This window comes from Brachionichthys hirsutus, chromosome 21, assembly GCF_040956055.1.
Source record: "Brachionichthys hirsutus isolate HB-005 chromosome 21, CSIRO-AGI_Bhir_v1, whole genome shotgun sequence".
Taxonomy (NCBI): Eukaryota; Metazoa; Chordata; class Actinopteri; order Lophiiformes; family Brachionichthyidae; genus Brachionichthys; species Brachionichthys hirsutus.
The window spans coordinates 2,038,480-2,176,534 of record NC_090917.1 but is presented as its reverse complement, the minus strand read 5'-3'; the positions used below and the strand labels follow the sequence as shown (position 1 = coordinate 2,176,534).

Here is a 138,055-nt window from a genome sequence, read left to right as displayed (position 1 = left end):
GTGTGGATGTAGTATTTTCCACTTTCTATTTTTGGCATCCACCTATTCCACAGAAGAGTTTATGACTACCGTGCCTGGATCTGAAGATGAGCGGTGAAGATGCCGTCATCTCTGTGAGTCATGAGGCTTCCACTGACTCAGACCGAGTACCTCAGACCACCAACACAAACATCACTCGTGTGTGTGTGTGTGTGTGTGCGCGTGTGTGTGCGTGTGTGTGATGACAGGATACTCTATGTTAATGCAGCAGAAGCTCACATTTTGAACACAGGAAGCCGAATTACAATCAAGTATTCATGTTTTTTTTTTATCCAAATTGACATCTTTCATCGAGTAAAAATTGTCACGGTGTCCTGCGTGAGCTGCTTCTCTTACCCGGTTTTCTTTACATGTCTTGCATTGTGGGCGTGGCCTCGGGAGAGTTGGCTGAACACCTGGAGATGCACCTGCCGGTCATTGGCCAATTAGAATTGTTTGTCGCTTCAACCCTGCCCTGCTGAAACTCCGGTACCAGATTATGATAGTGTGTCCCATTTCCAACTTGCATTTGTCTATACAAGTGGTTTCCACCAGTGTGTTTTGGCCTTCTCTTCCGTGACCACATGATTATATATCATATGCATTTTGTTGACAGTGAGCCCGGCGCTTTGCAATGCACAGGTCGTATTAATGGAGGGACTTGCTGTCTCCATCGTACCTTTTCATGTCCTGAATGAGCACACAACCGCGTAGGCAAACTGTGTTGTTCTAAGAGGCGACGCCACAGGTTGAAGCCGCAGAGCGCCGATGTGACACCTCGGCTTCCAGCCGGGAGTATCCGCTCCCCGCTGACCCTTTCTGCCACACCAGCGTTGCCAACAGGGCATCCTCTGGCAACACCAGCGACAGGACAGGTTCGGACCTAAAATTAAATAACATATCCATATGCCAGAGGTGATGCCTGGGAAGGATATATAATCCCTGCGCTATGGGGAGGGGGGGCGCAGGGGATCGTCTGTTGATCTGTCACAGCTCTACGCCTGGCTGGTCATGCTCACATTAACACTGACAAGACAAAGAGGTGACACATCCTGGCCCGCAGGTGCCCGGGCGTGATCACGCAGTGGCACATGCGGTCATTTACTTTTCCGCATGCACACATTTGCAGTATCTTTCAAAACTGTTCATATTTAATTGCAGGTAATTACACGCATTCATTTGACACCTTTCTCTTCGTGCCACTCGTCTTCAGTTCTTCTCCGTGTTGGCGTCTCTGCGGTTCAGGTCAAACGGGGCTCATCTTTAGCTGTTGTGGAGACATTACAGCCAATAAAACAGAAGCACAAAAGCCAAAACCAAACAAACGCTGTCATAGATGGATGTATGAAGCGCAGCTCACAGAAGAGCAGAGAAACACATGGTTGGCAAATGGTTTGTCTGACAGATGAAGGGTGGCAGAAAGCAATGTCAAAGCAGATTGGACCTTGGGACTTTCCTGCTTCGGACAGGTTTAACGAGCAGAGGCCACGCGGCGGTCACCGGGGGGGGCGAGACGCCGGTCAATGGGTGCTGGCACAACATCCTGAGGAGGGTGTCAGGCAAGGAGGAACGGGAGCAAAGGGGGGGGGGGGGGGGGGGGGGGTTGCACGAGGCAATGCGGTGTCAGCCTGTGTCAAGTGAAATCATTGTTCGCTGCAATTTTCTGAGCAATTAGAGTCTTTATATTGAGAATGTTCTGCAGCTGTCAAAAAGGAGGCCCGGCTGAAGGAGTCCCTCGCAGCTACACTGGACAAACACGCAGGATGCAGGCAGACAGTCGGACAACAGTCGGACAACAGCCAGCAATCAGCGCTATCATGCAAAACTGAAGCTGTTGGGACCTGGATGTGTCCCAAATAGGAAACGTCACGTGGATCTGCAGCTGGACATCAATGGAGAAAACTGATGTCAGCAGCAAAGCTAGAGGAGACTTCTATGAAGAGCATGATAACATTAGCCACATATGTATTTTTATTTTTTTTAGCCTTTTCCATCCTTGGAAATCTGGGGAAAACCCATATATGGACACTTTCTTTTTAGTGTGCATGAGATTAAATGCTAATAAAACACCATATTAAAAAAAAACAAATTCTAAATCATAGAAAACTCTTTATCCGTCCACTTCTAAATTGGTAAAAAAAAACATTTCACCATTTCAAAAGCTCCATTTCAGGCTGAGATATTGTTTTTCTCACGCAGAAACGGAACAATGGCCGACTGATTCTATCTATGTCTGCATGTTTGTGTTTGCTTTGCCGTATTTGAGTCTCTTACCTTGTCTCACCCTCACACCGTGTACTTTCAGAAAGCTTTAACTTCTCTTACCACATGGGCCTCCTCCCATGTCACCCATTGTTTTACTGACACGTGTCTCTCTGGGACGAGTCGCTGTCTCCTCACGTTGGCTGGTCCCTCATCACCAGCCGCCGTCCGGGCACCAGCATCTGTCTCAATCGACCTCAGGTAGGGAGGGGGTCAGAGCAACCAGAGAATAAAGTGCAACTAGCGGTACAGTGAATGTATAAATACCCCCCACCCCCGAAGGGCCGACTCAGCCCAGCAGGACCTTTACTTCTAATCCCTGCCCCATCAAGACTAACCTACCACCCCCCCTCTCTCTCCTTTCTCCTGCTTGTTCACTTACCTCCCTCTTGCATCGTCTAATTAGGGTCTCGGGCTTCGTTAGGGCCCCCCCCCAGCCTCCGGGGCCAGCTGATACAAAAGCTGATTCTATCTGACGTAACAAGTCAATGCCAAGGGGACAGATGCTAATTTTAATTAATTAAACGGAGGGGTCAGCTCGTGACAAACAAGGGCCAGAGGGGGGTGGGGGGTTGGTTGACGGCGCTTGGACCAACCAAACTGTGTCCCTCTGGAGGGGAAGTTGTTGTCATTGCTGCTGGTTCTCATCCCGGAGCTGGATCCTGTATCCCTGGATGAGAACGTTATGGGCAGGTTGTGGCTGCTGCATGCTTTCAGTCATTCAAATGCTAATCATGTATATCTATACTGTTGAGTGTTGAGGATACCAAATACTGAAAATGTATCTCAAATTATTTGTATAAATAAGCTAGCATTTGTAAATTCTGTTAATCTTACAATATTTTTTGCGAATGATAATTTGCTAAAAACTCGTCCCCTATCCAGATAATGGTGTCATTTTTACACAATTCATTCATTTAGGTTTAATCTTACTCCTATATTTCCACATATTCCTCTCTATTTGTTATTTATTTTTAGTAACATCCTGAAATACATTTAAATGACAGCTGAAAACACACGTTTGTGATTAACCACTAGTGTTAAACTGCCAGCTGTGACTTTGGTAGTTGAGTGGTTGATAATGATGTTTTTGATTGACTGAGCTTGTCGATTCAGCTCAAGGTGGACTCTAAAATAAAGTGCCACAATTTTTCCTCAATATTAAGGACCCCCCCCCCCCCCCTCTTCCCTTCTCTTCCCTTCTCCCTTCCCGCTGACCTAGTTCTGGCATTTGATCCTGACTGGAAGATCAACCCCCAGAGGGTGCACAGTGTCAGCCTCCTACCATGTCAATTCCTCCACAAAGGGCAACCTTTGTCACTTCATATTTTCAAGGCTCCAAAACACTGGCTTTTTCATTGTTGTTTCTGGCAGGGGTCATTTCCTGGTGGTGGCCCTGCCTCCCTGTTGTTCTTCCCTGTAGTGCACCTGCTGCCACTGGTGGTCACCCCACAACAAGGAGCCAAATATCTCCATTCAAAGATCCCCACCCCAGAGTCTGCAGTTTTACCTAGATTTTTTTATAATACAGAATTAGGATGATTTTTAAAGGTGGTATGGTGGTGTAGTGAGTAGTGCCGTTACCTCACAATAAGAAGGTACTGGCTTGGATTCCTTTCTGTGCAGAGTTTGTAGGTTCTCCCCGTGCCCGTGTGGGTTTTCTCCGGACTCTCTGGTTTCCTCCCACCTCCAAAAACGTACAATTTAGGCCAATTGATTATTCTAAATTGTCCGTCGTGTTTGAGTGTGTGTGCGTGGATGGTTGCACTGGCGTCTCATGCGGGGTGTAACCCGCCTCTCGCCCTTAGCAAGCTGGAATAGGCTCCTGCAACTGCCGTGACCCGCTAAGCGGAAAGGTAGAAGGATATCAATGGATGAAAGAAATCTATGAACAAAATCTTAAAGATCTAAGAATGTTTTTATTTCTTTTTTTACTTTTTTGACAGCGTTGCCACTTTTCGAGGTCATGGCATCGCATACCCTTTGGTTCTGTCTCGAAAGTTTTGTTCAAACTACTTTTCCGACGCGCCCTTCTCTTGTCCGTCTCCTCTGTGGCCCATGACTCAGAAAGATGGGGCATTTTAGCAGCGTGCCCTTGATGAGATACAGCATAAATTACCTAAAGTGCCATCTTTGCCATCGCCACTTAGCATTTGACAGCAGGAGAGTGAGGGCTGCTCCTGGCGGGAAGTGAGCCCAGAACCTGGCGTTGTTGGTGCCCAACACCGGCCACACATCACAGCCAGCGTTCCGCCGCCGCCGGTCAGCAGCCATCACCCACGACGGCCTAATGCTGCTGATGAGAGAGAGCCCGCCTCCCGGGCCTGCACACCCCTGAGGTGTGGCCACTCGGCGTCCGCTTAACCTGAGATGACAGACGGTCCACACAAGCGTGCACACACTCACACAATGTATCAGGGATAAAGTGCATTCATTGAAACGGACTACTTATGATATAATATTACATAGCGCATATCTAATATATATGTACAACATGCTAAAAATGATAGGCACGTATGATTTTAACCAATTAGTGTAAAATACAACGTACAACTGGACTAAATATTTTTGTTGTTCCTTATATCAACACTAAAAGGCATTCATATTGTATTCCAATATTCCCTTACATACCCGACTAAGTTTGGAAGGTAGAGGACCAAGGCACATAACATTCCCCAAAGTTTAAAATGTCATTTCAAAATGTCACTTCAGTTCTTGTCTTGTGAGTCATTAGTGTGCACTGATGTTCCACAGGAAAAAGAAAAATAATATTCAGGTCTGAAACTGAACAATTTGACAGCAACATTGTTGTAATTTGTGACATTTGCGCCGTGTTACGTCCTCCTGCCTGAGCAGCAGGCCATTTAGAGTCGAGGGCAGAAAGATGGAACACTGAAGACCACGGTGATGTGTATTTGTTGCTTTGATAATAACACATTATAGTGTGTTTGCCTTGTTCAATAAAGACTTTCTAAAGAACGCAGTGTTTTAGATTGGGGGGTGGGCTTTAGGTTGGTGGATCTGTGTTAGAGCTGAAAGGAAATACGCTGGTGTTGATCTCGTGGAATGCAGCATGCCAGAAAGCCAGCTCGACTGGCACCAAACCAAAGGTCCTCATTCTCCCAGTGCCAGCACCACGCTCACTCTTCCTTCCATCTTAACTCCCCCTTTTCTCTCCTCACTTGTCTCCCTCTGTCTCTTCCACATTTTGTAAAACAGGAGAGCCGTCATCTCCGCTTCCTCCGACGGGATCAGCCAACATTCTGCCCCAGACTCCGGACAGACGGCATTGATTCCCCCTGCTGCTGCTGCTGTTGCTGCCCGGCTGTTGCATCGGGAATCCAGAATAGATCTGTGACGTCTGTCTGGTTACTAGAATACACCAACACCCCAAGAATCAAAAGCAACACAGAGGATGGACACATACACATTCATGCAAGTATATTTATAACCACTGAAACAAAGGTCCAATATAACGCAGGTATGCAGACACCTTTCATTGGATTCAAACCATTACGCATCAAATGGAATATCTCAATAGAGATATCGGAGTACTGGGGGGGGGGCAATGAAAATAACTTAACAGAAGCTGACAGAAATATTTGCCCATCTAGACATATTCGTTGTTGTACAGCAAACAAAAATGAATGCCGTTGGGTGGTTTAAATGACGGGTACAGTTGTGTGTCGTATGCATAGCGGTGAAAGTAGACTTTATGATGGTGGCTTATCTGTCCAAATCTTTAAAAAATCCAGCACATCTGCGTGAGAAATGAGAAGAGTGATATTTGCCCCAGTCAATCTTCTCTATGAAGAAGGAAAGGACTGCTGCATTTAGTGGGAGACCAAATAGCCACCTGCAGCATGGGTTTACATGCAGATTGGTGTATTAAATCGGATTATGACCTTGTGTTTTTGATGAAGATTAGGTTTGAATCACTGCTAATCACTGTCGCAAGCACTTTGGAGACCCCAGGGTGGGGACTGCAGGGGGGTTGGAGGTCCCTACCTCTGCAGCCGACTGCAGTAAAAGAAATGGACAACATCTGGGATCAAGGAAGAGGGGGGAAGTTTTGTTCCAGCTGGGTATACAGCATGGGGGTAAATGCTGCATAGCCTGGGCATGAGGAGGAGTTACACTGTTGAGAACAGCAGTTAACAGGAGGGATGTGGAGGTGCTGACAAGGGGCTCTCAGACTCTGGATATGATAAGGGTAGATTTCAACTAGTGAGTGGAGGGAGGTTGTTCTCAGCCAGAGTACTACACGGATGGAAGGTCTGAGATAGCTGGGGTGGCTTTAGCGGATTTTAAAGGATGTTTCATGATTCCTTTTTGTGAGGACTTGGGAAAACCAGGACCTGGATTCTCACTCCCAGCTAGCTGCAGTGGTCTGCAGCCTGGACGGGGGAAGACATCCATTTGTAGGACAATCAAGTCCAGTTACAGTTGTAGTGTTTACGGTGGGGTCATATCGTAGCATTTATAGGACACATTATATGATGGGATTAGAAAAGGGGATCTATTTTTAGCTGCTCATTTGCGAATTTAAAATAATTTAAATTCAATTCACCATATAATAAATAAGGAATAATTCAAGACGTGCATGTTTTTCCAGTCTTTCTGAAAACTTTGAAACGGCTGGGGAGGAGAGGAGGCAGGGGTTTTTTGGTGGCGGATGGCACAGCTGTCACTTTTGCTGCCGTCTATTTGCATGATTCATGTTGACTGAAGCCCTGCGTTTGTCAGGGGAGGTGTCTGCAGTAAAAGTGCCACAGCCCTCCAGATTGACACTCATTAGTGAGGGCCTCCAAGGCAGAGGGGGGGCCCCCGCAGCGAGCAAGAGGGCAGCGAGGAGGGCGAGAGGCCACATCCCACTAAAAATAAATCATTTCCAGTGATTGATACAGATAGCAGCGGACTGATAGGACTGTGATGAATCAGAGGACTTAAGTGGGCAAGACCTCTGGTTGGCAAGTTGTTGTCAGCTGGAACTCTGCTTAAAGCTACCTGGTCCAGCTAAATGTGTCTGATCGGAATCCTGACACCCTCATGCGCAGGCTGCACCGCCGCGATACCATCACACCCCCCAGCTTCACTTGTTGTGTTCGACCACTACAAGCAAAGCGCCTCTGCATCCTGCCACACACACACACACACACACACACACACCTCAGCCTCTTTTGCGTAAACCCCGCTGTACTTTCCACGGCTTCACATAACGCAGAACACTTTGTCCACCAAAGTGTTTTTGCGCATTAAATCCAGGGCTCAGGTCACTCATTGTGTCTCAGGCTGTCAATCATTCAATCAATCTCCGTTTCATTAGAGTGATTGTAATATTGAGTCCCCCCCCCCCCGGCATCAAGCTTGCAGGATGTAAAGAGTAAAGGGGGCAGGATTATTTTAATACAGCATTCAGATTGGATTCCCTTCAAAAAGCCATCTTCTCCCGCACCTTCTCGGGCGGTGTCCGTCAAAGAATGTGAAGAAGGAGGAGCCAAAGTTTTAAGTTCATCTTAACAAATAACTGGATGCATGCTTCGATGCTAACCCTGACACCATGGAGGATTCAAAACATTTGGTGCATCCATCCTTACACAATCCTTTCTCTACCCCTCTCTTCTCCAGCAGGGCTTCATGGCCGTGGCTAAATATATCCGACACCTGGCAGAGGTAGACGGTGGGAAGATAGTTTAAGGCAAAGGAAAATCGGCCAAGTGGGTCAATGTGACAGCAAGGACAATAGAATCTGAATCTGTGCGGCCCTCTACGACTTCATCAGGCTCAGGCTGGCAGAATCATGCTGCAGAACCGGTGACCAAGCAGTTCTGTCACTCCATGAAATGTGATGTAGTTCAACATCTCATATCTCGGCTGGCTTCTCATCAACATTCTCTAAATTCCATCAGTTACAGTATCATTGATCTTTCAGTTATCGGTTATTTGATTTGAATGCTTTATTTCGAACATGCAAATTAAAAGACATATAGAAAACAAACAAACCGGTTATCTGAGTTTATGCTTTTTGAAACTTTTGCCAGCAGGATTTACGTTCTGGTAATTAGATATTATATGCAACCTAGCCTGTGCCAGCTGACCCTGACGGCAGCACTTAGCATAGCAGGGTCAGCTCAAACCTGACAAGGGCGATGATTTCTCAATGTACTTACAGGGAATGGCGAGCGGACAGCGGCCGAGATGAGCATTCTGTCTGCAACTGAGTAGGGTGTAGGGCTTGTGTTGGGAGGCACGCTGAATGGAAGCTGGGCAAATTTTTGAAGGTGAGGGTGGTTGATAGGGGATGGGGGTGTGGGGTGGGGGGTGGGAAGGCCAGAGGAATGCATGGGCGTGCACAGCTGCCCTGTTCTGTCAGAGCTATGCACTGCGCTGTCTGTCTGAAACATAAAGCTGCCAGTGTGGAGCGTTCAGCTGCGGGACCTCCCATGGATGAACGAGCCCCAGATGCAGAACCCAGCATGAATGAACCTATGAGTGTCAATCCATACAGCTAAGATTGGGCCTGAACACAGCACCCGCCATCGGTGGGCTTCACTTGAGCAGGGACTCACAAAATCTATCATGGTGACAAGCAATGCAAAGTATTTGATGTACTTTTCCTCCTTTGTTCCGGATAAATAATCTGACAACTGATCACAATAATTGTAGGAACCCTTCACTCCAGTCCTCAGAAGGAATTTGACTTGGGCTTTCAGGGAAGTGTAGGATCCTGTTTTTAGGAGCTTGACTTGTATTAAAGACGAATATTTAGGCCACGTCCAACTCCTTTATTTGATCCCTCATAGAAGTGTAATGCTAAATGTTAATATTAATCTATTACGGTCATTTTGGGAGAAAACCTAAATCTGGAACCGTAAATGGTTCATCTTAGTCATTTCAGAGCCGACTGCAGAAGGACTGAAAGGCTGGGTTACCTGGTTTATGACTAGTTAAAAAGATTTTGACTATTTTCTCTGAAAGACCTGAAATAGACGCCGGTCTGCAATCATTGTGTTAGACTCGTGAGTCGGTCCAGTGTGGAAAATACAGCGGATGTAACTTTAAGACAACAGGTCACAGCACATGAATCACATTTTAGGATATTAATATCTGCTTGGCCCGAAATAGGACCTCAGGATGATATCACAACACATAATGCAATGGCTGCCTGCCTGATGGCCCCCCAAAAAACGACGTCCCTATCAGATAATTAATCCCGATTGGTTGAGTCAAATACAGCATTAAGGTCACAAAGATACTGAAATGCAAAGTTCTACCAGAAGAGAGCTGAAAGTGGCGAAGGGCAAAGGGATAACCTTGAGGTCTAAGCTAATCAAAAGCAGATCGAGTGTCATTTGTTTGATATTTTCTGGCTGAAAGGTCACATCTAGAGTAGGGTGTCTGTCAGGGCCGAATAGCTGCTGCTTATTCCTTTAGCATACTTTCCCCGTGTTTGTAGGGGTTAGCAAGAGTTCATAGGCCAAGAGGAGAGTGCACACTGTCCCGTGATGACTTGTATTAAAAAGTTTTGCCCGCGTGCATCCTGCTTATTTAGGCAACCCCGAGAGGCGAGGAGCGATTTCCGAAAACACGGCTTAAACGTTCTTTATGTTGGATTGTCACCTGAGACCTGAGAGTACAGCTGCAGGTCTAGTGTTGCCCCACGATGGCTGTGGATGTCTGACAGGACAGAAACCCACCCAGCATTGATTACCAGCTAATTATAGGCTAAGGAAGTGGCAGCTTGTTTGTTTCTGGGTTGCTGAGCAATACATTTACAGTTTCACCAAGACTTCGTGAGCTATCAAGTGTGATTTCCGCTGAGCAGTATGCGTTGCGTTTTCTCGTCTCTCGACCTGCAGCTCACAGAATCGCTCCGATCTCTCTTTCCTTAATTCTACCGCCCTCTGTTCTCACAGCTTCCGTGGGCGGCGACTCTCGGAAGCCCTCTTTCGCACCCCGTGCGGAGATTTGAATAAACATATGTCGTGTTGATTGTGAACCGGGGCCGTGGTGGGACGCGGGCAGGGCGTCGATTTTCAGGAGCCACCTCGGAGAGTCTTGAGCTCCAGTTAAGTCGGTCTAATGAGAAACGTTTACACGGCGATTAAGAGAAATGTCGTCACTCTTCATTCTGGCGGCGTCCAAAACACCTGCTCCCAGCGCCGCCCGGCAACCACCATCTACACTTAAGCATCGGCAGGAGCTCCTCAATGTATTGACATCTGACGCGTGGAAAAAATGTCACTGAGCGTCAGTATTATAAAGTATCATCTCATGTGTGACGGGAACCAATGATGAGAGAGCGAGCAAAAAGGTTGTACGAGACGAACACGAATAAGGGCATGACGTGATTTATTTTTTATTTTAAGTGCAGTGCCATCTTTTTACGATCGTATCAGGACTCCTAGTTGTTGTGGTTGTTGTCGTTATCGCCTTTAAAGCAAGCGATATCATCTGACGTTATCACCTTTCTGATAACGTCAGATTTTTCCAGCCGTCTGCTTCAGGCACCAAACCGGTGTCCAAGTGAAATGAGTGCCGCAACCCAGCCTGTGCATCGGGTTTGATTTGTGAACCGTGCTTCAGGCCACGCCGTGCCCACCCACACCGGCGCAATGTCAAGACATGGTTATTTATGGCGGAGGGGGTATGTGTACCCAATATGCACAATTGACTTTAAACACGTGCAAATATTTGCACCGAAAACACTGCAGAGATGACGATCCTGCAGCTGCAAGGTGAATTCGCTGTGGTCAAAACGCTACGTGGAGGAAGTACGTTTCAACAACGAGCATAGACTGCATGAGTTTCACATAGTGAACAGTGTGTGAGTTAGAGCAACATGTAGCCTCCTCGTGTTTCAGATGGGGGGGGGGGGGGGGTTGGTGGGCATTTCTAGTGCAGATTCAGCGGGAACAAGCTTTTAGCTAACCTCAATACTTGAATGGACAATGCAAAAAAGAAAGTTTGAGACTGAAGTTCAAACGCTGTGCTTTTCCTCACCTCCACGGTCCGGGGCGGAGATCCAGCCTGCATGAAGGAACATCCCTGTCTGATGGTGGGCTTCTTAAAGCGACAAAAAAAAATTACAAGATCAGTTCAAAAAGAGGAATGGCGTCGGGAAATCAGAGTCCAGCCTCTGCTTGGCCATCTAACGGGCGCTTTATGTGAAGCCCGATGATGAATACTTTTCAGGATGCAGCTATTTTTACTCCAGCTAAGGATATGAAGATGTGATCCGCTCAACCTCGTAATCATCGCCGCCTCGTCCTTTTCTCAAAGTATCGGATGATTTCATTAAGCGGTCAGGCGATACCGTTAATGAATACATTTTAAGACACGTCTAAATATGTCGGCCCGAAGAATGTGCCGAGCCGACCGCACTCGCTTTTATTACAGTCTTAAGCAGCCGTTAAGGTTTTGCATCAGCATCCAGTTGCAGTGTATCTGCCTCTCATGTCCACAGCGCCCCGCTATTCATTACTCATCCTCCATTAAGGGCATTAATGTACAATTAAGATTAAAATTCCTTCATTCCTACATGTTTGCACACGAGAGCCGGCCGACCAGCTCTAAAACGCTTCCAGCAGAACATGAAAGCTGATTGTGCTTCACGAGGTGATGGCCCCCCGAAGACTCTCGCCGGATCCCCGGGACGGCAGAGGAAGTGGCGTCTCCTGCCAGAGGGGCCGGCTCGGTGATGGGAGGGCGGAGACGCCTGGCTGGCCGTGGCATCCATGTTGTCGCTCACGCCGAGGCCCTCTCGCCACCTGTGTCAACTCTGATGACATCATCGCGTGCCCTTCTGAGCTCACCTTGCTAGAAGAGATGCAGGAAGTGGGATTGGAAGAGCAGCGACAGTGTCGGGGGGGGGTTACTTTGTTATCTCCACACTGGGGGGGATTTCATGTGTATGTGTATGTGGTCATACAAATGTAGCTGCTAATACCTCCAGGTTACCTCTTTCACCTGTGTGTATGTGTCCGAGCTCGGTTTGTGCAGGGAACGCTGCGACAAACCAGTTTCTGCTCCATCCGGACCCGAAAGGATGGGGGGGGGGTTATAATGAATAATGGGTCTGAAAGGCCATAAAGGTGCTTTGAGAAGGGCGTTGGGGTTATAAACGTTGTCTCCATCGCCATTAAGACCCATGTAAACATTCATGACTTGGAAGGTAATGTTTGTTTTTTTTTTGTGTGTGTCTCTGTTGTCATGATATGAATTCTGAATTCTCTAAAAGAAACGGTGATTCACCAAAATTAAAACGACTCTCATTTCTTTTCTCATTCTTGTATTCGTTTTTTTTTTCTTAAAAAAACCCCACTTGTGAATAAAAAAAGATTGACTGGTATGAAAAGTAAAACTTTCCTTAGGTTAGTTACCCTTAATTAAATAACAGAAACATAAAGATACTTTAAAAACTAATTGAAATCTTTTATAGAAATTAATATTGAATGTTCTGCCCAAAAGACGCGTATTCATCGCACTGGTTTTGCACCGATTCCAATAAGGCCCATCAAATTAATCAAACAAGCAAACAAAGAACACAACTTAATAAAAGCTGCTGAATCTCATGGAAATAATCTTCCTGAGATGACAGAGAGAATAAGCGATGACGTTTTGTCCGAACAACAAATCGTTATTGCTTTATTGACTATGCTTCGGGGGAAACGGTCGAACGACGTTTATTTAGATCAAGCTGGAGGCAACAGGATCGACAATAAAACTGAAGTTAAAAACATTAAAAACTACATGAAGAAAACGCATTACTCATTTGCATATTATTATTATTTTTATCAATTAGTGTGGACTGCAGTTCCATCATTATTCTGATTAATGGTGGTTTGAATAAAATTATTTGTCTCATTTTCAATTCAACGTGCTTAACTCAAAACACTTGATCTGTTATTGGAAGAGCAATTATTTGTTAAATAATCATTGTTCAATAACAATTAGTTACTAAACAGTATATTTCCTGAATGCAGGGTCATTTCCTGTACTTTTAAAGTATAGTCCATCCTTTGTAAATATTTTAATGTAATTCCAGTGGTGTTTTATTATTATTATTATTATTATAGGACATGAGGGTTGTTGCGTGGTTGCTCTCTGAGGAGGGGATGGCTCTCTTATATCTGGAGCCTATCATGTCCTCCCTCTTCATCAGACACACCTCCAAAATCATATGTTAGAAAACTGAGCACGAGTTTCACTCACTGGTGTCGACTCCAGGCGTCAAAAAAGAAAAGACAACCCGATGTAGAGATAAAATAATTTATAGTTCTGTTATAAATAGTACCATGACGCTCCATGAGGGACGGTTTAAGGGTTAAATTATAGGCTACGCGACTTACTGGAGCACTTTTGAACTTTATGTCATGCCCGTCCGCTGTGAGTAATAACAGTCCTGATAGTGCTGCTTTCTGATTCTTTTTTTTACTTTGCATATCTTTACGCAACTGGACGCCAGAGCGGATCCTTATGACATTACGCACAGACCGGGCGCGCTGCTGCTGCAAATGGGCGGCAGAGGTGGCAACCTCTACCTCAGCATGTTGAATGGCACTGAAGCGCAAACTTTCGGAAAGAACGCCGCCGACATCAGCAGTCACTTCCACCGCGCCGGCAAGGATCTAGCCGACTTCAAAATGGGGATTCAGGACGCGAGGTTTTATTACCCAGAGTCGATCCAGAGCGGGCAGGACGCGCTGGGTCTGCCGCACCACGCGGACCAGACGGCGGGAGGTTACGCAGCGCAGCCCGGCAGGTTTTACGCACAGACTCTCGGCAGCTGTCCGTACGGTGGAAGCGGAGCGGGGCATGGCTACATCCCGACGGCAGGAGACGGCTTTCCTACCGGCGGTAAAGACTTGTACTCTCCGTCTCCGGAGAATTACCCGACGAGCTTTCAGCACGGCTTCCAGCGGCCGCCTCTCTACGCGCTACCTGGGCTCCAGGTGTGCGGGAAGACTCAGGCTCTGCTCAACAATTACCCGCTTTGGGCAAAGTTCCACAAGTTCCAAACCGAGATGATCATCACCAAACAGGGGAGGTAAGTGTGACAAACCGGGGAGGGGGGGGTCAGAGTTTAACAAAGTTGCCCCGGACTTTCCAATTGACTCAGCCTCCCATTGGTCAGACGCCACTAAATATCACAACCATCCAGATAGTTCTGTGAAACTTTGCGGTGATGCGTTTGCGGTGATCAGAAATTGGTATAGTCATAGGTTTCACCTCTCTGAGCTGCTGTTTACTATACAGGAATCAGCGTTCATTCATTGTTGGTTCGAGAGGAGGACGAGAAAGGACATTACATGCAGTGAATTATTTTAAATGAAGGAAGTTAAAATCACTTCATTTTCCTGGTACTCATTTTTCACATTTTCTGACTTTTCTTTTTTCTTCTCGCATCTTGTTTTGCATAGAAGGGAACAAATAAAAATGCTTTTGGCAAAATTAATGAATTGGAAGAAAATAAGTAGCAGGCTGAGTTACTGGCCTCTTGAGCGCATAATGAGAGCAATCGATTAGATCCATCCTGTAGTGAAAAATCGAGAAAGTATTTATTTTCTCGTATAGAAAATGTGGGAAACAGACATGGGAAAGTAAGATTTTAAATACCTAAAAGGAGCTCCTGGCCTGAAACACGTCCCCCCCCCCCCCCCCCCGGAACGGGTCACCGAGCATTGAGACGCAGTGGATTCATTCACTAATGTGCGACGCTTGTGTTTGACAGAAGGTTTCAGGCCATGCGTTTCTCATGGCTCGGATCTGTGCGCGCAAAGCCAACACGCTGTCATTTAATAAGATACTGATATTCCTGATGATTCCGCTTGTTGAAGGCACACATATTTTGAATTAAATTAACAATAAACACGTTTTTGTTATTTTTTTGTTTTTCTTCTGGTGTTATAAAGGTTTTCTAAAAAACATTTTTTTATTACTCAGCTTTCTACTTTTTCTCTTTTCTAATATAGGCGCACCTGCTGTCGAGCATTTAGAACGAGTTAAATTGGAAATAGACACGTTTTTGAAGCTGTTTCTGGGGGTGATTTCAAGAATTTTGACTTTTCTGTCACTTTAAACCTGACAAAAAGTGCAAGATGTGCTGCCTCTTCATCTCATTGCATCAACAATATGAGAGACGCACAATTTAAGACTCATTTAGTTGATTAGAAAAGTTAATTGTACAAGCAGTGAAAGAACAAGAGAGTAAACTGGTGCTATCCTTCCACATGACAGCTTTTTTTTTAATGAAATTTATTGTCATTCATTGTCGTTTTGCATCTGTGGAGTGATTTATTTTAAATTTATTGTTAGTTTGCATCTGTTGTGTAAAATTATTTTTATTTTTCTAATGTTATTTTACATCAATGGAGTAATTTAATATTGGTTTTATTTTGATTTGTATTGCGAATATTGTATTGTTAAATGTCGATGATTTATGTACTAAGGACTTTCAACGGAAACAAGACCGAAAGGGCTTTTTTGAAATGCTCCTCTTAGACAGGATGTTTGACATTATTTGTACTGTAATACATGCTATTGTGTGACTGTACTTGTACACTAACATTCTACCTAGTAAATATATTCATCATCATCATATATATATTAAATGCAAAAGGCACTCATGTTGCAGCAAAATGTTAAATCCCGTTGACGAAAGTTCTATGTTAAAGCCTCCCTCAGGTACAGAACCTGACTTCTACAGAACAATAAGGCACAAAGAAAAAGTTTGGTGGTGTTTTTTTTTTTACATCACAGAAATTCCTGCAAGAAAAATGAAAAGACAGATTTTTCAATATCAGAGGCAAAAATCCTTCTTAAAAATTTCATCTCAAGTTCAGACTCAAATTTTTTTTTTTCTGTGATTCTAGAGAGAAGCTGGAGAGTCTGCAATGTTAATCAAACACCCAGAACCTTACGAGCAAAAGGGTGAAAGAAACTGAAGGGTCAAACATACACTGAGCCTTTAGATGGGCATCCTGGGAAGGTGAGGCACCTTTGAAGTTCAGGAAGTAAAAGACTAGATTCTCTTTTTTTACTTTCTTCAGCCTGCTCCAGACGCCGGATGCACAGACTCACAGATCTCTCACAACTTTTTGCTCATGTACCACATCTGGGCTTTGAAACCCAAAGACGTTTTCATGGCCTTGTGGCAAAGGGGAGCGAATTCATCTGCACTTCTCATGAGCTAAATTCAGACCAACACACTATCTGCTAGCATTTCAGGCCCAGGCCATGTATGACTGATGGATTAAGGCAAAGTTCATCGACACTGCACTCAGCATAAACACAACCTCGTCTTCTGGCATCGCAAGAGACCGATTCAAGAAAAAAAAAGTCCAAAAAGGCTTTTTTTAAATTGCAAAGTACTGGGATTTACTGATATGGTGAAAAAAAAAATAGTAGAGTGAAAACTGAAAGGAGAAAGTGAAGCTTTTTGTTGAGGATGACTCACACCTGAGTTTAGACTTCAAAGTCTTTCTTACCCTGGTTTCTAAGAAACGCGTTCATTTCTGGAAGTCCTGTAAATTAATTTGACAGCATGTTATGTTTAAATCAGTTACAAACCTGGAATTTGCTGACATGCAAATTAAACGTTGTTGCAATGCAATTTAGAAAATTTGAATTCCAATTTAATGTTTAAAAAAATGCACTTCTCATTAGAGACACTGCAATTAATTTGGGGAGAAAAATTTGGAAGCCTTTATTAGATTAATGTTCTCTCCGTCTGAAAGCAGAAGTGGGACTATTTCAAGGTTTTTGACGGTATGACTCGTCACTTCCTGTTCAGCTGTTGACGTGCACGCATTTTGTATGCAGGTTTTCACAGAAATACCCCTTCGATATATTTAAATAGTTAAGTGCATCTTATCGCTGATGAAGTCAGGTGCCTTCTCAGCCTCAAGTGCATCCCTGCTGACCTCAAATATATTTCTATATTTGGTTTCAAAAAAGGGTTCACATATAGCGAAAGCTTTGCTTTTTCCAGTTGGAGTGCTATTATTAGCATTAGCTCTGCAAAGCCAAAGCGCAGTATCTGCGCAGAGACAATGTTGGTTTTCATCTTTTGACAATTAGAGAGCAGGCAAATCAGTATCGGATGACAACTGCACTACAAAACATCGCGATAAGTCAGCGAAGAGGCGGAATGATCTTTGTTGGAGCGCTCGGGTCCGGCAGCAGCAGCTGTGGACTGGCGTGTTTTCATCACAGATGATCAAGCATACGCACAGTGACAAAAACTGGAGCTGAACTCCTGTCTGGATGAATCAGCGAGTTCACCCAAGTGGAAAAGTCTTCTCCCTGGTGAATCGAGTTTCTCGTCTCCCTCCCTTTTACTCCACCCTCTGCTCGTTGCTTTCCCCCTTACCCTAACCTCCCTTTCTCCCCCTGCAGCGGATTACCCTCGTCCTCCTTTCTCCTCCATTCTTTCTCTCTCTCCCTGTTTTTTTTTTTTGTTTGTTTTTTATTCTTTTTAAATGTCACCACCAGCGGTATTGTCTCTGTATGACTGGCTGATTCACCAACACGCATCTGGGTCCGTGTTCGGTCTGAAAGACGACCACGGTTCTGAGTCTTCCTGAGCACGAACACCGAGATCAGATGGAGGGAACAGCAGCCATTTGTCATCACCATCAAGGTTGCATTGAGTCAGAGTGGCAGGCTGGCAGGTTGGTTAGGGAGTCTGTCCGGTAGCTTTAGAGCTGCAGGTTTGAGTCCCACTGGTGTCAAAGCAAAGTCTATGTATCCGGCCTCCGCATGCAAATGTCTCTCTGTTTGTGGTTTCCCCTCATCGAGTCCTGATTTCCTCCAAAATGCTGTAGTATAAGTAAATCTGTGATATTCTTGAAGCAAAAACAACAACTACTCATTTTACTCTCTAGATTACTCAAAAGCCGGGTGGGTGGGTTTATCCTTTCAGAAGCTGAACAGCGATGGAAGAAGAGCCCTTTGCCTGTTCTCTGAGAGACTTAAAAAGCTGCTGTTTCCCCAAGATGTGTTCTCAAACAGAGCAAACTCAACACAACCCCCCCCCCCCCATGAGCAACGACGGGCCCCTACAGGAGCCCCGCTACGAACGCATTATCTCTTTACACCACTCACTTGTTTTTGCACCGTTAAATGGACAAACGGCTTCAGGGAGGAAACACTGAATTTAAATGAGATACATTTCCGCCAGGATTAGTTTACACTTTGGGTAGATTATCTAAACTACACTGACAACATGTGGCCGTTGTTGGGGCTCGACACTTTACCTGCTTTAAATTGAATCATAATATATGTTTTAGATCATTTATGGTTTCTCCGTTTGTTCCAACCACCCATATAAATCAATCAGACTCCACTTGCGTTCAGCGTCCATGCCTTATATTTGTGGGTGTTTGGGGACGCCTTGACCTCCTCGTTACCCCGTCTCAGTGACCCCCCCCCCCCGTGTGATCAAAAGAAGTACATGGAATGCTTCAGCAATCAGGAGCAGCTACTGGGGGCATCTTTTATTAACACTAGCTTTAATTATTCACCAACTCTTGCCCCTCTCCACATTTCATCCATTACCCACAATGCTTCAGCTAGAGAAGCAAAGAAAACAGGAAGCCTTGAAGTGATGATATCAGGATCAAATCTCTCCTCCTTCTGTTATAACATCTAACCCGACTGTGTTATAACACAAATCAATGCAAGGCTTTTACTTTGAAGTTTTCCTTTCTTTTGTTAGTCATGTTTTTCCCCCTGTGTTTTCCTCCAGGAGGATGTTTCCCTTTCTGAGCTTCAACATCAGCGTCTTGGATCCGTCCGCCCACTATAACGTCTACGTGGACGTGGTTCTGGCGGATCAGCACCACTGGAGGTACCAGGGTGGCAAATGGGTTCAGTGCGGGAAAGCGGAGGGTAACATGCCAGGTACATTTAAAAATCGTTAAAATCATTTTTGCTGTTCTCTTTACAACTGAAAACAAATGTTGAATCAATGTGACTCAACAAAAGTAAAAATATATTAGAAAGTAAGTACATTTACTTTAGTTGTGTACAATTTTGAAGTATTTGCGCAATAATTTGTATTTCTTTGCACTTCTATGCTGCAGTAGTCTAATTTAGTAACTAGTTTGACTTTGTTACCGTAAATATGATCGGCAAATAAACTATGACTTGTAATAAAGAATATAATGGACAAAATGACCAATAGTTAAAAGTGAACTGCTCAAGTGATTCCAATCTAATAATTAAAATACACTTACAAAAATATATACAGTATATATATATGATATTAATACTTCAAGTGTCTTTTGAATATTTGATTGGAATACAGTATATATGTTATTTTGTTATAGATATATATTTTGTAATTTAGGATTTTATGCTATGCTAAATACATGCAGTTAAAATACATTTCTAAATGCGACATTATTTGGTCCCCTGTTCCCGCTGTTTGAATATAACGTCACGCCAAGCTGCAAAATTCGTACCTCAGAAGTTACAGAAAAATTTCATCCAGACCTCATAATGTCATTAAAGCGCAAAACATTTACTCTGAGCGGTCAAACGTGATAGACGAAAAGCATTGCGTGTCAAACACTCGCTGATGAACATAAACTCTGGACAGTCTGAACCAGAAATGGGTCTTTTGCTCAAGGAACACAGAAGCTCTTGAGGGTTTACGTAGCAATATTTTAGCAAACCTACACGCTGCACAAGCAGACTGCGAGGTTTCTGTGGACATTTTGATGTTTCTTCTGTCGGGAGCGTCATGATGCATTTTTCAGAGCGTGACTAAACAATACAGAGTGCGTATTACATTCAGAAATGTATTTAAAACGTACGCATTAACATTCAAATTAAGAATTGTTCAGTAATCACACAGATACGGCCGTTGCAGATGCATTAATATAAATAGATATATTCCGAGTTTACTTTTTTTGGACTTTGAGGATAAGAAATGCTTTCAAAAGTGTCCTAAACGTTGCCCCCCCCCCCCCCCCCCCCCCCCCCCCCCCCCCCCCCCGCTGTCCTTTTGTACTTACAGGCAACAGGATGTACATGCACCCGGACTCACCCAACACAGGAGCTCACTGGATGAGACAAGAAGTGTCTTTCAGCAAGCTGAAGCTCACCAACAACAAAGGCAGCACCAATAACTTGGCACAGGTGCGTTCCGCTTCCTGCTTGTCTGCAGTCCATCAACGTTTAATTCCATGTGACATCGGTGTGGGTATAAAACGGCCTCGCGTCTCCGCCCCCAGATGATCGTGCTCCAGTCGCTCCATCAGTACCAGCCTCGTCTTCACGTGGTGGAGGTGAAGGAGGACGGCTCCGAGGATCCTTTCCTCTCGTCCAAAGCTCAGACCTTCATCTTCCCAGAGACTCAGTTCATTGCAGTCACTGCTTATCAGAACGCAGATGTGAGTCGCATCAAACACCGAAGCACAAGAGTTAAATTTTTCTTAACCAAATTAAATCTTGAGAAAATATGTGCGAACTCAATTTCATATACTTAACCAAGAGATAAGGATCTGTTACTTTATTTAATTTCCACATCTTTATTGTAAGCCTGCATAAGGAGGTCATAACCCCGTAAAAACATCTCTGGATCGCCAGCATAAAGACATCTGGAGTTAACGATTCATGTCAGAGCCGTGTTTAAGTTAATGCATGCATGCATCAAACATTCACACACACACTGAATTACATTCCTACGATCTCCTGGAAGAGTCGCCTTACCTCCGCTGGCCTGAGCGCTGTGCGTTTTTAACCGCTGTTCAAATACATTTAGAAAGAGTTACTGTATTCCAAATAAAGATGGGCTGTCCCCGTGTGATGCTGATTAATCACTAAATACAAACAGAGACGCCAACCCACCAGCATACAAGAAACAGCCAGAGGAAATTGCATGTTGGCGTCATTATTGATCAGTTGGCAGCCCCCCGTCTCGTTTCCACTGCGTGGTTACTCACTCCTCACGATCTTTCACTGCCCTCCTCTTATTCCTTACACAGATCACGCAGCTGAAAATAGACCATAACCCCTTCGCTAAAGGTTTCCGCGACAATTACGACACGTAAGTAATTTATCGGAACGAAAGCTGTGCCATGCAAAGAGGAAACAACAGCGATGCATCTTGGTTTTTCCTGATAAGGAGTGAGATGGTGATGGTAAACGTGCCTCTCTTGCTCTTCGTGTTGGAATAGATGCGTTTATTTTTTGCTTTTGCATGCTGGAGTGATGCGGGGGTCTGAGGGTCTGTCAACTGCTTGGGCTGTAGTTTGAGGCTTGGGCAGGAAATAACACCCATTTCTTCTCTTCTCACTCTCTTCCCCTCTTTCCTCCTTGCCGACAGGCTGTACGCTCCCCCCGACTGTGATCGCCTCACCCCTTCCCCCACCGAGAGCCAGCAGCTGCTGCCGGGGACCTGCTACCCCCAAGCCTACCTCTCAGAGCAGTACATGAGCCCCCTGTCCCAGAGCCGCTTCTACAGCCGTGACACCATCGGCATGGGCCAGCAGCACAAAGACCCGCCCTCCAGCCCTGGTCCTCACAGCCACTGGTACCTGCCCCCTCAGCAGACTGTGACCCCCAACCGGCTCGACTTCACTTCCTCTTACGAGGGTGACTTCTCTGGAAATGGTTTCTACAAGTCTTTTCCTTTGCAGACATCCGCTCACCATGCTCTCAGCTACTACCCTGACCATCCATTTACAGCCACTAGCATACCTGTATCAGGAGCCACCTCAGTGGGCTGGTCCACCAGCCGGCCCACCCCTCAGTACCGTAGCCACCCGAGCAAGCCTAGCCCCAACCTGGGCTGGCTTAGACCCATATCATCCTCTCCCTCGTCATCGTCGTCTTCTACATCCCCTGGCTGCAACCCCAGACCGCACCCTCCCTCACTCCCAGAGCCTCTGCAGCCGGCGCTGCTGCAGGACAAGGCTAAAGACACTTCTGAGGCAGTGGGAGAGGACCCCTGGCTCGAACCCCTGTCTGTGAAATCAGCGCCCTCGGTTGATTCCGGCCCATTTGAAAGGGACAACAAGAAGAGGAGGAGGGTGTCGCCCTACACATCCAGCACTGAAAACTCCCCTCCTACGTGCAGTGGAGAGGTCTGCGAGAAGGAAGGTGCCAGAGATGCAGACTACTATGGCTATTACACCCACTGAAGTCTTCACATGCAACCACAGCGTCTTCCCACACTGCCCTCGTGGACACGTAATACCAAAGGGCTTGGAGAAGCCTCTGTTCTGCTGCAGACAAATGCAAGAACTAGCAGAACCTGCAGCTTCATCTGCTTTCACATCAGTCCAGACAGCCTACAAAGTCCACTCAGAAAAGTGTCAAATGATTGCAGGCAGAACCGCCAAGGTAACTGTCAAAGATAGTGCTGAGCCAACGTGGGTGTGGCTCGGGCCTTTGCCCGAGAGTCATTTAAACACCGTACAGACCTATGAATTTAGGCTTTGAAACACCTGGATTTGGTGAAAAACATTTTTTTTAATCTGCATATCTGCTTGAAGTGATCGTCTGCTTTCTGGGACAGTCGCTCCGTCTCTTTCTTCACTCTGTCATTCACAAACGCCGTCACAATACGCTCGAGTTCGATTCCCCTGATGATGCTGAAATTGCAATTTTAAGCCTTCTCTCCAAAGCAACTTAAGTCGTTTAGCGCCCACCAGTGGAGACAGGAAGCACTGCAGGGCTGACAGAAGCCAGAAGGGAAACCTGATCTCGGGTTTTGTCGATTAAAAAAAAAAAGTAAAAATATTTGCACATCTTCAAACTGGCCGTAATGAAGCCGGCTGAACACCGGACAGAATGGAAATACATCTGTAACAACATAACTGGAATTTTATCTGTATGACAGTTTAAAACACACAAACACTTCATTTAATAGAAGATTCCTCAATTCCTCCATCAGTAGCAACAGAGAAACAGTCCTGAAGTTAAAAATAAAGCAATGTGATCATTCAGAATGGAAACACGCACCTGATGCTAAACAGACAAGGCTCCATCCCAATAAACAGGAAGCACAAAGTGACCAGACAGACACAGACCCCCCCCCTCCCCCTAGTGAACCTATCCCGTTGCCACAGCAGCCGGCGGAGGCCCGGGCCTGGTGACAGAATTGAAGAGTGAGGTTGCAGTCAGTATTGATCAGCGATCTGCTCCTCATTCCTCACCAGGTGTGCTAATGGCCTGAGACAACACCGGGGGGGCAACAGAGAGACGCACCCTCACTCAGAGCAGAGCAGCTCTTTCAATGGGAAAGATGTGTGTATCTGACATTTGAACTTTTCCCAGATGATCGTTAGAGATTATATTAGCCCACGTGTGTTTGTCTGTATGTAAGGCAAAGAGAAGAGAAAATAAAACTATTTAATCCAGCACTGCGTGGTAAAGACATACATGTTATGGCCAATATTCTACAAGGCGACCACAATCCTCACATGAGAAACACGCCACACGAGGGCGCACCTTACTCGAATGTGCACTTTCGGTACAGCACAGAGGAAGCTCGATCTCTTTGACTCCTAAAATGTGGACCTTAAGGGCGTTATTTTTACTTGCGTTATTGTAGATTCGCAACCGATGACGGATGTGAAACTCTGACGTCACTGGATTGAGTTTTATGACGGTATGTGGTCGCTGTTCATGTCTGCCTAGAATATATATGCACAGATGATGATGATATGTTCTGGTTATTTCCGTTTTTGTTATAAATACAATTTAAGGTTAAATCTGTATTTTTGAAGGTGTCGGTCAAGTTGGTTGGTGAGTTTAATTAAATACAACCATCTGGAAATGTCGTAACGATGCAATTTTGTTTGATATTGTTTCGTTTCAATGTATTTCTCATTTTATGCACCTGTCGATGCACACCTGCAGAGAAACCTGTTTTGCTAAATTCGGTTAACCCATTAATCCCCAAATCACCAACACTGCTCTTCATTTCCAATAAGAAGAGCAGTCGAGAAATAAAAGAACCTTTCATTTGTAGCTTGGTGTCTTTTGTCGCACGCATTTCACCGGCCTACACGCGGGCAAGACGGAGGATTTTCTGCATGTCCTGGAAGCGTAAAAACTTCACCAGGATATTTGTGTGGTTTGTGGCGCCTCCTACTGGTCATATTTCGTAGCTGCATGACCAGGTGTCTGTACATGTTAGTGATGGGCATTCCGGCTCTTTTCAGGGATCCGGTTCTTTTGGCTCGGCTCACTAAGAAGATCCGGTTCTTTTGGCTCCCAAGTGGCTCCTCAGATTTTTTGTTGTTGTTGTTTTTAACAAAATTATTTTAATACCAAATCATGTGCAAACTAATGTAAAAACATACAATGTATCAAATGCTTATTAAATGTCTTTATTTAAATCCTTTTTGCACTGCGAGCTACAAAAAACATATTATATAATATAAAATACAAAACCAAACCAAACACATCTCACAGAGAACAAGGTCAAATCTCTGCATGTAAATCTCTAACAACACAACAAGAAAACATAAATTAAAAAGTGCAAAAGATGAAGCAGCATCAGGTAACAGTTCTACTGTTTTACTGAAGATTGGCATCAAAGGAAACCAAGTGGCTCAGCTTGGAGGGGCTGATCCCGTTTCTCCTTTCTGTTATCATCTGTCCTGTTCTGGAGAAGATTCTCTCTGAGGGGACAGATGTTGCCACGATACAGTCTCAATCTCCGTGTGTGAGACGTGGGTAGACTGAACACCTGGACTCCCACCAGCTCAGTGGGTCTGCACTTCTTTGGATGAGCGGCTCCTCAAGATACGATCTTACTTTATTTTATTTTGCCTTTGTGTCAACCGCATTAAAATGCGTCCAGATTTCTACGTTTTCTATCGCTCGTTTTTTTCCTCACCCTTTCTAGCGCGTCGTTTGTCTCTGGTCTAAAGTTCTCTCTCTCCCTGCCTCCCTTTCGTTTCGTCCGCTCGCTGTGCTGCGTGTGCGTAAACACCCCCCACCCCCTGCTCGTTGTGGACACGCACACGCCCACACACACACATCTCGACCAATCACGTTAGACTTTAACAGACTTTTTTTTTTTGGCTCACAATGACAGAAACCAGCTCTTGTCGTTCACTTCAAAGTCTGAAGAGCGATCTACGGGCGGCACACACACTTTATTACAGCGCGGACACCCGACAATGTCCATTAGGTGATATTATAAAAAATAAAAATAAAAAATATATATATATTTTTTCGGAAACTTTCTCACGGCACACCTGACGATCTCTCGCGGCACACCGGTTGGGAAAAGCTGAACTAGAGACACACACACTGGAAGCCACATTAACCCATGAACCAAAATGCACACGCAATAATAACTCTCACACCCAAAATCAGTGTCTCTCCAGCATCATCACAAAGTGCAGAGGCGAAGAACGACTGATCCAACACAGCTGCCGAGGACCGAACAACAAACCTCAAATTCTTGTAAAAAAAAAAAAAACTACGTGCTGCACCCCTTGGTTTTGAACCCAGGACCTTCTGGCTGAGAGTCAAGCGTGCTACCCACTGCGCCACCGAGAATGCAGTACGATGTCACATAAGGAAAAAGCACAGCTCCAGTGCAACACGCTGTGGTCTGAAATAGCACCTCATCATCCGACAAGTATGACTTTGTTAATGCCTCGAGTTTCCTACCCCGCACTGGGGGGTGGTTGGTATTGCTACCAACCACCGTGTCGGAGGCCCTGGGTTCAAGTCCCGCTGTGGGAGTGGGGTAGAGTGGGGGTAGCAGGGTAGGCCTGGGGCCTTGCCTGGGCGGGGTGAACTGGACCGGTCCACTTCACCCCGCCCAGGCGTGCCCTGGGCCTACCCTGCTACCCCCTCTCTATCCCATTCCCGTAGTGGGATTTGAAGCCGGGGCTCTTTAAACTTTTCAACATTGCTACCAACTATTCCCCCACCCCCCCCGTGCACACACCGACGCACGCACCCATACACTACGGACAATTTGGAGTAATCGATTCACCTAAATTGCATGTTTTTGGAGGTGGGCTGAAGCAGGAGAACCCCGACGCAGACACGATTTGAACCCAGTACCATCTGGCTGTGAGGCCAGCATAAACTCGACCAGCTGATAACCAGTCATTAACAAATTCTCAACACCAATGATGACATCACAGACAATCTGAATGTAAATATACATACTTTAATCTCATGTCCACAAATAATCAACAACAAACCTAACTGCAGACACAAATTGTATTGATCCAAATATAGACATTTTGCCAGCTGAAATATATTACATTTTAAAAAGGTCCAAACATTTTAGATCTCCAGTACTCACACAATACTGCCGTAGTACTCATTCAGTACTGCCCCAGTACCAATAGAGTATTGATGTTAACAAACCTCTTGAAAATATAAGCTGCCCGTTATGGGCTTTTCTTCCTAACAGATCGGATCAGCAATACGAAGAAAACGTACATTTATATTTCTATCCACCTGGTTCACGTTTCACATCTAACACTGTAAAAAATAAAACAGCAAATACACTGCAAAAAAAAAACATGTGTTCATTTGGCCTTTGGTTTGCTGACAGGATGTGATGTCACAGATCACACATCCAAGCCTCGTCGTATCAGAAAGTCTTCGAGAGCACCGAGTCGCTCCACCAGCATCACATCCACGTCTGACTCGTCCCCATGAGGGACGCTGCCATTGCACTGACGGAGAGATGCTTTCCGCTTCCTGGGGACCATGGTAACAGGAAGTCCCGCCCCTGAAGTCGACAAACATTTTGAAAAAAGAAGTGTGAAGAACAAGATGATGAAAAGAGAAGTGCTACCTCTATGTAGTAATAATGAATACAACTGCGTAGTTAGAAATAAAATACAAAATAACACGAAGGAGGGACATAAATAAGGAGACTACCGTCGCTTTATCATGCTCTCAATACATTTCCCAACCCACCTTGCAGTCTCTTCCTTTTCCGGGGCTGAGTGAAGTCAGGAAACTCCTGAAGGACAACAAAAAGGCAGTGAGTTCCCTCGCTCAGCTGGTCTGCGTGGAAACAGAAGTTCTCAAACGGACTTTCCATCCATCAAAACAAACCAGTTTCATCGTCAGCCGAAGGCCGAGCTGGATGCGGCGTCGCCGCCCCCAAGCCCCGCCGCCTGCCATCGCTGTCCTTCAGGGTCAGAGGTCGACTCAGCATTTTTGAGGACTGTGAGAGAGACAGAATAACATCTAATGACAAAAACAACAACAAAAAGAGTTCTGGGCTTCCAGCCGAGGAAGGTTGAAGTCACCTGAAAGTTGTTTGTGCCATTTGCTCCACACACACACACACACACACGCACGCACGCACGCACACACGCACGCTTAAAGAGGAGTTAAAGAAGCCATTTCTGGAGAAACCATCTCTGAACAGAGGAGGAGGATTAAGACACCGTATATTATTATTGTAGAATCTTCCTAACACCAAATCTGTGTACGTAACAAGTGTAAAATCTTTTTAACCTGAATATTTGTCTCGTAATTGCACTTCCGGTTAGATGCTAAACTGCATTTCATTACCCCCCCCAGCCACACCTGGGTGCAGCTCAACAAAAGAGCTCACCTGAGGGTGTCTAATTTCTCTCGCGGCTCAGAATCCCATAAACATTCCTACAAGTTAATTCATCGTCATTTGACGAACAGGAGTTCCTTTTTTTTTTTTGGCCTTATTACTTTCTCACATCGGTCTTTTTTATGTGACATGAAACAAAGGGACACTCACAGAAAACGAGCGGTATTTAGGATCGGCGTGAGAACAAAACAGAAAAAAGGGATTTGGAGAAAATACAAAAGCTGCTCGAGCTAGCTGCGCCTAGCTACCGTTAGCATATTATATTGCGCGTGAATCGGTTAAAATGTCATAAATCGGGAAATTCATTTCACCTTTTCAAAGCCTTCGGATTCGTTTGGTCTCCTTTAACTCCTCTTATCTCATCTTAAGCGCTTTCGACGCTAGAAAATGCCAAACCTGGCCGTGCGGTCCGGTGCAAGACACACTTCTGACGTCACTAATGCCCGGCGTTAAATAGCGGAAGTCACAATCACAATGATGGAACTTCCGCTGAAAGTTTCAAAATAAAAGTGTTAGTCTAGCGCAGTGTTTCCCAACCTTTTTTGAGCCGCGGCACATTTTTTACATTTCCAAAATCCTGCGGCACACCCCCAACCGAAATGACACAAAATTACACTCTAACAGTACATATTAGATTAGATGACCTTTATTATAATACATATAATTAATAATATAGTTTTTTTTATGTATTTATACTTAGTGGGAAACCTGGGGCTGTTTCGATGAACACAAAATGAAGACACACACGATGCTCTTCCTCATCAGCTCTCAGTCTCTCTCTGCTTGTAGTTTTTATCACCGTCGAGCTTGAGAAGCTCAGCTCACACAGATATGTGGTTGAAAATGGGAGCAATGTCAGAATAGCTTTGTTGGCTAGAACGGGGAACTCCTTGGCAACAGGTAACCAGAAACTGTCCAAAGGAAGATCAGCAAAGTTTAGCTTTAAACCACCATCTTGTTTCAGTTCAGTGTAGTGATGGGAATTCCAGCTCTTTTAAGAGAGCCGGTTCTTTTGGCTCCCAAGTGGCTCCTCAGATTTTTTTGTTGTTGACAAAATTAATTTAATACCAAATCATGTGCAGTGTAAAATTAGCCACTAATGTAAAAACATGCAATATATCAAATGTTTATTAAATGTCTTTATTTAAATCCTCTTTGCACTGCTAGCTACAATAAACATATTATATAATATAAAATACAAAACCAAACCAAACACATCTCACAGAGAACAAGGTCAAATCTCTGCATGTAAATCTCAAACAACACAACAAGAAAACATGAATTAAAAAGTGCAAAAGATAAAGCAGCATCAGGTAACAGTTCTACTGTTTTACTGAAGATTGGCATCAAAGGAAACCAAGTGGCTCAGCTTGGAGGGGCTGATCCTGTTTCTCCTTTCTGTTATCATCTGTCCTGTTCTGGAGAAGATTCTCTCTGAGGGGACAGATGTTGCTACGATACAGTCTCAATCTCCGTGTGTGAGACGTGGGTAGACTGAACACCTGGACTCCCACCAGCTCAGTGGGTCTGCACTTCTTTGGATGAGCGGCTCCTCAAGATACGATCTTACTTTATTTTATTTTGCCTTTGTGTCAACCGCATTAAAATGTGTCCAGATTTCTACGTTTTCTATCGCTCGTTTTTTTCCTCACCCTTTCTAGCGCGTCGTTTGTCTCTGGTCTAAAGTTCTCTCTCTCCCTGCCTCCCTTTCGTTTCGTCCGCTCGCTGTGCTGTGTGCGTAAACACCCCCCACCCCCTGCTCGTTGTGGACACGCACACGCCCACACACACACATCTCGACCAATCACGTTAGACTTTAACAGACTTTTTTGTTTGGCTCACAATGACAGAAACCAGCTCTTGTCGTTCACTTCAAAGTCTGAAGAGCGATCTACGGGCGGCACACACACTTTATTACAGCGCGGACACCCGACAATGTTCATTAGGTGATATTATAAAAAATAAAAATAAAAAATATATATATATTTTTTCGGAAAATTTCTCACGGCACACCTGACGATCTCTCGCGGCACACACACCGGTTGGGAAAAGCTGAACTAGAGACACACACACTGGAAGCCACATTAACCCATGAACCAAAATGCACACGCAATAATAACTCTCACACCCAAAACCAGTGTCTCTCCAGCATCATCACAAAGTGCAGAGGCGAAGAACGACTGATCCAACACAGCTGCCGAGGACCAAACAACAAACCTCAAATTCTTGTAAAAAAAAAAAAACTACACGCTGCACCCCTTGGTTTCGAACCCAGGACCTTCTGGCTGGGAGTCAAGTGTGCTACCCACTGCGCCACCGAGAACGCAGTACGATGTCACATAAGGAAAAAGCACAGCTCCAGTGCAACACGCTGTGGTCTGAAATAGCACCTCATTATCCGACAAGCATGACTTTGTTAATGCCTCGAGTTTCCTACCCCGCACTGGGGGGTGGTTGGTATTGCTACCAACCACCGTGTCGGAGGCCCTGGGTTCGAGTCCCGCTGTGGGAGTGGGGTAGGGTGGGGGTAGCAGGGTAGGCCTGGGGCCTTGCCTGGGCGGGGTGAACTGGACCGGTCCACTTCACCCCACCCAGGCGTGCCCTGGGCCTACCCTGCTACCCCCTCTCTATCCCATTCCCGTAGTGGGATCTGAAGCCGGGGCTCTTTAAACTTTTCGACATTGCTACCAACTATTCCCCCACCCCCCCGTGCACACACCGACGCACGCACTCATACACTACGGACAATTTGGAGTAATCGACTCCCCTAAATTGCATGTTTTTGTAGGTGGGCTGAAGCAGGAGAACCCCGACGCAGACGCGATTTGAACCCAGTACCATCTGGCTGTGAGGCCAGCATAAACTCGACCAGCTGATAACCAGCCATTAACAAATTCTCAACACCAATGATGACATCACAGACAATCTGAATGTAAATATACATACTTTAATCTCATGTCCACAAATAATCAACAACAAACCTAACTGCAGACACAAATTGTATTGATCCAAATATAGACATTTTGCCAGCTGAAATATATTACATTTTAAAAAGGTCCAAATATTTTAGATCTCCAGTACTCACACAATACTGCTGTAGTACTCATTCAGTACTGCCCCACTACTAATAGAGTATTGATGTTAACAAACCTCTTGAAAATATAAGCTGCCCGTTATGGGCTTTTCTTCCTAACAGATCGGATGATCAGCAATACGAAGAAAACGTACATTTATATTTCTATCCATCTGGTTCACGTTTCACATCTAACACTGTAAAAAATAAAACAGCAAATACACTGCAAAAAAAAACATGTGTTCATTTGGCCTTTGGTTTGCTGACAGGATGTGATGTCACAGATCACACATCCAAGCCTCGTCGTATCAGAAAGTCTTCGAGAGCACCGAGTCGCTCCGCCAGCATCACATCCACGTCTGACTCGTCCCCGTGAGGGACGCTGCCATTGCACTGACGGAGAGATGCTTTCCGCTTCCTGGGGACCATGGTAACAGGAAGTCCCGCCCCTGAAGTCGACAAACATTTTGAAAAAAGAAGTGTGAAGAACAAGATGATGAAAAGAGAAGTGCTACCTCTATGTAGTAATAATGAATACAACTGCGTAGTTAGAAATAAAATACAAAATAACACGAAGGAGGGACATAAATAAGGAGACTACCGTCGCTTTATCATGCTCTCAATACATTTCCCAACCCACCTTGCAGTCCCTTCCTTTTCCGGGGCTGAGCGAAGTCAGGAAACTCCTGAAGGACAACAAAAAGGCAGTGAGTTCCCTCGCTCAGCTGGTCTGCGTGGAAACAGAAGTTCTCAAACGGACTTTCCATCCATCAAAACGAACCCGATTCATCGTCAGCCGAAGGCCGAGCTGGATGCGGCGTCGCCGCCCCCGAGCCCTGCCGCCTGCCATCGCTGTCCTTCAGGGTCAGAGGTCGACTCAGCATTTTTGAGGACTGTGAGAGAGACAGAATAACATCTAATGACAAAAACAACAACGAAAAGAGTTCTGGGCTTCCAGCCGAGGAAGGTTGAAGTCACCTGAAAGTTGTTTGTGCCATTTGCTCCACGCACGCGCACACACACACACACGCACACACGCACACGCTTAAAGAGGAGTTAAAGAAGCCATTTCTGGAGAAACCATCTCTGAACAGAGGAGGAGGATTAAGACACCGTATATTATTATTGTAGAATCTTCCTAACACCAAATCTGTGTACGTAACAAGTGTAAAATCTTTTTAACCTGAATATTTGTCTCGTAATTGCACTTCCGGTTAGATGCTAAACTGCATTTCATTACCCCCCCCAGCCACACCTGGGTGCAGCTCAACAAAAGAGCTCACCTGAGGGTGTCTAATTTCTCTCGCAGGCTCAGAATCCCATAAACATTCCTACAAGTTAATTCATCGTCATTTGACGAACAGGAGTTCCTTTTTTTTTTTGGCCTTATTACTTTCTCACATCGGTCTTTTTTATGTGACATGAAACAAAGGGACACTCACAGAAAACGAGCGGTATTTAGGATCGGCGTGAGAACAAAACAGAAAAAAGGGATTTGGAGAAAATACAAAAGCTGCTCGAGCTAGCTGCGCCTAGCTACCGTTAGCATATTATATTGCGCGTGAATCGGTTAAAATGTCATAAATCGGGAAATTCATTTCACCTTTTCAAAGCCTTCGGATTCGTTTGGTCTCCTTTAACTCCTCTTATCTCATTTTAAGCGCTTTCGACGCTAGAAAATGCCAAACCTGGCCGTGCGGTCCGGTGCAAGACACACTTCTGACGTCACTAATGCCCGGCGTTAAATAGCGGAAGTCACAATCACAATGATGGAACTTCCGCTGAAAGTTTCAAAATAAAAGTGTTAGTCTAGCGCAGTGTTTCCCAACCTTTTTTGAGCCGCGGCACATTTTTTACATTTACAAAATCCTGCGGCACACCCCCAACCGAAATGACACAAAATGACACTCTAACAGTACATATTAGATTAGATGACCTTTATTATAATACATATAATTAATAATATAGTTTTTTTTTATGTATTTATACTTAGTGGGAAACCTGGGGCTGTTTCGATGAACACAAAATGAAGACACACACGAAGCTCTTCCTCATCAGCTCTCAGTCTCTCTCTGCTTGTAGTTTTTATCACCGTCGAGCTTGAGAAGCTCAGCTCACACAGATATGTGGTTGAAAATGGGAGCAATGTCAGAATAGCTTTGTTGGCTAGAACGGGGAACTCCTTGGCAACAGGTAACCAGAAACTGTCCAAAGGAAGATCAGCAAAGTTTAGCTTTAAACCACCATCTTGTTTCAGTTCAGTGTAGTGATGGGAATTCCAGCTCTTTTAAGAGAGCCGGTTCTTTTGGCTCCCAAGTGGCTCCTCAGATTTTTTTGTTGTTGACAAAATTAATTTAATACCAAATCATGTGCATTGTTTAACATGAGCAAACTAATGTAAAAACATACAAAGTATCAAATGCTTATTAAATGTCTTTATTTAAATCCTCTTTGCACTGCTAGCTACAATAAACATATTATATAATATAAAATACAAAACCAAACCAAACACATCTCACAGAGAACAAGGTCAAATCTCTGCATGTAAATCTCAAACAACACAACAAGAAAATAAATAAATTGAAAAGTGCAAAAGATAAAGCAGCATCAGGTAACAGTTCTACTGTTTTACTGAAGATTGGCATCAAAGGAAACCAAGTGGCTCAGCTTGGAGGGGCTGATCCTGTTTCTCCTTTCTGTTATCATCTGTCCTGTTCTGGAGAAGATTCTCTCTGAGGGGACAGATGTTGCCACGATACAGTCTCAATCTCCGTGTGTGAGACGTGGGTAGACTGAACACCTGGACTCCCACCAGCTCAGTGGGTCTGCACTTCTTTGGATGAGCGGCTCCTCAAGATACGATCTTACTTTATTTTATTTTGCCTTTGTGTCAACCGCATTAAAATGTGTCCAGATTTCTACGTTTTCTATCGCTCGTTTTTTTCCTCACCCTTTCTGGCGCGTCGTTTGTCTCTGGTCTAAAGTTCTCTCTCTCCCTGCCTCCCTTTCGTTCCGTCCGCTCGCTGTGCTGCGTGTGCGTAAACACCCCCCACCCCCTGCTCGTTGTGGACACGCACACGCCCACACACACATCTCGACCAATCACGTTAGACTTTAACAGACTTTTTTTTTTTGCTCACAATGACAGAAACCAGCTCTTGTCGTTCACTTCAAAGTCTGAAGAGCGATCTACGGGCGGCACACACACTTTATTACAGCGCGGACACCCGACAATGTTCATTAGGTGATATTATAAAAAATAAAAATAAAAAATATATATATATTTTTTTGGAAAATTTCTCACGGCACACCTGACGATCTCTCGCGGCACACCGGTTGGGAAAAGCTGAACTAGAGACACACACACTGGAAGCCACATTAACCCATGAACCAAAATGCACACGCAATAATAACTCTCACACCCAAAATCAGTGTCTCTCCAGCATCATCACAAAGTGCAGAGGCGAAGAACGACTGATCCAACACAGCTGCCGAGGACCGAACAACAAACCTCAAATTCTTGTAAAAAAAAAAAAAAACTACATGCCGCACCCCTTGGTTTCGAACCCAGGACCTTCTGGCTGGGAGTCAAGTGTGCTACCCACTGCGCCACCGAGAACGCAGTACGATGTCACATAAGGAAAAAGCACAGCTCCAGTGCAACACGCTGTGGTCTGAAATAGCACCTCATTATCCGACAAGTATGACTTTGTTAATGCCTCGAGTTTCCTACCCCGCACTGGGGGGTGGTTGGTATTGCTACCAACCGCCGTGTCGGAGGCCCTGGGTTCGAGTCCCGCTGTGGGAGTGGGGTAGAGTGGGGGTAGCAGGGTAGGCCTGGGGCCTTGCCTGGGCGGGGTGAACTGGACCGGTCCACTTCACCCCGCCCAGGCGGCCCTGGGCCTACCCTGCTACCCCCTCTCTATCCCATTCCCGCAGTGGGATCTGAAGCCGGGGCTCTTTGAACTTTTCGACATTGCTACCAACTATTCCCCCACCCCCCCGTGCACACGCCGACGCACGCACTCACACACTACGGACAGTTTGGAGTAATCGATTCACCTAAATTGCATGTTTTTGTAGGTGGGCTGAAGCAGGAGAACCCCGACGCAGACACGATTCGAACCCAGTACCATCCGGCTGTGAGGCCAGCATAAACTCGACCAGCTGATAACCAGCCATTAACAAATTCTCAACACCAATGATGACATCACAGACAATCTGAATGTAAATATACATACTTTAATCTCATGTCCACAAATAATCAACAACAAACCTAACTGCAGACACAAATTGTATTGATCCAAATATAGACATTTTGCCAGCTGAAATATATTACATTTTAAAAAGGTCCAAATATTTTAGATCCCCAGTACTCACACAATACTGCTGTAGTACTCATTCAGTACTGCCCCACTACTAATAGAGTATTGATGTTAACAAACCTCTTGAAAATATAAGCTGCCCGTTATGGGCTTTTCTTCCTAACAGATCAGCAATACGAAGAAAATGTACATTTATATTTCTATCCATCTGGTTCACGTTTCACATCTAACACTGTAAAAAATAAAACAGCAAATACACTGCAAAAAAAACCCATGTGTTCATTTGGCCTTTGGTTTGCTGACAGGATGTGATGTCACAGATCACACATCCAAGCCTCGTCGTATCAGAAAGTCTTTGAGAGCACCGAGTCGCTCCACCAGCATCACATCCACGTCTGACTCGTCCCCATGAGGGACGCTGCCATTGCACTGACGGAGAGATGCTTTCCGCTTCCTGGGGACCATGGTAACAGGAAGTCCCGCCCCTGAAGTCGACAAACATTTTGAAAAAAGAAGTGTGAAGAACAAGATGATGAAAAGAGAAGTGCTACCTCTATGTAGTAATAATGAATACAACTGCGTAGTTAGAAATAAAATACAAAATAACACGAAGGAGGGACATAAATAAGGAGACTACCGTCGCTTTATCATGCTCTCAATACATTTCCCAACCCACCTTGCAGTCTCTTCCTTTTCCGGGGCTGAGTGAAGTCAGGAAACTCCTGAAGGACAACAAAAAGGCAGTGAGTTCCCTCGCTCAGCTGGTCTGCGTGGAAACAGAAGTTCTCAAACGGACTTTCCATCCATCAAAACGAACCCGTTTCATCGTCAGCCGAAGGCCGAGCTGGATGCGGCGTCGCCGTCGCCGCCCCCAAGCCCTGCCGCCTGCCATCGCTGTCCTTCAGGGTCAGAGGTCGACTCAGCATTTTTGAGGACTGTGAGAGAGACAGAATAACATCTAATGACAAAAACAACAACGAAAAGAGTTCTGGGCCTCCAGCCGAGGAAGGTTGAAGTCACCTGAAAGTTGTTTGTGCCATTTGCTCCACGCACACGCGCACACACACACGCACACACACACGCTTAAAGAGGAGTTAAAGAAGCCATTTCTGGAGAAACCATCTCTGAACAGAGGAGGAGGATTAAGACACCGTATATTATTATTGTAGAATCTTCCTAACACCAAATCCGTGTACGTAACAAGTGTAAAATCTTTTTAACCTGAATATTTGTCTCGTAATTGCACTTCCGGTTAGATGCTAAACTGCATTTCATTACCCCCCCCCCAGCCACACCTGGGTGCAGCTCAACAAAAGAGCTCACCTGAGGGTGTCTAATTTCTCTCGCGGCTCAGAATCCCATAAACATTCCTACAAGTTAATTCATCGTCATTTGACGAACAGGAGTTCCTTTTTTTTTTTTTGGCCTTATTACTTTCTCACATCGGTCTTTTTTATGTGACATGAAACAAAGGGACACTCACAGAAAACGAGCGGTATTTAGGATCGGCGCGAGAACAAAACAGAAAAAAGGGATTTGGAGAAAATACAAAAGCTGCTCGAGCTAGCTGCGCCTAGCTACCGTTAGCATATTATATTGCGCGTGAATCGGTTAAAATGTCATAAATCGGGAAATTCATTTTACCTTTTCAAAGCCTTCGGATTCGTTTGGTCTCCTTTAACTCCTCTTATCTCATTTTAAGCGCTTTCGACGCTAGAAAATGCCAAACCTGGCCGTGCGGTCCGGGTGCAAGACACACTTCTGACGTCACTAATGCCCGGCGTTAAATGGCGGAAGTCACAATCACAATGATGGAACTTCCGCTGAAAGTTTCAAAATAAAAGTGTTAGTCTAGCGCAGTGTTTCCCAACCTTTTTTGAGCCGCGGCACATTTTTTACATTTACAAAATCCTGCGGCACACCCCCAACCGAAATGACACAAAATTACACTCTAACAGTACATATTAGATTAGATGACCTTTATTATAATACATATAATTAATAATATAGTTTTTTTTTATGTATTTATACTTAGTGGGAAACCTGGGGCTGTTTCGATGAAGATCAGCAAAGTTTAGCTTTAAACCACCATCTTGTTTCAGTTCAGTGTAGTGATGGGAATTCCAGCTCTTTTAAGAGAGCCGGTTCTTTTGGCTCCCAAGTGGCTCCTCAGATTTTTTTGTTGTTGACAAAATTAATTTAATACCAAATCATGTGCAGTGTAAAATTAGCCACTAATGTAAAAACATGCAATATATCAAATGTTTATTAAATGTCTTTATTTAAATCCTCTTTGCACTGCTAGCTACAATAAACATATTATATAATATAAACTACAAAACCAAACCAAACACATCTCACAGAGAACAAGGTCAAATCTCTGCATGTAAATCTCAAACAACACAACAAGAAAACAAATAAATTGAAAAGTGCAAAAGATAAAGCAGCATCAGGTAACAGTTCTACTGTTTTACTGAAGATTGGCATCAAAGGAAACCAAGTGGCTCAGCTTGGAGGGGCTGATCCTGTTTCTCCTTTCTGTTATCATCTGTCCTGTTCTGGAGAAGATTCTCTCTGAGGGGACAGATGTTGCCACGATACAGTCTCAATCTCCGTGTGTGAGACGTGGGTAGACTGAACACCTGGACTCCCACCAGCTCAGTGGGTCTGCACTTCTTTGGATGAGCGGCTCCTCAAGATACGATCTTACTTTATTTTATTTTGCCTTTGTGTCAACCGCATTAAAATGTGTCCAGATTTCTACGTTTTCTATCGCTCGTTTTTTTCCTCACCCTTTCTAGCGCGTCGTTTGTCTCTGGTCTAAAGTTCTCTCTCTCTCCCTGCCTCCCTTTCGTTTCGTCCGCTCGCTGTGCTGCGTGTGCGTAAACACCCCCCACCCCCTGCTCGTTGTGGACACGCACACGCCCACACACACATCTCGACCAATCACGTTAGACTTTAACAGACTTTTTTGTTTGGCTCACAATGACAGAAACCAGCTCTTGTCGTTCACTTCAAAGTCTGAAGAGCGATCTACGGGCGGCACACACGCTTTATTACAGCGCGGACACCCGACAATGTTCATTAGGTGATATTATAAAAAATAAAAATAAAAAATATATATATATTTTTTCGGAAAATTTCTCACGGCACACCTGACGATCTCTCGCGGCACACACCGGTTGGGAAAAGCTGAACTAGAGACACACACACTGGAAGCCACATTAACCCATGAACCAAAATCCACACGCAATAATAACTCTCACACCCAAAATCAGTGTCTCTCCAGCATCATCACAAAGTGCAGAGGCGAAGAACGAGTGATCCAACACAGCTGCCGAGGACCGAACAACAAACCTCAAATTCTTGTAAAAAAAAAAAAAACTACGTGCTGCACCCCTTGGTTTCGAACCCAGGACCTTCTAGCTGGGAGTCAAGCGTGCTACCCACTGCACCACCGAGAATGCAGCACGATGGCACATAAGGAAAAAGCACAGCTCCAGTGCAACACGCTGTGGTCTGAAATAGCACCTCATCATCCGACAAGTATGACTTTGTTAATGCCTCGAGTTTCCTACCCCGCACTGGGGGGTGGTTGGTATTGCTACCAACCACCGTGTCGGAGGCCCCGGGTTCGAGTCCCGCTGTGGGAGTGGGGTAGAGCGGGGGTAGCAGGGTAGGCCTGGGGCCTTGCCTGGGCGGGGTGAACTGGACCGGTCCACTTCACCCCGCCCAGGCGTGCCCTGGGCCTACCCTGCTACCCCCTCTCTATCCCATTCCCGTAGTGGGATTTGAAGCCGGGGCTCTTTGAACTTTTCGACATTGCTACCAACTATTCCCCCACCCCCCCGTGCACACACCGACGCACACACTCATACACTACGGACAATTTGGAGTAATCGACTCCCCTAAATTGCATGTTTTTGTAGGTGGGCGGAAACAGGAGAACCCCGACGCAGACACGATTCAAACCCAGCACCATCTGGCTGTGAGGCCAGCATAAACTCGACCAGCTGATAACCAGCCATTAACAAATTCTCAACACCAATGATGACATCACAGACAATCTGAATGTAAATATACATACTTTAATCTCATGTCCACAAATAATCAACAACAAACCTAACTGCAGACACAAATTGTATTGATCCAAATACAGACATTTTGCCAGCTGAAATATATTACATTTTAAAAAGGTCCAAATATTTTAGATCTCCAGTACTCACACAATACTGCCGTAGTACTCATTCAGTACTGCCCCAGTACCAATAGAGTACTACAATAGAGTACTGATGTTAACAAACCTCTTGAAAATATAAGCTGCCCGTTATGGGCTTTTCTTCCGAGCAGATCAGATCAGCAATACGAAGAAAATGTACATTTATATTTCTATCCATCTGGTTCACGTTTCACATCTAACACTGTAAAACAGCAAATACACTGCAAAAAAAAACCCATGTGTTCATTTGGCCTTTGGTTTGCTGACAGGATGTGATGTCACAGATCACACATCCAAGCCTCGTCGTATCAGAAAGTCTTCGAGAGCACCGAGTCGCTCCACCAGCATCACATCCACGTCTGACTCGTCCCCATGAGGGACGCTGCCATTGCACTGACGGAGAGATGCTTTCCGCTTCCTGGGGACCATGGTAACAGGAAGTCCCGCCCCTGAAGTCAACAAACATTTTGAAAAAAGAAGTGGGAAGAACAAGATGATGAAAAGAGAAGTGCTACCTCTATGTAGTAATAATGAATACAACTGCGTAGTTAGAAATAAAATACAAAATAACACGAAGGAGGGACATAAATAAGGAGACTACCGTCGCTTTATCATGCTCTCAATACATTTCCCAACCCACCCTGCAGTCTCTTCCTTTTCCGGGGCTGAGTGAAGTCAGGAAACTCCTGAAGGACAACAAAAAGGCAGTGAGTTCCCTCGCTCAGCTGGTCTGCGTGGAAACAGAAGTTCTCAAACGGACTTTCCATCCATCAAAACGAACCCGTTTCATCGTCAGCCGAAGGCCGAGCTGGATGCGGCGTCGCCGTCGCCGCCCCCAAGCCCTGCCGCCTGCCATCGCTGTCCTTCAGGGTCAGAGGTCGACTCAGCATTTTTGAGGACTGTGAGAGAGACAGAATAACATCTAATGACAAAAACAACAACGAAAAGAGTTCTGGGCTTCCAGCCGAGGAAGGTTGAAGTCACCTGAAAGTTGTTTGTGCCATTTGCTCCACGCACGCGCACACACACACACACGCACACACGCACACGCTTAAAGAGGAGTTAAAGAAGCCATTTCTGAAGAAACCATCTCTGAACAGAGGAGGAGGATTAAGACACCGTATATTATTATTGTAGAATCTTCCTAACACCAAATCTGTGTACGTAACAAGTGTAAAATCTTTTTAACCTGAATATTTGTCTCGTAATTGCACTTCCGGTTAGATGCTAAACTGCATTTCATTACCCCCCCCCCCCAGCCACACCTGGGTGCAGCTCAACAGAAGAGCTCACCTGAGGGTGTCTAATTTCTCTCGCGGCTCAGAATCCCATAAACATTCCTACAAGTTAATTCATCGTCATTTAACGAACAGGAGTTCCTTTTTTTTTTTTTGGCCTTATTACTTTCTCACATCGGTCTTTTTTGTGTGACATGAAACAAAGGGACACTCACAGAAAACGAGCGGTATTTAGGATCGGCGTGAGAACAAAACAGAAAAAAGGGATTTGGAGAAAATACAAAAGCTGCTCGAGCTAGCTGCGCCTAGCTACCGTTAGCATATTATATTGCGCGTGAATCGGTTAAAATGTCATAAACCGGGAAATTCATTTCACCTTTTCAAAGCCTTCGGATTCGTTTGGTCTCCTTTAACTCCTCTTATCTCATTTTAAGCGCTTTCGACGCTAGAAAATGCCAAACCTGGCCGTGCGGTCCGGTGCAAGACACACTTCTGACGTCACTAATGCCCGGCGTTAAATAGCGGAAGTCACAATCACAATGATGGAACTTCCGCTGAAAGTTTCAAAATAAAAGTGTTAGTCTAGCGCAGTGTTTCCCAACCTTTTTTGAGCCGCGGCACATTTTTTACATTTCCAAAATCCTGCGGCACACCCCCAACCGAAATGACACAAAATTACACTCTAACAGTACATATTAGATTAGATGACCTTTATTATAATACATATAATTAATAATATAGTTTTTTTTATGTATTTATACTTAGTGGGAAACCTGGGGCTGTTTCGATGAACACAAAATGAAGACACACACGATGCTCTTCCTCATCAGCTCTCAGTCTCTCTCTGCTTGTAGTTTTTATCACCGTCGAGCTTGAGAAGCTCAGCTCACACAGATATGTGGTTGAAAATGGGAGCAATGTCAGAATAGCTTTGTTGGCTAGAACGGGGAACTCCTTGGCAACAGGTAACCAGAAACTGTCCAAAGGAAGATCAGCAAAGTTTAGCTTTAAACCACCATCTTGTTTCAGTTCAGTGTAGTGATGGGAATTCCAGCTCTTTTAAGAGAGCCGGTTCTTTTGGCTCCCAAGTGGCTCCTCAGATTTTTTTGTTGTTGACAAAATTAATTTAATACCAAATCATGTGCAGTGTAAAATTAGCCACTAATGTAAAAACATGCAATATATCAAATGTTTATTAAATGTCTTTATTTAAATCCTCTTTGCACTGCTAGCTACAATAAACATATTATATAATATAAAATACAAAACCAAACCAAACACATCTCACAGAGAACAAGGTCAAATCTCTGCATGTAAATCTCAAACAACACAACAAGAAAACAAATAAATTGAAAAGTGCAAAAGATAAAGCAGCATCAGGTAACAGTTCTACTGTTTTACTGAAGATTGGCATCAAAGGAAACCAAGTGGCTCAGCTCGGAGGGGCTGATCCTGTTTCTCCTTTCTGTTATCATCTGTCCTGTTCTGGAGAAGATTCTCTCTGAGGGGACAGATGTTGCCACGATACAGTCTCAATCTCCGTGTGTGAGACGTGGGTAGACTGAACACCTGGACTCCCACCAGCTCAGTGGGTCTGCACTTCTTTGGATAAGCGGCTCCTCAAGATACGATCTTACTTTATTTTATTTTGCCTTTGTGTCAACCGCATTAAAATGTGTCCAGATTTCTACGTTTTCTATCGCTCGTTTTTTTCCTCACCCTTTCTAGCGCGTCGTTTGTCTCTGGTCTAAAGTTCTCTCTCTCCCTGCCTCCCTTTCGTTTCGTCCGCTCGCTGTGCTGCGTGTGCGTAAACACCCCCCCACCCCCTGCTCGTTGTGGACACGCACACGCCCACACACACACATCTCGACCAATCACGTTAGACTTTAACAGACTTTTTTTTTTGGCTCACAATGACAGAAACCAGCTCTTGTCCGTTCACTTCAAAGTCTGGATAGCGATCTACGGGCGGCACACACACTTTATTACAGCGCGGACACCCGACAATGTTCATTAGGTGATATTATAAAAAATAAAAATAAAAAATATATATATTTTTTTTCGGAAAATTTCTCACGGCACACCTGACGATCTCTCGCGGCACACCGGTTGGGAAAAGCTGAACTAGAGACACACACACTGGAAGCCACATTAACCCATGAACCAAAATCCACACGCAATAATAACTCTCACACCCAAAATCAGTGTCTCTCCAGCATCATCACAAAGTGCAGAGGCGAAGAACGAGTGATCCAACACAGCTGCCGAGGACCGAACAACAAACCTCAAATTCTTGTAAAAAAAAAAAAAAACTACACGCTGCACCCCTTGGTTTCGAACCCAGGACCTTCCGGCTGGGAGTCAAGCGTGCTACCCACTGCGCCACCGAGAACGCAGTACAACGTCACATAAGGAAAAAGCACAGCTCCAGTGCAACACGCTGTGGTCTGAAATAGCACCTCATCATCCGACAAGTATGACTTTGTTAATGCCTCGAGTTTCCTACCCCGCACTGGGGGGTGGTTGGTATTGCTACCAACCACCGTGTCGGAGGCCCTGGGTTCGAGTCCCGCTGTGGGAGTGGGGTAGAGTGGGGGTAGCAGGGTAGGCCTGGGGCCTTGCCTGGGCGGGGTGAACTGGACCGGTCCACTTCACCCCGCCCAGGCGGCCCTGGGCCTACCCTGCTACCCCCTCTCTATCCCACTCCCGTAGTGGGATCTGAAGCCGGGGCTCTTTAAACTTTTCAACATTGCTACCAACTATTCCCCCACCCCCCCGTGCACACACCGACGCACGCACTCATACACTACGGACAATTTGGAGTAATCGACTCCCCTAAATTGCATGTTTTTGTAGGTGGGCTGAAGCAGGAGAACCCCGACGCAGACACGATTTGAACCCAGTACCATCTGGCTGTGAGGCCAGCATAAACTCGACCAGCTGATAACCAGTCATTAACAAATTCTCAACACCAATGATGACATCACAGACAATCTGAATGTAAATATACATACTTTAATCTCATGTCCACAAATAATCAACAACAAACCTAACTGCAGACACAAATTGTATTGATCCAAATATAGACATTTTGCCAGCTGAAATATATTACATTTTAAAAAAGGTCCAAATATTTTAGATCTCCAGTACTCACACAATACTGCCGTAGTACTCATTCAGTACTGCCCCACTACTAATAGAGTATTGATGTTAACAAACCTCTTGAAAATATAAGCTGCCCGTTATGGGCTTTTCTTCCTAACAGATCGGATGATCAGCAATACGAAGAAAACGTACATTTATATTTCTATCCACCTGGTTCACGTTTCACATCTAACACTGTAAAAAATAAAACAGCAAATACACTGCAAAAAAAAAACATGTGTTCATTTGGCCTTTGGTTTGCTGACAGGATGTGATGTCACAGATCACACATCCAAGCCTCGTCGTATCAGAAAGTCTTCGAGAGCACTGAGTCGCTCCGCCAGCATCACATCCACGTCTGACTCGTCCCCGTGAGGGACGCTGCCATTGCACTGACGGAGAGATGCTTTCCGCTTCCTGGGGACCATGGTAACAGGAAGTCCCCGCCCCTGAAGTCAACAAACATTTTGAAAAAAGAAGTGGGAAGAACAAGATGATGAAAAGAGAAGTGCTACCTCTATGTAGTAATAATGAATACAACTGCGTAGTTAGAAATAAAATACAAAATAACACGAAGGAGGGACATAAATAAGGAGACTACCGTCGCTTTATCATGCTCTCAATACATTTCCCAACCCACCCTGCAGTCTCTTCCTTTTCCGGGGCTGAGTGAAGTCAGGAAACTCCTGAAGGACAACAAGAAGGCAGTGAGTTCCCTCGCTCAGCTGGTCTGCGTGGAAACAGAAGTTCTCAAACGGACTTTCCATCCATCAAAACGAACCCGTTTCATCGTCAGCCGAAGGCCGAGCTGGATGCGGCGTCGCCGTCGCCGCCCCCAAGCCCTGCCGCCTGCCATCGCTGTCCTTCAGGGTCAGAGGTCGACTCAGCATTTTTGAGGACTGTGAGAGAGACAGAATAACATCTAATGACAAAAACAACAACGAAAAGAGTTCTGGGCTTCCAGCCGAGGAAGGTTGAAGTCACCTGAAAGTTGTTTGTGCCATTTGCTCCACGCACACGCGCACACACACACACACACACACACACACACGCTTAAAGAGGAGTTAAAGAAGCCATTTCTGGAGAAACCATCTCTGAACAGAGGAGGAGGATTAAGACACCGTATATTATTATTGTAGAATCTTCCTAACACCAAATCCGTGTACGTAACAAGTGTAAAATCTTTTTAACCTGAATATTTGTCTCGTAATTGCACTTCCGGTTAGATGCTAAACTGCATTTCATTACCCCCCCCAGCCACACCTGGGTGCAGCTCAACAAAAGAGCTCACCTGAGGGTGTCTAATTTCTCTCGCGGCTCAGAATCCCATAAACATTCCTACAAGTTAATTCATCGTCATTTGACGAACAGGAGTTCCTTTTTTTTTTTTGGCCTTATTACTTTCTCACATCGGTCTTTTTTATGTGACATGAAACAAAGGGACACTCACAGAAAACGAGCGGTATTTAGGATCGGCGTGAGAACAAAACAGAAAAAAGGGATTTGGAGAAAATACAAAAGCTGCTCGAGCTAGCTGCGCCTAGCTACCGTTAGCATATTATATTGCGCGTGAATCGGTTAAAATGTCATAAATCGGGAAATTCATTTCACCTTTTCAAAGCCTTCGGATTCGTTTGGTCTCCTTTAACTCCTCTTATCTCACTTTAAGCGCTTTCGACGCTAGAAAATGCCACACCTGGCCGTGCGGTCCGGCGCAAGACACACTTCTGACGTCACTAATGCCCGGCGTTAAATAGCGGAAGTCACAATCACAATGATGGAACTTCCGCTGAAAGTTTCAAAATAAAAGTGTTAGTCTAGCGCAGTGTTTCCCAACCTTTTTTGAGCCGCGGCACATTTTTTACATTTACAAAATCCTGCGGCACACCCCCAACCAAAATGACACAAAATTACACTCTAACAGTACATATTAGATTAGATGACCTTTATTATAATACATATAATTAATAATATAGTTTTTTTTTATGTATTTATACTTAGTGGGAAACCTGGGGCTGTTTCGATGAACGCAAAATGAAGACACACACGATGCTCTTCCTCATCAGCTCTCAGTCTCTCTCTGCTTGTAGTTTTTATCACCGTCGAGCTTGAGAAGCTCAGCTCACACAGATATGTGGTTGAAAATGGGAGCAATGTCAGAATAGCTTTGTTGGCTAGAACGGGGAACTCCTTGGCAACAGATAACTAGAAACTGTCCAAAGGAAGATCAGCAAAGTTTAGCTTTAAACCACCATCTTGTTTCAGTTCAGTGTAGTGATGGGAATTCCAGCTCTTTTAAGAGAGCCGGTTCTTTTGGCTCCCAAGTGGCTCCTCAGATTTTTTTGTTGTTGACAAAATTAATTTAATACCAAATCATGTGCAGTGTAAAATTAGCCACTAATGTAAAAACATGCAATATATCAAATGTTTATTAAATGTCTTTATTTAAATCCTCTTTGCACTGCTAGCTACAATAAACATATTATATAATATAAAATACAAAACCAAACCAAACACATCTCACAGAGAACAAGGTCAAATCTCTGCATGTAAATCTCAAACAACACAACAAGAAAACAAATAAATTAAAAAGTGCAAAAGATAAAGCAGCATCAGGTAACAGTTCTACTGTTTTACTGAAGATTGGCATCAAAGGAAACCAAGTGGCTCAGCTTGGAGCATGTGCGTAACCCCCCCCCCCCCCCCCCCCCCACTTAGCTTCCTAGCTACCGAAGACCAAGCGTTCCGTTGCTAGGCAAGAGACAGCCTGAAAACATGGCGGATATCGATTTCAGATTGGAGTGGTTTCGGGAAACGGTATCCACCTGGTTGTTTTTACCCGACAGTTGTTTCAAAGAACTAATCACTCGGAACGAGGCGGAAGAGAAGCGCAGGATTGTGCTTTTTTTAGATTATATTTCTGAAGAAAACTCGCCGTTATCGATCTTTTTTTTTAAAAGCGTCAGAGAGAAAGGGTTTGAAGGTAAAGTTCCTCCTAGTGGACGGGTTTTGTGTAGAGGGGTGTCGAATTGTCGAGTTTATTGCAATTACAGTCTTATTTAGCGCGTTATGCACGTAGTGAGGGAGGTCGTCGATTTGCTGTGGCGACCCCTCACGGCACAAGCCGGAAGTACAGTAGATATTTAAATCTTTATGTTTATTCATCTCGTTAATCAAAATTTCAATCTCTATTTTTTTCTGTTTCTGTATTGCCTTTATTATAAAATCCATTTTTTTGGTGCTTGAATTGTTATACTGGTAATATATTTTGTGTTGAATAATAATAATAATAATAATAATATGCATGTTGATAAAGAACTCTTGTGCGCTCAGACAAGAAGAACGATGAAGACTCTGCAGCCGGCTCCATCTCGGGCTCAGAGGAGACAACTCGGCAAAGCTCCTCTTATGTGAGGCTCAATCATTCAATAAAGCTTTTCCAATCACATTTTAGGAGTTAGAAATTATTCGTTGTGTCTTTGTTAGGAAAACCTGTAACGTTTTTTTTTTTTTTTGCTCTACTTTGGTGTTTGTTTATAGTGGCTCGAGATTGAAGTGTTCTACCCGGAAGAGCAAAACCTTTCAAAACCCAGACGCATCGAGACATTCCTGACCTCTGATTGCCTCACCTTTATGAGGACGGGAAATGGTGGGAAGACGGTTTAGTTTGATTTACAGTGAAGTGTTTCATATGACATACAAGAAATGACTGCTTGTGTTTTTAAATAGAGCCCGTTACTTGTCCGCTGGACATGAATGAAGCCCATAACGTGATGCCAAGGCTCTTTGACATGTTCTGTGGGTTTCCCTACGCGCTGTGTGACGACGAAGTCAAAGAGCGACTCTCCTTCATGGAAATGTTGGATCCTCCGCACCTTCTGATAAAAGGTTTGTTTCCTCAAACCTTTCAAGGTCTCAATATTTGTTTTATTTACGGCATGTTTTTTTCAGAAAACATTTTTGCACAAGTTAGAGCGGATATATTTTTTTTATTGTCAATAACTGTTGTTTCGCCAGTGATTACAACGCTCATGATCCCATTTCGCATCCACTTCATTCTAACAGATTACATTACGCTGCACATCCCCGAGGTCGATCTGGATGCCGAGGTGGAGATCCTGCGTTCTAATCCAGACGTGCTGGAGACGTCGGAACAGTGCGTGATGAACTGGCAGGCTCAGATTACGGGTCTCATTCAGGAGCAGGAACACAAAAAAACAGAGGTTTGCTACTCTCCCTGTCTTCTTAATGTAACCAAGGTGGAATCACAGTTAGGTAACTTTGATGAAGGTCTAACCTTTGCACGTGCAGCTGAAATTATTATTGCAATATTCATTTTCTGATTCTCTCCAGGGACCTGACCCTATGTCCGAGTTGATCTTGTGGGAGGAGCGTGCGGCCACGTTGAGCGGTCTAAGCGAGCAGCTTAAACAGCCTGAGATTGTGACGATGCTGAACGTGAAGTCAATTCAAAGCTTTGAAGGAACTGTTGCTGACCTTTCCAGATGCTGTGGGGAGTCTAAAGATATCACGGATTTCCTCGGGATACTGAAACGGCACTTCCTGGTACGTCTTTGCAGGGATGCAGCAGCATGCTCTGCTAGCATTGAACTATATAATTGTTACATAACTACAGTAGCAGTTACAAAATAACTCATCAAGGCCGCCGAGGTCCTAACCTCTCCGGGGTCCACGCAATTCACATGATCTCATCCATTCCAAAATTAAAAATCAACCTGCCTATCTATTACAATGTTTTACAATTCATCTCATCCACATTTTTGTGTAATCCCGCTATCAGGAAAAAAAACTCAAGCATAACCTTGTTAGAGATATTTATCACATTATCCATTTACCGTTGAAGGCTCTGTCAACCGAAGCAGATTTGAATGAGATCGCACGGATCATTCCCGATCTGATGGAGAGCCTTCAAATCGTGTGGATGCTCTCTCGTTACAACACAAACGAACGCATGGTTCCACTGATGGAGCGCATTGCCTGGCAGCTGCGTGAGCGTGTGGATCAAGCCATCGACATCCTTGAGTTATTCAAGTAGGCGTGGATAGGTGCCCGTTTGCTATTTGGTTCAGAACCTTTTCAACGAATCCATCTTAACAATGTGCTGCGCCCCGAACAGAGATAGAGAACGGGCCAAATCCACGCTGCGTGATGCCAAGTTGGTTCTGCATCGCTGGAAGTCCTCCTTCTATCACACACGGAAAGAAATGGAACAAAGCAAGAGGGGTATACGTTGGGAATTTGACTGCGTGAGACTGTTTCAGAGGACGGATTACATGGCGTCCATCTGCCGGGACCTGGAAAATGTTTTGCAGGTCAGTGTGCAAAGACTTAATAAAATGCTAACGTTTCTCTCAACTAAAGGTGCTTAGTTTTTAATAATTCTCTTTGTGCAGATTCTGCAGGAGCTCTACACCATCTTTAGTCCAGCTCTGAGGAAGGCCATCGGTGATCGCAAAGCCATCGAGGACATGAAGTGCAAAGTCAACAGTCTGGTTTCACCTATTGTGAATGTCAATTTTAACCCTTTCACTATGTCCAAGACAAACGACTGGAAAAATATCTTGCAAGACTTCTACAATGCGCTTCAGGTGAGAGTGAGAATAGGAGCTGTTTGGCTCATAATGTCGCTGTCGACAATAAAATGCATCGTCTCTGATTCACCTCTTCCGTGCGTCTCCTCAGGCCTTTGATGCGGAGGTCATCAGCTTCATTGATAAGGTAGAATGCTCGTCGACATCTGCCTTGGAAATGATCCTGATCATGAAAAACACATGCTCCAGGGAGGCTGTCATCAACCACGTGACAGCAAAGTTAGATGTCATTCTTTCCCTGAACCGCAAAGAGGTACGAAGCTTCCAAATTAAGAAGAGGTTGACCTTGATATTTGACTTTCCAGTTAAATTTGAATCTCTTCCAAATTATGGAGATAATATTCGATCAATATATTGCAACTAAACAATGTTGTTATGTGGCTTTACCAATTTAATGTTAGCTGTCTGATTCTAGTAAGTATAATCTGCCATGAGCACTTTATATAATGGCATTTTGTCATTTTTTGCAGATGGAGGAGGTAAATGAGCAGTTTGAGGCAGGAAAGGAGAACCCGCCAAGAGTTCGCGATGATCCTCCTGTGGCAGGAGCCTTCCTTTGGACCCGTTTTCTCATCAAACGTCTGGAAAGCGTCGCGTTGCCCTTCGTGAATGTGCCTGAGATCCTGGGGAGTGAACGGGAAAAAACTGTGAATGATTTCACTTTATTAAAAAAACATTTCCCAACCGCAGCGATAAGCCAGTCGGCTGGCCAATCCACAATGAATCCTGTTAAACCTCTAATGTGATTTTCTTGCATTTTTCTCAGCTGTTGGACAAGTACAACGGTATAAAATCGTGTATCGTGAAATACCAGAAAGAAAAGTATGAGACGTGGAAAGCGGTGACGACACAGGAGTTGCCATTGCTGATGAAAAATACCGTGTTGGTATGACATCTTTCATTGTTACTTTCATATCTGTAATTTGCCTATATTAATGTGTATTTGCAGTCTGTCATGTTCCTTCCATTTGTTTTATTCCTCTCATTTTTAGCATGTCCAACAAACCGAAAGCAAACCCCAGAGAGGTGTGCGATACGCCGTGAACTTTGCTCCACAAATCAGAGAGATTATTTTGGAGGCAGAAACACTTCCTTTATTGGGCCTTTCTGTGCCGGATTCGGCTGTATATGTCGCCTTAAAGAAGTCCGAATACATGGAGTAATTACATACGCCAACATTTAAATATAGAATTTATACCAAACAGTATGTACGCCACGGACTGACCTGATTCCATCCTGGTTTTAAGGCATGTCAAGGATCTGCAGGCCCCCGTCGACCGCTACCACGCTCTAATCGACAGTCTGAGTGAGACGACGTTCGTTGTGCTGCAAAAAAAGATCCAAGCAGTCAGAAAGGAAATGGATTATGGATGCAAAGAATTAAACTGGAATTCTTTGGGTATTCTAATTCTGTCTAAAATTTAAGCGCAATTTGATTTCCTTCGTCGAATCTTAATTGAATGATTTTAATATTTTTTTTCCAGGTATCAATAAATTCATCGACCAATGCACTAAGGCTGTCTCTAAGTTTGAATTCATTGTACAACTTCTTCATGAGAAGGAGAGTCAAATCGATTCCAATTTGAAATTCATAACGACGGCCAACTTAATGGAATATCCAGAACCGGATGTGTCAAACACCTTACCAGGTAAAGTTAATAAAACATACATTTTATGTTTATTATCATTATGCTGTAAGCTTTAAACCAATTTTCATTTTCTTGTGTTTTTTTCTTAGGTTTTAAAGAATTCATAGGTCATATCGAGCGAAAGCGTACCAAAACCGTGGCCTTGTTGGTCGAAAAGTATGCTGGCATTAGTTCTCTTATTAATAAGATCGAGCTTTTGATCGAGGGCACCAGCACGAGCAAATCATTGCTTATGTGTGAATTTTACGAGCGCACGGAACGGCAGGTTCAAGCCTGCCTGATAAAGTTGTTGCAGAGGTAGGTGCATGAAGTAAATGTTTTGATGTCATTTACTGCTTCAGAACTGCTTCTAACTGCTTTTTTAAAATGGAGCGCGATACTGTAAAGTCCTTCTTATTGCCTTTCTCATTTAGGAACATCCAGTCCTTTGCCGTGGCGCTAATCAGCGCGCCACGTTTCAGGGTGGATGTTTTCACATCTGCCCCAAGTCTTGTGTTGCAGCCTTCACACAAGGAGATGCGCTCGTTGATCGAGCAGTGTCTCCAAAACTGTGTGAACAGCACCAAGGTGGGGTCGATCACGATTCTCTTCCATATTACTGTGTTAAAAATACAAAAATTATTTGTAATCCGACGGGATTTGAATCCGTTTCTATTTACGTTTATCAGAACTTTGTACGCTGGATGTGTGGCACCTGCATTGAGTGCCCGCCACTACGGGTGGAAGGTGAAGAGCACTTGTTCACAATTACCTTTGGCAAAGACATGTGGCAGCATCCTTTGATCACTGACAGCTGTGACAGAGTGTTCCAGAACATCAAGCAGCTGCTGGGCTCTGTGAATCCGGCCCTGAGCCACTGGGAACGCTATCAGCACCTTTGGGGGGGTAGAAAACCGCACGACCATGAAACATTTGACAAATGGACCCCGTCCTATGTTGTGTACGATCACAAACTGGAGGTGTTTCATGAAACAAAACGGGAGCTGATGCTGGAGCCTCTGTTCAAGAAGACGTACATCATCCATCTAAACATGGAGCCGGTGGTGGAGATGGCAAAGGAGACCATTGATTCCTGGGTCCATACAGCCCGCCAGGAGTTCAACACGCCTGCGAAAGAAGATCTCTTCAACTTAAGAGATGAATTCTTGGTACTCATTCATGCCACACTGCGACTACATTTTTTTTTTTATAGTAAATACTATTTTAGAATGTACCGTATTTATTCTGGATATTTTCTACAACAGCAACTTTCAAAGGCGTTGAAACAGAGCCCGAACGACTTTGAGAATCTGAAGTCCGTCCTCAGCACCATCGCAGACATCAGGGAAATGTCTGTAGATGTGGAGCTGAGGTACCGTCATCTCCAGGAAGTATACAGGACACTGGGAAAGTACAAATTGAAGGTACTGCGGGTTTAATTTAAATATTACAGTACCATTTAGGTTGTGTCTCGTTTCGAACTGCCGTGCTCTAATGTGTAGGTTGGAGATGATGAGACAAAGCTGATCAATGGGATTGAACAGCTATGGAGTGACTTGTATGCAGAATCCAGAAGAATCGATCGCAGTTTGACAAGTGCCAAGAAGTCATTTGCTGAAGTAAGATTTAAAATCCACACATCCTAATTGCTTTGCAACGATAATCAGGGTTGGTCTCCATTTACGAGTATGCTTCTTCTCATTGCATGCAAAAAGAGTACAGAGAAGAAGATTGAAGACTTTCAACAGCAGGTGCTCATCTTCGCTGAAAGCTTCAGTATGCATGGTCCTGGAACTGTGGGAGATGATTTGGATAAAGGTATCAATAATATAATAATCATTACCAGCGTTATTATAATGCAATGTTTTCTATTCATTGCTATTCCTGGTGGTATTTTTTATTAGCAGTACATGGACGAAATATTCTCTGTCTAATATTCTTTGCAGGACTGACCCTGATGAAAAAATATGAGGCAGACCTTTCAAAGTTAGCGGCAGAACACCAATACCTATCGAATGCTGAGAGGCTTTTTGACCTGCCAGTCACTCCATATTCAGATTTTATGGGCATTAAAAAGTCCATGGAGGGCATGAAACAGATTTATGAGATCTATAAAACTCAGAAGGTCAGATATAATTTTGCATATTGGAAGTAATCACAATTCTGGTCAAAATTGGGTCTTGCTTTTTAATGCGTCTGTATTTTACTTTCAGGCTGCAAAGGCAGATTGGTCTCAGGCCTTGTGGGTGGATTTAAACACCAAAGTGATACAGGACGGTGTTGAGAACTTCATCAAACAGTTACGGCGGTTGCCTAAAGAGGCGCTGGACTTGCCTGTGGCCTTCTTCCTCGAAGGGCAAATGAAAGAGTTCAAAAATTCTCTGCCACTTCTGCTCGACCTGAAAAATGAGGCCCTCAGAGACAGGTCAGGCAATGGAAGCGAATGGGAAGTTACTAACTTGAACATGAATGTGGAAATATAATCCTTGCCAAGATTGTTTGACATATTTAAAATGAAAATGTTTTTTTTTTCTTTTTTTTATGTCTGCGCTCAGACACTGGAAGGAACTGATGGAAAAGACCGGCACAAACTTTGAGATTGACCAGAGCTTCACTCTGGAGAGCATGTTTGCTATGGAGTTGCACAGGCATGCAGATGTCATAGAGGATATCGTCACGAGTGCTACAAAAGAGCTCAGTATCGAGAACGTAAGCGTCCGTCTTTGATTTACAGATCAGTTCATCGGCTGTAAGTAATTTGAAAACCTATTTTTCCAGGCAATGAAGGAGGTGGTGAAAACCTGGAAACGGATGGCGTTCACTCTCCAGCCCTACTTTAAAGGAAAAGACAAGCGGGGCAGTGTTCTCGGTGGGGTGGACGAGATCCTGCTAAATGTTGACAATGACGCCATGAACTTGCAGGGCATGTCGGGCAGTCGTTTCGCTGGACCTTTCCTTTCTAGCATACAGCAGTGGGAAAAAGACCTGTCCCTTATCAGCGAGACGATAGAGGTCAGCCAGAGTGTCCAAATGTCTCATCGCACTTAATCTGATCCGTTAGGAACCAGACTAAAAAAATATTTCTTCCACAGGTGTGGTTGATGGTTCAGCGAAAATGGATGTATCTGGAAAGCATATTCTCTGGTGGGGACATTCGTTCCCAGTTACCCAAAGAAGCCGAGAATTTTGATGAAATAAATAAAACGTTTAAAGACGTGAGTGCGTCAGTATCCGCCTGGATCGATTCTGGACATTTCAAAAATTATACTGCCTCTCTTTTTTTTCATTTTAGATAATGAGGGACACAGAGAAGAACCCAAATATCAAGCAGTGTTGCCTGCTTCCCAACCGCCTGTCAGACCTGCAGTTCCTGATTGAAGGCCTGGAGGGTTGCCAGAAGCGTCTGAACGACTACCTGGACTCCAAGCGGAATGCATTTCCTCGCTTCTTCTTCATCTCGGATGATGAGCTGCTCAGCATTCTGGGGAGCGTCGACCCCGCTTGCGTCCAGGAACACATGATAAAGGTATTAGGAATGAGAGATTCTTGTGTTTGCATCCTGACGTATTTTTCCACCGTTTTGTTTTCAAGATGTATGACAACATAGCGTCTCTGAGGTTTGATTTGGACTCCTACGGGAAGACGGTAGCTGGAGCCATGGTGTCTGCTGAGGGCGAGGTGATGGAAATGAAAACCCCTGTCCCAGTGGAGGGAAGGGTGGAGGAATGGATGATGGAGGTACTCCTGGAGATGCGGAGGACTAACAGACTCATCACCAAGGAAGCGATCTACAACTATTGTAGAGACAAAAGCAGGCGAGTCTGTATAGATGCTATAATTTATTTATTTATTTTTACAGTTGGAATAAGTCGGTCTAAACTCTCCCATGTCTCTCAGGATGGATTGGATGCTGTCGTACCAAGGCATGGTGGTGCTGGCTGCAAATCAAGTGTGGTGGACCTGCCAGGTTGAGGACGTTTTTGAAAAGATCGAGAATGGAGAGAAGCACGCGTTGAGAGACTACGCTAAGGCTACCCACCAGCAGATCGACGAGCTAGTAACACGAATCGCACAACCTTTGGAGCAAAATGATAGGCGGAAGTTAAACACCGCGCTCATCCTCGATGTCCACGCCAGGGACATTGTAGACAGCTTACTGCTGAACAGGTAAAAGTTTTATTCCTCACATATAACCACGACTCCGCTCGGGCATTTTGACAACAGCCTGTCAAATATTAATTACAGTGTGATGGACGCACAAGAATTTGAATGGGAACGCCAGCTGAGATTTTACTGGAAGCGAGAAGCTGACAACTTATATGTGCACCAGTGCAGCGCGTCCTTCACTTACGGCTACGAATACATGGGCTTAAATGGCCGATTGGTCATAACCCCGCTGACGGACCGGATCTACCTCACCATCACTCAGGTCTGCCAGAGAGAGGAATTATTCAAATGTCTAAGCAGACAAATGTAAATTGTTCTGTCATCTTGTTCCGATGGCAGGACGCCTGTGTTTGACGACGTGTTTCTGTCGCAGGCCCTGTCAATGTTCCTGGGCGGAGCTCCCGCTGGACCAGCCGGCACCGGAAAGACAGAGTCTACCAAGGATCTGGCCAAGGCTTTGGGCTTGCTCTGTGTGGTTACAAACTGCGGCGAAGGCATGGACTACAAGGTCAGCAGCCCCACCGTAGAAGAACCGTCACAACTCTCATCCTAATTATTTGTCTATCGGCCTCAGTTTTCCTTTTGTTAATGGCTCATGCCCTTGACTTCATTTCCTCTTTGCTTTCAGGCTGTGGGTAAAATCCTCTCAGGTCTCGCCCAGTGTGGCGCTTGGGGCTGCTTCGACGAGTTCAATCGAATCGATGCCTCTGTGTTGTCAGTCATCTCCACCCAAATCCAGACGATCCGCAATGCTCTCATTCAGGGCCTTGAAAGGTTTATGGTAAGTCTGTCGCGGTGCCAGTAACGATTATATATATATATGTTATTAAGTGCTTAAAATTCCAGTTATCGTGTGAATTCCAGGTTATTCCATGAAGATAAATGCATATTTCACCAAATAAATCACCTTATTCTTTTTATGCTCATCAGTTTGAAGGGAAAACGATCACCTTGGATAACCACATCGGGATTTTCATCACCATGAACCCGGGATACGCAGGACGAACAGAGCTGCCAGAATCCGTCAAGGCCCTCTTTAGGCCCGTCGTGTGCATCGTGCCTGACCTGCAGCAGATTTGCGAGATCATGCTTTTCTCTGAGGGCTTCCTAAACGCCATGGTATTCTTTGTAAATGTCAATTGAACGATCAAAAAAACATAATTCTAATAACGCACAAATTGAATTCCTCTCTGAGATTTTAACTTCCCTTTTACTCAATCCAGGTCCTTGCAAAGAAGATGACAGTCCTGTATACGCTGGCTCGTGAGCAGCTGTCCAAGCAGTCGCATTACGACTTTGGCCTGAGAGCCCTGAAGTCCGTCCTGGTGATGGCAGGAGAGCTGAAGAGAGGCTCACCGGAGCTCAATGAGGTAGAGATATCAGATCAGATCACGTAGAGAACTCCTTTTTCTCATGTTCGCTGTGTGGCAAAGGCAGAATCTATTTGTGATCTCTCGCGTTTCGGACTGAACTTCATGTTTACGTTTGAAATTTTCTGCTTATGGTTTCCTTGTGAACTTTTTAACTATGACTTATTTGCCTTTGGCCTTTTCCCCCCTTTACAGGATGTGGTGTTAATGCGCGCTCTCAGGGACATGAATCTACCTAAGTTTGTGTTTGAGGACGTGCCTCTGTTCCTCGGGCTGATCTCAGACCTGTTCCCCGGGCTGGACTGCCCTCGCGTTGGCTATCTCGAGTTTGGAGATGCTGTGACGGAGGTTCTCAATGAGAATAATTACGTCATGGTACCGAAGCAGGTGGGTATCAGCGTAATAGTTTCACCATTTTTGATATTTAACCACCTTATTCTTTAACGTGTCTGTGGTTCCAGGTTGATAAAGTGGTGCAGCTGTATGAGACAATGATGACCAGACACACCACCATGATCGTGGGCCCAACAGGCGGAGGAAAATCAGTCGTGATCAGCACATTGTGTCAATCTCAGACCAAGTTAGCAACAGTTTTGGTTTATCATCCTGATCCTGACATTAATAATATAATATATTAATATATATATAAGAATAATTATAATAACTTGTCTTCGTGGTCAGAATGGGATTGCATACCAGGTTGTATCCCCTGAACCCTAAAGCCATGAGTGTCATTGAGCTTTACGGTATTCTGGACCCCGACACTCGAGACTGGACCGATGGCATCTTATCAAACATCTTCCGTGAAATCAACAAGCCGACGGACAAAAGCGAGCGAAGGTGAAACGGTTCAATATCCCGTCATCAGTTGTAAAGGCAGAGAGAGTAAAGAAAAAGTACAGGAAGGAAGTGAACCCGTTTCTCCCACAGGTACATTCTGTTCGATGGGGATGTGGACGCTTTGTGGGTGGAGAACATGAACTCGGTGATGGATGACAACAAGCTGCTCACTCTAGCCAATGGAGAGCGGATCCGTTTACAGGGACACTGCGCCATGCTGTTTGAGGTGCGTCTAAAGATCCCTTCATTTTCCTGAATTACAACTATCCGGTCAATAAACATTACCGGTACATTTTCTCCATCGCAGGTTGGAGATTTGCTGTATGCCTCCCCTGCTACTGTTTCCCGCTGTGGAATGGTATTTGTAGATCCCAAAAATCTTGGATACGCCCCATACTGGCAGAGATGGGCAACCAGCAGACCCGTTGAAGTATGGAAAAAAACATTTTAACATTTCACTTTTTCCACATTCGTCTGTCTATCAGTAGGTTCAAAACCAAATTTAATGGCGCTGGTGGTGTTTTGCATGCGATATCAATAAAAGCAGTTTGGTTTTGTATTTTCATTCTATTTATTGGCTGTACCTTTGCAGACGATGGCTGATAATATGATTTAATAATTGTGTTTTGTTCTTTCCAGGAACAAAAAGAGCTCAATAATTTGTTTGAGAAATATGTCCCAAAGGCCATTGACATGATTCTGGAGGGTATTGTTGATGGCCAACAGGGCCAGAAGCTGAAGACTATCGTTCCTGTGACAAATCTCAATATGGTAGGTCACCTTCCTCAGAGGTGCTCTATGTGCAGATTCTGATGAAGATCTGCTTTTCCGCTTTGATGTGATATTGCTAATATGGCTTTGGCTTTGTTTCCAGGTGTCTCAGCTTTGCTCCTTCCTGGATGCATTGCTCGTGAGTGCGAATGTCAGCGCTGAAGTCCTGGGGTGTTACTTCCTGGAGGCTCTCTACTGCTCACTGGGAGCCACGTTGCTGGAAAGCGACAGGATCAACTTTGACACTTTGATCAAAAGACTTTCCGGTTTAACCCCGCAGCCTGACCCGACTGCCCCGACTTCACCTAATCAGATCCCAGGTAAGAATCTAGCATTGTTTATTCAATGAATATGAAATGAGCTGATGTTAAGTATTTTTTTAAACATTTCTGTATTCATAAAGGATACCTCCCGACACTGTACGATTTCCATTTTGATGGAACTCAGGAGACGTGGGTTCCCTGGAATTCTCTGGTCAGCGCCTACGATCACGACCGTGACATGAATTTTGCAGATATTTTAGGTAAGCTGCTTCTGTTAGCTGTGAAGAGAGGCTGTATTTAGACAATGCGTCTATTTATCTTCCATCTTTGCTTCAGTGCCGACTGTTGACACCACGAGAACCAGTTGGATCCTGGAAAACATGGTGAGGGTTCAGAGGCCGGTGCTTCTGGTTGGAGAATCTGGCACATCCAAGACCGCCACCATTCACAACTTCCTGAAGAACCTCAGCACAGATGCATGGGTAAGTCTACAATCTAACCGAGCGCGTGTTTGCACTAAACCGGACTTAAAGTTCTTCCTTTCTATGTATAGAACACCCTGATGATGAACTTCTCATCCAGAACAACCTCAATGGACGTTCAGAGGATCCTCGAGGCCAATGTGGAGAAAAGGACCAAGAATAATTTTGGACCTCCGATGGGGAAGAGACTGCTGGTTTTTATGGATGATTTGAATATGCCCAAGGTTCTTACACAAACTTCTGTGATCTCCTTTACTGCCGACTGTGCAAGTCTTAATTATGATATATGTTATTTATCAAGGTGGATAGCTACGGCACACAGCAGCCTATAGCACTCATGAAGCTGTTAATGGACCGAGGAGGCATATACGACCGTGGAAGGGATCTTAAATACAAGTTCATCAAGGACCTTAGCTTCATTGCTGCCATGGGAAAGGCAGGGGGCGGCAGGAACGAAGTGGACCCCCGCTTTGTCTCCCTCTTCAGTGTTTTCAACATGCCCTTCCCTGCAGTGGAGTCTCTGGAACTCATCTATAACTCCATAATCGAAGGCCACGCCAAGGTGAGGGTATATTACACAGGTCAATAGACACCACAATCTCCATCGATCAAACCGATATTATTTGCATTTAATAAACTGCATTTCTTATTTTAGCCCTTTGACCGCACCATACGGAGGGTCTGTGAGGAGGTCACCACCTGCACACTGAAACTGTACAGCACCATTGTCAAAGAAATGCCCCCCACACCCTCCAAGTTTCACTACGTCTTCAACCTGAGGGACCTGTCGAGAGTCTACAATGGACTGACCCTCATCAAGCCAGACAGGTCTGTTTGCGCCTAACGTTTGCGGTCGGAAGCCTCCGTTACTCCCTGCCTGACCCGATTTCTCTCTGACAAGGGTTTCGACCGTCGGCCAGTTTGTGCGCGTCTGGAGAAATGAGTGCCTGCGAATCTTCCACGACAGACTTATTGATAAAACCGACAAAGATTTGGTAAGACTTATTTCTGAATGACAAAATGTAATTCGAAATGCAAGCTGAAAATCCACTTTATCCTCCAAACCTTTTTCAGGTCCAAGCCCATATTAAGAAGCTGATGGAAGGGCATTTCCCTTCAGTCGTGGAGGAAGTCACGATGGACCCAATTCTCTTTGGAGACTTCAGGACAGCGCTCAAAGAGAAAGATACGAGGTTCTACGAGGACCTGCAGGACTATGATGTCGTTAAAGCCCTGTTTACGGTATTGTGGAGAATGAGGGCCTGTCATGTACTTTACATTTTTATTATGGGATGTCTGGGCGATCTGTCATCGCCAAACCACTCTGCTTTTGTAACGTTATAGCGTTAAATAGTTTTTTGACTCTTCACTCCTGTACTCTGCCTCCAAACACAATGTTTGTTCACGTATCAGGAAATTCTAGAAGAACACAACGAACACAGTTCAAGGATGAACCTCATTCTCTTTGACGATGCTTTGGAACACCTGACCCGCATTCACCGCATCATCCGCATCGATCGTGGCCACGCTCTGCTCGTCGGCGTCGGGGGCTCTGGAAAGCAGTCCCTCACCAAGCTCGCTGCTTTCGCTGCCAAGTGCGAGGTAGGAAACCCCAAGAGCCACGATAAGTACGGTGATGGGAAATGAATCCTTAAAATGTAGAATCAGAATTCACTTTACTAAATGATACCTTTTTGTAGTATATTTAATTCTGATGTATTTATTTGTAAAACATTACGTGAGGTAAATGTTCCGCTTGTGACGGAAGCTTCTTCCTCCAGATCTTTCAGATAACACTCAGCCGAGGATACAACGAGTCAAACTTCCGCGATGACTTGAAAGCATTGTATTTGAAGCTGGGCATAGAAAATAAGAAGACGGTGTTCCTGTTCACCGACGACCACGTTGCTGAGGAAGGCTTCTTGGAGCTGATTAACAACATGCTCACCTCAGGTTGGCTTTTTATCGTCTGGCTTACGTCCACGTCAGTCACGCTCAAAAACTAAAGCTGTGGCTCTTTAATCGTGCTGTTCTTAAAGGCATCGTTCCTGCACTCTTCCCTGATGACGAAAGAGAGGGTTTGATCAACCAGGTGCGCGAGGAGGCTCTTAAGATGGGAGGGGGCCCTTCTAAAGAGAGCGTGTGGCAGTATTTTGTCAACAAGGCTGCCAACAATCTCCATGTTGTTTTATGCATGTCTCCCGTCGGAGACACGCTACGGACACGCTGCAGGAACTTCCCAGGTGAGACACAGACCGTCTCCTGATTGGAAAATCAGGTTTTATTTCACTAACTGTGTGTCGTTCTTTCTCAGGACTGATGAACAACACTGTCATTGACTGGTTTCTGCCATGGCCTCCAGAGGCGTTACTTGCAGTGGCTCAGTGTTTCCTTGGTACGTAAGGAACACATTTATTTAGATGCATGTTTTGGGAAAGTGTGTATTCAAACAGCTCATTTCTTTTATTCACTATATAATAATAATTATATTATTTATCATAAGAGCTACAGCTTCATCTCTAATTTCTCTAAAACAAAGGATTTCCATTGAGAAATTCAAAATTGTGTTTTTATTGCAGGGCAAAATCCAATGATTCCCAAAGAGCACACTGACGCCGTGATAACTCAAGTATGCACGACCCACACCTTTGTGGATGATTACAGCAAGCTCTTCCTGCAGAAACTCAGACGGTGTAACTATGTTACACCGAAAAACTACTTGGACTTCATTAACACGTACACTAAGCTCTTGGAGGAAACGGATCAATCTATCCTGGGTGAAAAGATCAAATATCCGCATTATAGTCCTAAATTGTCCCAATATTCCTCTCATAATTTGAGAGACTTTGCTTGAACATGGCTCTTGAATATGCTTCTTCCTGTTCCAGCTCAGTGCAAGCATCTCGAGAGCGGTTTGGATAAAATGAAGGAGGCCAGCGTTCAGGTGGCGGAGATGGATGTGGAGCTAGAAAAGCAGAAGAAGGTCCTCGCAGAAAAGTCCACAGCTTGCGATACCTTGTTGGAAACGATAAACAAAAGAAAGACTATAGGTCAGTGAGTGATTGTGTCTCCATAGGGCTGTACATAATAAACCCGGTGTGCCATAAGCTTTCTAAACTAACCGCAAATCCTTCCACGCAGCTGAAGAGAAAAAGAATACAGCAGAAATCAAAGCCAAAGAAATTGAAGAGCAGACCAAAGTGATTGCTTGCGAGAAGGAAGAAGCTACGCAGGCTTTAAAAGAAGCCATACCTGCATTAGAGGAAGCCCGCAAAGTCGTGGAGCAGCTGGACAAAGCCGACGTCACAGAGATAAGGTGAGGAATCTTCTTTATTCCCTCTGGTGATGGTGTCAGCAGAAATTCATCAATCCCTCTTCTCACTCCTCTCACTCCTATCTGTCGTTTCCTATTCCTCCGTTGTGTAGATTCTTCTCTACGCCACCCAAGCAGGTGCAGACGGTTTGCGAGTGCATCCTGGTCTTGCGTGGTTTCCAGGAAATCAGCTGGAAATCAGCTAAGGCCATGATGTCCGAAACAAACTTCCTGCAATCACTGAAGACGATGGACTGCGACGCCATAAAAGACCAACAAGTCAAGACTGTCACAGGTGGATTGGCAAATGTGGCCGCCATAAATCTATGCTACACATGACACTGACATGTCTGTTCTGGCTAGGCTTCATTAAAAAACTCAACACAACTGTTGAGGAAATGCAAGGCATCAGCAAGGCTGGCTCAGGAATGCTGAAGTTTGTCCTGGCTGTCCTCGGCTACTGTGCTACCGCCCGGGAAGTAGCACCCAAGAGGAAGAAGGTAACGTGTACGTTTTTCTCCGTGAGATGGACGTTATTAAGCGGCTGCATTGTCCCTAAACTTGTAGGTGGCAGCGCTTGAGAAGACCTTCATTCAAAATACGCGTGAGCTCCAAGGCTTCCAGAAGGAGCTCGCTGATATCGAGGAAGAGTTGCAGGTGCTTGAAGAGAAATACAATGGCGCCATATCGGAAAAAAAACAGCTCCAAGAGGAGGCGGAGGTCATGGAGAGGAGGCTGATAGCCGCTGGCAAACTCATCACCGGTCTGACCTCCACAAACGAACGGTGAGGGTGTTAAAACGGCCCTGGTTTTCCTTCAATCTCTTCTTTCTCACTTCTTTGTGTCGCCACTTAGTTCTCCTTACTACCTTGTTCCTCTCTGCCACAGATGGAAACAAGAGCTGAAGGAGTTGAAGCGGAGGCGCGTTTATCTCTTGGGCGACTGCTTGATCTCTGCTGCCTTCCTGAGCTATGAAGGGGCCTTCAGTTGGGACTTTCGAAATGAAATGGTCTACGAGACGTGGGTCAAAAACGTTGAGGAGAGAGGCATCCCGTTGAGCCAGCCGTTCAAACTGGAATACCTACTGACTGATGAGGTCGAAATCAGCAGGTATCCGTTAGAAACACGAGAAAACTATACAAATTATATCTAAAGATATGTGTGTTTATCTTTATTTGATCTGTGTACAGTTCTTACGATGACACTAATATGGTGTCTGATGGATCCCGTGTGACAGGTGGGGCTCTGAGGGTTTGCCCCCAGATGAGCTGTCGGTGCAGAACGGAATCCTCACGACCCGAGGGAGCCGATTTCCTTTGTGTATCGACCCTCAACAGCAAGCTCTCAAATGGATAAAGAGAAAGGAAGAAAAAAATAACCTCAAGGTACGAACAATCTCGTGCTTCTACGAAACATGTATAGACAGAAGTCCCAGAATCGATAATAACACCCCCCCCCCCCACCCCCCCAGGTTTCATCTTTCAATGATCCTGACTTTATGAAGCACCTAGAGATGGCCATCGTATATGGCTTCCCATTCCTTTTCCAAGACGTCGATGAATACATCGATCCCGTCATTGACAACGTCCTGGAGAAGAATACGAAAGGAACAGAGGGCAGGCAGACCATCCAGCTGGGGGACAAGGAGCTCAGCTACGATCCCAATTTTAAGCTGTACCTCAACACTAAACTGGCCAATCCCAAATATTCCCCATCGGTATTTGGAAAAGCCATTGTCATAAACTATACAGGTAAGATCCTTCTGCATGGAAAACCGTCGTTTACATCCATAACGTCTGATCACCCTGTGCTAAACGACTTTTTATTTGTAGTAACCGTCAAGGGTCTGGAAGACCAGCTGCTGAGCGTTATCATGGGCTTTGAAAAGAAGGAGCTCGAGGAGCAGCGAGAATGTCTGATCCAAGAAACTAGTGACAATAAAAAACTGATGAAGAACCTGGAAGACTCTGTGCTCAGAGAGCTGACCACATTTCAAGGCAACTTGTTGGATAATGCAGATCTGATTGACACGTTGGAAGAAACACAATCCAAAAAAAAGGAGGTCGGTAGATTTGGCTGCAGCAAACTCAAACTCAATTTCAGTCTGCAGTTGCTTTAATATATTTTTCATGTTTTATCGTTGTGACCAAACAGGTTTCTGAGAAACTAAAGTTGGCTGAGAGGACGTCCCAGGAAATCGATGCGCTAAGAGAATGCTACCGTCCGGCTGCAAAGCTTGGCGCTATCCTTTTCTTTGTGTTGACTGATTTGGCTCAGGTGAACACAATGTACCAGTTCTCTTTGTCCTCCTACCTGGAAGTCTTTGACTTTTCATTACGCAAGTCTCTGCCTGACCCGGACCTGAACCAGAGACTGAGGAACATCATGGATACGCTCAAGTACAGTGTTTATAACTACGGCTGCACAGGTGAAGTATTAGATAGGACAAAGCATTCACAATGACGGTCGATATTCTCAGCCTGAATTTACTGCTCGTCTTTAGGGCTGTTTGAGAAACACAAGCTGCTCTACGCCTTTAACATGACCCTCAAGATTGAGCGAGCTCAAGGAAGGGTACCGCAGAAGGAGTTGGACTTCTTTCTCAAGGGTGAGCTAACCAGAAGTCTTGAACAATTCTGTAATATTTAGGTTACAAAACAACCATCCTTATTTTTCTCCTGTATCTAAAGGGAATTTATCCCTGGAAATGAGCGAGCGCAAAAAACCTTGCGACTGGCTTCCAGACCAGGGCTGGGAGGATATAATAAAACTGGCAGAGGTCTTACCTGAGAAGTTTCAGTCTCTGCCTGATGACATAGAGGGAAATCCCACCGAGTGGAAGTCTGTAAGTCACCGAGACGACGCAGATCATTGGTAATTCACTCGAGTGTGTGGAAAGCTTACCCCTCATTCTTCCCTCTGCAGTGGTACGACCTCGACGGACCGGAGAAAGCGCCGTTTCCTGGAACATACGGGGAGAATCTGTCGGCTTTCCAAAAGCTGCTGCCGCTGCGATGCTTCCGTACGGATAGAGTCTTCAGAGCGGTGACCGACTACGTCACCACCACGATGGGCGAGAAGTAAGACACGCACAGTCCAAGAGAGGGACTTTCATGAGATGTGATTATTGTAACGTGTATTTATTCCTAGATATGTTCAGCCTCCTGTGATCAACCTCGATGCTATATATGAGCAGAGCACGCCTTACTCCCCCATCGTCTTCATCCTGAGCCCAGGCTCTGATCCGGGTAGCGACCTAATGAAACTAGCAAAGAGATCAGGCTTCGAAGGCAACAAGTTCAAGTTCCTCGCTATGGGTCAAGGTCAAGAGGAGGTGACTCACTTCTTTTATTCATTTTTAGCTCTGAAAATTTCAGTTAAGGCTCCAAAGTGCCAGCAAAGACTTGAGGCTTATCGTCTCCTCTTTTTTGTGATGAAGGTGGCGCTGCAGTTGCTGGAGAAGGCGGCATCTCATGGTCATTGGCTGATGCTCCAGAACTGCCACCTGCTTGTCAAGTGGCTGAAGGATCTGGAAAAGACATTGGAGAAAATCACAAAGCCCAATCCCAACTTCCGCTTGTGGATCACCACCAATCCCATCAAAGATTTCCCCATCGGAATCCTTCAGAAGTCTCTAAAGGTCTGGATAGCGATGTCGACTCTGCCTTCGTCCTGACCGGGTCAGTTTGTTCACACGATGGTTTCACAATGTTGTGCAGGTCGTGACAGAGCCCCCCCAGAGCCTCAAGCTAAACATGAGAGCCACACATTCTAAAATTTCACATTCGACCTTGGATGCATGCCCACACCCCGACTTCCCCAGCCTGGTCTACGTGTTGACCTTCTTTCACGCCGTGGTGCAAGAGCGGCGCAAGTACGGAAAGATTGGCTGGAACGTCAGCTACGACTTCAACGAGTCTGACTTTTTTGTGAGTCGCACGGGAGTCAATTTTCTTTCTTTTATAGAAACAATTCCTTTCATTGATATCAGATGTATTACACTTCAGTGGTTTTCTCCACAGGTGTGCATGGAGATCCTGGATACCTATCTGACCAGAGCTCACAACCAGGACACTGGCATTCCCTGGGAAAGCCTCAAATATCTCATCGGGGAGGTGAGGCTCGGCTAGCTGTCCCTTCGTAAGCGTGTATATTGATTGTTATTTGTTGCTGTTGCTGTGAGATTGGTGCGCCTGTGCGATCGCAGGTTATGTACGGCGGTCGCGCCATCGACAGCTTTGACCGGAGGATCCTGACTGTCTACATGAACGAATACTTGGGAGATTTCCTCTTCGACACATTCCGGAAATTCCACTTCTTTAAAAGCGACGATGTAGATTACAGACTCCCTCCCAGTGGGAACAAGCAAATATATGTTGGTCAGTTATTTTCATTGCTTTGCGTCGCCTCGCTTGGAATAAAAACAAATCCTGATTTGATTGTCTGCCGTTACTCAGTCGCTGCTTACGATCTGTTCCAGATGAGATTGAGAGCCTGCCTCTGGCAAACACACCGGGGGTTATTGGTCTCCACACCAATGCAGAGATTGGATACTACACCCAAGCAGCTAAAGACATGTGGACTCACCTCATAGACCTCCAGCCTCAGACCGGTATGCTGTCACATCTGTCGCGTCTCTCCCTTCGCTTTAGTTCCAAACGAGATTTCTGGAATTCCCTTGTCTGCCTGAATCGTGGGCTCTACACCATTTAGATGAATCTGGCGGAGGCGTCCGTAGAGATGATTACATCGGCCAGGTGGCGAAGGACATTCAGAACAAGCTGCCCACGGAATTCGATTTGGATCTGATCCGGAAGAAGTTCGGCGACGACGTTTCCCCCACGTCAGTGGTGCTGCTTCAAGAACTCGAGCGCTTCAACAAACTCATAGTCCGCATGAAGATCTCTCTGGTTGAGTTGCAGAGGGTGAGATGGAGCAGAAGATTCTCTTTGAGCGGCACACAAGGTCGGATTTGTTCTGAAATGCCCTCCGTCTCTCATCGTAGTCTTTGGCCGGCGAGGTAGGGATGAGCAGCGAAATGGAAGAAGTTGCCAGCGCCCTGTTTAACGGCCACATTCCTGCCATTTGGAAAAAGCTGGCGCCGGACACGCTGAAGTCCCTCGGCAACTGGATGATCCATTTCAAGAGGCGTCATAAGCAATACGGTGACTGGGTGAGGATCTGCGCGCGCGGCCGCCGAAAACGTCTTCCCTTCTGCATCGTTCAGGCATCGCAGAAGAGCTGACCAATCAGTTTAAGAGATATTTGTATCAACCAGGTGGAGAAGGGGGAGCCAAACGTCATGTGGCTCTCGGGCCTCCATATCCCAGAGTCCTACCTCACTGCCCTCGTCCAAGCCGCTTGCAGGAAAAATGGTTGGCCTCTGGATCTTTCCACCCTGTACACAGAGGTGACCCCGTTCTGCAGCGAGGATGAAATTAAGGAGAAACTTGAGCAAGGTAACGGACGCTCGCCGTTTGCACCGAGATTTGGGAAAACTACCGACTCACTGAAGAGTCTTGTTTTCCTGCAGGCTGCTACGTGACTGGCCTCTTTCTGGAGGGAGCGGCTTGGGACAGAGCCAATGGCTGCTTAGTGAGGAGTCAACCAAAAGCCCTGGTTGCCGAACTTCCAATCCTCAAGGTCATCCCGATACAGACTTGCCGCCTCAAGTTACAGGTGTGTTCCATTTATCCTTCATCAAATGATTCCAATGTTTTGCCCCCCCCACACACACACACACACACACACAACTTATGTGTTTTCTGTACCGAAGAATACCCTGCGAACTCCAGTGTACACGACCTCCATGCGGAGGAATGCGATGGGCGTCGGCTTGGTGTTTGAGGCGGACCTGTTCACGACGCAGCACATCTCCCACTGGGTGCTGCAGGGAGTCTGCTTACGCCTCAACCTGGAGTGAATTCAGTGAGTCCAACTTCAAACCTTATTTGTTTCTAGCTGCAGTGACTGTTATCAATAGCGCACATCCCCCCCCCCTGCTGGCCACAGATGAAAATACAGACCAAAGTAAACGGAATCAGTCATTTTATTGGAGGCTCAGTCAATAGAAAGTCAGTAGGGCACACAGGATGAATGTAAGAAGAAAAATAGGCCGTTTGTGTAAAATGTTAAACAGTATTTTAAAAGTCAGTTTCAGTCATGATACAGTAGTACTTGCATATAAAAGGTTTACAAACTCATACAAATAGTAATATTTCGACAGTTATTTCAGATTCTGGCTGTAATACACACTTAGATATTGTGTTCTAGAAAGAAAAAAACTTTAGGAAGTGATCCTGAATTATAAGTTTCATGATGAACTACGATCAGAGTTTAGACATAAATTTCACGCTTCGCATGATATCTCTGTGTTTCTCGAGTCTTCCCGCCGAGCGTCTGAATAAAACTCACGATTCTTCTTTATCTTTCTTCATCTTTTCAGTTTTATTTTCAGTGTTCTTCGCGGCTCGCGGAGTCTTCGCGGCTTTCGGGGCCTTCTCTTTCTTCGCCGCCTCCCCGACCTCCTCGTCTTCCAGTTTGCCGTTGACCTTCCTCAGCTTGGGCTTGCCCTTGACGGGAGTCGAGAAGGTGAGCGAAGACTTGATGAAATCCAGAGGGAAGATGCCCACGTCTCCGTCGAAGCGGTTCTTGGTCACCTGAAGGGACCTGCGTCCGGGACACGTCACCAGCTTCTTCTCCTGCAGGATGAGGACGTTGTCGGCTTCTTGGCTCGCCTGCAGGGGTGACGTGTAACCAAGACAAATTTAAATCGATATAAAACCATTTCTATCTTCACCAGCCTTTTGTGTGATCCTTTATGCATCGTCGTCGTTCACTCTTATGGCAGCTGCCGACGATCGGGTTTCACGCGCGTAACACGATAGAGCGGGAGGTTCTTCTCCAGCACCTTTGCCGAGCCGAAGATGGACGCCGTCTGCAGCTCTCGATCGTCCTCCTCTTTCCTGGGGTGGATGATCAGGGTGATGTGGCAGCTGCTTTTGGTGGCGAACTTCCTGAACACTCCGATGATGTGATCCTGGACGGCGAACCTGGAGCACACGGCACAGCGTTCACTCGAGAACCCCCTGAACGGGGACCGGAACCAGCTTTATATCCACTCACTTGTCCAACGAGAGGCTTTCCTGTCCCATCATGAACTGCAGGTTGTCTATGATGACGTGGTTGATGTCGTACACGTAGACGGCGTGCTCCATGGTTTCCACCACCGCCCTGTTGGAGAGGACGACGACGTCGTGAAACCTCGGCGTTCTCACTGGCCGCTCGCTCCTCGGACCTACTTGATGTTCTGCTGCCCGTGGAACGTCATGAAGTAAAGCGGCAGCTCCTCAAACTTGTCGGCCCAAAAGTCGTACTGCTCCAGGTTCTCCTCCAGCTTCTGCATGGCGAACTGCGTGAGCATGATCTTGGCCAGACGAACGTTGTTGATCTCGAAGCTGCCCCACAGCGTGTTGACGCCCCGCATGCAGAGGTCCAGGGCGAGCTCGCTGATGAAGGTGGTTTTCCCGCTTCCTGTCGGGCCTGGCCGACGCAGAGACACACACAAAGGCGAAGCGATGTCCAAATGAAGCGGCACACAATCGACACAGAATTTAACCGTGCGCCTTCGTACCTGTGAACACCGTCAGCTCCCCCTTCCGGTGCCCCTTCAGGATCCTGTTGAGCTCCGGAAACCGCGCCCACTTCACCCCGGCCACCTGGTCCGTGTTGGCCAGCTCCCCGAACACGTCTTCTCTGAGCTGCCTGAAGGACACGATGGATTTATGGGCGGCTGGGATGGAGGATTTCAGGATGCTGCTGAAGCTCGTCCCCTGGTCCAGAGCCTCCACGGGACAGGGCCGGTACTCTCCGGGCCGCACCAGCGAGCAGCGCCTCAGGCCCAGCTTGCGGGAGAAGATCTTGGACGCCTCCCAGGAGCGGATGTCGTCCCCCAGCCACAGCGTCACGCGCTTGAACTGCTCGAGGTAAGGCAGCAGGATCGGCGGGAGGCAGCTGACCCCGCGGGGCAGAGCGATGCTGGGGAGTCCCGCGGCCTGGCTCACGGCCAGAGTGTCCAGCTCGTGTCCGGTCAGAACCACCTCGGAGTCCATGCGGCCCACCAAATGCAGGCCGAACAGGCTGTAGTAGGAATTATTCTTCGGTACCGTAGCTTCGTTATAAGTGACTTTCTCGGGGTTTGTGCTTTGTCGGGCGGAGAGGAGCTTCACCCCCTTTAGGGAAGTGTTGGGGCCCCCAAACCAAGGGAAAACCAGACTCTTGGTCGGCTTGAAGAGCCTCACGCCAAATCTCTTGAGGGTTGAGTTCGAGACATTTGTGATCTGAAACAAAACATGGACAGATTTTGTCAGGAAAAGAGCCCCCGGAGCCAAAGGACATCGAGTGTGACGCCATAAATCTATTTATCTTTAGCTTTAAGAATGAGAAGCGATCCACAGATCAGCAGATAGAACATACAACAACAACCTGGAACATGGCTTTAATCAGCTGCTCCTCCTCCACAGGAAGCTCGCTCAAGGGAACGGCGCCGTCCCAGATCCTCTGCACCTCCCTCAGTTCTCTCTCCCGCTCCTCCTGCTCCTCCGCGCTCTCCGGGTACCCCAGCAGCACGTGGGGGTCGAGGCGGTCCTGCCCGTCCTTCTGCATGACCTCCAGGCAGTCCTGGAGATCCTCCCAGCTCCCTTCCGCCAGCGTCTCTTTACAAAGAAACTGCCCGGTGGTTTTGTCGACGAAAAGGGAGGCGCTGCCCCCCCTGGCCGAGGGCTCCACGAAGATGCTGGGGATGTGGAGGCAGCTGTAGCCATCGTGGAAGGAAACCTCTTTGGATCGGAGGTACTGTTTGATGTCTGTGACCGTGACGGGGCTCGAAGGGAACTCGCCCATTTGCTTGGCCTCCTTTTTATAGCCCCTGACCCCACCGTGGCCCCGGAAGTGGCTTTTAAGCTGCAGGCCATGGAGCAGCCTTGATCTGAGTCTCACACAGGTGGAGGTGAAGCGTCTCTGGCGCAGGGCCGTGGTGCCCTTTGATAACAAGCTCAACCACATGGGTTACCTGGCTCGGGAACTTCCGCTTTAATACGGAGAAACATCGGCTGACTGGAAGTAACGGAAGATCAAAGATCTACAGCAGAAGCGCGGGTTCTGAAAACCGCTCAAATATCGACTCTGCGACTAAATGGAACCGGATGTGTTAAATAGACCCGAACGAGGAAACGCTGCGCGTCATATAAAGTCCTGCTTACTGGTCGCCTCGTTCGGCTCCGTCGTTTTCCATGCTGCACAAAACCGGGCTTTTTTGGTTACGCTCTAAAAACAAGTCCGTGTGAAACACGGGATATTAGGTTCCGGGCAACAATTAGTGGCGCCACCGTTTAATTTGACATTTTGAAGGCATTCAAAGCATGTTGAATGTTTAATGCTTTATGCTAAGTTAACGTCAAATGTTTATAGCCGCTGACAACAGAGGTATAACTGTGAAGTTATATTTTCTTTACGCACTTTTATTAGATTCATGTTTCACTCCGGAATGTTTCGCCGACGCACCGCGGTAGCTGCATGTCCGTGAAGTGCCCTCCATGTTCTTCTGTTTACTGCTTTATAAAGGTTTGGGGGGCTGATCTTTCGATTGATTTGAACGGTTACTGGCCGAGGGGTGAGGGGGGGCACACGATGACATCCAGGGGGACGCCGAGTCGCTTCCTCCAGAGCGTCCTCCAGAACGGCGTCGGCCGATACGTCTGTCAGCTCAAACGGATCTCCATCATCTTTTCCAAAAATGCCCAAAGCTCGTTGGGAGTGAGGTGAAAATAGACAATAATGTTTGATTTAAATCGATTAGTGTTATAGTTCCTACGCTCAGCCAATGGCAGCTTGCTCGAGGGTTTATGGCTTCTTTTATCACTCTCGCCCCTCTCTTCTTCTCTTTCCAGGGACTTTATTGAAGAAGGTGTCGTGGATTACGCCAAGAAGAACCCTTCAACTGTCGTCTACGTGTCTCCTCAGGCGTGCAGGATTCCAAAAATAGTCGCAGAATATTGTAAGTTCCTGCGACAAAAAAAATCGTTTCTCTCTGAAGAACTGCCCAAAAAATCTTATCTAACAAATTGAGGAAACGTAGAAATTCTTTTAAAACCCCAAATAAATTTTTAAATATTATATTCCACCTGAAGAACGCGCTCTGTCTGTGAATCTATTCGCTGTTTCTCCAGCAGGGGGCAGTATAGCAGCATTTTTTTTTACCGAGACATCTCTCCAGGATGTTTATTTTTTTTTTTGGATGTGGGTTAACACACTCACGCTTGGCTGTTTGCTTCCTTTCCTTCCTGTAGTAAACGGCAACGTGAGGGAAGAAATTGTCACCAGCAAAACGTCTTCCGAAATTGTGGCGCTCGTGACCAAGCTGGCCAATCAGTCCGGCCTGGACGTCGTCCGCATCCGCAAACCCTTTCACACGGACAGCCCCAGCATCCAGGGCCAGTGGCACCCGTTCACCAACCGGCCCCCGTCCATCGGCCCCATCAGACCGCAGGCAAAAGACCCGACAGGAGGTCTCCGGGGAACGAACGCTTAATTTTCCGATTGCTTTTTTGTCTGTAGTTAAAATAAAACCATAAATGAAACGGGTATTTTTACTGGCAATGATTTCACCGGGCGTTAGACCTCGATGCGAAATGCGGTCTATTTCACCATGTTTCTGTCTCAAGGTGGCAGCAAAGCCGCAGTTTAAGTCCTCAAGGCTGCGTTATAACTGCTTAATAACTGTTTAATAACAGTGCGTCTTGAATATTCGTGCATAAAGTGGAGCAAGAGTATTTACACAATGTTCTCTTGTGCAAATACTGTTATTTAGATTCGGGGAAACGTTTTCAAAGGCGCTGTCTGCAGTTAGAATTAGATGGGATGCACTTTACGGTTTATCGCTTAGTGAAGGGTGATTTTTTTTTATTTCTCGTGCGACGCTAAATTAATGCGACTGACGGCTGCGTCGCCGCTTGAGGGACAAATCTTGACCTCCAGTAGATTGCAGTCCTCTTCATCGGCCGTCGAAGGCCGACGCTCTTCGTGTGGGCGATTTATTTTCCCACGCTCGACAAGGTTGACGCTGGATGTGCTGCATCTCTGACCCTGAATGCATCACTTTTTTAAACCGCAAAAAAGGGCCGCTTCACCCGGCTTTGCCTCTAATAAGGGAGCTTGTTTCCAAAAAACAAACATGTTGGGTTTAAATGATTTGTATCAGGAAGCGTAGGTAAAGTTATTGCTCAAGATAAAAGCCGTGCAGTGAGCGCATCATCGGCTGATGTGCTTTTCTGTCGTCTCGTTCCCACTTCCTGCTGTTCTAGCCGCAGACATCAGAGCCACTGTGCTCTCATCTCATGCGCTCTGCCCCGGTGGGATCTGACACAGATAGACCCACGCTAGGACACTAAAGGCGCTAAATAAAGACGCTGTTGCTAAGGTACAGCCACGAGCGATGTCTGAAAATGGTCATCTTATCTCCACCTGTGAGATCGCCTTGTCACCTTTTTTTTTTTTGCTCCGGCGGTGCCGTGCATGAGTGGAAACGACTCCGGCATCGTGTGGGTTCTATTCCCAGTGGAGCCAGCTGGAAACGGGATCACAGCATCTTCGGAACGGGAACGGGAACGGGTGTCATTTCCTGATTTCCCTTCAGGGTTGATGGCAGTTATTTTTTTCTCCCCAAATTGAAGATCATGTAAATTATAATTTTCTTTCTCGCACAAATTCAAGAGGGAATTTAATTAACTCAGATGACAAATTATCTTCCTTTTTTTTTAAAGTGAAAGGCTTAGTTAGGGTTAGGATGGAAGTACACAAGAAATCAACAACAGTGCAAATAAGCCGGTTTCTTAAAGAAATACTTACAGAAGTCTAAAGTATAGTTTCTTAAATCTAAAGGCTGGAGTACATCTGTAAACAGAGAGGCCTTAGCAGCAGAGAAAGGTCACATGTTCAGTTCTTAAATGTGATGATGGAAGCTTCTAATAAAAGCATGATCAAGTAGTTTGTTGTTGCTTTAATCTGCACGACGACTCACATCCATGAATCAGCATGGATGAAAAAAACAAACAACAAACGAGGGAGTAGGAGAATGTGAGCAGAGAAGTAACGGATGATTCTGTCATGCAGAGGCGATGAGATGGCAAAACCAAAGAGGCGGCAGCGACGAGTGGGACGAAGACGAGGACGGCAAACATCCGAGGTCTGTTTGAAGCGTTTGTCTTTGTTTCAGTCGGGTCGAGAAACGCTACCGCTTCTCCCGGAATTCAAAACGCTCCTTATCTTTTGATTCATTTCTCTCGATTGAAATGTTTATTTGTGAAACAGTCAACCATCCGTCCCTCCGGTGGCCTAAAGCTACGCCAGTAATGCACAAAATACAGCTATTTGGTGGCGAATCAGTTCAAGTTTTACAAACGACTAACATAAAATGACTAAAAACATTTTGAACCTTTGTGTCGACACTGAGGTAGCATCATCCGGTTCCCGACCCACGACACACAGCTCCACTTTTTTGAACGTCTCCGGAGCGTCGTTGGGGTCAGAATAGATAAACGGCGTCCTAGATGGAGCTCTCGTCGGGCTGCGGGTCCAGCTGTGTGTGTTTCCTCTTCTCCAGGATCCTGTTGAGCTCCTCTGTGAAGGGCCGGTAGAGCGGCGACACGCCCTCCGAGGAGTCGGCCTGCCGCAGGAGCACGTAGCTGTTCCCGTTCATTTTCCTCAACACGCTGGGCAGCGTGGCCGACAGCCCGTTGGCGTAATCCGTGTTGGGCAGAGGGGGTGGCAGAGGAAGAGGCGGGGCTTCCGGAGGAGTTTTGGCGGGAGAAAACTCTCCCTCGCCTGGAACTATCTGGAGGAAGCCGTCGTCCAGGTCACCGAAGGTCGGCGCCGAGGTGGACCGGCGACCCCGGCGGCCGTTGCGGTCGCTGGAGATGGTTCTCAGTTCGAGGTGGGAGCTCCTCCTTCTCTCGGAAGTCCCCAGGACGTGCAAGCCGCGCTCGGCGAACTTCCGATTCCGAGGGGCCCGTCTGGTGCAGAAGCTCACGTACAGCAGCACCACCGTCAACACCAGGCAAAGCCCGCCCAGCACCGCCACCAGGGAAATGTAGATGGCCTCCATGTGGCTGTACGCCTGGAAGTCAGACGGGGCGGGAGGCGAGGGCAGGGGCTGCTCTGCGGCGCTGCTGGTGGAGACCGCAGCGGGGGTCGTGGATGCCGTGGGCTCCACGGGGAAGTCGGCGTGCACCCTGACGGTGTAAAGATACACCAGAACCGAGACCGAGTTCTCCACGGCGAAGCAGCGATAAGACCCGCTCTGTCGGGCGCGAGCTCCAATCACGAGGAGGCCGTCCGTGCCGATGCGGTAGCCGGAGTTCAGGCTGTATCCCTGGAGTTCTCTGCCGTTCAGGGTCCAGCGCGGGCTCGCCAGGTTGGAGCGCAGCTCGCACTGGAGCAGCACGTCGTCCCCCGCCATCACGGAGCGGCGCCGATGGATCGCTAAGAAAGGAGGAGAAAGGAAAGGTTGAGGTTTCAGCAGGAGCGTGAGAGTCAGGGCGGTCAATCGAAGGGACGAGACAGGAAGTCTCTAACTTTGCCGTACCGTTTCCTGAATCCTCCTCGCAGCCTCTGACCCCTCTGGAGATATCCTGGGTTAAGTTTGACCTGAAATGAAAGGCATTTAAATCGAGTCGAAACAGAGATTAGAGATGCTGTTTCCGGCTCACGGGGGGGGAACGACCAATCACCTCTGCTGGCGAGCCGATGTTTCCACGCACGCCGCCCCGTCCCAGCCGCAGAACGGATCCCTGGCGAACACGCAGTCGTAGCAGGAAGCGTACCTCCGGCAGGCCGACATCGGGAGCTGCACGATTCCGGAGTGGGATCCGACGTAGACGCTCCGCTGTCGAGGCAACGGGAAGGATGAAACCGTTTCCGCCACGTTTTTCCGGACACGTTCTGCATTTCCTCTTGATTTCAAAGCTGCTTGAATGTAACTTCTGCACGCATCCCTACCAGAGCGGAGGATAAGGCCAGGCTTTCTACGGGCTGGCCTTCATCGAACAGCTGCAGCTCTTCTATGATGTGCGTTTCGCCGTTTATGTCCACGGCTCGGTGCAGCCAGCCGTCATCTGAAAGAAAAGGCAACGGGAATTTCACTTCACGTTTAAATTCTGCAAAGGAAGTTGTTGTTGTTTTTTTTATCATTATAAAGACAAAAACAATGTTCATCTGAAAACTGAAAAGATACCTCAACGCTAATGAGAAAAGACAAAGATTAACAGTCTTACTGTTGTTTGTTTGTTTGTTTGTGCATTTATGTTTATAACTGTGCCACTTGAACTGAATTGAAATGAATTCCAATGCTCGGATTTGGTGCTAATTGTCGCCTCTTAGATTACCCGACATGCAAAACGAAGGTGATGGGCGTAGCAAACGGCTACCAAACGTTAGCGTGTTAGCACTGTCGGCGTGTCTTCCTGTGCAACCCGGGAATGAACTCACCGGTTCCCAGAAAGAGAACCGTATAAATGTTTCCATCCAGCGCCGGCTCCTTGTGCACGGCCATCTTCACGTAGTTGACGCTCCTCTTGAACAGGAGCGGGCGCGGCCTGACCGGGTGCACCTGCCCGGCCATCAGAGGGTGCCTCCTGACGAAAGTCAGGACGCTGTCGGGGAGATCTCGGGAGGAGTTGATGCCCTGGGATCTGTGCAGGTCTGTGATGCACTGTGGACGACGTAGAAACGATGACGGAGGGAAGAGACAGACATGAAGCACTCTGATTGGAGGAAACTTACGGATCCAGGTCTCGGCTTTGGAACTTTCCCCGTGTACTCCCTCCACTTTGAGTCCTGGGCCTCCATGAACGGCCCGTCGAAGGCCTTCTGCACATCGGAGAAGGCGTACTGACAGATAGCAGAGGCTTTGATATTCTTCCTGGAAAGAAATCCACCCCCACCCCACCCCGAGACAAATCAGGATTAACGATGCGATACTGGATCAACGCTGAGAGGTTATAATCCGGGGAGAAACTCCTTCCCAGATTGCATTTCAAACACATCAAAGAGGCTTTCTCCATTGTATAAAAACAGTGTTGGTAACGTGCCCCCCCCCCCCCTTGCATATTTTCGATTAGTCATGTAGGAGACAAGTCGGAGTGACAGGTATGAGATTTTGCTTCTCCGGTATCTGCTTCCAGGATCCGCTCCATTAGGAAATATCTGTTTTCCAAATTTTTCGGCACCACACTCACCGTACTGTAATACCCACTCCCCGTGACTCATATATAAAGTGGGCCGATTAGTGGACCTGGTGGGACACCTGTGGAAGAAATGTTTTATCCAACAGTTGGGAGTTGGGAACGGGGTGACGCTTCATCTTAAGACCTAAAGGTGAGATTAGTAATGTCCGGGGGGGGGGGGGGGCGTCGCGTCCCATTCTCAGATCCATTGTGCAGCCTTCAAAAGCGTTCAAGTGAGAGCCGTGAAAGAACTGAAACCGGAATCTGTCTTCACCGCCGGTGAGAAGAACCGCTCAGGGGCTTACTCTTTCACGCACGCTTGACTCTGAAGCCCGGCGATGACGACCGCTCACACAGGTGGAGGTAAAGAAGGCCGGGATGAAAGCGAGACAAGACGAGACAGAGCGGAAGAACAGCTGCTGGGTCCAACGAGGAGATCAGATATCCGGGAAAACGAAGCGTGAGATGGCGTCACCTCGCCGTCGGAACCTGAATGGCCTCGGGGCGCTTTCATCCAGCATGACTCGGCATATCGGCACAAACACGTCGCGTCAGACCTGACTGACCTATTGCTTCATGTGATCTAAATGAATCCAGACTCAACTTCGAGCGAGATTTATATCAACTGATGCATCGGATAGCGAATGAACGCCATTTAAAGAGCGCAGCAAGGCGCCGCTTGTTGTCGTCTCTCACCATTCCAGGCCGAAGATGCCGTAGAAAACGCTGCTTTGAGCGTCCCGGCCCTGCAGGACGAACACGCTGCGGAGGAGGTTGAGGTGCAGCTCGTATTCGGGGACCGAGCACACCATCCGGGCCTTCAGGAAGGTGGTCCACTTCCTCTGCAGGGTCCTCTGGCCGCCCCAGTCGTTCTGCACACGGAGGAGAGGGTGGTCCGGATACTTAGAGGACATTCATCTGCGTTATCAATCGAATCGTAAACGTACACATACCCGTAGACGCACGAAGGCGGGGGGAGGAGAGGAGTCTCGTGAAAGTGGAACTGAGCTGTGGCGTTCTCGCTCGGAGCGCCTACTTTAGCACATTTGCTCTAATTGCATTTTGGCGGGGCTGGGAGGCGACGCTGGAAGACATCGCTCCCTAAACGAGTAATTTAGAAGCGAGGGAGAGAGCGAGAGAGACTTATCGGACCTAAAGCACCTCATCTCTCTGTGTTTATGTCTTCCGTAGACATCTGTCGTTCGTCAAAAAGTCTCCCACGCAGCCAAAGCAAAGGGGACTATGAATCAGAGCGACGCACAAAGTGATGGAAGTAAAAGAGGCTGCATGAGGAAGACGCCCATCAGTAGGCGCAGAGGAAGCGGAAGACAAGGAAGAGGGATCGAAAGATGCATCCGGAATATGACAGAAGGTCTGCGAAAGAGATCGACGTGAGCTAAAGGGATAGAAAGGGCGTGATGTCGGTCCTTTATCTTTCCAGGAGACTGAATTTAGGTCACGGACGGTAAAGAAACGGATTCTATCAGGCTCGGGAGGCGACAAACGCAAGAGGACAACTCGTCAGGCCACCGAGAAACGACAAGTCTTCAGCGGCTTCAGGCACGAAGGCTGCCGAGACCTTCGCTCCAGCCCTGCAGGCGTCTGGCTGCCCCGGGGGGGGGGGGGCTACGCTGGGGACCAGCTCGACAGCCGCCCCGCGACTGCTGTGGCCTCGTTCAGACGAGTCCGCAGCGCTTACGGGCAGAGAATAATAAGGAATCGTTTCGCTCCCTGCTCGCCGGGATGTGGAATAATATGCTGGGAAATACAGGATAAATACACAAATACACAATATATCATCTCGTCTTAGCAAAACTAGGAGCTACAAACACGCAGTGAAAGTCTTTCGAGGTTAAGTGAGTAACGTTGTCTGAACGGATTGTCATCTTCGCTGCTCGTCTCGCTGTGATTGGATGTTCATGATCCGTCCTGAATGCGTAGCTTTCTCATTCGCAAGAAGGGCGAGAGAAAGTGCTCAGAAAAATGACAAGGGGTGGAAGAGGGCGAGGGGGCATTAAAGGAAGGTCAGAGGCTTTGCCATTGGAGGTGGGGGGTTAGCGGACTTTATTCTGCCTGGCAACAGTGGCGTGTGGAGAGCCTCCTCGAGTCCATTAAATGGGCGCCGGTCACAAGAAGATTTAAATAATCCCACCATTTTAGCCACTTTTCTCCTCATTTCAACATTCTCTTTTCACGACCGCGCCCGGCGAACGCATTAACGCGATTCCGGCTGACGGCATCCGGGCCGGTCGACCTCTCTGACCTTGCAGACGCGAGCGACCCGGGACACTTTGGTCTGGCTCGGGTAGGCAATTTGCTCCTGGCTTCTCTCTGTGAAGAAGAAGTAAATCTTGTCGTCGTCACCGATGGAGCTGTTGATGCTCTCCTTCAGCAGAACGGAACCCACGAAATCAGCCTCTGCACACACACACACACACACACACACGAGGACCGGTTAGCAGCCACCAACTGAAACAGAATCTACAGCTTCTAAGTGAAATGTAAAATAAACTAATTCTGCAGGGCAATTGTGTTTGCAATTACCCAGAAGCCACCGGGTGGGAGCCTCCTCCGTCCTGAGCACGGGGAAGGGGAAGTTCCTACGCACATCTGGCGAGCTGCGGAACTCGTACTGAGAGGCCGTGAACATTTCACCATCTGATTAACAGATTGCATAAGCGTGCACGTGTGTCAGCAGGAGACAGAGAGACACTTTCAGATTAAATGCAAATTAGGGGCACCTACCTACGAGGAGGCCGGTGTAACCCTTGGCGGGGTCATAAGGGCATCGGTCCCGTCCTTCTTCGAACCCCGAGGAGAAGCTGAACCGCTCTGCGTCCTTTCATCGAGACACGGTCGATCGATCATTCCATTTTAGGTCACTATCTGTAACCGTTTCTTTTTAAATCGCACGGACTCTTACAATATAAGCGCAGAGAGGCCTGAAGGCGTTTGTTCCGCAGGCGTACAGGTGAGTCTCGTTGTATCGCTGCAGGAAGCGGATGTGATTGTAGCACTCGGTCTGCAGGAGAGAGAGAAAAAAAAGGTGTGATTTTATTGGACTGATTAGGTCTCTCAGGGTTTATGGAAGAAAGAAAAGCAGAATAACTTCTTTATCTCACGAGGGAAAAAAAAAATAAAAAGGTGACTGACGGCGAGACGGCCGTGTACCTGATTGTCTCTGCCTTTATTTAGACACAGCGTCTTCTGTTCAGGGGCGGCGTCCCAATCGATCTGCAAACAATGGGTAACGAAATCAGGAATCAACTGAAGAGGAAGGGAAAACAGCTGGGGGGGGGGGGGGGGGTTGTCCTCGTTTAACCTCTTGTGGAATGAGAGACACTCGTGAAACGTGAGCTCTTTTTCTTTTGTTAAAGGGGCTAATGACGGGGCGATCCAGTGGCCGGCGGCGTCCCGTTACTCACCGAGAGGTTGGCAGGTGTGCTGATGTTCGTGGTGTTGAGTGCGTGCAGAGCCCCCCTGCCCCCCACGTACAGAAACCCGGCCTCCTCCTCCAGCAGCAAGGCGCCGTAGTTCTGGGACGACCCTGAGAAACGGGCGCAGCCCAAAAGACCTGCAGGTATATCATTAGCATATGGTTATTTATTATTATAGCAATACCCCCTTGCATAAAGCTGGGGGGGGGGGGTCCACACTCCAGATAAACTGTACATTGATATTGCTGTACAAAAGCATGGGGGGGCATGAGAGGGAGGTCAGGGGGAAGGGGGCGTCACCGGAGTGATTGCAGAGAGGATGTGCGGGGTCAGAGGAGGCCAAATTTTAGGGCATTGAGCAGGAATCATGCCCCAGTAATGCCAGATCGCATTATAGCTTCATTTACTCTCTCGCTCTATGTTGTGTGTGTGTGTGGGGGGGGGGGGGGGGGGGGGTTGCTCTGCCGCTGTGAGGCAATAATAAAAAGGAGGACACTGTTTTCCTCTGCAGCTCTCCTGCAGAAGTGCCCTTACAGATCCAAACGGAGAATCCACCCCCCATCCCGTGTCACGTGGCAGCCCCCCCCACGTGACGGGTTGATTGCCTAACTGCCACATGGAGGCCTTGGGTGGTGGCGGTGGCTCTGCATTCGCGACCATGGACTCCCCTCAGGGGCCTGAGTCAGACCGCAGTCATTCCGAGCGCTCGCCATCCGTCACATCATTTTCTTCCTCGGGTTTATCGCTGACAGCCAGACAGTGATGGGGACGGTCAATAGTTAGGTTATTTCCATCTGTCGTTCCCGCTGGAGTGACTTACACGGCATGACAGATCGAGGAAATTACAAACGCTCAGCTCGAGTGTTTTCCACAAACAAGGTCGTGTGTCAAGCGTCCGACGCGAACGAGGCAACGCACGGCTCCTCGGGCGCGCCCAAAGATCAGGACATGCCAGGGGCAAGATTCTAATGAGGGACGGGAAGGAGTCACTCGGGCAAAGCGCTCTGCAGCAAATGCTAACATGTGACAGGCCTGCATGCAGAAATACATTATGCTCGTGGGTAATGAATAGCAATGATGAAGATGATGGAGCCAAAAACATGCAGACAAAAGTGCATTAAAGTAAAACGCGACCTTCATCGTGATTCTTCTCTGATATCGCATTCAGAAAACGAGTTATGCAAACTGCAGTCGGGGGGGGGGGGGGCAATGTAAAATGCCCACATCTTCTGAGTCATCCAGTCGCCTGGATTAAAAGCCTCGGTCTCTGTCTTGTAGAAATAGTGTTTGCATGATATTACAAGCAGGAAGGACCACGGTGACATGAAAAACGTCCCCGGGCCCGGGCTCGGGCCCGAGGAGGCAGAGGCGGAGCGACCTTGATCTCAGGCCACGGTCGGATTGGCGTTTTTGTTTTTGCGTGGAAAACTAAGACTTTTTAAACAATTTTTTTTTTTTACATCTGATCAGTGAGGTTCAGCTCATTTCAGTCAGAACACGCAGAGAGAGCGGAGGCTCCTGTTTGATGTGGGTCCAGTTCAAACTGACTGAAAGATGAAAGCAGCTGCGCTGGATTCAGACCGTGCAGCATCGGTCCGATAAAAGATCATTTGACAGAATTCTACCACACTTTCCTGTTAATATTGAATCTGATCGGACAAGCCAGAGCAACACGAAGTCCCGTGTCCGACTGGCTCCTAATCCTGCTATGTTTACCAATGACCTGAGGCAAAGTCTGTTTTTGATATCGGTTCTCGTCACACACCTAACCAAACCTGTTGCTTGACAGCGGCGTCGGCTGCTCGGGTCGTCGCTCTCTTCGGCTCTTGTGATCTCACTCAAAGGCGTAAAACTGGATCTCAAAAAAACAGCTCTAAAGTTGTTCTATTTGCCTCTTTTGTTTGGGGGACAATCAGAGGCAAAGAAATGGCCCTAAACCTTATCTTATCAAGAATCCTAAATGTCTCTTCCCCAGGATGCACCAGTTCTCCCAGAGCAACAAAATCAATGAGGAAAGTCAACAAAGCACTGAGACGAGGCAGAAGCCTCTCAGCCTGCTGGCTGGTTTCTATTTACTGCTGTCATTCCGTGTGTGTGTGTGTGTGTGTGTGTGTGTGTGTGTGTGTGTGTGCGCGCTTTAACACTGACCTGTTTTATAACCGTTCAATGAGGACAAGAGGTAGAAAGAAAACTGGTCCTCAGAAACATCTGTCATGTTTTCCACTGGGTACACACACACACACACACACACACGCACACACACACACACACCTCCCAACACTTATTTCATCCTTCATTTGTCTTCTGAAAAAGGGTGAAGAAACCTCCGTTGGTGACTCAGAGGATCTGACCGGTGAGTGTTTGCGCCCGTCTCAACGCTGAGCCGTCACAGGTGGCGCATTCAGACATATTTGTGATCCTCCACATGGGGCTGGGATGATTGTAAATCCACTGTATGTGTGTGTGTGTGTGTGTGTGTGTGTGTGTGTATACTGGCGTGTGACTCACTCACCATGAGGGCCATGTGACACACGTGACTACAAATACATTTGGGGAACAACTGACTGAATTTCTCTGCGCAGCGTCTGATCTGTCAGTCGTCGTCACCTGAATTTCATCAGCTGATTTTTTTCTTGTTTAGTCTCCATCTTGATGCTCAAACCTCCTTAATAACTTTTGATATTTAGCCAGTATCGGGTTGTTCCTCCGACAACTCGTGGCTCAAAGAAAGAAACGGGAACAACCTCTTGCGATGTGGGGAGTCATTTCTTCATGACTGGCATTGCCGGACGCCACAGATCGCCTGATCAGCACCTCATCAACGTGGAAGTGGCGCATGACTTCCACCGACATCGTGCCCCGCCCCCCAAAGCAACCCTTTGGTTTTTGTGAGGGCAGAATGTTGCAAAGAAATAAGGAAATGAAGACATCTGACTCCACAAACGAGTCACAAATAGCCCCTCCGTGTTATTTTCTTTATGCATCATTGTACAGCGATGCATGCACATCTGCATCAAGTGGCATGTGTTACGCTGGGGGGGGCAGAGGGTTCATGTGTGCAGAGATGCTTGATGCGACTAAATGCATGTACACAAATGCACCCGTTACTCAGACAGCACATAGAGACTTGATGAAATGCAATGGTGACACGCATGTACAAGCAGCACCCCCCCCCCCCCCCCCCGGAAAGTAGGTCAAGGACGACTTTCTATGAGGCCAAAGAGAAAAATTAAACCCGGAATGATTGGCTGACTCTGGCTGCAGCGCAGAAGCAGAGTGATTTATAATCTGAGTCAGAATCAGAGACGAGCGAACGCACCTCAAGAGGAACGAGAACCCGGCGAAAGCTTCTAGATCGACAATGGCCGCCGTTTATCACTCCCAACGAGGCTTCATGACCTGCATGTGTGTGTGTGAGTGTGTGTGTGTGTGTGTGTGTGTGTGTGTGTGTGAGACGCCCAGCGCAATTCACCCTTCAGTTAATCGAGTCAATGCTTCGAAGTAATCGAGTATTAGCTTTTTTTAATTTGGCTTCCAGATATCTGCAGCAGCAGCACGGGTAACCGGGCCAGAGCGACGGCCTCCTGTCGGGCGCAGAAAGCAGCTCCTTGAAAACAGCAAGTTTGTAAAAGTAATGTAATGTCAGAATATCTCTCTTCTCATCCCTGATTATTATTCTGATTCAGAGCATGGAGCGGCGATATCCTCCCGACTCCGGCGCATCATCTCACATTGCACAACTCTTTACTGCCGGGGTGACATTGCACAGGAAAAGCTGTGCTTGCAAATCCCCCCCCCCCCTAAATAATACTCATCCTTAGAGGGCTAAAGAGCAACGGAGAGCGGTGGAGCGGAGGAAGGATGAAGCCGTCCTCTGCGGTGGAAGCCTCTGATGCAGTGACAGGCAGCGAGGACGGGGGGGGGGGGGGGGGGGGGGTAAGGGCAGCTGCTGGCGAGTGAGTGGGGGTAACTAATAGGGGGTGAAGGTCCTGATGATCTGTGTGTATACCGTGTCAGCAGTAAAAAAAAATTATGCTTTTGCTCGGACTCTAATCAGCCCGGCTGAGTCCAGGTCCTCGTTTCTGGGAGGCTCTCGTCTATTGTTTCATTAGAGCCGTTTGCTGAGCCTTGTGATCCGGGACGGGGCTCGAGAGCGGCGATTAATGACTCTCGAGTGTGAAGGGGCTCTTTTCAGGGCCGAATTTGAAAACTGTGCCATTTCTTTTACAGGGCAGCGGAGGAAGGAGCAGGAACCGCGTCGACCGGGAACAGCGAGGTGAGCGTTCAAAGGGATTGGAAGCGTCTCGAAGAAGAGCTCTTTGAACTCTGAGACTGATTCCCCTACATTCGTCACCTTCGTACCTTCAAAAACGACACTCACGAGTCACGACCTTGCTCTGCACATTGTCCTCTCGCCTCTGGAGTGTATTGACATAGTCTGTTCGCCGCTCACCTTTGATGAAGACGGTTGTCCTTGGAGTCACATCCAAATCCAGGGATGCGCTGAAGGGAAAGGCCCACAACTGCGACATCCTGGCAAACAGCAGCAAGAGCCAGAGGGGCCGGGCTGATCTCTGGTGTCCCATGTTTGGCGCCAACACCCGGGTCCGATCGCAGCCCCCCCCCCCTCACAAAACCAGCGCGTGACAAGCGTTTATCTTCCAACAGCGGCGGCGGAGTGGACACAAAGCCCTTTGCTTTCTCGCCAGTTGCGGACGCGCTCAGTCTGTGCAGGGGAAAGATTAAAGATGTTTATTATAGACAGAGAAATGATGCAGAATATCAAACTAGACGCTGTTGTCTGGAGGTAGAACTGGAAAAACAGAGATAGCAAACATTCGCAGAACAAACATTCTTCTGCCTGAGGTGGATACACAAATTAGTAATATTCCCTACATTATCACGTAGGGAATGACTGCATGACTCCATAACCTTTCTAAACTAAATATGTTTAGTTCAGACTGCAAAGAAAACTGCGTTCTTGAAAATTCTATCAGTGCGATTCTCTGTGTTTTTCTTTGCTCTAGTCTAAACCCCTTAGGGCTCCACACCAAGCTGAACCATGAATGAAAAATGAGTGGGCGCTCCTCAGGGGCCAAATTTAATGTGGAGAAATAATCTGGCATGTCTGAGAAGCGTCTGATTATATAATATGGTAAAATATGCCACCATTAGTAAAAAATATAAGACTGTGCGGTGATTTTCTGGGACCAAAAGGGATTTAAACCAGAAACTGAAACAATAATATCATGTTTCTTCTGTTTTAGATGATTTTATAAAATTGCAGTTTTCTAATAATCTTTGTTTCATTTTCATTTTTCCAAGGAAAGATTATTTTATATACCCCCCCCCCCCCCCCCCCCAAAAAAAAGAATACAGGATCTAGATTCTCTAGATTTGACAGAAACATATTATACTTCTTCACAAATCTCAGACACTATCAAGATATTTTTGCCTTGGTGAGCTCTAACTTTTCATCGCGTACGCCGTTCAGTATATCTGCATTATTTATTATTTATAAATGAATAACAAAGCCACTCTCAGCCGGATTGTACATGAGAGAATTAATTTAAAGGGTAATTTATTTAGAAGTTTTGAGCAATTAAGAACAACCAACAAAAATTAACAAAACACACACACACACACACGCACACACACACACAACACTTCCAAATACAATCTATAGCGCCATCCTTATACTAAATATGTTTCCAAAAGAAGTCCACCCACGCACCGGTGTGCACCTGTCCAACCTGGACTGCAGCATCCACAGGCAAAAACACCTTTTTAACCATCGTCTCTTGTGTTCAGCGCAAAAATGTTGCGTGGAAAAATAGAGCAAATAAATCACATCGAACTATCAGATCGATAAAGATTGACTCACCTTTTTTTCTGGAATCTAAAAAATACTAAAAAAAAAAAAAAAAGGCACCGACCGTCCTGTCCGCAGAGAAGCACCGAGTTTCTCTGCTCTGCTGCAGTTACTCGGCGCTCACACGCACTAGACTAGCCCCTCCCCTTTACACACACACACACACACACACACACAAATTCGCACGCACGCAACAAATATGTGCGTGTATGACTTATAACCATAGTTTAATTCATGAAGCTTGAGTGCATGATCCTTAAAGGTTGGTTTTCAGAAATAGAATTATAGCGCGTAATTTATTATTCGGTAAAACACGGATGACATCATGATGACGTAGGGTACCAGCGTTGACTTTAGACAGCCGGTCGTCTCAGGCTTGTGACTGCCCCCTGCTGGAAAAAGGCGCCGTTTGATTAGGAGACATCTAGTATATTAAAGTAATAGCAAGAAGAGATATTGATATACGACTCAAGAACCTGAATACCGTCACGTGTTCTTTAGATGTTGTTCTGGGCTCTTATCTTATTTATTTATTGATTGTCTTTTTTTAGCCATTCATTCTCCTGCTGCCATTACGCACAACGTAATGACGTTATTATCTGACGTGTTGACGTGGCGGTAAGGGACCGAATTTCCTAATCCTACTATGGCGACGCAATTATTCATCGACTTTCAATCTGATTGGCTTTCCTTGATATATTTAGGTCATTCTTAACCAATCAGAAATCATCATATCTTAAAGCCTAAGCAAGCGGGATTGTGTTACAACTGTGTTTATCAACCAATCAGCGGTAGAGTAGCGTGTAAAGGTCCTTCATCATAGTAGGATGTGAAACTTAGCGACTGATCTGACGCTACGTTTGCTAGCTAGTGAGAAGCACTTGAACCGCTGCTGGAGTAGGTCGCTTCCCAAGCGGCTAAACATCATTTATTGAGGTAAACTGATAACTTTTTATCGATAAGTACAATCTCTCGTGTTCGTAGGGTATTTGAAGCGCGAGATAAATGTTCTTATTCTTAGTTAGAATTAGCAATAACCAGCCAGCTAATGCTAACGCTAATCTCGGTTAGCGAATTTTAATTAGCACCTTCTGCCATATTAGCACGTTATCGATCTGATTTTCTTTTATTTATTTTTATCAATTTGTGTATGGTGATTTTGCCTGAATCGCCCAAAAGAACAGCAGGTGTGTTTGTGTGTCGAATTGCTAAATGTCATTATAAAGTTAGCTAAGCAGCTAACACGGAGAAAAGTTGGTCAATAATACTAAATACATAGTATTTATCACCATGCTGAACATAAATAGATAGCATAACCGTTTAAATGCGTGTCTTATTATGTAGTCTATGCAATTCATAGAAGTATAAATAATGAGTTTTTATATCAACATCCAGTACCGTCTGCTCTGTTCTCTCTGCTGATCTGAAAATGACTTTGTGTATGTTTAATAGTTTTATTCTGCTTTTATTTGTAGGTCAGGATGAGGTGGTGACCCCGACCCGGCCAGGCCGTGAGATGATTGCAGCTTGGCACAGAGAAAGCACAGATCAGAGTGATTGAAAAATAAAAGAAGAAGAAGAAGAAGAAGAGAATGGGCAGGAGAATCTGGGACTTTTGGAAAGGCGACGTCTCGACCGCGCTGCTCTATGGCTCTCTGGCCTTGTTTACCTCCATCCTCCACAATGTGTTCCTCCTTTACTACGTGGAGACTTTTGTGTCCATCTACAAGATTGATAAAATCTCCTTCTGGGTGGGAGAGGTGAGAGACTGAATTCACTTTGGCAGTTAATTATGTGAAGAAATCCAGCAAATCTTTTTTGCTTGTAAGTGTCACAGTGCCTTTTAAAATAAAATAAAAAACTATGTAAGCTTGATAAAAAATGCATTATTCCAAATGTGTAGAATCTTGGTATCCTTTCATAGCTTGTGTATTTTTTTTGTTCCTTTTTTTTCTGCTGTTCTCCAGACAGTGTTCCTGATATGGAACAGTCTGAATGATCCTCTGTTCGGCTGGCTGAGCGATCGCGCCTTCCTCAGCTCTCCCCAGTAAGTGTCTTAAGTGTCAGCAGACAAGGTTGTCAAACGGGATGTGGCAATTGGTGTTTGACTTGTATGTATCATCATTTTGAGACTCGTGGCTCCATAAATAAAGTGTGTTTGCTTTTCCACCCAGGTCAGGCTCTTTCATCACGACTCCAGAGGTGGTTCTGAAGCGCCTTAAAGTCTTCTCCACGCACGGCCCTCTGTTCGCGCTCTCCTTCCTCGCCTTTTGGGTGGCGTGGGCCACGCCGGGACTGCAGTTCCTGCTGTGCCTGTGTCTGTACGACGGCTTCCTCACTCTGGTGGACCTGCACCACAGCGCCCTGCTGGCGGACCTCGCTGTGTCCGCCTCCGATCGCACACGCCTCAACTTCCACTGCTCTGTGTTCAGCGCCTTGGGCTCGTTCTCCGTGTTTCTTTCTTATTCCTTCTGGGACAAGGAGGATTTCTACTCCTTCCGTCTCTTCTGCGTCGCCCTGGCAGCTTTTTCCATCTTGGGTTTTTTATTAGTTTCTCGGTTGCTGCGACATCATTTCCAGAAAGAAGTTCTTCTGAGACAGAATGAGGCGCAGACGCTGAAGGAGTAAGGCTTTTCTTAAGCTTTGGAAGTTCACAATGGCTTTGATGAAGATGTTCTTGTAGAGTTGTTGTTCTTTTTATTCTCTTTTTTGCTCTGTCTCAGGTTAAGTGTCGGCCATGCGCCTCTTGTCCATCCAGACCAACCTGTCACTATTGGACAGTATCTCAAGCAGCTCTCTAAACACAGAAACTTCATGTGGTTTGTAACGATGAACCTTCTTCAGGTGAGATATAGATCACGTTGAATGTGCTAGTACTGATAAAGTGGGGAAGGAATTGGAGATTATGGTTTAATCTGGGATGAAGCGGTCGTTTCTTTTTCTTTTTTGCGCTGTTTGTCTTCAATTCTGGGTAAAAAAATATTTTTAAGGAGCCAAACCCAAGAAGATTTTTCACATTCTAGTCTTCTTATTTTTCTCCTGAAGGTGTTTCACTGCCATTTCAACAGCAACTTCTTTCCTCTTTTCCTGGAGCATCTCCTGTCGGACAACATTTCTGCCTCTACGGGTTCGGTGTTACTCGGTAAGAGACGGCGCGTCAGCTCCGTCCCTCTTTGTGGAACCAGATCCTAATGAAAGCAACATGGCTGCCTTCACAGTCAAAGTAAACACGATCTGATTCTACCGGTTAAACGGGTTGAAGGTGTGCGGAAAAACGTCTTCGCCGCCAGTAATTCAGCCTCGACTTGACCCAATCTTGACAAGCAGTGAAACGAACCTCTTAAACGTGGACTTTTTTTTTTTTTTTGGCGAATGCTGAACAGATTATTTTCATCCTGACAATGGCTTCTGCTTCCCTGCAGGCATCTCTTACATTGCCCCCCACCTAAACAACTTGTATTTCCTGACACTGTGCCAGCGATACGGGGTTTACCGGGTTATCCGCTGGCTGTTTCTGCTTAAACTGGGACTTAGCGTTGCTATGCTGCTGGCGGGGGCTGACCACATTTACCTGCTGTGCATCTTCATTGCTAGGTATGGCCATGCAACACATACCATGCGAATGCCTTTAGGATGCGGCGCGTCAAAAACCTGCTCTTTTGTTTGCTCATTTTTTTCACAGGATTCATTGTTTTTTATTGCTGAATACAAAAACGTACATCCAGGACCCCCCCCCCCCCCCCCCCTAAAAGGAGGCTTCTTGAGTCCATTTGATTATTTCTTGGGTCTGGTTAATCTAGTAATCTAGTAGTTAAAGCAAAGGAATAGGGATCTCTCCCCCAGGAAAGATGATAGTTCATATTACAGAAGAAATATCAACACACCCTGGTCGGGTTTTTACTTTTACACAGATGAATGGCAGTGGGATTTTATTCCCCCCCCGAAGCTCTGCAGCCCTTTCTCTTTATAGAAGTTAGTCATGTTCCGTCGTTGACGTCGGATACGTTCTTAAAGCTAACAGCAGGAAGCTCGTAAGATCAGGAGCCAATCGAGTTCTGGGTCCCCACAAGGTCCTGAAATGTTTTCAGTTCATTGATTTTATTCAGTTTATCTGTCTCGACGAAACGTGAGGCCCCTGAAGTGTCACAGCCGGGAGACTTGATGACTTGTCTTCCTTCTAGCAACCGAGTGTTCACAGAGGGGACGTGCAAGCTGCTGAAACTGGTCGTCTCTGACCTGGTGGACGAGGACTTCGTGGTGAACCGGCGGCAGCAGGCTGCCTCTGCTCTCCTCTTCGGGATGGTCGCCCTGCTAACCAAACCGGGCCAGACGTTTGCCCCCCTCATTGGCACCTGGTTGTTGTGTGTGTACACGGGTATGTACTGGGGTCCTAGAAGGGAAAACACACTCGGTACATGATGTTAGTAAGTTTAATCACACTCTAGCTATTGTGCATTTACCGTGTTTCCTGTGATGGTTTATTTCATACAACCTGCCTCATTGCGTCTCGTGTTTTTTTATTTTTTTTACTTTCTTCTGTTCTCCAGGTTATGACATTTTTGACAGGGAACCTGCGAAGGAGTCCGTGCCCGTCGCAGCCCCCGGTTCAGGGATCCCGCCCGTCCGTCTGGGATGTTTCTACCTGTTGGTGTTTGTGCCTATCACCTGCGCCCTGCTGCAGCTGCTCGCCTGGTCTCGCTTCACGCTTCACGGCCGCAAGCTGCAAGGGATCAAGGCCCTCCGGCAAGCGGCCCACCACGGCCACCTAATGGATGTCAAGGCCATATGAACTCAAAGAGGACTGACTCCAGTTTGCACACGTCCACTTTACAATCCGACTGATAAAGGGAGGGAGATGCTGCAAGCGGCCGGCTCTGCATCTTCGGGGGATACAAAAGCATGAAGCACACGAAGGGGTCGGTGAAAACCCGCTTGAAACTTGCCTTATTTTTTCTATTTAAGATTAGCCTATATTTATATTTGAACAGATGACCAAACGGTAAAGTAGAATCAAGTAATTTTAGGGAGTAGAGGGACCAACGGAGACGCCGTCCGACGACGACGTTCACCAAAGATGGGGCTGCGCTCTTTAAAGCGTAAAGCTAAGGTTCTTGCCCGGAGTACAGCCGGCCCGGGCCCTGCAGCCGACAGAGAGCCTGGAGTCGTCTTCACTCTTCAGAAACACTTTGGGTGAAGAAGAACGGATTTACGTTGATCCATTCCAAGTGCTGTTTACACTGCACAGATCCTGCATTACAGCAGATGCGTTGTTGAACTTCTCTTTGCATTCACACAGAATTTCCTGCCAGATCGATGTTGTGAACTACTTTATGAAACATTCAGTGTTAATCTTTTAGCACAAAAACTGCCGTTTGTCTTTTATATATTTCTTGCCTTCTGTGAAATACGTTGATGTACTGTAGTAACTGAAATTGGGGGGAATTCTGCTGGTCTTTTTGCATTTCATTTCTAACGTGTAAAAGAATGTGAGGCATTACTTCAAATAAACCATCTATATTGAAAGTTCAAATCCTGCTGTGGTCTGGTACATTTTTATGAAACATCACAGAAGAGCAAAGAAAGAATAAGGATGTTTTTTCAAGCAAATCTTTCTTTGCAGGTCAAAAAAAAAAATATTTTAAAATTATAGAATATTCTTCACAACCATCTGAGGATTTGAAAATGTGTTAATTGCAGAAAATTCACACATAGATTGTGTTTCTATCTCATTTTGTGGCAATAATGTAAAAGTTTTAGTATTGTGCAATGTCAAAAAAACATCTCTCTGCCCTGACACTCTTTCCAGTCCCACCCTCAGTGCCATAAAAAGAATGAACAAATATACATGGTTAAAGTCAGACTTCCCGTTTGTTGTGGCTTCAGAGCCGAAGCGCATCCTCGCCCAACGACGCCTGCGTTCACGCGGGGGCTGAGCACAAACGGGTCGTGAACGCAGCAGTTTGAGTCTCAGCTCTTTTGGGGGTAACGCTTTCCAAAACTGCAACATCCAATGAGGAGGAGGGGGGGGGGGGGGGGGGGACAAAATCAGGTCAGTAGATGGAATATTATCCCAACCTGGGTCCTCAGGGTGTTTCTCACATTTGCTGAGTTACTCTCTGCATAAAAGGATTGAAGTTTAACTGGATTGAATCAGAGTCATTATTTGTGTTTTCATTTGCTTATGATGACCAAACGAAGTGGTACGTTTTGCACAAGGAGTCGCTGATGCCCAAGACATCCAGTCATTTCTGTGAGTTAACGCTCATGTATTATAAAACTGAGACTGGCGTGTGACACCGAGATGCGGTCGGTGCAGACTTCCTTCTTCTTTGCGGCTTTGCAGTTTTCAGTTTATGCTGCTCTGGCATGCTTTTGCAAGTTTATGGTTAATGTTGTTTTGCAGCAAATGAAGGCCCAGACAGAAAAGACTCTCTGAAATACCAGAAAATGAACACGGAATTCTCACAAATGAGTTGGTCACTCTCTGGATAAATAGGCTTGGATTAGAAAAGCAGGATAATCTGGGTCAGCATAGAGGTTTTCCTCTCTTCCAATGATTTTAATTCATACTAACTTCACCCTTCTTCAGCCTTTCGTAATGGAAACGTGCAAAAATGGCAATAAAAAGACACAAATCCACCAAAAAGAGAAGCAATGACCCATAAAAAAAGAGATAAAACCATCACAAAGACATGCAAAAGAGCACAAAGAAACCAAAAATAAATAAAAGCGACGTCACTAACTTCACTTCTCTTTTATTTCTAGCTCCAAGGCGTCGACGCCGCATTGATGCTGACGCAGAGGCCGGATGCTGCAGGAGAGGATGGGGCTCGTGTCGGTGCAACACGGGTTTGAGTACACGGCCAAGGACGGTCGCCTCGTTACAATCAAGCCCAACGAAAGCTACATCCTGGTCTCCAGGACCAGTGAGCACTGGTGGCGCGTCCGCAAGGACCGGCACGCCAGGCCCTTTTATGTCCCTGCCCAGTATGTGAAGGAGGTCCCCTCGCTTTCTGCAGTTAAATCGGATTTACTGGAGGACGCTGCAGCAGATCGTGCCGGTTCTGAGTTGCACCCGTTTTCCACCTTTGGGTTCTCTGAGGGCGCACCAAACGTGAGGCCCGGTGAGGAGGGACAGATCATCGCCAGATTAGAAAACTCCCTGGATTATTTAAAGACGCACGATTCAACAGGAAGCTTCTCACTCCCCTCAGCTCCTCTGGATGTAAAACCTCCAAATCTTTCACAATCAGGCTCATTTTCCTGGCGGTCGAGGACCGACCCGTTCATGCGGACGCAGCAGGATTTTAATCCAACAGTTTCTCCTGTAGAGGTGTCGCTCAATGATCGGGTAAGGTTTTACATTTCCATTTAACACATCAAGCAGCACAAAAAACATTTTCTCAGGGAACATCTCACATAATCAGAAATGAGAGCTTCGCCCCCGTCAGTGTCGTTTGTAGCCGTAATCCTCCTCCTCATGGACCGGCAGAACTCCCGGATGATGCGCGCTCTTCGTTCGGAGCATGCCAGGAGTTAAGATGTTCAGGCTGTTGCAGTTGCTCACCCAACACATGTTTTTAATGGGGTCCGAGGTCAGGGATCATTGGCTGACCTCCTCCAGATCTGTGACATCACTGGGTGCGCCGAGAAGCCTGAAAACAGCGCCCTCTAGTGGGGTAAAAGCGAATGTACATTCCTTATTCTGGTTGATCCGTGCTGGTCATCTTGCCTTAGCTGCCCTTGCAGATGTCATTTTCTCCTCTATCTTTTAAAATCATATTTTCAAAACAGTAAATTAGACAGAATGCTATAAGTAAGTAAGTAGAGTAGAGTAAATAGAGCCATTGAATGTAGCATCGTCACTTTACATCCAGCAGAGGGAGCCATTTCACCACGCAAAGACGCAGTCATTCTGTTGAAGAGGTTTTACACATATTTTGTTTTTTCTGTTCACAGTTAACATTATTAGTATTCTATATATGGGCAACAGAGATTCAGGAAATACTATTTAATGAGTGATGGGGGGGAGGGGGCTGTATCCTAGTGTAGAGGCTTGGAAATAGCAAGGCATGGGTTAAAATATTATTTGATAAGATTTATTAAAAACAGACAACCCTACAATTTTATTTTCTGTGAATAGCGTTATTTTCACGTATTAATTCATTTGGTTCCCATACAAGCTCTTTGGAGTTGCATGTAATTCCTACGCCGTCCAGTAGATGGCGCATAGCGCGCAATGGTTGAGAGTAGCGAAGGCACCTGTAGAGGAAGAACTATATCCTGTTCTGTGAAGTAAACGCAGCTAACTACAGTGTCTCTCTCTATTCTTTATCACAGTCTTTATCACCAGCAGGCTGATTACTTCACTCACGTATGCCCTCTGAACCTCAGAGGCACTAATGTCATGTAATGTCTGGCACTAATCATTGAATAACCAAGGGAAGCTGATCACCTATTCCTGAGCCGATGATAACAGCGACAGAATCCAGATAAACAGAGATGGCTGTGCTACGTGACCTGAGATGGGAAATCCAGCAAGAGCTTCACCAGCTGACCAGTGCCCACAAAAGAGACATTCTCTACAAGTTGGCAGAGTCATTCAAAGAAGAGGTGGAAGAAGATGTGCCAGGTGCAGAATCGACCGAAGTGGAACTCTTTGACTTCATTGTTGACTTTCTGAGAAGTCCACAACTGAAGAGCCTTGAGGACCAGGGCATGTCTTGCCTGCTCGCTTTCCGCGACCTTATCAGAGAACTACAATCGCCCATGGCAGCTGAGGGAGGAGATGCAGAGTCTTCGCCGGACCTCGAGGAGGTTGTTGCACCTGCGACCAGTGAGGCTGCTGCATCCGCAGAAGCCACGGTGAAGTTCTCATCGCCATCAGTAGTTGCTGAACCAGTTATAGGTCTAGTGAAGATGTCTGAAATTAAGTCACTGTTACCGCGCAGAGAGTACAAGATTCATGGTGGTCAAATCTCTGATTTTGATTCTGATCTAAGTTACAACATGTTGTGCAAACAGATTGATGAAGGACTTGATGAAGGGATCACAGAGGCTGAGATTATTAGAACGGTGTTAAGAATAATCAAGCCTGGTACCTTTAAAGACATGCTTGTCACCAAAGATACACTTACTGTAGCCGAGTTAAAACGGCTCTTAAAGACACAGCTACGTGAGAATACACAAACTGAAGTCCAAGCTAATCGTGTTGCTATACAAGAGCTGACAGCACAGGTTTCCTCTCTGACTAAAAGTTTAGAAAAGGCTCTGAACCCAATGGTCAATGCAGTAACTGGAAATACTCATACCCTCCGTCCCACAGTACCTGCCCCTACACTGGTTAAGGGAAAGTGCCAACAGTGTGTTGCTCAAGAAATTGAACACTGCACGCATTGTTTTAGATGTGGAAAAGAGGGGCATAGAGCTATAGGTTGCCTTCAGAAAGGCAGTGTGTCGGGAAACTCCAGGAGGTCGCTGGGAAGGGACTATTTAATGAGTGATGGGGGGGGAGGGGGCTGTATCCTAGTGTAGAGGCTTGGAAATAGCAAGGCATGGGTTAAAATATTATTTGATAAGATTTATTAAAAACAGACAACCCTACAATTTTATTTTCTGTGAATAGCGTTATTTTCACGTATTAATTCATTTGGTTCCCATACAAGCTCTTTGTAGTTGCATGTAATTCCTACGCCGTCCAGTAGATGGCGCATAGCGCGCAATGGTTGAGAGTAGCGAAGGCACCTGTAGAGGAAGAACTATATCCTGTTCTGTGAAGTAAACGCAGCTGACTACAGTGTCTCTCTCTATTCTTTATCACAGTCTTTATCACCAGCAGGCTGATTACTTCACTCACGTATGCCCTCTGAACCTCAGAGGAGCAACACTAGCAACACCAATTATGTGTAATTTCAACTGGGAGTAAAATATTTACGTAAATCCGCATTGCTTCGATTTTTCTGCAAATTAGGAATCATTTGATTATATTTTCTTCCAGTGACCCCCCCCCCGCACTTTACGGAGGGCCCTGACTTGGCGCGGGTTCGCTGACGACCCGGGCCAGCTCATTTGCATATGAATCCCCCCCCCCCCATCAATAGTCCAAAGAGCTGTTCCCTGAACGCCTCACCGAAAGCATCTGATTTGGGCTCCCCAGTTCTGGGTTCTGGTTTAGTTTGTGGATTCACATTTAACGGGTCCCGCATAGCGCATTTTTTTGTTTTTTATTTTTTTTAAAAGATGATTCACAGGTGGAAACTCTCGGCTGCACGCGCGCACGCGCACACCCAGTGACGTAAGTCTAGAACAGGTAAACAGGTATGCGTCGGATGGGCGGCGCCTCCTGCGGTGAAGGAAGGAGTTAAGCGTGAAAGGGGCGGCCACTCCCCGACCTGCGGCTCCTATACCTGCCCCCCCCCCCCCCCCAGCTCCAGTAGACTCTCCCGGGAATAAACCATCAAAGGGAAACGGGGAAGCGTCGGTGAATGTAGTTTATTCCGCTTTCCTGCGTTTGTGTTGGATAAAAACAAACAAACAAACAAACATCAAAGCCAGGTGAGTTTCACCGCCTCCGGTTCGCGTCGACACCTGTTCGCACTCTTACGCCGCGACGCGCACGCGAACGGCAGCAGGATCTTCCAGTACGGCCAGTGAGACTGTTGGAGCTCTGCGTTACTTTAACGCGTTACTTTAACGCAACACGAGTACCCGTTTCTATACTCCATGATGGGAAGCACGGATGAGTCTGTGGATCTGCCAGGGGGGGGGGGGGGGGGACGACGACGACGACCCCTCCAGCGCATTCATTCTCGCCCCACAATGGAGACCCATCTCCATGGTGACGGAGGAGGAGGAGGAGGAGGAGGGGGGGTTGGCCTGATTCCCAACAAGCAGGCTTTTAATGGCAGCCCTGCCGTGCAGTTGAGACTGTGTGATTCGTAATTAGCTGAGAAGCAGGTCGTTCAGCATCGGGGGAACGTTTCAGTCTGAAAGTTTGGATGGACGCAGCTTCCAGAGAGGGTCTGATTCATTAACTCTTCCATGACCCTTTTTTTCCTCTTGTTGAAATCTGGAGTCTCCGTGGGCGAGTTTAGATGCGACCAGTGTCCCCGCTGATGTCCCGACCCCCCGCGTTGACCTCTCGTGGACGCGGCGGCCCTATACCGCTCTCTATAAGCCAGCAGTCTTGGGTCGGGACGGCTCTGCCTGTCGGAGCGCCGCCGTAGTTCCTGCCGCTCCACAAAACGGATGAAATCAAAAGTGACAAACTGCCCCGACAGGTAGTGTGAGAATGTTTCGTCACTTCTCTGCGTGTGTGCGTGGACTCGACACAGGAAGTCGTGTCTAATCACGACTGCTGGGTTTTGGATATATATATATATATATATTTTTACAACTTTCCGGGGTGTCTATTAACGTCATCCCTTCACACAAAGACGTCAGATGCTGACATCAGTGAAGAAGTCACTAAAAGCGCACCGTACAGTGTTGGGTTCGGCGCCGCGACCTTTGGCATCTCACCGAGGAGCTTGTGATTATGTGACCTCAGCGGTCCGGGAACAGGTCCCTGCGGCATCCCACTCCTTCCCGTCGTCGTTCGGTCGTGTGGAAACAGAGACTCGCAGAGAATGAGATTAATTTAGTGTCTGTTTGAGGGTCTATTCTCCTGAACTCTGTGTCCTGCATGCAGATGAGCTGATCCGATTGGTTCAGAGCTGGACGGACAAAAACTCCAGCTTGTCAAGGTAGTTTTCCAAAAAAAACAAAATACTTTTCTAGCCGCGTGGATGACTAAAAGTATTCCTGTTGCATATCGAACCGTTTTTAAGCCTGAGAAAACATACGGTGAAAAGACAATCGGCGTATTGACAAATGGTTGCCATGGAAATGGGAAAATGTCGGCGAGAAACCAGTTTATACCTGATGAGAAAGGGCTTCTTTGTTTGGATCTTCACCTAGAAGACCAGAAGAGTGTTGTTGACATTGTTTTGTTGTGTCTTTGAGGAAATGCGTTCATTTTCAAAGCACTTCATTCATTTTGCGTCGCCGTGACTCAGTTGTGGAGTTTGAGGCATGCAATAAGTGCATGCTTCAGAAGTAGAGGCCTGCTCACGCCCAGCATTAGCGTGAAGATGACTTTTAGTTCTTATAATAGCAAAGCTATAAAAAAAAAAAGAGTCTTGCATGAATCATATCCCAGCTGTGTCTTTCGTGACAACAATTTGTAGAATGTTTTGTGCAGTTTGATTAAAAATAGATCCCATTGTTCACCTCGACTCTGTGGACGACTTCTGAACGTCGCTGCGGAGGAGGGCGTTCCCAAAAGCAAAATGAACAGCTGTAATATTCTATATTTAAACAGGCTTGTTGTTGTTGTTGACCATTGCTATCTACTCGCGAGCTACATTTCACGCCGGCGTCTTTGCATCGGAGCTGAGTTTCCATTTCAAACAGAAAAAACATTCTGAACCGGAGTTGAGAAAGCCGTCATGAGGCGTATCGGCTGTTTTGTTTTTTGTGTGTTTCCACCTGGTCTGAAGTGCAAAAGATAAAACGTGATGGATTCCACATGAGGTATTTCTGGAGATGATTCTGAGCCCTGAGGAGTGTGATGTAAGCAGGGGGGGGGGGGCAGAGCCAGACGGATTCAATAGTTCTACTGTGAGCTTTGTGGCGTGATTTGGGCCCTAATTTGCGGCGCCATTGTCTGACTGGACGAGCGCTAATGCGGTTAAGTAATCCACCAGATTGCTGCTTCATGCGTTGCTGAGTTGTCTGAACTCTGTCCCCCCCCCGAAACAGAAAGTTTCAGCTTCCTATAGTGAAACTAAGCGCTCTCATGATGACCGGTTTGACCCTTTTGACCTCAAATGGACGTCTGTCAAAGCTTAAACGCGACGGTAAAATGTTTGACGGATTTTCTGACACGCATTTGAACGACAACAACAACAAAAACAAACAAACAAACAAACATCTGGCCAGGGAGGGGAAATGACCCCAAACGTTTTGGGTGTTCCAGGAGGCGTTGACTCTAAACTAAAAAGCAAGAAAGCTTTATCGGTAGCAGATGCTCCAAACAGGCCCTAAGCTCCGCCCCCCGGTTTGTTTACCGCCGAACGTAGGAGGAAGTGTGGATTGAACAACTTGCACTTAAACCAGACTTCCTGTTTCGGTCATCCGCCCATCGCGATGGCTCGTTGGAGCACCGTGTCAAAAGCTCTTCATGTAATTGTGAAAAATAATGACCCCCCCCCCCCCCCCCCCAATTATTGGAATGACCTTGAATGACCTTGAGTGCGTAGAGAAAGATGCTCTTTATTCCTCGAGCGTTCTTGTTTCATAGCCGTCCTTCTTTTATGCTCTTGCAACCAAGTCAAGTTACCCTCGACCCTCATGCACAGAAAAACGTTCACACACACACACACACACACACACACACACCTCTCACCCACTCCTCACCCGGTCCCCTTCCTGCCGCTATTGTAACAGAGCTCACAGTTCTCCTTTCTGTTTGGGCTGCAACCGCCGCAGCTGCAGAGAGGAGAGAGGGAGGCGTGAGTGAGCTTCCCGCCCGCCCGCCGCTCTCACGTTGATCGGACGCGGTCGGAAAAAGGCTTGAGTCCTCTGAAGCTTGGCGGGCCGAACATGGTGGACATGTACTCCAGCATTTGGTCAAGTCACCGGGCCAAGCCGGGCCTGACTCTGCCGGCGGCCCCTCGGGTCGGCGACCGGGCTGACGTCACGGTAACGGTTTGTGTTTATCAGTTCACGCGTGTTTCGATTCGCGGCCTCGCTTCCTGCCTGGACGTGTCGCCTCTTCTGCTTCTGTTCCTGTTCCGAGCGTTGAAGGGTGAACCGCTCCAACGTGGGTGTGGATGGTTTTTGACATTTTTAGACGTCGGGGAGCAGTTTGATGCTTTTTTCCGCGTGTCCGGCGGCAGGTTTCGGTCTCAAAGGTGCAGTTTTTGACCCGAAAGCAGCAGCGAGAACCCGGGCTCTGTGGGTTTGTGCTTCTCTGATGTTTCGCCGGTTCCTCAGAGCTGAGAACAGGTGCAGTGACGTCTGATATCGTTGCTGCATCAAAAATACCGGCTTTCATAGTGACGGAACATTTTATCTTTGTTTTTTATTATTATCAGGTTGACGGGAGTTTTCCTGTGGAGCTATTTCAGAGATCAATGATGCAGCGCTTTTATCCCCCCCCCCAGTCTGCTGTTTGGAATCGATCCTTTTTGGGGTTGCTCGTCTGACTGGTTGTGCTGTGATCAATCGAAAGCGATGCCGGTAAAGTGGGACCATCGAATAGAAAGATGGCAAAACTCACGGCTGATCAGAAATCTAGAGCCATGTGACGAAGCCGGGTTTTTTTTTTATTCATTGTGGAAGTAGGAGTTATTCTTAGGACGGGTTTAACCTGGTTCTTATTCCTCTGTGGCCTGACGGCGGTAGTTAATTATTTTTTCATCTTGCCCTCGTCACTTCTTTCCTTAAAAACAAAAAACACAGACAGATCTAGAAAATGAGACTGATTCACGCTTTCGTGTGTGTGGGTGCATCTTCTTTGTGTTTTTGTCCTTCTCTACTTCCTGTGGTTGTACATCAGTTTCTAACACCTGCATTTGTGTGCGTGTTTTTGTTTTGTTTTACACTTCCACAGGTAGAAAAAGAAAACGTCCAGTCGGCCACTTATGTCAACGTATCACAACTTCGCCAAAGCATCTCTGAGTCTCCTCCCTCGGCTGCTTCGTCCTGCTCCCCCTCCTACTTCGACTCGGAGGGATGGGAGGTACACGTTGACCAAGGAAGTGGGCAAGAGTACTACTACCACCCCGCCACGGGGCGCACCACCTGGGATCACCCGTTCCTAGACTCGCCGACCGACCCTCGGCGGCTTCCTGCCGGAGAGCCCGCCTCCCCCTCGCCTCCTCTGTCCCCCGCCGTCTCTCCCTCCACCGCCTCCCCACCGACTTCGTGGAGCTCAGACTGGGAGCGGCTGGTGGATGAGCCCAGCGGTCGGCCTTACTTCTACAACCCGATGTCTGGGGAGACGTCCTGGGAGCCTCCAGAGCTGCTGAGCCCCTACCCCGCCGTGATGGAGCCCATGAGCGTGCACAGGTTTCACCAGGACAGGCCGGTAAGGACAGGCTGGCTGCTCTACTTGCCCCCCCCTCCTGTTTTAGCTTCACCCAAGGGAAAGCTGTAAATACCCGCGTAGACCGGACTCATTCTGGACTCGGAACATCCACACGTGCTCATTCGGCTTTATTCGCCTTCCTGTTGAGAATAAACCGTCTTCCTGTCTTTGCACGTTTGCGCTTGCTTTCCTTTCCCCAGCGCCCTGTACCGGAGGAGGACTATCCTCCAGAGGACTACCCCGTTCCCGATCAACCAGACGTCTACAAGGAGCTCCTCGCCACGGGGCCTCCCACGCTCCCTAAGGAGTACACGCTCAGTCACGTGAGCCGGGCCGTCATCCCCCGGGCCAACCTGGATCGGAGCACCCCGCCCGGCTGGAACTTCACGGTGGATCCCCACGGGACCTGGGTGTTCACCCGCGAAAACTCGCCAGAGCAGGTAGCTCCTCCACGGGGGGGGGGGGCATGGAGGAAGCTGGAATTTCAGTCCGTAAATCCTAAACAGAGTTAACACAGACTTCATTTAGAACTCTTTAAGAGTGTTCGGGGGGCAAAAATAGTTGACCTTCATGAGCCCAAAGAAAGGTTTGAGTGAAATACTTTTGTATTTCGCTTCAATCCATCTGATCCGTATCCGTACCTGGAAGAGGGACGGCAATGAGGAATAATAAACGCATCCAACAACAGCTGTGAAGCTTCAGCAGCCCATGATGCAAGGATTGTTATGCAACCCGCTGTGCTGCATACTTCCCTCTCTGATTTCTACTACTACTACGACTAAAGTATTATTCTTATAATAGGGAAGCATTTATTCATGTGAAATCAATCCTTACTTTGCAAAGAAGAAGAAACCCCATATCACGACTTATTGAGGAATAACTTATAAACCAAAGATCTTTGGGTTTTGACAGTGGATCAAATCTGTGGACGACCGAGGACAGACCTACTATTACCTGCGAGACGGCTCCAAGTCTCTGTGGAGCCTCCCAGAGGTAAAGACGGGGAAGCGTTCCGGATACATAATCCAGCATTTAAGTTGTGGTAAATTGAACTAAATGAGTGTTTTGGACCATTCAGGCTCCTGTAAGTCCCGGCGGCCAGTCCAGGGTGCACAACGGCGTTGAGGCGGAAAATGCATCGGTCATGAAAAACTGGAGACACTCCGTGGGACCGGTCCAGCTCAGCTCGGGCCAGGACGACGGGGTACAAACACACAACTGATTGCACGCTGTATTGCACGCCCGGGGCGCGTCCGCTGGCTTTAAGGGAAAGGGCGAGGACCCGTGTAACGGCTGGACACGCCCAGGTTTCTCAACCTTTATTTAGCAAAGGCAAATCAGCTGCAGAGCAGCCGCACGTCCAGTCACCGAGGACGATCCTCACAATCTGTCTTTTAGAACCTCCGGTGTCGACACTACTGGGCCAACGATGTGAAGTTACCAGATAGAAATGCGTGATGGTTATGAATACCATCCCAAAAGGATACGGTTGCGTCAGTCCTCCCCTCTTCTAGAAACACAAATATCTGCCCCGGTACTGTGTTTTCCATTCATGACCCGAACCAGGTTTTTGGTGCCGTGCCAGAACATGACGTGAAGAGAACGTTCCAGAATTCCTCACGTCTGGAACGTATCAAACCCACGTATTGCTTGGCTTCGTAATAGTGATGGATGTAAGAAACCAAATGCTGGCTACGGAGACTTGACCCACTTATGGAACATAAGGCATTTGGTACTACATTACGGGTTTTATTCCCCGGCTCTCCAGAGATGTAAAAAAAGAAATAAATATGATTTAAGATCATTATTCCAAATCAAACTTTCCTAAAAATGCAACCCCCCCCCCCCCTCTTTCTCTCTCTCTCTGCTATTTTGTTCAGAGGTTTGTCCCGACTCACCGCAGGAACACGTCGGACTACAGCAGCGACAGCTCCAGTACGGGAAACTCCCCAGAGACGCAAAACGTGAGTCCAGCTAACGTGGTAAAAAGCCCATTTATCCATCATGCAGTGCGTCCTGCCGCTGCCTGACAGGTGTCCTCTGTGTCTCTCTCTGAAGGCCTTCGGGCCTAGACCCGGGAGAAAGCCCTATTATTTGACCTCGAGGTGGCTGCGCTATAATGTGGGTTCTTATTTCGAGCGTTCACCCGAGCTTGTTGCATAGATGGCAGCGTCTTATCTATGCTGGGCGAAAGGTGTGACATGAAATCATTTCATTCCATCCATTCCCTTGGATGCATGAGACAAAGTGCCTGTTAATAAATCTATGCCATATACCGCTAACGGAGATCTATTGCATGCAGGCACTTAAAGGTTTAAACCGCTGCACGCTTCGCCGTAGGTTTTTAACCCATGAATGTCGGGTGGAGAGTCTAAAACGAACTCTAACATTTATCGGCGTGCTGCTGTTCGTTTAAATCTCATTTTTATGCATAATCAAATGTTGGACTGGAATTCTGTGTCAAAACCTCCGTTACTTTCTTTTCACATCTCCAGGTGCAGAACTTGGAGAAAGCCGGAATACTCAACAAAACCAAAATATCCGAGAACGGCAAGAAAGTAAGGTGAGCTTAAAGCCGTTCGCGGCGACTCGTCTCGAGAGGCGCGTTTGGGGGGTCTTCGTTCGGTGAATGTCGACTCGTTTCAGGAAAAACTGGACCCAGACATGGACGGTTCTCCTCGGGGGAGTGCTCACGTTCCACAAAGATCCAAAGTCTGCAGCCATGGGGTCCCTGGTAGGATATAAGTGTTACTCAAGAGAGGACTTGGATTGGTGGACTTTAATTCTATCAAAAACATTGAAGATAGTTTATAAAATATTTAATGTTTCCTAGCAAAAAAAGAAATTTAACCCTTGAAATGGCTCCGACTCGGGTCGTGTCTTCGCCGGGTTGCGCTCTCACATGGGGCGATCGCGGCTCACTTGATGGCCGATGTTCTGTTTGGCTTCTTATAGAACAAGACCAATCAGATTGTTCCAGAGTTCACGGTGGACCTGAGAGGAGCGACGATTGGCTGGGCTTCAAAGGATAAATCCAGCAAAAAGAACGTTTTAGAGGTTTGTCGACACCGAACGTCGTGCGATCTGTATTTGTTATTATCGTAAGCCAATAACGGCGTTTTATTTGGCGCTTATTTTCCTCATTATCTCTCCTTCAGTTAAAAGGAAAGAACGGCGTAGAGTTTCTCATACAGTACGACACGGAGAGCATCATCTATGACTGGCACAAAGTTTTAACGGACACCATACGACAGCTGGTGAGTCCATCCGTCCATCCATCTATCCATCCATCCGTCCATCCTTCACGGTTAATGCAGTCGACATCATGCAGAACGCGTGACTTGGCCTTGTGGTTCAGGAATACCAGGATCATCACTCTGAGGAAGAGGAGGACGGCGACTTGTACGAGAAGATTCCCAACGCGGAGGCGCCGCGAGACGAGAAGCTCGGCGGCGCCGCGGAAAAGGCCAGAAGCATGTCGAGTTCCGCGGGAGACACAGAGCAGAAGAGGGTTCGAACCAAGCTGATGAAGTTCCTCATGAAGCGTCCCACGCTGCAGTCCGTCAAGGACAAGGGCTACATCCGAGGTAGATCCGAGCGGCCATGACGTCAACATTTACCTCTATGCTTCATTCTGGTCACGGTCGACATATTTGATTGAACAGTAATAGTGTGATTACAGCCACTCCTGTGATTACGTCTTATACTCATAATAACGACGCTCTTATTTTCCACAGACAATGTGTTCGGTTGCCATCTGGCGAAGCTGTGCGTGCAGGAAAAGACCACGGTCCCGAGCTTTGTGGAGAAATGTGTCAAGGCAGTGGAAAAAAGAGGTAACGGCACCCGTCTCCCGCTGCCTGTCTCGCATCAAAGAGCTTTCGTTGTGCGATTAGAACTTGTTTGTGCATCCTAATTCGCAGGTTTAGACATTGATGGACTCTACAGGGTGAGCGGGAACCTCGCTGTCATACAGAAACTACGCTTCAAGGCCGATCACGGTAAAGTTGACTTCCGCCCTGGAAAGATTGGACTTGCAGCCTCTAAACTTGACTGCAGCGCCTCCTGCTGTGCTTTGACGAGCTGTGCACCCTTTATTGCGGTCAAACAGAGGAATTGGACCTCGAGGACGGCCAATGGGAGGACGTTCACGTCATCACCGGAGCGCTGAAGTTGTTTTTCCGAGAGCTTCCCGAGCCGCTTTTCCCATTCAGCCATTTTAATAAGTTCATCACAGCCATCAGTGAGCAGATTTGTGTTGTTTGTGTGTTTGTTTTAAGCATTGCTGATGTTTAAATGAATGCTAACGCCGTCGCTGACGGTGGATTCAGGTTCATATTTTTGGGACTGACTGATCTGTTTTGTCCTTTCTTTGTCAGGAGTGCCCGACTACAACATCAGACTGTCTTGCATGCATGACCTGGTTAAATCACTTCCTCCTTCAAATCACGACACCATGAAACTCCTTTTTGGGCATTTACGCAGGTATACATTTATTTGATTCAATAAGTGGATAAATACAAAATAAAGATTATAATAAATGATGTAATAATTGTATTTATTTTTTTGGGGCAGGGTCATTCAGTGTGGGGACGACAATCGCATGACTGTGGGAAATGTGGCTATTGTATTTGGCCCAACTTTGCTCCGACCAGAGATGGAGTCGTCCAACATCGCCATGCACATGATCTTTCAGAACCAGATAGTGGAGTTTGTCCTGAATGAATATGAGCGCATCTTCTTCTCCAGCTAAAGTGGTCACAGTCCTACAGCTGTTTAGTTTTTCATAAATAGACCTCCGATGTGACCCCCCCCCCCCAGGGAAATACATTTAAAGGGCTCTTCAAGTTTTCTATGCTTGGAATATTTGAGGTTTAACTGCAATAAAAAATAGATAGAGAGATCCTCAAATATTTAAAGCGTGTTTTGTTTATTGGAGGTTTTGGCTCGGTTTTCACTGGCAGTATTGTTGGATTTGAAACAAAGCCCCACCATAAACAGATGCTATTTGGTTTCCCCATCTCAGAGCCTTTAGCTTGTTTGGGTAAAAGAACTGTATCCACTGTCTTAATCTCACAAGTCACTTTCTGCTATTTTAATTGTTTTGTATGTGTGTTTGTGTTTTTGCTTTGGTTTGAACAAATCACAATGATACTCAAACCGTAACAAATAGATTAATGCTCTTGTTAGGAAATAACCAATATTTGCTTACATCTTTATTTTGGAAAGTTTAGCATTTAATATTGTTTTGAATCTAAATGTACAGTGTACCGGAAGCAAATATTAATACCAGCATCTTGCTGTGACGTAGATGCCGATATTTTCCACTGAATTTCAAATTCTCAAACTGTATGAATAACACCATAAATATAAACTAGTGACATTTTATGAACCGTAAAAGTGGATTGTAGAAGAAATGTATGACCTGTAAATAGATATAGATGGCATATTTATGCTTAAAGTTGTTTAAAATGTTCCATACTCCATCATAAAAATAAAAATGTTTCATTCCAGTTAAAACCTCTCTGTTTCTGTAAACTATGACTACTCTGTGTGTTAAAAACCCCCTTTGGTAATTCATATAATTTATATATATAAAAAAACCTTATACAATAAGTTCGCATTTATTTTATAGTGATTCTAAAAGGAATACATGCTGATTATTCAGCAGCGCGTCACCCAAATGCTTCCGTCCGACTGTAGCGAATCGGAAGCGTTTGAGTGACGCGCTTCCGGAAGCATTTGGGTGACGCGCATCCGGAAGCTGTCACTGTGCTAGCAACAGAACGGTCCGGCGGTGCGATGAGCTTTGAGTGGCCGTGGCAGTATAATTTCCCACCGTTTTTCACGTGAGTCAACTCTTTTTGAAACGTATCGAAACGACAGTTTAAAAAAAGCAAACTATGCTAATTACCTTCGTTTGTTTGTCCCACTCAAAGCGTGTTATATTGCGAGCTACTTGTATGCTAACTTGCTAAGCGGCTAAACAAAACAGACGGCTAGGGAAGTGGACGCACACACACACACCTCCTGGTTAGCTCAAGCAAATTACTTTTACGAACAGTTTAAATCTAAAATAAGATCCCGGAGCTGTAGTGCGTGACGCGGGGTTTAATGAATGAAACGGAAATGCCTTGTTCTGTAATATATATTCTTTTGTGGATCTTTTTTTTTTGTAACAGGCTACAGCCCAATATCGATACCAGACAGAAGCAGCTGGCAGCATGGTGTTCCCTGGCTCTGTCTTACTGCCGGCACCACAAGGTTTACGCGCAGGACGTCATGGAGGCTCAGGAGAGCCCCGTGTTCAACAACAAGAAGATAGAGCGTATCCTCGCAGCCGGCCTCTGGTGCCTTCAGGGCCCGGGTTGCAGTTTACAGATCAAGTCTCTCCACAGATCTCGTGTGAAAGAGCTTCAGCTGCTACAGAATAACACACTCGCATCCCCGAACCGACCGATTGCATTGTGGGTAATGTAGGCATCCGGTTCTGACCAGAATATTTTGTAGATGACGAGGATGAAGCCGTTTTACGCTGCGTGGTTCTTTTTGGCTGAAGCTAAAACGTAACTGCTTTTTTATTGAGTGAAACGAAACATTTTGAAAGTCAAACCTGCATCAAAGCACCGATTGGTTTCCTGCAAATTACTTCCTTTTCTATCTCGACCTTAACTGGATTTCAGGAAAACTGTCGATGGAAGCAATTCAAGTTGTGTTTGAGGAACTGAGGAAAAAAGGTGGATTTTTCTTCCGTCTGAATGTTGTTTGTTTTTTAAAACCGTGTTGGGAGTAATTAGCGTTTCCATCACTTTTACTGTCCGACCTCAAGGAAACCTGGAATGGCTGGACAAAAACAAGTCTCGTTGCTTAGTGATGTGGAGACGACCGGAAGAATGGGGCAAGTTGATATACCAGTGGGTGAGTCGTCTGCACGGAGAGGAGTACGTGAAACAAAATGTTCTCTCAGGGAATAAAGGGAAGCGGCGCGGCTAACTCCTATAGCGTGAACAAACATGCGCGCACAAAAGGAGAGGCTGTGTCCTCTCACTGCTATCAGACACGCAGCGTTTCTCTTCTATCGACGCTTCCAGAATCAGGCCAGAGGTTGTGGAGAGATCTTTTATTTAACGCTCGATGTTGAGTTCATGTACGTAGTTTTAAAAGTGTCCAAAGCTTTTTATTATTTATTCCCTATTCATACCCAAATTGAGTCCTTGATAGAGACATTAGCTTTATTCCTATTCTGCTTGTTTTTTTTTCAGGTTTCCAAAAACGGGATGATCAACTGTGTGTTTACGCTGTACGAGCTGTCCAGCGGTAGCGACACGGAAGGCGAGGGTACGACATCCGTCTGAAATGTCGTTTAAACGTAAACGCTTGACGTTAGCATTTTGTGACTTTCCGTCTCGAGTCTCGAGTTCGTCTCTCAGATGGTTCCCCGTTCCGAGTTCTGACGGGAGGCTCCGTGTTTCCGCAGAGTTCCACGGTTTAGAGGACTGGATGCTGCTGCGCTCTTTGCAGGCGTTGCAGACGGACGGCAAAGCGGAGATCTTCTCGATGGACGATGGGAAGGGTGTTAAGTTCTTCTGAAATGGCTCCGGAACACTGCGGTGACACTGTGTTTTGTGTTGTCGCTTTTTCCAGGGGTGACGTCTGTTGCTAAACACGCAACGAGTCGTTCAGGGGAAAAGCTATCTTGCTTGAATCTTCTTGGGGGGGGGGGGCTGTCACCGTGTTTATTCTGCAGTCACTGCTTTGACACTCCTGTTATTCTCCATGTAATTCCAATATTCATTGTTTTTCATTCCCCATAGAAAGAATAAAGTAGAGATTTGCTAAAATAGTTTTTGTGTTTGTCTGAGTTGTAACAGTTTAGCCGGTCACACGCTGAACGGCGGCCGCCTCCGGGTTTGGTACAATTCCACGGTGTTCTCTGTGTGTTCTGAAAACACTCGTGTCGGGGTGGGGGTGGTGACGCTCGCTGTGGCCGACAGGTGTCCTCTATCAGCAGCCAGCGACGCCTGCTGTGGCGCCCTCTGCTGGGCAGACCGAGACTAACCAGCAATTCAAGGATTCAACAGTTTGCGTTAGAATAATGAATCTATTTAGAAGATGAGGCGTTCTGTGAAGTTCAAAGGCCAAAGAATTATGGCTCATCGCTGAGGACAAGATAATAAGATTTTAGAATTTTTTTTTTTTTTAGAAACCAATTTAATGTTTTCTTTTTTCGAACGCCTTTGTAATAAAAATGTTTGGAGCTTGCAAAAAAAAAAGAGGACAGTCCCGTTAGTGCGTAAAAAGCTGCCAGGGGGCGGAGTTTGGAGCGCGCACTCATTCACTCATTCGCTCGCTCACGGGACGCGCACCCCCCCCCCCCCCCCAGAGAGAGAGCTCTGCTGATATATTGCGCTCCGTCCTTCCACCGGAGGTTATGGCAGAGGACTTTGGAAAGGCGAGACAGGAGGACGCGTCTTTTATCTGATAGGAAATATGCGCCGGACTCTGTGCGCACTTCTTTGATGAATTCTTTTTACGCAGCGGTTTTGACGGGTAAGTACCTTTTTTTTTTTACTTATATATATATATATATATTACTAAGTTAGTAAATATTCATATTGTAAACTATAACTTCAGATAATGGCAGCTATAGGAATGTTTAATCTCCTATGAGACCTGTTGGGCGGTCAGCCGCTGACATCACGGAAAAGTAACTCAACCTGGGGAGTAACGTTACTCTGTTCCACATTCAGGCTCTAAATCGAGAACCTGCCATAATGTCCCACGCGCACTTTGAGATCCCAAGACGCGTGTTTCCTTGCCTCTCTGTGGACATGAAGGACGACTGCTTGTCCCGGGTCCCGTCCGTGCTGAGGACGCACGGCTTGGGCGCACGGAGGAACTCTTACGGGCTGCAGAAAATCACCATGGACATGGACTCGCCTTTATACGGCGGCGCCCTCTCCAAAGCCTTGTCCTGGTCGGCTGAGAACATCCCGACGTTACCGGAGTCCAGAGCAGAGGATGAGAAGACCGACGACTCCCCCCCCGCGTCGCCGTCCCCCGTCTCCAGCCCGGGCGCCAGCTCCAACACGCCCCCCAGCAGCCAGGAGCGCGCCGGCGGGTCTCTCGGCGTGACCTGGGACCCCGTCCCGGATCCCAGCGCGCAGGACGCCAGCTCGGAGTCCGAGAATGAACTTCAGAGCAAAGAGCGCAAAATCTCGGCCCGCATCACGTTCGACGCTCAGTGGGAGCAGGAGCAGGAGGAGGAGGAGGAGAAGGAGGACGTGGAGACCAAAGCGGTGGCGACCTCGCCGGATGGGAGGTACCTCAAGTTCAACATAGAGATCGGGAGGGGGTCCTTCAAGACCGTCTATAAGGGGCTGGACACGGAGACCACGGTGGAGGTGGCGTGGTGCGAGCTGCAGGTAGGGGCCGCCTTCACATCCGGGCGACGTTTCACCAAATTATTACTTAGTTCTAAAGATTTGGTTTCATCTGTTATAAGTTTACTCTCTCCTCCAGCAGCAAACCCAGCTCAGGTATAAAGCCATGCCCCCCCCCCCCCCCCCCCCCCCCCTCCTGTGTGATTGAAACACACAGAGGTGCCATTCCTTTCTTTGTGCCGCAGAGTTTGGCTCGCAGGCACCAAACAGCCTGCTGCAGCAGTGAAGGATTTAAAGAATTAAGGCTCTAAGTCTTCCCTTCACATTTGCCGCGGCGTGTGACCTCACAGGTGTCCCTGTATCTGGCAGCCTTCTGAACCCTCTCAGGTGTGAAGCTGAGCTTTTGTACCCTTTAAACCTCAACCGGGTGCCCCAGTTGCTCAAGCGCCGGCATCGACAGGTTAAAACAGGGAGAGCGCACCTTGTCCGTTCACACAGCAGGTGTCTGTTTGAGGGGAGGCAGAACCGGAGGCACCCCCAGGGCGCCGATGTCGCTTTACCTGCACCGGTGGGACGCTTTACCTGCACCGGTGCGACGCTTTACCTGCACTGACAACGGTGCGACGCTTTACCTGCACCGGTGCGACGCTTTACCTGCACTGACACCGGTGCGACGCTTTACCTGCCACCGGTGCGACGCTTTACCTGCCACCGGTGCGACGCTTTACCTGCACCGGTGCAACGCTTTACCTGACACCGATGCGACGCTTTACCTGCACCGATGCGACGCTTTACCTGACACCGATGCGACGCTTTACCTGCACCGATGCGACGCTTTACCTGACACCGATGCGACGCTTTACCTGCCACCGGTGCGACGCTTTACCTGACACCGATGCAACGCTTTACCTGCACCGGTGCGACGCTTTACCTGCCACCGGTGCAACGCTTTACCTGCACCGGTGCGACGCTTTACCTGCCACCGGTGCAACGCTTTACCTGCACTGACACCGGTGCGACGCTTTACCTGCCACCGGTGCAACGCTTTACCTGCACCGGTGCGACGCTTTACCTGCCACCGGTGCAACGCTTTACCTGCACCGGTGCGACGCTTTACCTGCCACCGGTGCAACGCTTTACCTGCACTGACACCGGTGCGACGCTTTACCTGCCACCGGTGGAACGCTTTACCTGACACCGATGCAACGCTTTACCTGCCACCGGTGCGACGCTTTACCTGCTACCGGTGCGACGCTTTACCTGCACCGGTGGAACGTTTACCTGCACTGACACCGATGCAACGCTTTACCTGCACTGACACCGGTGCGATGCTTTACCTGCCACCGGTGCGACGCTTTACCTGCCACCGGAGCTCGGTTAAGCTCCTTAAATGCTCCTAATGGGCTTAAATGTTGCCATTGTTGATGAGGCAGCTTCAAAGATCTGGCTTGCAGTCACACTTCCTCACCGGAATCCCCGGCCCTCCCCCCTCCCCAGCGCGTCCTTGACCCAGAGCTGGCTGTTGGTGGCTAAACACAATCGCCCCCTGCCGTGTTGACAGAGCAGCAGCCGAAGGTGCGTCATTACGAGCCAGGTAGACATTCCTGAAGCTGTTTCCGTTTCGCAGCTGTGATCTCTGCAGCTCAGGTGTGGAAGGCGAGGAAGGTTCCTCTAGGTTTAGGATCTGCTTCGCCCGAGACCCACCTGATCATCAAAACCACCGGCCACATTAGAAAATGTCATTTTCGTATACAAAATAGGAGCGACATAAGAAATGTAACACATCAAACGCCTAAGGAAGATAAAAAACGCGTTCCTGTTGGAGTTTTGTGGATTTATGCGTCTCGGGTCAAGGAAGACTTCGTTCCGTGGTGGATGTGGATCATTTACGTCATTTCAGCTGCGACATGAACAGTAAATGATGATTGGCTGATGGTTAGCACACGATTCCCAACAAATGAGGCTTAATGTCTTCCTGGCGGCATCGCCGGAGCGTCTGCATCCCAGCAGAAAAGTTCTGAACTTTTCAGAACTTTTCATCCATTCAGATCGGAAACACGTGGAGATGGAATAATTACGGCGTCATTAGAGTCATTGGGGAAATTCAAGATGCAGTCATGCACATGTGGCTGTAAGAGTAGAGGAAGTGAGACTTCCCAGGTGGTTGCTACCATAGCAACCGCCCCTCCCACAGACTCGTAGGTGACTCAGGTGCCATATAGGCGACATGCACTGGGCATTGATGGAAACGGCGAGGTGATAAAAAAAAATGGATGATCCATTTGTTTCAGCCCCTCCCACCTCCATTCACCTACGCAGAGGCATTAAAGAGTTTACAGCCTTCCGTGCAAAACTGCGAGCGAATATGAAAGCTTGGCCCAAAAGGACTTTTCTCGAGTCTCTCGGGAAAAGGTGCACAATTGCATGACGCCGCTTACACCGGAGCAGTTGGTCGTTTAAATTGTTCCTAAAGGGAACTTTTCTGTGCTTTGTTTAAGTCCCTCCTCTCCAGAAGACAGGGTCACCTGAGGGCCAAAAGACAGAGGAAGAGGAGGAGTGACCTGCAGCTCCCCTGCTGCACTCAGATCTGGACCCATGTGGGGAAGGCGGTTTCCCTTTGGGTTAGAAAAGTCTCATTGGATTTAAGGCTGTAACACGTTTAACACCTTCCTGCTCCGGGCTGCGCGGCCGTGAGGTTGAACCTGGTCGCATAAACCCTTTGGCACAAACTTGACATTTACTTCTTCGGTGCCGAGTCCAAAGCTGGCCGGGGCCTCGTAGCTCATACAGGCTCTCGCTGTGTTAACCTTTATCCGAATGTGGCCAGTGTTCAGTGGCACAACGCAAGCCGAAGGCTTCCTATCTGCTCCGCTGTGGCCAAACATCAACAGCGTCTCTCCTCGGGACCCGCGGCGCAGCGAGATCCGGCTTTATCAGGGCCTGCCAATGTTCTCGGAGGAGAACTTGAAGGAGGCCCACAATGACGGCCCAGATTTACGCATGTGGCATCACGTCACCTTTGACGTTGGCATTGGTTGTTTGTTTGCTTTCCGCGCAGTCTTAAATGGAAGGCGGAGCTGTGTCGCCTGTAAAACCGGGACTGTACTTAATTTTAATGTGCACCCATTTGGTGATTGCGCTGTAAGATGTAGCCAGTCTGTATCACACAGTACGCACTGAGCACTGACACGAGATAGCAGCGTCTCAATGGCTGCTGTTGATGGCATGCTAGCGTCTTATTTAGGGTGGAACCTCCCAGGCACAAGCTTGGGCAGCATGGCGGCTCCTCGGTCAAAGACCTGGGGTTGTTTGGCGGGTCTGTGTAAAGCTAAATGTGTGTTGAGTTTTGTCTTTTTTACATTTTTGGTAAAGCTAACTTTGATCGGTGTCTTTTTTTTTTTTCGTGTACTAACAGCTCTTTCACATGTGGTCCTAAACCAGACCCTTGCGGGATCCCTGCTAGGAGGGCGCTTCAATTTAAAGATGTGTTTAATTCACTGTTACATGATAAGCAGTTTGTTACATCTGCCATTGAAGATTGGAGGAGGTCATGTGACATCAGGGTGATAGCGGAAGTGTTCCGCTTTCATGCGATTATTATTGTTTTTCTACTCATTAATCAGTTTGAGAGTTACATTTAGCATATCTGAAGGAAGCGATTGAGAGTTCTGATGAACAAAAAGGTCGACGTTAGTTCTCAGATATGCAATCGTTGTAATCTGACCTTCCGCTTGTCCTTCTATTGTGTTTAAGGCCTCGACAAACATCCAGAATAATCTCTGAAGTCGCAGCAGAGAATATGAAAATATATAAACGGCTTTGCAGATTACACAATACACATATCTACTGTTATTACAGTGGAAAATGTGTCTGCAAGGGCAATGCTTCGCAAATGGAATAAATACGGCTCTGCCAGATGCAAAGTGGGAAGACTGGGTGGAAACAAGTGTGCTTTTGGGAGAAGACTTTTGTCTCGGTTGAGTCTTTTGTTTGGATCCTTCTGTAAATCAACTCTTCATTGTGAGAGCTTTCATCAAGTGCTCCGGGTGTGTTTGAGGCTTTGCAGCTTCTACTTGCGTATCTGTGGTGGCCCGTATTTTATACAATTGTTCGCTCTGTGCCGGGACGGCGAGCTCCTTTCTTGGCACCAGTCATCTGAGGCCCTTTCAAAATAAACGCAACATCCGTTTCACCAGAACAATCTGTGTTTCCTGCTGGGGCATGGAGTTATGGAGCATCCGAGTTCTACTGGGAACAACCCATCTTTTGAAGTACTGTAATTGATTTAATCTTTTGCTTATTTTAGCAAGTAAAATGACTGAACTGTGTTAGAAGCAGTCATAAAAATAGCAGCATATGTTTATTAAATCAGCGGCCTCAAACTGACACGCCTTCTGTTTGCAGGGACAGATGTTGGTTAGAAAAGATAAAACTTGAGTATATATAACTTTGAATTGGTAATTAAAGCAGGTGCAGCCTGATTCAAAGTGCGCCACCTTCAGCTTCTGATTTTGCTCAACGCAATTCAGCATCTCGTCATGTTTATTCGGCTTAATAAAAAGAAAAACACACACACACGCACATGATTTCTCTGCCTCTGCAGAGCCGTGATTCCTGCTTCCTAAACAAACGTAAGGCCTGGTGGAGGGGAAACGATTGCCCCATGGGGTAACCCCTGGCCCTTCCTTGACTGGCCCAGGTGTCAGGAGTTATTGCCGTGTGACTCCTGGAATCAATTGGTCATCGGTGTGCAATAATGGCTCTGCCTGTTCGAGGTGCGTCCCGATAACGCATCGCCAAACACTGTACTGTGTTTTCTCAGGGAACAGAACCCATTTGTTCGTGTCCCTCCTCGACTTGACCCGGACTCTGTGGGTTTCTAAAGTCGGATTATTGGACAGGACTGAGCAGCCGGATCGAGCGTGCATGAATCGTTCATGTCTCGTGCATTCCCATCACTTTCTAAAGCGTATCCGGTTCCGGTTGCCATCATCAGCGCGGCTCTCCCGCAGGCAGAGCCGGAGTTTCGACGTTTAACAAGACGACACGTTTCATCTCAGGTTGAGATATCATTTCGGTAGCGATGATAAGAGAAAACATCTTTGATGCTGATTTCCTATAAAAAAAAAAAAAAAAGCACCCTTACAATCTCGTCTGCCTCCGTGGCGATGTTGCGGCGCTCAGCAAATATTTGGAATATCAAATTATTTTCAAGGTTGTTGTTTTTTAATCAGCTTTGTGAAAAGTTTAATAAAAAAAAAGTGTTATTAAAAACTGAGAGATAAGAGCCCGGGGGGGGGGGGCCTGCGGTTAATAAGGGCTCGGCTTAACCCTCCTCCGGTCAGATCTCAGGCCCAACAAAGCTTGGCAACGCTTTGGGTCTCAGGTATGTGTGGAGCTCGCCTCATCGGAGGAGTTCAAACAGCGACAGCTTTATTGCCAAACTGCCGGCAAATACACTCGACTGTCTTCAGCGATGCCTCGGGGCGAACAATGCAAGACTAGTCAGGAGGGTGGGGGGGGGGGTTATATGGTGAATATGCATCATACCCGTGTTATGCTAAATGGAGGCGTGTTTCCCAACCTGCCAACTCAAAAGTATCCAATCAATCAACTGATTTATTAACTTGCATCTTTTTTTTGAGAAGTAGTACCAGTGATAATATGTTTTCAACCCAATTTTTTGAACTTCTTCTTTAATTCTTGGAAAATAAAGAGTTATATTTCTTTAAGTTTACAGAAAGGCCTTAACGTTTCTCGCCCTTTGCGTAAACCCGCCCGTGTAGATTCCGTTTAGTCGAGGTCTCCCGGCGCCAGAAGATCCACACGCCTGCAAATCATGTCATGTATGTTGCTGCCTTGAGCTTGAGCCTTGCGGGGCCTTCTGTAAGCTGGGGCTTATTTTGAAAGGGAACATCTTGGAAGAGTTAGGGCTGAGATAATTCTTGTCATCAGACTGGAAAGGGTTACATCTGCGAACGCTTGGATCAAATCTGTTCTCTGCAACATCGGCTGCCGTTAAAATAGCCAATCAGACCCACCATTCATTGTTTCTCTGCTGTAATATTCAAAGATCTGCGCAGGCTGTGATTGTGATCTTTCCAGGTTTGCCTACAGAGTACAAAGTGTTTGTGCCCTTCAGGCTCTCCGCTACGGATGCCGCTACAGTAAGAGTTCTGCCCACGGAATCGGATTCGGAGCAAAAATGTCCTCTCGTCTCAGTTTGACTTTGAGAGGCCCGGCTGCAATGTGAAAAAGTAACCCCGAAAACTGCAATTGCACAAGACTAAAAATAGGATTATAAAACGAAGGGCTTAAAGGACCGCTTTCTCAGCAAAGTGCAGTTTATAGGCATTTTATTTTATTTTAAAGACACTGGAAGCTGCCAGCAGACGGGCTAAGAGATGTTAAGAATAGCAAAGTAAACAGACTAAAGATACAAGATTAAATCGGCCTTAGCCTCTCAAGCACGGTGATGCAATGCTGGCTCAGCTCGCTCACACGGCGTGTTCAGAGGGCAGCCTTGTGCTGGTAGAAAAATATTTGAGCTGGACTGAAATAAAGCTTCGGGTCCACGGTTTGGTGCCCGTGAGCACATTCATCAGACCCCGTTGGAAAGAAGCAGCAGGCTTGAGGTCAGATTTCCATCCTGCAATTACTTTCCCAGTTTCGATAAGCAGGATTGGTGATTTTGTTTTTTGTTTTTTCCTTTTCATTCTCAATGAAAGATAATGATGATGTGGTGGTTTGCTGGGAAAACGTACCAAACCAAAATGTTCCCTAAAATCTGGAATGCATCGTTTGTAGCCCGGAGAGTCTCTGCAGCAACACAATGCTTTATTTATAAGGGTATAAATAAACCCTAAACCATATCCGCCAATTGCAGCTCCATCATGTGTTCTCTCATGGTTTATCTCTCAGAGAACAATTATTCGGAGATATATCCATAAGAAATTGTAATCCTGCCATTGAGGTCTGCTTGAGGTTTGCTCGGTCATTAGCAGGGCGCCACAAGTCAGGCCAGGTTGTGGGTGTGTGAGCGCAGCAGTCAGAGGACGGTTTGAGTCCTCAATCCTGAGGGGATTAACGGCTAACCCTCCCTCTGGCCGCTCCATTTACAGAGCGAGTCAGGAAGGAGCACACGGCCGCCTCAGTGCCCACTGGCAAACTCCGAAACTCTAAACCGTACAAGTCGACCCGCCTCGCTTGCGTGTTTGTGCAACGGCGGGAAGGATAAAGCTTGACCTCTGATAGGGTTCAAGATGAGGTCAAGGTAGATTTGAGAAGCTTGGAGATGAATCTGATTATTTGTGCAACTGTACGCTAAAAGTTCTGACTTTATTATTATCAGCCGGTTTTCTACGGCTCGAACCCGTAAATCGCTTTCAAGATCAATTAGTCCTTCCGTTATTGTTCAAACCGAGCAGTTAGTCTGTGGATTGGAGTGAATCATCCATAACTGACACGGTTTCCAAATCCAAAGGTGACGACGTCTTTAAATTTGCTTCTATTGTGTTGGGACCGTCCTGCTCGCGAATGCAACAAATGTGTATCCTTCCACGGTTGAAGATAGTCCCTGGCAAAACAAAACGCACCACAACACTGCTTACCTCAAACACAAACTTCAGTACGCAGACCGGCAGCATCAACAAACAGGTCGAGCACGCTGCGAGATGAGAGACAAAAAAAAAGAACGCTCTCTCTCCCTGGCCCCGCCCCCAAACCACAGCCAAAATACCCCAAAATGTTAAGGATTAGAAAGTGTGACACATTGCATGTAGTAAAGATTTAGCATCAAGTCATTACGCCCCCCTCTTTGCTCCACGTGTTTTTTCCCTTTCGCTAATATTTCTGGCCGAGGTCTCACGCGTGTCGGCGCCTGGAACCGATCCGTGTGGAAGCTCACCAGTCAGATGTCGCCTCTGGGTCCTTTAACCGGGGGGGGGGGGGGGGCACCGACAGACAGACTGACGCAGGTAGCCTTAGCTCGGAGGAAAGCACAGAGAACGGTCGGGCTGATTGTAAAGCATAAACATACGCAGGACATTTTTCCCAGAAATCTCTCAATGCAGGATTCATGGTCCTCAGCTTTTCCACTCGGCACCCGCCACCACAAAGTTTCAGGAGCAGCGGCTAAATCGGACCATTCATCCGAGGAGGAAACACAAAAAATGTCTTTGTTCAGCCGGTGTGATCGGTTTGAGTTTGCGCGCGGCTTTCTGAAAACCGCCACCTCACATTTGTAAAGCCAGAGCTCCCCTTATTGGAAAGTAAAATGTGATCCTGTGATCCGATTCGACTCGGATCTCGAATCAAGCTCAAAGCAAACACACCCCGAGGTCCGTTTGGGTTTTTTTTGAGCTCTCGGTGAGATCATCAGCGGATGTAGTTTTACCAGCAAATGCCTTTTACCTTCAGGCATTTCATCCTGGTGATGATCGCTGAAGCCGGAACTCTGAGAGGCCTTCCCAGTCTAGAAACCTCAATATGCTCTTTGTTGTCCTCGGAAACGGGGAATTGTGGCCTCACCGCAACTCTGTTTTTTTAAGCTGGAGTTAAGGATGTAGATGTCCAATGCAAACCCACGGCTGTCGAACGGCGCCGCCTGAGTAACGTGGAGTTTCATGCGACTGTCCCGACGTGATTCCCCGCAGACCCGAAAGCTGACCAAGGCGGAGCGACAGCGCTTCAGCGAGGAGGTGGAGATGCTGAAGGGCCTGCAGCACCCGAACATCGTCCGATTCCACGACTCCTGGAAGTCGACGGTGAAGGGCCACAAGTGCATCATCCTGGTGACGGAGCTCATGACCTCAGGCACGCTGAAAACGTGAGTCACACCTTCTCTTCTTCCAACATTTAGATATGCTTGAGAAAAGCGTGTTTAGTCTCGTCCTCCGTTGTTTTAGGTACTTGAAGAGGTTCAAGGAGATGAAGCTGAAGCTGCTGCAGCGCTGGAGCCGCCAGATCCTCAAAGGGCTTCACTTCCTGCACACGCGGACTCCGCCCATCATCCACCGGGACCTCAAGTGTGACAACATCTTCATCACCGGCCCCACCGGCTCCGTTAAGATCGGCGATCTGGGACTGGCTACGCTCAAAAGTGCCTCTTTTGCTAAAAGTGTCATTGGTGAGCACAAACATTGCCTTTTACTGCTCATTTTCTTTCTTATGCCGGTTTATATAAATATATTTCGATGTGTTTTTTGTTGAACGAAGCTAAATTGGGGGTTTTAAATTCGTTGAGCTCGACCTTCCACCTTCTCAATCCCGACAGGAACGCCAGAGTTCATGGCCCCGGAGATGTACGAGGAGAAGTACGACGAGGCGGTGGATGTCTACGCCTTCGGAATGTGCATCCTGGAAATGGCCACCTCCGAGTATCCGTACTCCGAGTGCCAAAACGCCGCTCAGATCTACCGCAAAGTCACCAGCGTGAGTAACGGCAGGAGACCTCCGAATCTACGCTTGTCTATGTTTTCTAACCCTAACAGCTTTTTTAATGGATCATATTCCAAACACCATAAGCTTTGAACAATCCAAGATCGGGCTTTTTCCAATCACTTGTATACTGCTCGATAGATTCCGATGGACGCTCCTGTTGAAGCGTTAGTCATTCGAGGAGGAAGTTCTTTTTAAACGTTGCAGGATGGAGCGAAACTACTTTTACGGATTACCATGAACCTCGGCAGGGTGACGAGGCAAGGGCGAGGGCTTGGGTCAGGGTTGATGGATGCGTTTTAGCGGTCACGCTGGGAGGCGAGGATGTTGTTTGTGTTCTCCTGGGTATCCTGAATCCTTGGAAACTAGCGGAGGCCCGCAGGGAAGAAAGGTTTTTCCAATTAAAGGCTCGGCTTGCTTGGTGGCTGCAGTGCGCAGCCACGATGGCGACAGTCGACCGCTGATTGCAGCCACGGTTACCAGTTCAAAGATCTTGTCTAACTGGTCGTGACTGGTTGTGTTCATGGGATTGTTCCCCCCCCATCTGTTGGATTCAGATCAAATCATCACGTTTTACGGAGGTAAGACGAGAGGAAGTAAAGACCAGGGGCTGCGTCGAACGGTTTTAAGACCCTCGAAACACACCGGGGGCTTTCGGTCGGCCACATCTCGAGCCCTTCCCGGGTGGCGCGTCTGACGAAAGCAGGTGGCGGTGGTAGAATTATGTGTTTTGGAAAATGTGCCTCACTCCAAACGCCACAAAGCGAGCTGTTTCTTTCCCACGTGTGGCGTACACAAGGCAAACAGTGTCTGGCGGAGGCTGGAAAGCGAGAGGGCGACAACGCCAACAAGTCCGAGCGAGTCTGGCTCCTCCACATATTAAAGTTCCACGTGCCTTCGGGGGAGCTACGGGGGCAGAGATTGAGTTAAGACACGACGTTAGAAGGTTTTCTGTGATGTTTTGGAAGCTGGCTGCAGGGATTTGTTCCCATCCAGCTAGAAGCTCGAAGCGATGACCAGTTTCTTTGTTCTTGGATTCATCGTTTGGCTTTAAGCTAAAGTGCAAATTTAAATTTCATGTTTTATTTCTGTAAAACAGGCCTAAACTTAAAACTGAAAGATTGCTCTTTTTTTTGTCACTTCAGGGTTAATTATTGACATTTAAAAGCATCAAACTTTGGGAGAAAATGTCTGCACAAACTTGATTGCACGTGATTGTTTTCATGTTAAAATGCATTTTTGTGAAATTCTTATCTTGTCTGCTGATCTCTGCAGAAAAGGAGCTACTTAGATTGACATTTTTATTTTTATTTTTGAAACTGCTTGACTCTGAAGATGCCTGCGAGGATGCAAAAAAAGATCAAGGCACACAAGGAAGCCTTGTTGCTTTCAATCGCATTTTTACATAACAGGGAATCAACGATTTATTGATCACGCTGGCGATTTAAAGAAAAGAAATCACAACTCATTCTTCAAAGCGGCAACGAAGGAAAAACGCAAAAACAAATGTTCTCCTTAAACCTTAAATAGGAAAAAAAACAGAACGGCATCGTGTCTTGGGTATCTGCAGGCCAGACATCATTCTGACCTCGCAGTCGTATCCGTGTTTTGACTCGATGCGTGTTCTCCTGATAACGTCCCTTATTTCATGTAAGTGTGTAGTCTTGCATGGCCGTTTCGTGTTTTGAGATAAAACTCCATCGCTCCAGCTGGCAGGATTAGATCCATGAATCTGCTGCCTGGAGGAGAATTCCAGGCCGGGATTGCGTTTGCAGGTGGGAATCTCTGTTCCTCTCGCGGCAGCGTTGCGTGATGGAGGAAGGAAGCTATTCAGCCTCAGAGATGAATCCAACTCCCCTGATTTCATCCACAGGGAATTAAACCCGACAGTTTCTACAAAGTCAAAGTCCCGGAACTGAAGGAGATCATCGAGGGCTGCATTCGCATGGACAACGATGAAAGGTACAAGATGTTCAATCCTGGCGGCGGTGAAATAACCGACTTAAAATGGCATTCGTGAATCGTGCAAATTCTCATTTTGTTTTTGGTAAAGCAGCAGAAGCGATAAATATTCCGGATTACGGCTTCCCATCTTGCACGAACAAATCAAATGAAATTGAATCAGATTACTTTTTCACGGTTCCGTACAGGACACTCGGATCAATTGTGACTCGAGTGGGACAAAACAGCTCTTTAAATCGTTGTTGTTCAAACCGGACTGTAAGAAACGCTTATTTCTGTTTTCTGTCCTTCATTGACGCATCTAAAATGCAACCCACCCCCCCCCCCCCCCAAAAAAAGCAACGCTGGTTCCTTTAAAGATCTTTTTGTGGCCTCCTGCCTTGCAGATACACCATCCAGGACCTCCTGGATCACCCGTTCTTCCAGGAGAACAACGGCGTCCACGTGGAGCTGGCGGAGGAGGACGACGGCGTGAAGTCGGGCCTGAAGCTGTGGCTGCGCATGGACGACACCAAGAAGCTCCACGGGAAGTACAAGGACAACAACGCCATCGAGTTCCTCTTTGAGCTCTACAAAGACGTTCCGGAGGAGGTGTCTCAGGAGATGGTAAGGCGAAGGCGGCGCGAGACGAGACCGCCGCCGTTAGTGCGGAAACTGATGGCGGCTAACGGAGGAAAGCGGATTTATGATAATCGTTTGTTCTTAAATCGATTCCTCTTCAGCACATTGTGGATTCAGCTGGGATGCTTCTTGTTTCCCCTAAAATGTGATCATCGGGCTCGGCTGATGTTGACCCTTGACCCCGGGCGGGGGACGCAGCCTCAATAAATGCACCTGGGCATCGTTTTGAACCGGTTCTGTTATGATGACAGAAAGCGCCTCGCCGAGCGCCTCGAGGGCACGACCCGGCATTTAATCGCCGGCGGTCGGGAACGCGAGCGCGCGTGTCGGGAAGCGGTCGAGATGTCCTCTTAAATAACACGCCGGCCCCTCTTGCTTGTTATGAAACTTGTCATCGTGTCGTCCGGAGACCTCTGCAGAGGTCACTTTTAATGAAAGCGCACGCCGCTGTTCCTTCCTTGTTTACCCTCTCAGTCGGTGGTTTTCATCGAGATCAAATTTAGGATCCGCCGGGGACATCTTGTCCGACGTCGGAGCAGGTGCAATCCGATAGTGTGTTGAAATCCTGGGTTCGGACCGGGCGTCCCACTCGGCTCGGGACGACCCGGATCGTTTTTTTTTACAAAACAATTTTTTTTTTTTGTTGGCGCTCAAGCTTTTCTCCGATCAAAGGGACGACTGTCCCGCAGGTTTTGTGTGTACAAACAGACCTGTGGGGACGCGTCCACATGTCGTGGCAGCCCCCCCCCCGTGGACCGTGACTTACGCGCGTACGTCCATGTTGTGCCCTGACCCTCGCTTGCCTGTTGCCATGCAGGTTGTGCTCGGCTTCGTGTGCGAGCCGGACTTCAAGATTGTAGCCAAGGCCATCAGGGACAGGGTGACGGCCATCAAGCGGCAGAGGGAGAAGCCCAAGGAGCGGAAGAAGAAGAAGCGGGACGCCACGGAGGAAGAGACGGACCCCGGGCCTCCTCCGGGCAAAGGCGGGGACGCCGTGACGACGGAGTACGCCACCCCGTCCCTGAGGCCTCCGGTGCCCAACCTGTCCCCCATCACCAGCTCTGCAGACTCCGGCGTCGGCTCCAGCTACCCCGCGGAGCCAGAGGAGCCCGAGGCGGATCAGCACTTCCACATGCGCCACAACAGCCTGTCTTCTGCTAACTGTGAGCGGCCTGACTACACACTGCGGCGCACGTGGCGTTATCATCGGCTGTAGAACACGGATATACGGAGGCGATGAGATCAAAGTTTATCGCCGAGATACGACCAGGCAACGCTGCTTTAATCTGAAAGGCTCAGAGGGAACTACGAGACCTTTAAATTATCTGCAACACAAGTCAGACGTTTCGCTCGCTGACCTTTTTTTAGTGAGTCGATCGTGTTTTTGAACGGGGAAACGTGACCGATGGCGCTCGCGCTAATGTGGCTCGGATCTGTCGGGGTTCAACTTGTGTCAGTTCGATTTGTGATGCGTTCAGGGCCCGGCGCTGGCAATAAAGCCGGAGACGAGCGTGTTCCTCACGGTGCGGTTGTTCTGAGCAGGAAGTACAGCGTAGGCGGGCCAATCAGTGATCGGGAGGCGGATCATTACCTTATCCGAGCCGCCGTGCGTGTGAAACGCAAGCCGTGCTGCAGTTATTGAGTCTGACATTAATCAATGCTGCAGATTGATTTGTAATGGCAGGATGTCCTTTCTGTCCAAGATCCAGAGATTGGGTTGCGTTGGCGCTGGTGGGGGGGGTTGCAGCCCTTTGGGGTCATGAAATGTTTTTCTGCTCCAGTCTGGACAAAGCCGGCCACGTCCTAATCGCTCATGTCCTTTGTTGAAACAGCTGACTGCGAGACAGACGGCTATCTGAGCTCCTCGGGGCTTCAGGATCCGCTGGAGGCGTGCAGCTTCAGCTCCCCCGCGACGCCGCCGTGCACGCGCACCGCCACGCCGAAAGGTTCCCCCATCCCAGCCCTGCGCTTCCCCTCGGTGAGTGTCCTCCGCGGAGAGTTTACGAGACGTTACAATCGAAAACCAAAAATATGAACCGCTGTCCCGCACTCAAAGGCTTCAAAGGACAAATAAAGCCACGCGTTCCTCACCACAGTCCTCCCGTCTATTCACAGAGCATTGCTGTGTCCAACAACACGGAACACGGCACCTCCGGACCCCCGAGCGGCTTCAGCTCCCCAGTGGACAGGTAACGTTTTCCCCTGCCTTAAGCATCCGAGCCACAATGGGTTTAGTCCCGTCTATATTTAGGTTGGAGGATTTGATTCTTGTAGAAATGTCCGGGCCTCTCTCCAAACCCCCCCCCCCCTGCCTTCCACACATTTGTGGGGGCCGTGGGGGGGGCCGGAAGGCGACCAACAGGCTCGGCTGTGTTTTCAGAGCGGAGGCGCTGCTTTCCATGTCGGTGGGATGGGACAGAAATGAGAAATTCATTTCAATCTCAAAGCAAATGTCGAATCCGATCGAGTCCAGTTCCGCTCGTCCTCGAAAGGTGAAAACAGGTTTCCCTTTAGATTCCAGTCGGCCGTGGAGGTTTTTTTTAAATGGAGGCAGACGGATGGAGGAGGCTTGTAAATGTTTGCAGCCTGTAGCTCGAGGCGAGCCTGCAACCGCAACGATCCCAAAAAGCCCCCAAGAGACGCAATTAACCGAGCCGAAGCTTTTTATATCCGTCGCTCTGGAGTTCTCTGAAAGCCAAGACTGGCTCATTGTGTAGATCCGACCGTCCACGTGGACGGCGGGCTCTCATTGATGGTTTTGTCTCGTAAAGACGACCGTCCGTGACGGCCACCCGGTCCCTTTCACCAGGAATCCTATTTATTTTCTAACCGAGCGTCGTCTCTCTGCAGCTACGCCTCTGATGTGACCTCGGGCTTGAGCGACGGCTACGAGGGCCTGCCGGAGAAGAGCGGGAAAACGGCCGCCAGGCGCGCCGCCGGGAAGCTGTTCCGGAGGAGGGCGCGATCGAGGCTGCGCATCACGGGGGTACGGTGGACGCCACGCGAGACGTTTGTCTCCTTGCACCGCTCAGCATGTCGTAAACAAATAAATCAAGCAGTTAGATTCAATGAGGAGACATAAATGGTTTGGCCCCGCCCTGATTATGCAACGTCATCACTGGCAGCCAATCAGACAAACGCATTACAGGCGTGCACAATGCACGGACACACTGCCCCCCCCCCCTGTCGTTTAACTTCCAGCATTGTCCCCCCCCCTCCTTCTCTGCAGCTCTCCGATAAAGTGGACCGCGTGGTGGAGTGCCAGCTGCAGACGCACAACGACAAGATGGTGACCTTTAAGTTCGACCTTGACGGCGACAACCCCGAAGACATGGCCGGCGTCATGGTGAGAGCTCGCCTTCAAAGAGTCCTGGAGGAGAACAATTTAGCTCGTTTTCAATTTTGGCTTTGATCATATTTGACTTCTTGGGGACTAAGATCAACGTTTTTCTGATTCCAAAGCATCCGTTTGGGAGAATTTACAGATTCCCTCCACTGAAAAACGGACTTTAGTCTCTTGTGATGTCGGCCGACTTCTTGCTCCGTGCAACGGCGTGACGTCTGTCCTGCTTTCAGCTGACAGCTGTTTTGTAAGCCGAACTAGGGGACTCGCTCGGGGCCCGACTCGCTGGGGGCCCGACTCGCTGTGACGCAGGTCTGCAGCTCCGCCCTGTTGCCGTCGTTCAGCTTCATTAGCTTGGAGCCTGTGACGGAGCGCCGTTTGTTCACTCAACACTCTGTTTTCCTGACTCTTAAAACACAGTGGACTCTTGTTTACTGCGCCTTGGCACAGCAGGGGGGGGGGGGGGGGGGGGTGTATATTGGCATCACAACAGCCTCTTGTGGCTCCTGTAGCGGGGCTTTAAATGAGCTGAATTTATGCCACCACACCCTCACCCACTTAAAACTGGATGCGTATGCAAAACAAAAGCTCCTCTAACAGGCATTGTGGGCGATGTAGGCTCGAAACACATTGAGACATCGGTAAATAAAGAAACATTTGAGCCCGTGACACTTTTCTTTCAACTTTTAATGCAGTACTCCCAATATCTAAACGCTTTTTCCATCCTCGATTCCGTCTTCAAAGGTGCACAACGAGTTTATCCTGCCGTCGGAGAAGGAGGGCTTCATCTATCGCATGGGCGACATCATCAAACGGGCCGAGTCCCTCATGGCCAAAGAGCAGCTGCTGCTCTCCGGCGGCCATCGGCTTCCCCAGCCCGCTTTCCACAGCGGCGTGAACGCACTGTCTTCCTCGCAGGTCAGCAATTAACGTTGGGCTTTATCGAGCCCGTTCTGATTCTGGAATCTGTATAACTGTTAAATGGAGGCGTCCGGGAGGGCGGGGGGGGGGGGAGCAGCTCCTCCCAGTTCAAGATATGGCTCGGTGCCTAATCAGGAACAGTTTGTCCACGAATAAGAAGATACTGTTCTGATACGTTCCACTCGCGGAACACATGCAGAAACAAAATGTCATTGTGCACCCCGAGTAAAAAACGATGAGTGACGGAGAAAAAGAATAATAAAGTGGTTTCGGTGTCGGAGAAGAGACGAGCTAAAAGCCGCGCACCTTTCTTACCTTGTTCAATCTGAAGCAGCCCATGTTGCGACGCCTCGCGATGGACTCTAGGAAGTCCCGCCCCATTGTGCCATATCTTTCTCACATAACTAATGCGAGTTTTGCCCCCCCCCCCCCCCCGTGTTCCCCCCTTTTTTCTCCAGCCCAATCTGCACAATCACACGATGCCTCAAACCAACGCCTCCTCGTCTCTTCCCGGTGAGCCTGGTCTGGTGATCGGATATATTTAGATAATGTGATGCTCGAGGTCAGACGTGATATGAATTAAGCCGATTAATGTCTTATGACTTCATAATCATTTCACCGCTGCGGGCCTGAAATTCACCGATGAAGCATGTCATTAACTGGCCTTTGTGTGTTTTGCATGTTTTTCTTTGGATTGTGCATGATCATTGTGTGTGTGTGTGTGTGTGCGCATGGCCATCTTACTAATGCATGTGTGTGTGTCTTGCCTCAGACTTCAGTGTGGTTAACACAGGTGTTGGGGTGTGTGGCCCCCACGGAGACCTCTTCAGTGCAGACATTACTTCACCTGGGCGACCTCTCATGCGCTCACAGTCTTTCCACAACGGCCCAGGTAAACAGCCGCCCCCCCCGCCCCCCCTCCGAGGCCAAGAGGCCGAGCATTGCAGTGTTTCAGCTCGCTGAAAAATTGCTAGTCATTTGGCAAAGAATAAATCAGAGTGAGGCCCGGCTACCTCATAAACACCCCCCCCCCCCCCCTCCTCCTCAGAGCCCGCTTCTTGGTATTGTTCAGGCGTCCACATGGCGCCATCCACCATCCCCTCACCTCAAAGCCTCCGTCTGTGTCTGCCTCGCAGCGTGGCCTCTTGGGTAATTACCTCACCTGAAGGGCTCTTTTGAGCTGTGAATGCTCTTGTTGTCGAGCTCCAGCTTTTTCTAAAGATCTGCGATAGTCGGCCACATCTGTTTGCCAGCACAAACTCCTGCAGGATTTCTGAGAAAGGCCTCCCGCTCCTCCTCCTCCTCCTCCTCCCCTCCCCGCCTGCGCTGCCGTCCCCGCAGGAGGGGCAGTTGAAGTCTCTTAAAGAAGACATATCCTCCCTCTTTGAGCCTCAGCCAGCCGAGCATCGTCTTGTCACCGACCATGGAAAAATAAAAAAAATAGAGGCCGGTTTGTATCATTGGTTTCCGAACTGTAGCGCCATTGTTCAAGGTAAATGTCAAATCCGTGGATTCATCCATCGGGATCCTAAATTGTTTCCCCGAGGAGTAGTGTGGAAATCCTGATTACTTTAATCTCACAATCAGACCCGTGAAGTGTGTGTGTGTGTGTGTGTGTGTGTACACATGTGTTCCATCTAAACTCTTCCGGACAGGAAGGCTTCCACTCGTGCCGTCGATGGCGGCTCTCCTCGCCACCACGTGAGCCCGGGGTCCAAACTGCTCCATCTTACGAATGCATTTATCGTCGGACGCCTCTTTAAACAAACGCCCCTCGACGTAATGCGAAGCCACAAGTCCAAAGTGCAGGAACTATTTTTTTGCACCACATGCCGTGTGATGAGCGAGTGTTCCAACTTGTCTCGTCATATTTAAACATTTGTACTGCAAAGTTAAAAGCTCTCTTGTTCTCTGTCTCCCAGGGTCGCCCGCCCATTATCAGCACTACCTCCCCCATCATCCTGCCTCCCTCCTGCCCCACCACGGCTATCACTTGCCCTACATGGGCCACAGTCACTTCCCATTCCCGTATCCGGGCTCTCCAGGTTCCCCCAAGCCGCTCAACCACCCTCCCCTCGCCCGCGTGGCGAGCAACCCCACCTTTCCTTCCATTCCCTCCCCAGCCCCCAGTTCCCCGAGACCTCTGAATGAAATCCCGAGCCCCGGCAGCAACGAGAGCGCCGCCACTCAGCATCCCAACGTGTGGCCCCCCCACACGCAGCCCCTGTTCTCGTTAGCTAACGTCATCTCCATGGCCATGAACATGGCCCAGTCTTTTATCCCTCCCGCCCAAGGAATGCCCTCTTTTCCAGGCTTCCACCCCCAGTTACCCGCTCACATGCCCCCACAACCTGGTTATTACCCGCAGCATTACCAGACCCCGCCACCAGAGGTCTCTCACCCCGCAGGGGGCATCCCAGCACAGAACCTCTACCACAGCCCCAACAGCGTCCCCCAGGTGGACGGCTTCCCGCCGAGCAGTCATCCCGCCTGGTTGCATCCCGTCTCCCCCCCCTCCATGCCGTCCACTCCCCCCCCTCCTCAAGAGCCTTTGCAGCCAGTTGGACTCTCCAGTCCGCCCATCTGGACCCAGGAGGACAGTCTCCCCAATTACGCACCCCCACAGGCGACAGAGGCTGATCTCAGATCAGAGGTCTCCGGTCCGAACTCTTCCTCGGATCTTTCCCCATCACTTCCAGAAAGCACTGTGAGTCCCTCAGCCTGCGACGGAGAAGATTTTGCTGATATTGGATCATTTCATGAATCTAATCAAACAGTTCTGTGGCTCTAAAAACCGAGGCATGTGCTCAATGTAGATCCGAACCGGCCGCAGCTCTGATGCTAATGATGTTTATGCTTCCCGTGCAGTTAACATCCCTCAGCCCCCCCGTACCCGAGGTGAGCGCCCGCGGCCCCACGCCGCAAGCCTCTTCCGCCGACTCTGGTAAGGAATCCTGCGAGCGGCGTCATGTTTGAACGGGAAGTGTTTCTCCTACGTCTCTGGATCACCGACGCCCTCGTGTGTCGTGCGTTCATTAGTCCGGCGGCCGGGATATACGGGACGGTGTTGATGTTTGCACCCCAAACATGTTTTTGCACACCCGCAGCCCAAGGAATCCGCCCCTGCTTATGTTACGATGCCAAATAAACAAAGGAAACAAAATCACAGACTCATTTTCACCTCCGCCGTATCCTTGGCGACGCCGTCATCCGTCCGCCGTGCCTCTGGAGCCATTGCGTAACCGCCGAGGCTGGACGCAATGTTCCGTTTGAGACGAACACAAATGTAGGCGGTGCTCGCAGGCGCTGCCCACCCTTCTCGGCCAATCAGCGGGCATCAGCGCTGGTTACGGGGGCCTCCCCTCCCGTATCCACACCTGTTAGTATTTATACCTTCCTCACAAGCCTGCCTTTTGCAACAGAGGCCTTCTGTTTCGGTTGGCACGGACCGGCACGCTCTCTCTGTGTGCTGTAAGGACACCCAGTGGGCGAGCCGGGCCACTGCAGGTTCTGGAGTTCTGCTCGGGTCACGTTTCTATACGGGTAAACCCTCTGAGACGATCCATTTACCTTCAGTCCACATGGATGGAGCCCCCGCCCCCCCCCCCCCCCATCTTTTATCCATGTGATGAACTGCACACGGAGAGCAGAAAGACTTATTCTAGACATTGATTCTGCTTTAAATCTATTTCTGATTGCTCAAAGTATTAGCAAAGCAGCCTCTGACACAGTTGGTCTGAGATGCTGGTGTCCCGCGTTGGCTTCTAAACATGTTCTCCCTCCATGTCACAGAAGTCCAGTTCGCACCAGTCACTGTGGGGAGATTCCGGGTCACACCCACCAAGGACGTCCCGGTGCTCCCGGTGCCGGGAGATGCTGCAGCCGCCGCTCCAACGCCTTCAAACGGCGGCGGCGGCGACCCGACAGAGAGCAGCACGGAGGAGCAGGCCGAGTCCGAGGCGAGCCTGGCCACCTCCCTCACCGTGTCCCCTCCTCGCCCGCTTCCCCACAGGGGATCGGCGGGGCTCCTCCGGGAAGTGGAGGTGCAGGTGGGATGGGCCGGGAGCCAGGAGCAGCAGCAGCAGAGCGGAGAGGAGGAAGAGGAGGAGGAGGAGCGTGTCAGGGAACGACAGCGGATGAAGAGGAGGAGCCGGAGGAGCGCGCACAGCCTGAGCCTGATGGGAACGTCTGGCGCCAGCGGGCTGTCCGTGACGGCCCCCGAGACGGAGGGGAGGATGTGGGACGGGGCGGCGGGAAGCCCGCAGTACGGCAATGCCCTTCATCACTTGTGGATGATGACTTACAGCCGCAACGCCCCCTGTCTCAGCAGCGATGACTCGGACAGCGACGACGAAGACATGGTGGAAGAGCTTCAGGAGCTCAGAGAGAAGTAAGGACACCGATGAAGATGAAGACAGGAAGTAGGGTCCACGCGGGCCGAGCTGAGAAAAGGATTCACATAAACATAAAAGAAAATCACGATTCAGTCACTTTGAGCGAGCCGCTGTCTTCATATTGTTCTTGTTCTGCACCAACAGACACCCCAAAAAATAAAAAAACATTCTACATACATCTGAAAAAAGTAAAAGAAAACGACTCTTTAACCATTCAGGTTTTTTTTTTGTCCATCATCAGACACCTGACGGAGGTCCAGGCCCTCCAGGCCGCTCAGAAGCGAGAGATCGAAGACTTGTACGAGAAGATGGGGAAGGTTGCCCCCGCGGGCATCGTCTCCCCCGCTGCGATGCTGTCCAGCCGACAGCGCCGCCTGTCCAAGGGCAGCGGCTTCCCCCCGTCCCGCAGGAACAGCCTGCAGCGGCTGGACATCCTGGCGCTCCAGGGTGAGTTCAAACCAGGAAGTCGTCGTCCGTTATCAGTGAACGGGAGTAATTGTGCCCCCCCCCCCTCAGGTATCATTCGGAGGAACTCCCTCGGAGGCAGCAGCAGCAGCGGCTCCCAGGATAAACCCAACAAAGGCGTCACCTTTTCCACTGACCTCAGCAGAACGGTGAGTCCAGATCCTGCATTCACACGTGTCTGTTCAACACGAAGGTGTTCTCACCCCGTCTCCTCTCACCCCCCCAGTAAGAAAACTTCAGCCAATCCACGCTGGACACATCTGGACTACCTCATCTGAAGTGCGACTGCAGTCGAACCCCCCATCCGCTTCACCCCCCCCCCCCCCTCCTCCCTCGCCGTTAAGTCTTTTACCTCAACACGCACGGAAACTGTCGTCAATAAGCCTGGATTTACACGAGGACTCGCATCTGTCCGATTGGATTCACGACTCGAGCACAGAATCGGTTTCTGCATTTTCCGGACCGGAAAGTTCCGAATGAAAGGTCACAGGTCGTTTTTGCAGTCAAGCGGACGGTGCAAAGTACTGCAGTAGTCGTTTTATAGGAGCGATGGTGCAGAAAGTTCAGAGGATATTAGCGCTGATGCTACACTTTAGCTGATCTGAACTTCCTCCTCGGTTCCGCTTCGGCTTCACACCGCCGTCTCCTCTGTTGATCGTGTACATAGAAGCATGCGTTTATAGATCACGTTTACGAGTCGTGACGAAATGAAAACTTTAGTTTCGCTTGAGCGAAAGGTTTGATTTTGTGGCTTGTTCCATGCGTCAAGCGCCGTGTTGCACTTTAGTCGATCGTACGTTAGCGCTCAATCACGCGATAGTCGCTAGTCTAACGACTCGCTCCCAGGAGAGCCGATCTGCCCCCCCCCCCCCCCCCCAGGTTTATGTAGGTACCCTCCTATAGGTCAGAGAGCAATCAGTCCAAGCTGTGAATATGTAGCTGTTGCCTTAAAAAATGTTCATGATACTGAATTTTACCGACAGTGGAACTCCCAAAGAGCCCCCCCCCCCGCCCCCCTACGACTCAAAGGCGTTCCATTTCACAATGTTGAATGTAAAGTGATTGCATTGCTTTCTGAAGCTGCTGCTGCTCTGCCATGCTGCATCTGTGCCTTTCCCCTATTTGATGTCTTTTATTTTATACTTCTACTCCAAAGATTCGGCAGCGAGATCAGAGTCCACCAAATAAATACAGTCGTAAAAGCCGCAGCTCTTTTGTCATCCTTCTGCTTCACCCAGCGATTTAATCTTCACCAAACACGTCAGATTCACTTATTACATAAATAGGTATCGTTACGTTCATCTCTGTGCGTTAAGAGGCCAAATGAAGATTCGATCAATAGATTCGTCCTTTCCACAGATAGAAATGTCATCAATAGATTATGTTAGTTTTAATGAGCCACACAATTACTCCTCAGACACACACACACAAAAAAAAGTCCACTGCTGCCTCTACAGCGATGGAGTACAAATCAGTGTCCACATTAGTCCATTATTAACTGCATCAAAGACAAACGGAGAGTCGTGCGTCTCAGTTGGCTCCGCTCTTGGGTCCCTGCGTTCTGGCGCGCTTGGCCTCCTCATCCAGTTCATCCATGAGCCGCTCTTGCGCCACTGAGTAGAACGTGTAGCCGTCTGGCAGGGGAGGAAGTGGTCAAGGCAAAGTGGAATGAAAGAAGGAAGTTTTATTTATTCATTTCTCAACGCGTTTTACGTGATGTTTTTTTTTGTTTTTATGAACCTAAATCCGTCTGAAACTAATAATGAGTCACACTTCGTGAAAGCGGAAGTGCGCAATACGCCCATATGTGGCTAATTTAACAACATAATCCATGCTAAAGCGATGCTAACCATGTATAAGCTGAGCGTGATGTTAGCATCAGGTAGATCGGAAGCTAAGACAACAAGCGGAATAATCGCACAGCCAAGCAAACTGTGGTTTGCGTTATCTAACGAAAAACAGTAACTCTGCTAACTTTAGCGTGCTAAGCTAACTAGCTTTCAGAGTTCACCTTGCGGAGCAAGTTAGTGCGCTTGGAAAGGATACAGATTCCCAGAACGACTGCTCCGATGGCGAGTCCCGTCGCAATATTTCGCCCGCGCAGCTTCTGCGTCTTCTTCTTCCACTGTTGGAGCTCTACGTGTCGGATGAAATGCATCTGTTCATTAGAAAGACGCTCTTTTCCCAGATCTATCCTGGTGGCAACGCGGGCGCTAGACTCCTGAGGCACCTTGTCGGCCATTGCTTCGCAGTCGGAAATATTCTCACCGGAACAAACCTGCGCACAGCTGAGTTTCAAAAGACACGGCTGGGCCGGAGACGCTGTTAACAACCCATCCGCTTGTTGTGAGATCTGCGCTATCAAGCAGCACTTGTGATGTGCACCGTTCAAATGAGTCCCTATTGCCACAATGGTTCCTACCGTGAGACGTTGATCCAGTTCTGTCGAAAACCAGAGGCAATAGCGCCATCTTCCGCAAAATATAAACCTCGGGCACGGTTTATTAGTTTTTTTTGTTTGTTTTCCAGTGTATTTCTTTTAAAAAAGAAAACGCACATCTAATTATAAACGTTGTGGTTCGTAAATGAGACATCCGGGTGAAGTCAGGCCAGTCAGGGTCAATGGCGAGACATTTTCGGCGTTCTTCAAGTCAAAGTTTTAAATTCCGGGAAGCCTCTTCCGACCTGCTCGCAGATTTCTTAGTTAATCTCAACAAAGGAAACAAAGATCACCTCAACGCTTTGTCGGCATGCAGCGGACACTTCAGAGACAGAAGAATAATTGGTGAGCAAAGTCTTCCAATGCAATACACTGGCCAATGATGCTAGCTTAGCTTTAATAATGCTAATTAGCTTGTTTTGAAAGCGTGTGACGACACAGCAAAACAAACGAAATCGTTTTTCTTTCACCACCAATGCTTCCAGTTAGCCTGACTATTTAAATACATGCATATTCCATTATGTCAGAGTATTGATCCCATATTTTGCAGAATTACACACATTTGCATGCCCCTTAGCAACTCCATTCATACATTTAATTTGCATCATCTCCGTCTTCTAACCTCCTGCTTCCCTCTCTGCTGTGGCAGAGTACGTCCTCCTGATGGCTAAAGAACTGGCGCTAGATCCGCTAGCTGGGTACCAGGCCATTGAACTACTTCAAAGGTAGGAGAAAGCACATTTTGCTTTTCCCTGCACGTCCAATTATTTGCTACACTTTTTATGTGTACGATTTTCTCCCCCCCCCAGGTTCATGGTGAAGCACCTTATTGATTTGTTGGCCCCTCAAACACCTCCAGACGCCGCTGCCGATCCACCGGTGGGTAACGTGGACGGCATATTTGAGAAGCTCAAGGAGAAATTCCCCCTCGTCATATTTTCCTGTCTGCAACTCGCAAGCAAAGTGTCTTTGCACAGTCAGGTGGGTTCTCTGATACATGAAACTAATTACCATGTGATTAAAGTATGGATGTAAGAGTCACTCCTGCCACTTTTTTCTTTCCAGGTAATCAGCAACGATGCTGCTGTGTGCTTCCTGCGTTCGGTCGGCTTTAGCGTCTCCAAGCAGGCCCTTCTGGAATCCGAGCTGATGGTTTTGAAAGGGCTTGAATTCCGACTAAATGTTCCAAACCCGCTTACATATGTGGAAACTCTTTTGGAAGTCTTTGGTAAAACATATGCTCTAAAACGACACGGATCATCTCCGTGATGTCAGATGCGCTGACTCTGACTCGACATCTGCAGGGCACAACGAGCCGTCCATCGCTCTGGATCGGCTGCATCGCCTGTGCCGTCACGTTCTCCGGTTTGTCAGCCTGCAGAGGACGGCCATCTTCGACTCCTTGTTGGTGACGACGACGCAGTGTGTCAGCCCGTCCAGGGAACAGAGGTAGCTTTCAGTGAAACCTTTCACCGTTGGATTCAATTATAGTTGTTGTTGTTGCCTTGGGAGGCCTCAAATTGACGCCTGATTAATCCTGTTCATATTTGTGCCACTAGGGGGCAGCAGAAAGCGGCTCAGACCATCCTTTTATCTATGTTACTGTCTCCACTAGGCCCGAGAGAAATATCTGTTCATGTTAATCATATAACTTCTGCTGACAGAGATAAATTTGTGACGGTGACTGAAGACTTCATGCTTCTTGGAGTTGGAGTCATCGCTGTGGCTTCATTCATTCTCTACGTCAGAAAATGGGAACAGGTGAAGCACGGAAGCCGACGCGGCGAAATGTGCGGTGGAGCTGCTCGAGCTCTGTGTGGCCGATTCCAGCTTTGCTTTCTGCTCTGCAGGTCGTAGAAGAACTGAGTCACATCACAGGGATCTCCAGGAGGAGCATCACAGACTTCGCTCACGCCGCGTTGACCCACATCGTTAGAGCCCCGGTTCTCCTGTAACACCGGACGGAACCCGGCACTCGTTCGCGCTTGCTCTTACTGTGTGGCTCTGGTTGTTTTCTGTTTTAAAGACATACTGTATTGTCCTAAATGAGATTAAAACAAAGCACCATCTGTTACCCAGACTCCTCATGCAAAGCCTGATCTCATCACTGTAAGTTATGGATACAGAAGAACTGTCGGCCTCTATCTGGATCCAGTTCACGAGTCAAGAACCTCCAGCTCTGAAATTGCTTCCACATAACAGAGCCAGGAAGGAGTCACCTGTGACGTTACCCCGGGTAACGGGCAGGAAGGTGCCACCTGTGGAGTTACCCCGGGTAACGGGCAGGAAGAGTCTCATCTCTGATCTCCAGGATGTTTGTTTTGTCGACGAGATGTTTAATCTTGTTCTTTTCTTTGCGTTTGTTTCCTCGGGGGCGGGGGCGGGGGCTGGGGAGGGGGGGGGGTGTCCGTTTAATACCCTAACTAACCCTTCACATGCTCAGACCTGCTGTCTCCTTCTGATGCCATGCGGCGCGCTCCCTGTTGACTTAGAGAAGGAGACGAACTGGAGAGGGGAGTCGCAGTATAAACATGGAGAATAAATGAAACGTCAGCAGCCACAGAAAACACAAACAAAAGGTTTTTAAAAAGCGGAGAGTGATGAGGACTCTGGGCCGTCGTGTTCTTCTGCACCTGCAGAGCAAAATGGATCCTCAATAACTGACATCTGGACACCGGCGGGGGGGGGGGGTTACTCCGTGGGGAATCTTTGAAGTCATTGCCAGCTCTGCAGTCGGGCTCTGGGTTCCATGAAGGCGAGACAGTGAGCCCTTATTTCAGACATAGCCCGCCCCTCCCTCAGAGCTGGGGGGGGGGGGGGGGGGAGGTACATCTGGAGGTGGCGAGCAAAAAGGTTCTGGAGTGCATCTTGAAAGCTTTATTCCCAAAGAGGTTTGTTGAATGCTGCTCTAATGTCAGGCGGCGGATTTTCTATTTCTATATGGTGTAAATCGACAGGTGTGAAGGGGGGGGGGGGGGGGGGGTAACCTTCAACCGTTACTCCTTAACTGAAGAAGCGTTTTGAAGGCGGGGCGCAAAAATAATTTAGTAAGCATCAAAGAACG

At 47.3% G+C, this 138,055-nt stretch overlaps 10 protein-coding genes, 4 long non-coding RNA genes and 1 pseudogene across 15 annotated transcripts; 8 read left to right on the top strand and 7 right to left on the bottom strand.

Annotated features, from left to right (window-relative positions):
• Nucleotides 1–13,796: 13,796 nt before the first annotated feature.
• Nucleotides 13,797–22,433, top strand: tbx21 (T-box transcription factor 21). The gene is made up of 6 exons (XM_068754476.1): nt 13,797–14,329; nt 19,031–19,185; nt 20,306–20,427; nt 20,523–20,681; nt 21,276–21,337; nt 21,617–22,433. Exons 1-6 carry the CDS (start codon nt 13,797–13,799, stop codon nt 22,431–22,433), a joined length of 1,848 nt encoding a protein of 615 aa, XP_068610577.1.
• A 4,020-nt stretch (nt 22,434–26,453) lies between these two features.
• Nucleotides 26,454–28,287, bottom strand: LOC137910319 (uncharacterized). The gene is made up of 4 exons (XR_011106044.1): nt 28,171–28,287; nt 27,343–27,454; nt 27,202–27,247; nt 26,454–27,010 (listed from the first exon to the last, which is right to left on the bottom strand). It is a non-coding gene; the product is annotated as an uncharacterized lncRNA (long non-coding RNA).
• A 6,865-nt stretch (nt 28,288–35,152) lies between these two features.
• On the bottom strand, nt 35,153–36,998 carry LOC137910334 (uncharacterized). Its single transcript, XR_011106052.1, has 3 exons — nt 36,902–36,998; nt 35,934–36,192; nt 35,153–35,742 (listed from the first exon to the last, which is right to left on the bottom strand). It is a non-coding gene; the product is annotated as an uncharacterized lncRNA (long non-coding RNA).
• A 2,363-nt stretch (nt 36,999–39,361) lies between these two features.
• Nucleotides 39,362–41,214, bottom strand: LOC137910320 (uncharacterized). The gene is made up of 3 exons (XR_011106045.1): nt 41,091–41,214; nt 40,117–40,375; nt 39,362–39,925 (listed from the first exon to the last, which is right to left on the bottom strand). It is a non-coding gene; the product is annotated as an uncharacterized lncRNA (long non-coding RNA).
• Nucleotides 41,215–43,709: 2,495 nt separating this feature from the next.
• Nucleotides 43,710–45,595, bottom strand: LOC137910315 (uncharacterized). Its single transcript, XR_011106043.1, has 4 exons — nt 45,470–45,595; nt 44,640–44,757; nt 44,499–44,544; nt 43,710–44,307 (listed from the first exon to the last, which is right to left on the bottom strand). It is a non-coding gene; the product is annotated as an uncharacterized lncRNA (long non-coding RNA).
• A 2,015-nt stretch (nt 45,596–47,610) lies between these two features.
• dnah10 (dynein axonemal heavy chain 10) lies at nt 47,611–68,227 on the top strand. The gene is made up of 74 exons (XM_068754836.1): nt 47,611–47,746; nt 47,876–48,081; nt 48,212–48,424; nt 48,723–48,910; nt 48,996–49,191; nt 49,273–49,467; nt 49,562–49,723; nt 49,941–50,117; nt 50,237–50,356; nt 50,463–50,629; nt 50,718–50,869; nt 50,955–51,119; nt 51,209–51,416; nt 51,533–51,686; nt 51,788–52,267; nt 52,364–52,522; nt 52,601–52,717; nt 52,814–52,916; nt 53,045–53,223; nt 53,312–53,523; nt 53,654–53,807; nt 53,877–54,110; nt 54,191–54,313; nt 54,391–54,624; nt 54,690–54,913; nt 54,996–55,265; nt 55,344–55,527; nt 55,639–55,773; nt 55,894–56,046; nt 56,196–56,384; nt 56,489–56,635; nt 56,831–57,022; nt 57,097–57,215; nt 57,317–57,475; nt 57,566–57,701; nt 57,783–57,905; nt 58,115–58,246; nt 58,350–58,566; nt 58,650–58,769; nt 58,846–58,991; nt 59,063–59,215; nt 59,293–59,553; nt 59,647–59,819; nt 59,893–59,986; nt 60,066–60,233; nt 60,405–60,593; nt 60,773–60,944; nt 61,031–61,234; nt 61,306–61,386; nt 61,571–61,768; nt 61,880–62,041; nt 62,133–62,307; nt 62,418–62,599; nt 62,668–62,804; nt 62,872–63,089; nt 63,193–63,414; nt 63,542–63,689; nt 63,776–64,055; nt 64,137–64,366; nt 64,459–64,732; nt 64,808–64,912; nt 64,995–65,149; nt 65,230–65,384; nt 65,455–65,638; nt 65,744–65,944; nt 66,024–66,233; nt 66,327–66,419; nt 66,512–66,683; nt 66,785–66,916; nt 67,018–67,229; nt 67,310–67,477; nt 67,583–67,763; nt 67,838–67,983; nt 68,081–68,227. Exons 1-74 carry the CDS (start codon nt 47,611–47,613, stop codon nt 68,225–68,227), a joined length of 13,062 nt encoding a protein of 4,353 aa, XP_068610937.1.
• A 141-nt stretch (nt 68,228–68,368) lies between these two features.
• Nucleotides 68,369–71,367, bottom strand: twnk (twinkle mtDNA helicase). Its single transcript, XM_068754835.1, has 6 exons — nt 70,789–71,367; nt 69,938–70,643; nt 69,606–69,846; nt 69,430–69,537; nt 69,215–69,356; nt 68,369–69,041 (listed from the first exon to the last, which is right to left on the bottom strand). The coding sequence occupies exons 1-6, from the start codon at nt 71,365–71,367 to the stop codon at nt 68,715–68,717; spliced, it is 2,103 nt and encodes a 700-aa protein (XP_068610936.1). The 3' UTR covers nt 68,369–68,714.
• Nucleotides 71,368–71,891: 524 nt separating this feature from the next.
• On the top strand, nt 71,892–72,941 carry mrpl43 (mitochondrial ribosomal protein L43). Its single transcript, XM_068754280.1, has 3 exons — nt 71,892–72,122; nt 72,252–72,358; nt 72,651–72,941. The coding sequence occupies exons 1-3, from the start codon at nt 71,992–71,994 to the stop codon at nt 72,890–72,892; spliced, it is 480 nt and encodes a 159-aa protein (XP_068610381.1). The 5' UTR covers nt 71,892–71,991; the 3' UTR covers nt 72,893–72,941.
• Nucleotides 72,942–74,905: 1,964 nt separating this feature from the next.
• sema4gb (sema domain, immunoglobulin domain (Ig), transmembrane domain (TM) and short cytoplasmic domain, (semaphorin) 4Gb) lies at nt 74,906–85,605 on the bottom strand. The gene is made up of 14 exons (XM_068754278.1): nt 85,473–85,605; nt 81,008–81,156; nt 80,754–80,816; nt 80,506–80,604; nt 80,328–80,421; nt 80,127–80,240; nt 79,846–80,000; nt 78,279–78,454; nt 77,140–77,278; nt 76,846–77,068; nt 76,357–76,472; nt 76,089–76,243; nt 75,944–76,005; nt 74,906–75,840 (listed from the first exon to the last, which is right to left on the bottom strand). The coding sequence occupies exons 1-14, from the start codon at nt 85,603–85,605 to the stop codon at nt 74,906–74,908; spliced, it is 2,613 nt and encodes an 870-aa protein (XP_068610379.1).
• Nucleotides 85,606–87,744: 2,139 nt separating this feature from the next.
• Nucleotides 87,745–92,415, top strand: mfsd13a (major facilitator superfamily domain containing 13A). The gene is made up of 9 exons (XM_068754530.1): nt 87,745–87,827; nt 88,367–88,651; nt 88,859–88,938; nt 89,066–89,515; nt 89,615–89,735; nt 89,937–90,033; nt 90,314–90,485; nt 91,073–91,266; nt 91,439–92,415. Exons 2-9 carry the CDS (start codon nt 88,484–88,486, stop codon nt 91,678–91,680), a joined length of 1,524 nt encoding a protein of 507 aa, XP_068610631.1. The 5' UTR covers nt 87,745–87,827; nt 88,367–88,483; the 3' UTR covers nt 91,681–92,415.
• A 1,284-nt stretch (nt 92,416–93,699) lies between these two features.
• Nucleotides 93,700–107,532, top strand: LOC137909754 (rho GTPase-activating protein 27-like; annotated as a pseudogene).
• Nucleotides 107,533–107,782: 250 nt separating this feature from the next.
• On the top strand, nt 107,783–109,773 carry vps25 (vacuolar protein sorting 25 homolog). 2 transcript variants are annotated; one of them, XM_068754587.1, is made up of 6 exons: nt 107,783–107,873; nt 108,207–108,352; nt 108,708–108,761; nt 108,854–108,942; nt 109,287–109,362; nt 109,502–109,773. In XM_068754587.1, exons 1-6 carry the CDS (start codon nt 107,827–107,829, stop codon nt 109,612–109,614), a joined length of 525 nt encoding a protein of 174 aa, XP_068610688.1. In that variant the 5' UTR covers nt 107,783–107,826; the 3' UTR covers nt 109,615–109,773. The 2 variants fall into 2 exon arrangements, with proteins under 2 accessions (XP_068610688.1, XP_068610689.1); XM_068754588.1 differs by having other exon boundaries at nt 109,287–109,393; nt 109,502–109,625.
• A 693-nt stretch (nt 109,774–110,466) lies between these two features.
• wnk4a (WNK lysine deficient protein kinase 4a) lies at nt 110,467–132,829 on the top strand. Its single transcript, XM_068754834.1, has 20 exons — nt 110,467–110,574; nt 110,775–111,449; nt 120,062–120,234; nt 120,314–120,534; nt 120,682–120,839; nt 122,719–122,807; nt 123,194–123,413; nt 124,246–124,591; nt 125,261–125,406; nt 125,544–125,617; nt 126,279–126,414; nt 126,658–126,774; nt 127,516–127,689; nt 128,151–128,205; nt 128,465–128,584; nt 129,615–130,399; nt 130,561–130,636; nt 131,485–132,082; nt 132,328–132,533; nt 132,603–132,829. The coding sequence occupies exons 2-20, from the start codon at nt 110,799–110,801 to the stop codon at nt 132,827–132,829; spliced, it is 4,572 nt and encodes a 1,523-aa protein (XP_068610935.1). The 5' UTR covers nt 110,467–110,574; nt 110,775–110,798.
• Nucleotides 132,830–133,761: 932 nt separating this feature from the next.
• coa3a (cytochrome C oxidase assembly factor 3a) lies at nt 133,762–134,810 on the bottom strand. Its single transcript, XM_068754583.1, has 2 exons — nt 134,598–134,810; nt 133,762–134,185 (listed from the first exon to the last, which is right to left on the bottom strand). The coding sequence occupies exons 1-2, from the start codon at nt 134,791–134,793 to the stop codon at nt 134,082–134,084; spliced, it is 300 nt and encodes a 99-aa protein (XP_068610684.1). The 5' UTR covers nt 134,794–134,810; the 3' UTR covers nt 133,762–134,081.
• A 363-nt stretch (nt 134,811–135,173) lies between these two features.
• On the top strand, nt 135,174–136,946 carry cntd1 (cyclin N-terminal domain containing 1). Its single transcript, XM_068754832.1, has 7 exons — nt 135,174–135,336; nt 135,641–135,716; nt 135,801–135,972; nt 136,057–136,219; nt 136,296–136,440; nt 136,656–136,752; nt 136,842–136,946. Exons 1-7 carry the CDS (start codon nt 135,174–135,176, stop codon nt 136,944–136,946), a joined length of 921 nt encoding a protein of 306 aa, XP_068610933.1.
• Nucleotides 136,947–138,055: the final 1,109 nt, after the last annotated feature.

Coding starts and splice junctions, on each gene's coding strand:
- tbx21 (XM_068754476.1), top strand. CDS start 13,797: ATGGGCGGCAGAGGTGGCAACCTCTACCTCAGCATGTTGAATGGCACT. Junction 19,186..20,305: donor AGCGGAGGGTAACATGCCAG/GTACATTTAAAA, acceptor TTGTACTTACAG/GCAACAGGATGTACATGCAC. Junction 21,338..21,616: donor TTCCGCGACAATTACGACAC/GTAAGTAATTTA, acceptor CCTTGCCGACAG/GCTGTACGCTCCCCCCGACT.
- cntd1 (XM_068754832.1), top strand. CDS start 135,174: ATGGCGAGACATTTTCGGCGTTCTTCAAGTCAAAGTTTTAAATTCCGG. Junction 135,973..136,056: donor AAGTGTCTTTGCACAGTCAG/GTGGGTTCTCTG, acceptor TTTTCTTTCCAG/GTAATCAGCAACGATGCTGC. Junction 136,220..136,295: donor AACTCTTTTGGAAGTCTTTG/GTAAAACATATG, acceptor CGACATCTGCAG/GGCACAACGAGCCGTCCATC.
- wnk4a (XM_068754834.1), top strand. CDS start 110,799: ATGTCCCACGCGCACTTTGAGATCCCAAGACGCGTGTTTCCTTGCCTC. Junction 128,585..129,614: donor GTCTTTCCACAACGGCCCAG/GTAAACAGCCGC, acceptor TCTGTCTCCCAG/GGTCGCCCGCCCATTATCAG. Junction 132,083..132,327: donor CTTCAGGAGCTCAGAGAGAA/GTAAGGACACCG, acceptor GTCCATCATCAG/ACACCTGACGGAGGTCCAGG.
- mfsd13a (XM_068754530.1), top strand. CDS start 88,484: ATGGGCAGGAGAATCTGGGACTTTTGGAAAGGCGACGTCTCGACCGCG. Junction 88,652..88,858: donor TCTCCTTCTGGGTGGGAGAG/GTGAGAGACTGA, acceptor GCTGTTCTCCAG/ACAGTGTTCCTGATATGGAA. Junction 89,516..89,614: donor GAGGCGCAGACGCTGAAGGA/GTAAGGCTTTTC, acceptor GCTCTGTCTCAG/GTTAAGTGTCGGCCATGCGC.
- vps25 (XM_068754587.1), top strand. CDS start 107,827: ATGAGCTTTGAGTGGCCGTGGCAGTATAATTTCCCACCGTTTTTCAC. Junction 108,762..108,853: donor TGAGGAACTGAGGAAAAAAG/GTGGATTTTTCT, acceptor TCCGACCTCAAG/GAAACCTGGAATGGCTGGAC. Junction 108,943..109,286: donor GCAAGTTGATATACCAGTGG/GTGAGTCGTCTG, acceptor TTTTTTTTTCAG/GTTTCCAAAAACGGGATGAT.
- twnk (XM_068754835.1), bottom strand. CDS start 71,367: ATGTGGTTGAGCTTGTTATCAAAGGGCACCACGGCCCTGCGCCAGAGA. Junction 69,847..69,937: donor GGAGCTGACGGTGTTCACAG/GTACGAAGGCGC, acceptor TGCGTCGGCCAG/GCCCGACAGGAAGCGGGAAA. Junction 69,357..69,429: donor GAAAGCCTCTCGTTGGACAA/GTGAGTGGATAT, acceptor CGTGTGCTCCAG/GTTCGCCGTCCAGGATCACA.
- sema4gb (XM_068754278.1), bottom strand. CDS start 85,605: ATGGGACACCAGAGATCAGCCCGGCCCCTCTGGCTCTTGCTGCTGTTT. Junction 80,817..81,007: donor GCACACCTGCCAACCTCTCG/GTGAGTAACGGG, acceptor CATTGTTTGCAG/ATCGATTGGGACGCCGCCCC. Junction 75,841..75,943: donor CGAGGAGGATTCAGGAAACG/GTACGGCAAAGT, acceptor CTCCTTTCTTAG/CGATCCATCGGCGCCGCTCC.
- dnah10 (XM_068754836.1), top strand. CDS start 47,611: ATGAATGAAGCCCATAACGTGATGCCAAGGCTCTTTGACATGTTCTGT. Junction 61,387..61,570: donor AGTGGCTCAGTGTTTCCTTG/GTACGTAAGGAA, acceptor TTTTTATTGCAG/GGCAAAATCCAATGATTCCC. Junction 61,769..61,879: donor AACGGATCAATCTATCCTGG/GTGAAAAGATCA, acceptor TTCCTGTTCCAG/CTCAGTGCAAGCATCTCGAG.
- coa3a (XM_068754583.1), bottom strand. CDS start 134,793: ATGGCCGACAAGGTGCCTCAGGAGTCTAGCGCCCGCGTTGCCACCAGG. Junction 134,186..134,597: donor AGCAGTCGTTCTGGGAATCT/GTATCCTTTCCA, acceptor CTCCCCTGCCAG/ACGGCTACACGTTCTACTCA.
- mrpl43 (XM_068754280.1), top strand. CDS start 71,992: ATGACATCCAGGGGGACGCCGAGTCGCTTCCTCCAGAGCGTCCTCCAG. Junction 72,123..72,251: donor CAAAGCTCGTTGGGAGTGAG/GTGAAAATAGAC, acceptor TTCTCTTTCCAG/GGACTTTATTGAAGAAGGTG. Junction 72,359..72,650: donor AAAAATAGTCGCAGAATATT/GTAAGTTCCTGC, acceptor TCCTTCCTGTAG/TAAACGGCAACGTGAGGGAA.